The sequence below is a fragment of the Seriola aureovittata genome, chromosome 1 (genome assembly GCF_021018895.1).
Source record: "Seriola aureovittata isolate HTS-2021-v1 ecotype China chromosome 1, ASM2101889v1, whole genome shotgun sequence".
Classification (NCBI taxonomy): domain Eukaryota; kingdom Metazoa; phylum Chordata; class Actinopteri; order Carangiformes; family Carangidae; genus Seriola; species Seriola aureovittata.
In genome coordinates this window covers 22,458,999-22,603,177 of record NC_079364.1, presented here as the reverse complement: position 1 = coordinate 22,603,177, position 144,179 = coordinate 22,458,999, and the positions used below count along the sequence as shown (strand labels likewise).

The following is a 144,179-nucleotide window of genomic DNA, read 5'->3' as shown; positions in this document are numbered from 1 at the left end:
ATTTAAGTTAGATGGAAGAAACGCAAATAAGCATTTAATAAACAAATGCTTCGATTTTTTTAAACTTAAAAACACAATTGAGTTATGTTGTGACACACCGTACCTGCAAGGGCTCGTGATGAATGAAGCCGGAAGATCAGGCTGACAAATAACAACAGGTTTTGGGTCAGCATGTTCTCTTCCTTCCTGCCTGTAACTTGAACACCACATAACTATCTATCCCAAATTGGAACCAGGGAAATTAATCCATCACAATAAATCAGAGCAGATCCTGCAACATGCACACAAGGACATCACAGGGAGAGACTAAATATTGCTTTGCCAGTTGCTTTCAAGTCCATATTATGTCGATGTTATTTCATATCTAAATGTTTGATATTGTTTTCTTCGCATCTACACCAGTGTTTCACTGGTGGGCCACAAAGGTATTGCAAGTGGGCTGACAAATAATTTGCAAAGCAGTACAATTTTGGTGAAATCATGTAATTTATATATGATTAATAATATATCTATAATTACGTAATTTCACCAAAATTTTATGTGTACATACATCCATGACAAAAATTGTTTATATATATATATATATTAACATATATGCTGATGTGATTTGTTTCCTCTCTGCTTGTTAATGAACAGTACAGTGATTCAGATGATTACTGTGTGTTTTATACTGAACAACAGCCAAATATAAAACTTTATTGACGGAACAGATTTCTCTCACACAAGGTATTGCACTTGAACAATCCAACCACACATCCGCCAGAGTGCTTTCATTATGTTGAGAGCAGAGTCGAATTTCCTTTCACTTAGCCTGGAGATTTGTCCGCCAGCCATCATCTCTCGACAAACACTCCAGTCCATTCTCTGTGCAGGTATAATTCTGCAAATGATTCAGGGGATGTTGCCTCTCCATTGAAAAAATATCTTAAGATTTTGTGCTTTATTTTCTGATCATATAGCAGCGAGAGAGACAGACGTAAAAAGGTAAAAGGACAAACTTAATTGTGTCATACTTTATATAGTACATTCATACACAAGACATCTGTGCATGGTGTATGTAAGATTCAGATAGAGTTTATACAAATAAAAGACAAAAATAAGAGGACCAAATATCAACATGATGAAATTATATGTAGCACCCAAACACTCTATAATATGCTTAGGTGGCTTTTTTTTTTTTGAACTTATTATTTATTCCACACAGTTGAAATACATGAAGATGTACCTAAAATCATATTATCATATTCATCTCAGTTACAGCCCATTCAAAAAATCCACATACACACAATAACACCTGTATAAGTCTTGACATTTTACATACATATAAAGACTATTTGTTCAATACTCCAGCTTCTTCCTGTGTAGTCTAATACATATAAGTGTACTCTACAACTCAGAAACAGTGTTTGCTACTGAGAATAAATATGCATATACAAAGAAAAATAATAAAAGTAAATTAATAAATTTAAATAAATTATTAATAAATAAATAAAAATAATTTCAAGAGATTAATGATTAAAATAAATAAAAGAAAATAAATTAAAATTAACAGACGTGCTTAGATTCCTGATATCCTTTGTATTATTGGTTCCCATCTCTTCTCAAATGTTTCTAGTTTCAGTTGTAGTCTGGCTGTAGTTTTTTCCATAATGGTCACCTTCCTTACTCTGTCTCTCCATTGTTTTATATTGGGGGGTTGTGGTTTCAACCAAGAGGTTGTGATAGTTTTCTTTGCTATTAGGAGCAAGACTCTCAGCAAGTAGCTGCATTCGCTGTCCATCAGATCTTCAGGCATCATACCAAGTATATATAAGGATGGATCAAGATGTAGGTTGACACCCAGAACTCCTCTTAATTCCCTTTGAACAGATTTCCAAAAATCTAGGATTTTAGGGCAATCCCAAAATATATGAGTAAAATCACCCACTTTCCCACAGTTCCTCCAGCATAAATCAGATGTGTTACTATATTTAGAAGTGATAGATGGGGTGTTAAAATACTGCATCTTCACTTTCTAATCAAACTCCCTCCATGTTGGACTGTTGGTTAATTTATGTCCAGATTTGAATGTTTCCGTCATCAACCGTTATTATTATATTAGCTTCTAATTCCCACTTCTCTTTGACATCCATATTATTATGCTTAGGTGGCTTTAATCGCCTTCGGCATGAATGATGGGAATGATGAAGTCACAGTTTGGCTGCAGTCCGTAGGAAACAGTTGCCGGCAGAGTCCTTCTCAGGATATACACAAACAATCATTTCCGGTCAGCAGTGATGCAGACCATAGCTTAGCATAGACACGCTAAAAGAGTCCTGTCCAATTAGCGATGGCGTCCTCCGGTCTAGCGGTTCGCTGACTTCAGCTTAGCACAGACACACTCGCACAGACAGTTCACTCTAATCAACTGTAAAAAAAAAAAAAAAAAAAAAAAATTGTGCTTTACCGCTGTAATTTTCTTGTGCTTACACAAACTTTAACAGGCCGTTTTACCAAAGACTTTTGAGGTATTTCCCCAGCTCTCTTCTCTCTGTTGTCGCGTTTTCTTCAACCCCAACTGACCCCAACAAAACAACTGAAACTAAAGGCACAATCTGTCTTTTTTTACCCTTTAGTTTACTAACGTTTGCCTTTCTTATTGTTTAGAACCATTTATTTTAACTTCTCCTTTAACTATTTACCTCTTATTTATGACTAAATTATCTTAATCTCTCAGTTAACCATTTTTCCATATTAACTAAATTACTTTGAGTTAAACTGCTTCACTGAATTACTGTCATGTACACGACTTGTTTTAATTCCTTACTTTGACCCCGGGGGAGCCTACATATAAAATTGATTAACTAATAAGCCAAGAAACACCAAGATAAATACTACAATCGTACTACCGAGGGCAGTAGTCAGATGTTACTGAAAAGAAGTTCACCAAACTTGAAAGACTGGGTGAACTACAAGTGAAAAATATAACCTTTATATCTGTAGACTTCCAACATCTTTACACATTTCTAAAGTAAAATAAACTGGTAACTGGCTGATGACTAAGGACAGCCTTTACTGTAAATGACTCATTCTGGCTTTTCAACCCACAACCAATCTCAAGACAAACACTAAAAATTCTATAACCAAGGCAATATTTACAAATGAGAAAATGAGTTGAGCAAACAGTACTAGTCACATTGTACATACCAGATATTAAAGTTGTTGTATAAGAGTGGGTCAAAACATGTGGGTTTGGAACAAGCCAAAGGGTCACAAAATAACTGTTGATCATTGTCCCTCACGATGAAAATCCAGGAGGTCGTGTCCGTGCCTGTCCGTCTGTTTGTCTGTTTGTCAGTTTGTCAGATACCACTGACTGCGCTCCACTACAACGTCTATTACTGACTGGACCGACTGTTGCTTTTACTTGGCTCTGAATGTTTACTTAATACTTCTATAAAATGAATATAAATGAGAGGAATGTGCTGTATGAATGCAGACATAAACCCTTTGCCAAAACGGACTAGTGTAGAGAGTAAACCAGAGAAACAGACAGACAACCTAGCCTCAGGGCACATTACCAATTACTCATCCAAATGAGATCACAGTCCAGCACTTGCCTTTCTATAATGACAAAAATGACAACAACTCACCCTACTGTTATAAAATGTAGCTTTTTATGATCAAATCTCTCTTTAGGATCAAAGAGATTTGAATAAAGGACTGTAATGCTTTTTGCGCGCACAGAAACCATTCAAAATGCTTCTTTACAGCAAAACACTAAAATCAATTTTGTTGGTATGTACATGGCATTTGTGATAAATGGCTTTACTTTAGCTAAAATAGGGTCTACCTCCCCTTGCAAGGAGAAAATTCAACTTGACATTTTTAATTTTTAGGAAATTCGTCAACCATAATACAAGACCGAAGAGACAGCTGCAATTTATCACCCTTGCTAAGCCGTAAATGTGTCCTAACTTTTGATTCAGTTTCTCATACAGCACTGTCATGTAATGGACGTTTGAGTATGTAATTAGGCCCTGCTGCTACTGGCCCTAACTATTTCCCTTTTGTATTCTTACATTTCTCAAACTGGAGTGGATAAGGTGAAGGAATGCGCTGTGAGAAGTTGAAAGACAGCTGTAATTAATCCCTGTCACCTCTCCTCCTTGCCTAAACCTGTGTTCGAATTTCAGTGAGACATTACCATGGAAACAGAGCCCAGTAGTTAGATTTAGTCAGACGTATTTGTCAAAAACTATTATTATTAAAACTATTTAATTAGACAAAGTATAGATGGCTCTCAGAAGGCGAATTCTGCCAGGGAAATACATTTGTACAGATATGTCCGCCCCACATAGGAATGGCATATTTTTGTGCATTAAGTAATCCATTTTGTATGAGCTGTAAACAAGTTAATGACTGTAATGCTGGTTAGCCTAGCTTCTGTTATATCATCTTTATCTAATCGAAGTGTAAAAATGCCAAAGCGCCCTTTTACTGGGAGTGCCGGACTATTTCTTGGTCGGGAGCAGAAACTTCCTGGAGCCTACATTGTTCACCTACAGCAACTGCTCCTCGCTAAGTAGTCTGGGAACTTAAAACAGAAAATTGTGAAATCAGAAGTTTTACCCCATCAAATGTGAAACCTTAATAAACTAGCACACTTGATTGTAAAGTTTGGCACATTAACCCCATCTCTATATTGATATAATTATAAGTTTAGATTTGAATAAGCTCTCTGGACAAAGAGACCGCTTTCTCCACATCATTCTTGCAGCTGACAGACTTGTTCATGTCTCACACAGTCGAAAAGATAATTATTTTTTCAGCAGCTCTGAGTCTCAGCTGCATGTGCCTTATCTCATGAATCATGTCTTATGTAACGGTTTTTAGTGGAGGATTTCACACAGCACAGACAACATCCCAACTGGGATTCTCTAATGAATGTTTCTGTGGTTTCTTACAACTTATTTCTACCTGGCATTTATTTAGAAAAAACTTTCTTCTTTTCTTTTCTTTTCTTTTCTTTTCTTTTCTTTTCTTTTCTTTTCTTTTCTTTTCTTTTCTTTTCTTTTCTTTTCTTTTCTTTTCTTTTCTTTTCTTTTCTTTTTCTTTTCTTTTCTTTTCTTTTCTTTTCTTTTCTTTCCTTTCCTTTCCTTTTCTTTTCTTTTCTTTTCTTTTCTTTTCTTTTCTTTTCTTTTCTTTTCTTTTCTTTTCTTTTCTTATATGTCAGTGAATATGGAGTTAAGGTCAGACCACACCCCGGAGCATTATGCTACCCGGCTCTGATTGGTGTGTACATAAAGGTGGAGCGGACGCGGAGCGCACAGGACTCACTGGACACCAGAGATGCCAGTGTGGGTGAACCTGACGGACACTGACACTGACGAGGCTACACTCCTGCGGTGATTTTTAAATGCTTGGGGTCCCATACCTGCGTTAGAAGCTAAACCTGCAAGCTCCCCTGCACATGAACGTAAGTTTGTTTTATTATTTTGCTGCGGTAACCTATATGCTCCCTGTAATTTGTAGTTTCATAGTAATAGGACATTTTCCTTTTTATCTTTTTTTGCAGATTTGGATACCAATGCCTTTTATTTAACCGAATAGGCTGTAGTTCAAATCATTCAGAGTTACATTACTCTTCTTAGTCTTATCTGTGTGGTGGGAATCGGCATGCACCAAAAAAATGCTTTCATCTGTGGTTAGAGTTTTAAGTTGTAGGGATTTTATTGGAGAGCAATGAAATGTCTTTATTGACTAATGTAAACGTAACCCTGTATTCACATATTCTAGACATTTAAATGTCATGAGTGCTGAGTTTTTAATTTTTTTTATTAAGAAAATATTGAGTTTAATCTCATTATTGAAATTAATTATTGTTCATTTTTTCCTTAACTTGTCTATCTTATCTAACCCTATCAAAATTTAAAAATCCTCAAAACAACCAAAAGACAAAGAAACAGAGAGAGAGAGAGAAAGAGAGAGAGAGAGAGAGCATGTCTGTGTGCTCAAATGTGCCTTGCATATCAAAATTTACCTCGTTCATGATAACGGCTCATCCTTTAGGGAACGTAACATCAGGAGACACAGGGGGAAGATAATGACTCTGTGTGTCGTGTGATTTTATGAGTGGTCTCAAAAAGGTCTTTAGTGTTTTTTTCTATAACTGAAATACTTATATCCCGATACTGCATGGTGTGCTGTGTGTGTTTTCAATCAATCTAATGTCAGTGTTACAGCTCTGTTGTGCTGTGCAGGTGTGGACACTACAGCACTAAGTCATGAAACAGAGGCTGCCAGTCACTTATTGAATTAACTGGGACAATAAAACAAGGCCTATCGGATTGCAATCCTTCTGCAGGTGTGCTGTTTGCATTCAAATCTAAAGTTTAAAAAATGTAAAGAAAATTTTTGCCTGTTGCATTTTAATTGGGAAACAATTTTGTTTTGGGCTTCCACTCCAAAGATTCATTAGGCGCTATGGAGACCACAGTGACTGAAAAAACAATATTGTCATTAAATCCGAAAAAAAAAAATCTCTTTCCTGTTGTCATGCTTTTGAGGAATTCTGAGTAGCACATAAAGTTTGCAGGTTGTGGTTGAAGATTATTACTATCACATGCACTCTGTGAAACATGCACACGTGCGGAAGTTTATACAGTGTAATATTAGCTAAATGTACTGTATTCAGATTTTCCACGTCCTTGGCGGTTTGTTTGCTCCATCCTTCCACCTCACTGAATTGCAATGCGAAAGAGGCTTCCATATATGCATATTACTTCCTCTTGATGAGCTGCTGTTTTATTCATTCATGGGATGTTTGTGTTTCTCTTACGACACCATAATGATCTGTGCCCACTTCATGGCCTCTGACCAATCCATCCTGTACCTGATTGATTCCCTCTTTTGGTCTCACTCTTGTTAACAGTGCTGCTCTTCATGGTGGGTGAGCATAATGTTTATTCCTCTGCGAGCCTCAGAAAATGGACACCACTCTTTGTGACGCTGCGGTGACCATGTACCACCTGACGACAGACCACCAACTGAACGCCAGCTGCAACTGCTCCTCCCCCGCTTGCAACTGGACAGCAGGTGGCGACGCCCCGCAGCTGCCCACATTCACCACAGCAGCCAAAGTCAGAGTGATTATTACCTTCATTCTCTGTGCTATATCAGCCTTTTGCAACCTGGCTGTGCTGTGGGCAGCACACAGCGATGGAAAGCGCAAATCCCATGTCAGGGTGCTGATAATCAACCTGACGGTGGCTGATCTGCTGGTGACCTTCATTGTGATGCCTGTGGATGCAGTGTGGAACATCACAGTCCAATGGCTTGCTGGGGACTTTGCCTGCAGGCTCCTGATGTTTCTTAAGCTACAGGCCATGTACTCCTGCGCCTTTGTCACTGTGGTGATCAGTCTGGATAGGCAGTCAGCCATCCTCAACCCTCTGGCTATCAATAAGGCCAGAAAGAGGAACAGAGTCATGCTGTCTGTGGCATGGGGCATGAGTACCGTGCTGTCAGTCCCTCAGGTAAGGTCATGTAACCCAGCCAACAAGTGGACATGCCTGATTTTCATTTGATTACACTATAAACAGGTTTTTATTAAGTGTCCTGTTGTGTTAATATATTCTCAAAAGACAGAAAACCATGTTATGAAAACATATTAAATGTGTAGTTCTCAGTTGCACTCCCAACTTCAGTCTGAAATAAATGACCATCCCAACAGCAAGAAGAGCTTTTTGCCACCATTAACATTTATTTATAACCATGTGGAAAGATGTGCAGGCAAGTACCAAGGTCAACAATAGCACATGGGCCATTTTCACAGAGATGAGAAGCCTGTGAACATACAGGTCCACCCGAAACTAAAAGGATAAGGTGGCTTTTTAAAAAATGTTTAAATTATTATCAACAAATACCATGAAGAGACCAAATCCAACAAGGAATTTATCCTGCTCACAAGTATTGTAGTGCACAGCCACTGTCTCATTCCCAAAAACTAAAAAGACATAACAGACAACTGTTGTATGCAGCAGGCAATGCGTTATATTTTCCTTAATTAGGCTACTATGTTCAGACAGAACATGAAGCAAATTTTCACTTTGCATCTTTCACGCAAATTTGACCAATGTACCAACTGCCAATTAGCTAGCTCTGTGCATTTTTGAAGCTCATCCACAAAGCTCTGGGATAATGACAAATGCTTTGCTCAAGTTGAAACATTTTCAATGTGACTTATCTTTGCGTCAATTCTCACCACCCTGTTTGATATTTGCAGCCGCTTGCTATCCACAACGTGCCATCCACATTTTATGCAACTGCATGGCTTCTAAAATGTTTATAGTTACCGTATGTCAATGCAACAGGAAGCTTTTATGCGATTTTGACAGATGTCAATGGAGGGCAGTGGCACAGTCGATTAATATCAAGCCATGGTGACACAGTTATTATGATTTATTCCATGTTGGTTTTGGTGTCTAAAAGTGAAGTGATCAAAATAATAAAAACAGCATACAGAATATTAACCTTGGCATAGTTGTGGTTCATGAAGACAAATCTCTTGCAGGTTTTTGTCTTCAACTTCCTGGTTAAAAAGCATCAGATGTAGCTGTTTTGGAAAGGATCTGATGAACTCAGGCATGCTGTCAGCACTTAACAGGGTAGGGATGAAGAAATATGGTACATACAGTACAATCTGTGTTTCTAACTTTTAACTGGATAGTTTTACCAAGAACCAGTTAGTTGAGCTGCTTTTGTACATCCTGTGGTGAGAGGATGAATGTAAATACAGCTTTCAGGGTCATGTGCCATAAGATATGAAGTATCAGCAAATTTCGGTGCATAAAACAAATAGCATCTGCATGACCAAATGCACTACAGGTAAGTGTTTCCTATCAGGCTGCTTACTACATCTCATGTCTTGTGACAGCCTCTATCCCTGGCAGGTCAACCAGAATGATGATAAGGCCGCCAAACACATAGTGGATGTTACTTCTCATGCATGAAGATGCCTTTTAGAATATTGTTTCCTTCCCTCCTTAGATATTCCTTTTTCGCAACGTGACCATCAACCATCCGGAGGACTTCACTCAGTGTACAACACGTGGAAGTTTTGTCACTCACTGGCATGAAACGGCATATAACATGTTCACTTTTTCCTGCTTGTTCCTGCTGCCGCTGGTCATCATGATCACCTGTTACACACGGATCTTCTGTGAGATCTCCAAACGACTGAAAAAGGACAACTGTAAGTTTAAAGTGAGGCTGAAGCCCAGTAGATCAGTTTACATTAGCGATTAGCTCTTATGTAACATAACTGCTGCTGTGCACTATGTTTGAGCCTTTTGTTAGCAGAAGAGTATTTATAAAGGCTGGGCTGTGTACATATCTTATTGGGGAAAGGATGAATTTTAATAACATTGATGATCCCTTAACTCAATACTACAGACTACTTGATTTTTGACAAAATACCTGCAAAACTAATGACATTCCCATCAGCCTCAGCTGTGTTTGTTTAGTGCTAATTTTGAAAATTTTGGCATGCTAACATGCTGAACTAAGATGAGGTGAAAATGGTAAACATTATACCTGCTAAACATCCGCATTTTAGCATGACTGATGTTAGCATTTAGCTCAAAGCAATGGTAACATGAGATTACCAGATTGCTTTGTTTAAATGTCACTTTTCAATGCTTTTAGGAGAAATATCAGAGAGCTAAAACTATCTGCATGGTCCATGAGAAACTAAATTTGGGCAAAGCCAATCTTGTGCTACATGATTTGATCCTGCTTTTATCATCTGGTCACAAAGTCAAATGGAAAAGCCAGGTGTAGCAAAGGCAATCATCTCCCACATATTACATAATACATTCATTATTTGTATGTATCAAGCCTTTTATAATGTTTACTTTGTTTTGTTTTTGACATCTATTCTTCCCCCAGTGCCCTCCAATGAAGTGCATTTGCGGTGTTCGAAGAATAATATCCCCAGAGCCCGAATGAGAACTCTAAAAATGAGTATTGTAATTGTCTTGTCTTTTATTATCTGCTGGACTCCATACTACCTACTGGGTCTGTGGTACTGGTTCTTCCCAGACGACCTGGAGGGGAAGGTCTCCCACTCACTGACCCACATCCTGTTCATTTTTGGTCTCGTCAATGCCTGCCTCGACCCAGTCATCTACGGCCTGTTCACCATTCACTTCCGAAAGGGGCTCCGAAGGTATTACTGCAGTGCTGCCACAGCATCTGACCTGGATACCAACACTGTTATAACTGGATCGTTCACTTGTGCTGCCAATTCTTTGCCACTGAAAAGAGAGGTGAGCCCTTCCAGCCAGGAGAGGTTCATGTTGTGCAGTGATAATCACAGCAAAGCAGAGTCAGCGTCGCCAGGGAGCAGCTTTTTAACAACAGACAACGATGCAGAACGAGATCTAAACCAGTCCAGCCCTGAGAGCGTCATATGAGCAGAGGGTGAAAGATTCCTGACAGTTTTTACTACTGTTGTATAACTTTACTGTTTATTCAGATTTGTTCATTGACTGACTGTCTAATGTGTTGGGTCCTGTATTCTTTGATCGCTATGTGTTATTTTGGCTTACCTCGAAACAAAAAAGTTGGAAGTGACAGAATTTAGTATTCTCTGTAGGGGTCTGGTGGGGGCTCTTAAAGGAATGTTTATGTGGTCTGTAACTCGTAATTTGTTGTCATCTCGAATTAAATGCCAGCAATGCTGAGCAATTTGTGTGTAGATCTCTTATGCAAACACACTTCTGTCTCTGTACTGATGTGTAGCTGTTGGCTCCCTGGGGGGAATTGCTGCCTATCATCAGTGATGAGTCATAGCATCCAAATGGAAAGGCCATTTCTACCCTCGAATTGTGACAAATTGATTTGTGGCACAGACTAGAAATAACTTTAAATGATCAGCTCCTCAGCTCTTGGGAACAGAAGATGGATATTTCATCTTTTGTTCAGAACAAAGAACAATCGAGACATGTAGGTTCATATGCAGTGGCTATATAATCTCATTCAGCCAGCGAAGACTATCAAGTGTGAATCATCATCAATTTGTTCTTCTTTCATGTTTCACAAAAGAAGTAATGTAACTAGAAAAGGTTTATCATCTGTAATTGCAGCTGTAATAGCAGCTGTATTTCATGGGGGTGTATTTCCAGCCTCCGGGCCTTTTCTGGAAGCTTTTTGACGCCACTTTGTACTGTGACTAGGAACCATAACAATTTTAGACAGAGATAAGAAACTGTCTCCAATCGATAAATAAATTGCCCATCTTTCATTAACTACATGCATTAAATCTTCCTGAATGTCAAATCAATACACCAAATAATTCAGAGATGAATACAATGTGCCAGCAGGACCCGGGAAATTATCTACAAAAACGACTTTAGATAAAAAATTTTCAGTTCCCATGTGCTGCAACTAATGGTTAATATTATTATTCATTATTCTTAATTTTCAACAATGTATGGTAAATATGAGCATATGTTAAATTGTGTAAAAAACACAATCTGCTGTTATATAGTGGGTTATGTTCTGGACTATAGCTTAGCTAGGACAAAACCTCCTATAGAATAGAAAATTGACATTTACTGCCAGCAGCTGGTGAGCTCAGCTTTGTTAAAACTGCAAAGAGGGAGTAACAGCTAGTCTGGCTCTGTCCGAAGATAACAAAATCTGCCAACCAATTAACAAGCTCATTGATGAGCGTGTTATATTTTGTTTAATCATGACAAAAAAACAAAGTATAAAACAGGGTTATGCGCTTTAGCTTAATATTTACCATACAAGCATGCAAGTGGAATACTATCATGTCACTTCGAAAAAAAGGTGTATTTAGCAAAATGTAGCGACAGCATTTCACCGTTTCTGAATCGTTTTGTTATAAAACAACCTCACAGTGTGAGTGATGATGGCACGTTTGTTTTGTTACAGTAAAAGAAAATGTGAATGACGCAAGAAATCTCACAAGGAAGTGATCTCTAAGAACAACACATAAAGGAGGCAGATGAAAAGTCAAATGAGTGTAAAAACAAAAACAGCAAACAGTGACAATGATTTAAGTCTCTGCCTCATTGTAGGTGCTTGGTTTAACACAAGAGGCCACTGCTGTATTATTTTACCGACTGATTCTTTTTTCAAATACAAAGCTGATGTTGACAGTAACACATGCCAAGCTCTTTGAATAGAGCTCTCAACGACATGTGGCCCTTTGGCATCAACCCTCAGTAAAGCTTTTAGAAATTTAAATTATGTCTCAAGCATATATTAAAGTTGGTGTCAGTATCAGTTCCCTTTCACAGAGAGCTGCCACATTATGATCTGATCTGACTTGTGAAGGTGGAATACAAATGATGCAACAGTGTAGAGCTGTGTGAAATGAACATAAGTACGTTCTGCCATCAGTCTAAGCTCAAAGAAGGAGCCAATCAGGAATAATCCTACATCTGAACATAAGTGATTGGTTATAGATGAACTACGTACTCTCTGACAGATTACGATCTTCCCACTCTGAGTCCAGCTCTAAAATTTTTTTCATCGAATTTTCATTCATTTATTCTAATTATATAATAATTTGTCTAATTACCCTGGTACTCAATAAATATGGGCATATTTTGCAGTTGATTATGCTCCCTTGTATTTGAATGTGTCTCGGCTACTAATGCCTCCCACCAGTCTCCATTTCCTTCATTTACAAATGAATCTGAAAAGCAGTTTCTGGCCTCGGTTTTACTAGAAAAAATGCCCTAAAAACTGAAATTACATATTGAGTTATGTAATATGTTGTCACATATTGAGATAACTTCTCAGTTGGGTCACTAGGTCAAAACATTTTTTTCATTAAATAATAAACTGTATCAGTGGCATGTGGCTTTTTAGGTGCACAAGAACATACCTCTACTTTTGCCACAGAACTGCCTAAACTAAGACTAAACCTAAACCTTGACAGTCTAGACAGTCAAAGCCCTGAATGGGTATATTTTAAGACTGTTGTATGAAAGAATATAAAAAATTAAAATCTCTGGATCCTGCCCTTTCTTTTTGCGTCTTCTGACATTAAAAACATGACATATGAAATATTCAAGGACCCCAAAGGCAACAAAATGCCAACGTACCATGACTGAGTTCAGTCATAATCAGACCGAATACAGTCATCTTTTTAAAATACATACTAGAGATGGCCTTCCAGCACCACACACAATGTTGTCTAATTCAACACAAGAAACAAAGTAAGACAAAGTCGGGATAACCTCCTCAAATTTCCTCAATGTTTTTTTATTTTTGCTACATAAATGATACATGACTGTACCATTTGTTGCAGTACTTCAGCTGGCTGCAGCTCTGCTGTGTCCCTGTTGTGCCATCACTGCAGTTTCCTGTAGCTTCTTCCATGTTTGGGTGATTGCTTTGTTCCTTTCATCCACACACAGTGCTCTTCACATGAAAACACAGGAAACACTTGACAAGAGAACACTTTTCAAATATGAAGTGATTGTGGTTTGTCCTTGGGGTGGAGATCTGGACACCACATATTCAGATTATAGAGTCATAAAGACACAAAGAATACAAACCTTTGCTGAAGGTAGAGATTGCAGGTTTCCTCTAAAGTGTCAAAGCTCAGTGTTTTTTGTCGAGGAGAATCTGGAGGTGAAGCAATATACTGCTTAAGGATGTCAGACTCTCCAAAATGGAAGATGAAAAGCTGACTCTGACTGTCTTCTTTAGAGGATGCTCTGTAGCTGGGGTCCTGATCACCTGCATGACACACATGTTTGTGCAGCTTTTCTGTATACATATCCACATTAATATGAACTTAACTTAAGGGCATACTCCTCTAGAAGATTACCAGCAACTCCCTCATCATTACTTCTCCTGAACCTCACAAATCTTTGGTGTGGTCTAATGAAAAACAAAGCAAATATTTGTCTTTGGATTTACCTCGTATGAGCAGAGTTTGCTGTTGGCTGTTCAGAGCATAAACAGGGTTGCAAGAGGTAGCAATCAGATGGGTTTTAGGAGGCATCAAAAAGCACACAGTTTGTTTGTTGATGACATCTTGGAGGAACATTTTTCCATCTCTTTGCACCTGAAGGAACTAGTTGAGGCAAGAAAAATAAGATAGCAGGATCAAAGAAGATTGAAATGGTAATACTGGTTCAGTGTTCCTACCAAGCCCTGCAGGAATGGCACTGATGCAGTGATAGTTGAGAGGTCCCCACTGTCTTTTGGCCTGTAGCAATATAGGGAATAATATGTGTTAATGTTTTTTTTTTTGTTTTTTTTTTTACAGTATGACTGCATGTATGTCACTCAGGTAACCTTTCAGTGAGCAGCATTGCGCAGGATTGTGTCCCTTGTCCTGTGGTGATTGTGTGAATTGCTCCACTTTTACACACCACCAAAAGATGGACCTCTGCTACAGGAAAAGTCTGGGAATCATCAGTACACGCAGGCCAGTAATCCACAAATTGCATCCTGGAGAAGGCACTGTCTGCTGCTGAAATTATGACAACAGACAATGGAGACCCTGAGGGAAAGACAAGAAAATGTCAGAGAAAGAGAATCAAACTGGCCATAACTAACATAATCTATAAACCTCTAACAAGCCAAAATGTTTGTTTTAACCACAAACCACAAATTTAACCACAGAAATACCCAGAAATGCCCCTCTGTTTTTGTGTTGGTACTGTTTATCATATTATGCAGTAATTTCCAGCCACTTCTGAACCTCAACTTGATCATTTCGACACCAATGAGCAGCAACTTTACTCCACCCTACACAAGAAACTAATTTCAGCCAGCTCATGACCACCGGTGAGGATTGGGACATTGATCGACTGGTAAATCGAATGGCTCAGCTCATTCTACTCCACAACCTTGAACCTTGTGTGAGGATTTTAATTTATCCAAACATTTTTACTTTGAAATTTTGTGTTGTATTTTACTCCTGCAAGATGTAACAAATAACTTAAGCTTAAATCAAGACTGTGTAACTTTAGCTAAACAGCAGCAACAACCACAAAGTGGCAACTTCATTAACACTTTTGTGATAAAACCATGAAATGATTATTAGTGATATGCTAAGCAGTAGTGTAAGGATAGCATAATACATGCTGAGCTTGTATTATGATGATGATTTGTGACACAATAGCTGTCAAGGCTCAGACAGCAGGATACTTCTCCGTCATTTGATCTATTCCGATATAACTTATTTAAACATATGTTTCATATTAATTGTCTTTTTACTGACAGGGGTTTGTAGGCAGAATACAAAAGACATAAAGACATACCTATACCATATATGATAACCTTGCAAAATAAAAAATGTATTTACCTGGTATCTAGATAAGACAGAGAAGACTGGTGCTCAGTATGACTTTGTAGCTTATCAACAACAGTAACAGTGGTTTAGAGGCACAGTTAGAGGCTAAACAGTATAGACATATACTTTATATGTCTGTTAATTAAATAACATAGATGTGCATGAAACACAGTAAAACTATCACCATCCTACTGAAGCTGATGGCAGTGAGGAAAGTGTGAAAGCAGAAATATTTCTCTATTTTTCTTTCTTTTCACCCTGTTCACATCATGTAGATACTATGCTATACTATAAATGCCTGTATACTATACTATAAATATTACTTGTAAAGGCAGGAATATGATGTTTACACATTATGTGAGAACTCAACATTTTTTTACACAACATATCAATAACGAAGAGTTTTCAAGTAAGAGAAATGTAATAAACTGTATTGCTGTCGACTACTAGACGCTGGGGTCAGATTTGATAGAAAGTAAGAGGTACCTCACTTTAAGATTTTCTCACCAGATCGTCGGTCCCAGACACACACTAAAGCATTATCCAGTCCAAGAGCTATGTAACAGTTGCATCTACTAACAGCAGAGCAGAGGATTTCCTTCGCGTTTGGCCACAACACATCCGGCATGGGTTCGGCATCTGAATCAAAAAGAAAAGGGTTAAAACCAAAAATATACAGTATGCCTATTGCTGTCATTTATACAAAGACAAAAAGCATAGTAGACATGAGCTATTAACAACAGGAAACACATTTTAAAGATGTGGTTATCAGTATCCAGTACATTAATCTCTGAACAACTAAATATTCTACCTGGTTTGCTCGTTGGTGCTTTTTTCAGCAAATATTGAAAAAGATTATGACTGCCACTCCACCACACACAGACAGCAACGGGCAATTCTGCTGATAAAAAGGACAGAGATTAAAGATGATATCAACAGGAGCAGGGCCTGTCACTTCTGACTTGAAAATAGGGACAGAATGATTGTGAGGGATAAAATCCAACAAAATAGTCAGCAGGACTACACCCTTACGTCTGTCCACCCATTCACCAAAGGTTACTCACTTAAACAGAAAGACCCTGTTTATGATCTATTATTCGGAAAGTGCCAAATATTTTTATTGGAAATGGCTTTCTGAAACAGTACTAGCCAACTGTTTTACATTTCCTTTATTATAGAAAACTCACATATCGACATGTAAAATCACCCAGCTCCACCCCTCCTCCATTACAAACCTGGCTGAGACTTTTCTTTACCGTCCCCAGGAAACTGACCACAAGGCAGAAGAAAGTGCTGGGTGCAACGTCTGCAAAAACAAACACAAAATAAACCAAGAGTGCATGTAACTAATGTGAGAAAGCTGCATTTACATTAAATGATTTACATGATTCACAGGCAATATTATGAAGGGCACAATATTACGGCCCTAGCCATGAATTAGTTTGCCTCAACCCCAACCTCTCCTGCCTCAGCCCCATCATATCCATTCATCTCCCCCAAAACCTTTTCATTATTAAAATACCTTTAATCCTGTCTCTGAGTCTCTGTGTCTGCTTTTGGGTTCAGATAATCAAATATGAATGTTACACACAATTTTAGTTGCAGAAGCAGAGCAGACACAGCACAACCAAAAAAAGTACTTCAAAACACATCATGCAAAACCTTTGGTCAAAGACTGTATGCGTATGTGCATCAAATAGAGCAGTCAGTCAAGCAGTCATGGCAGTTCAGCTGTGAAATGCTGATTTTATTTGTGTAAACTTTATTGTACCTCAGGCTTTCATTTGTTTCTTTTGATTTTTCTTCATTTGTATTCAAAGAGTGTCGGTGACGCTTGGTGACTATGTCCACAGCCAAATAATGTGTCAAAAAGTCTGTGGTCTGCACCTCGCCTGGACCTTCCAATGCCGTCCCTGCAAAACAGCAAAAACATGATAGGATATTGACTTTGCTGCACTCTTGACTGGAGTGTGTTCTCACACCTTCACTTCTTTTTCTAACAGCAGAAAAAGAGTAATTGATGAAACCTCTATACAAGAGATATACAGCATAACTGCCAGATACATCCATGCTTCGTCTGATTATATAATACAATATTGTAATATTGTAAAATTGTACCTTCTGGAATTTTGGGTGGCTTTATTTTAGTTGCCACTGACAATGGAGACCATTTCACATCCTCATCTCCAGAAGAGTTTTGTTCCTGAAGATTAAAAAAGAAAGACCAACATAATATGCAGTTCAATATATAACTATTCAGTAGTTTTCACAGTTAACTCATAGAATTTGTAATTCAATAACATACATTAAAAAAAAGGAATCCACAAAAGTCAGTGGAAAAATGTTTCCCAATCAGGTCAGTAAAGAAAAAACAAAGGAGGGCATGACAGAAAACAAAAGGACTTCGACTGGCAGCTACTCTGGATTTCAACACATTCAGTACATTTCAAGCTTCGTGATATTCCCCAAGTAGCATCAAGTTCAAGCCTTTTTGTTTTTCTTCATGCCATTATGTATTTGTGCACATACAGTAGTTAGCATCTTCTCACTTTTCAGCATTAATTTATTTAATAATATACAAATGAAAAAAGTTCACATTCAAAAGTTAGTTGATAATCAGTTTTCACTGTTAACAAGATGCTTAATATGATGCCTAATACACAATCAAGTTCAAACCAGCCTAACAATTAAATTACAGTACAACACCTGCGTCTGTGACACTGCCATCTCTAACTCCTTCAGCCAGGTTTCTGTTGGGAAGCGATAGACTTCGAGCCAAACAGCACCGTTGCCTGATAGGAAATATTAAATTCATGTCATTCAGTACTTGATTGTTAAGTCTTTAATTAAAATCACACAACGAAAAATACCTCGAGCAAGAAGTGAAGTCCTTACTTACAACTGATTGATGCAGCTCCATAATGTCCCCCTTGAGATATTTCAAAGGTCAAACAAATGCTCCTTTTGTTGATATCTTCCTAATATTGACAGAATGTTTTTAAATCTCATTTAAAAAAAATATTTTTCTGTTGTAAATGCAAAAAGTGACACCTATATGCAACAAAAATAGACTAATGTAGATAGACGAAGAATGTTTTGTAAAACAATACTAAAAAAACAACTAGATTCATCCTTAACCTAATAAACTATAAATACAGTTGTCAACATCACATTTAGACTGTGTTCATTCATCTTTGTAGAAATTCAGCGATTGTAAAAAAAAAAGTATGACAAGGAATATTTCAAGAGATGACTGATAAAATACAGTGTTGAATGACAATACGCACCATGATGTTAACAACACTGAGGAGGTGAATGCTGTCACAGTGATATGCAAAGACTCTGGCAACACCTGCAGTGGTAGATGATATCAGCTGATGTAAATGTGACAATACAATTTTAACAAAGTACTTTCTGAAAGCCTTTTTCAGGTTTCCAGTTTTATCCTTTCTTTCCTCTAATTCCCATTGTTTCAGTTCAGTGCATCATAATTCATGACTTGAGAAGCACACTAGTGCATTTGAAGTGTTCAAATGAATGTCACTCTGTATTTGTCCAATGAAGAAAACCTGGCAATTTAGGGATATAGAAACAGGCTCATAAGAGGCATACAACCCACCCATATCATCAATTGTGCCAAGTAGATAGGCCAACTCAGCCATTCTGTTCATCTGAATACATGTAATTTCCAGTCTGTCCTCAAGCCAGTCTGCAACACAGGTCAGAGAAGACGCACACCACACAGACAAGCCCTGGGAGTGACCCAGACTGAGGAACCTGCCGTCTTCCGAGCATGCAAGACAGTTGGTGCTCTCTGGAAGCTGAAGGATAAGCAAAACAGTCAAATGCGAATACCTAGATTTCCTTTGGAAAACACTTATCTTTTGTTCAATAAACAATTTATTTTCATTAGTAGAATAAATAGCGAGGACTGGATGTGCCTGTAAGACTTCTGAACATATTTGATATTGAGTCAAACAAATTATCTTGGCTTGATTTGACATTCTTCAAAATAACATACTTGTCAAGTCTTTGACGGTGCATCTAAGTCACGAATCTGTACCTGTGTTGCACCAGATGGTCCCAAAGTTTCCTGTCTTGAGTTCTCTGCTTCCATGAGTCTGGTGTACCTATGTTATGAGCACATCAAATTAGCAAAAACATCCACAGGTAAATAGTTTTTAGTTGTCAAATAATTGTAATAAAGTTAAAAATAAGTGCATCAAAGTACATCAGATATGTAACTGTAATCTAACTGTAAAGTAAATCATACAATACTGTAATTCAAGTATTGTCAGCAAATTAGGTATCAATGTCTGGGTCTGACTGAGGAAAAGGCATGTAACGTTATCAGTTTACTGATTCACTTTTACAAATTAACACCAGAGATTACAGACAACAAAAATATCTAAAGCTAATGAGGTGTGTAATTAGCAGTTAGCTAACACTGAAAAGGTGTTGGTTCCTGCTAACCAACAATATACTTCTATATCCAAGATTAACTAAGAACATGGAAGGGTGAACTCTTGTGACCTTACGTTAGCAAATTAAAAATATCGTTTCAAAGCCTCGTAATTATCACCACTGAATCGAATTCTTACCTTAATTCGGCCAAAGTTAAAGATGGTCACGCTAGCAGCCTTTGAGAATGCTAATTGTTTCACGGTCGTCGTGACAACAGTGTCTCCATGGACGTACTGTTGCCAGGTGGGTCTGCGGAGCACCTAGACCCGTCAAGTAACTCCATGTCAATACTATCAATTCTTGATTATACGGTTATTTTTACAGACCCAGCATGCTGTTATTTTCTCACATTTCAGTTTAAGTCTTAATATTCCATGGTTAAAACTCAGTCACGGATAAACGGTTTCTGATATCTGTGAAACGGGATCAATATGGACAATATATGGCTTTGTTGTAGTCTACAACCATGAAAATGGAGTACAATCAATAGTGAGAAATGATGAAAGCTGGTGTTTTTGTACACATACACAGACACAAAGTGGCTTTAATAAAAAACCTTGATAAAGTCTGTGGATTTTAGTGGATTATTTATCAGCAAAGGAGACAGAATAAAATATTTTCAGTAGGCCTACAATATTCTTAGAAGGGCTTTATAAAGGGTTTATAAGTTGTGAATAATGGCATTATCATTAGTTAATGAAACTATATGAACAGCTGTTGTGTTTGCTAGGTTGTGAAAAATCCCTCTTTGCTTTGTCATTTCTGTTTGGTACTAATGCTCCTCTTAAAGTGGGCCAGTATCATGTGTAGGCTTGATGTGTATGAGCATGCTTACTTGTGTTATAACCCATTGCATTTGTGAAAATATTATTATTGTGATTTTAATATGGACTCGAGGCCCTTGAGCTAAATAAACAAACACATAACAAAACATAAAACATAAACAAAATAAGCAATTCATGGTCAATAATTGTAATAATGATTGTAATATTAATAATAAATTATGTGTGATTTTGAGTTAACAAACAGCTTTACTGTGCAACAGCAGATAATAGAAAGAATTTAAACTTCATACTGCTTCTTCAGAATGTTGCACTGGGCCAGTGGCAGACTTTGGCTGACCACCAGAGGGTATGGTGGTGCATCAATGCTTGATGCAGATTACCTGTATATATATAAAAATTAAAAAAAAGCCTCAAAGCAAAAATCGCTTTGATGTTTTTATTCTTTTGAATTTAGCACAACAGGAAAAGAGAAAGTATACATTTGTAAAATGCAGTTCATAATGCTCTGCCTTCCCTTCAGCAGGTACATAGTACATAAAAACACCTGCTGTGCAGTACACACTGGTGCCTTGTGAGTGCTCAGCACCAGTCCAAGAACAAAATGAATGAACCTGTTATTGTAGCTTGTGATTAAGACTTGCACAGATAAATAAAATTCATTTAGTGATTTTGTAAGAAATATGCTGTCTTCAAGACCGGTGATTCTTTCATCATAGTCAATATATGGTATAATAACCCCCAGATAATTATGGTTGTCAATCAACCACTTGACACCATTATATTTTTCTCCACCTGAAACATTTTTGTAATTACCACTCTCTACCTGAAAGTGATTGAGTATTGTTATTTTAACAATTGATTTTCTGTGCTCGAAATATAGCAGAAATCACTGAAGACAGTCTTCCAATCAAACCAAATGCTCAGAGCTGAGTCAAATGGAATTCAAATAGGAATATCAGTGATAGAGTTAACCACGGTTATATTCCTAATGATAAATGCATCACCATATACATCAATCATGATTTAAAAACAGAGTACCAGAGGGATTTCCAATGCAGCTGCAGTAAGAGTAAGCTATATGCCATCACTGCAAATCAAAGTGTGCACTAAACAATTTTTAAAATATATGATGAAATATTTCCTCCAGAAAGTAATATTCAAACGTGTGAGAAAGCCACCGTTGGCCTTCACTTGAACAGTTAAATGGCAAAGACAGGTTTAATAGCTAACAGTAATATAAGGCAGATAACAGATGAGTGTGGATGATGACTCCATGTTGAAATTGGCAGTTTGAAGGTTTTTGTTCTATAAAAATTAAATCTTAAGGCTTCTACATATGTCACTGACTTTGTGATAACATTTGGTACAAAAACTGCAACCAAGATGAACAATTATAATGTTCACGAGCCCCCTTTTTTTCAAACCAGTTTTAGTGCAAAAAAAAACAAAAAAAAAAACAAACCCTGAATGGGCATCGATTATTAACTAAAAACTGAAGGATATAAAAGCCTCTGGACTAGTATTTAAAATACCCAAGCACCACAAATGGTTATGATGTAGCAAACGTACACATTTTACTTATATGGCTCCATATTTCCATGAAGACCAACAATCTAGGGATGATGCTGAAATGATGTGCGCTATAAAGTCTCCAATGTAGTGTTGACTCCCATTTTTAGTGCTGTCTGAATTCTCATATGATCAAAATAACAATGCAGTACGACGTGAACAAAGACACAATGTACCATCATGCTTTGCACCTAATCTTGTAGTGTGTGTTTTTTTTCTTTATAGAGCATAAGTGAACAATTTCAGACCTCCCATCTGAGGCCTTTCTTTGCCATTTCAACATCAATATTTAGAGGACTTTGGGCCAGCTTTAACCAGTGACTCTCCACAACTGTGTCAGGTCAGACGGGGGCAAAACATGCATCATATTATATTAGCCGAACATTTCATCTACTCGCAACTTCTCCCGCCACACTCCCCAAGCTGCTTGGATCCAAACACTTTGATCTAACAAGATGTGATGCTTCAACAACACGGGACAGAGGAATATGGCTTAAAATAAATACATCAGTAGTTCTAAGCAAAAGAGAGAAACACACTTCTTTCCAGTGGGTTGAAATACTTCAAACTAGACTTAACGCCTGATTAACAATGTCAGTAACTGTTTTGGGGAGGAAAAATCATCTTTCCTCACCAAGTTATTGCAGCAGCCATTAAGGCCAAGCATTTTGGTCCCTTTTCTAGTCATTCAAAAGAAAGGGGTGTGGTGAATAAATACTTTAGATAGACACAAGTGCATTTGGGAGACAGCATATTCGTCATTGTACTGTACTGCATCAGGTTCTATGTGAACCTGCACCTATAAACGTATCAAGCCATTTGAATATTTTCTTTTTTATTCATTATATTCAGCCGATTTCAAAATCTTAGAGACCATTTCAATTTGAATTTAGTTATGTCGAGACCAAGTGAACAGTAGTACCCCTTTCTGGCCATATTGCAAAATATCTTCATTTTAATGTATCGCTTTATATATTATTGAGTCCTAATAACCTTCCCTTCTCCCAGAGAATGAGATCATTTCACTTGTTTCCAATACAAACTTCTTTTACTTTAAAAGTAAGAAGAAGACTTTAAAAAAAAAAAAAAAAAAATCAGGTGTCAGTATCTTGATGCTGATGCAGTAATTGATTTAAACTTGCCTGGAACATTAAGGGAAACTGCACTGGAAACAAGTGGAGTTATCACCACTCCATTTACTTAAAAAAATGTGAGGGATTAAAATAACTAACATTTCAGTTATTTTGCAGTGGGCTGCTTCAATCATATTTCGCGTATGAGGCAACTTTGATATGGAATTTGTAAAAGTACACTCACACTGCATATTGAAATCTCAAAATGTATAAAAAATGAAAGTGAAAACTTGCCTGGAGCAATGTTTGACTTAACATGTCAAAAACAAAGTCAATGAGGTGTAGTCGTATTTGCTACCTATTACATATTTTCAACACAATGGCTTACACTGACACTGGTAATGACATGACAGGGAAACTGTCATGTCATGTGATATGCACAGATGCACGACTGTCATAATCCCAAGACTATCTGTGCTTCTCCCTTGGAGTTATCACATTAACATAACAATTGAAAGAAATGATAACTTCAATACAAATACACTTACAAATACCAGAGTGGAATCTGTTCTTGACTCATTAGTGCTCACAGCATCATCCATGGTCCCAGCAGAAGTGGTCTGTGTTGACGCCTGAAGTTTCATCCAAAACCTTTTATATCACTCTCAGGTAAAAATTCTTTGTTTGATACCTGTGGAAAGGAGGGGCTTCCATATAAAAACATTGGATGTCAACATGTGAGGGGGAGAGCCTATGCTATGAAGAAGCCTGAGAGACATCATAGTCTATGATGAGCTGTTTAATGTAGGACAGTTTCTCATGGAGATACTCGCAGCGTTTCTTCTCCTCCCGGTAACCTGGGAATTTCTGTGGAGACAAGAGAAAACGTTTTAATAAAAAGGTTTCCACATTCATTTTCACATTCCCACATTCTCACCCAGCAAACCAAAAATTTGTCTTCTGCAAAGTGACCTGACGATGTGAAAAATCTGAACTGAAAAATTGCTTGGACCCTTTTAAATATAATGACATTGAATGTAAACCCACAATTCAACAACTTCTGGTACTCTGTTAACAGACACATTTTTAATGTTCAAACGTTCACAGCTGATTTCACAGAAACTATCTCTGCAACTTTCTACTGTTTAGCACTGGGTAATAATGAAGAACTTTCACACAATGATACAGTTATTGATACCATGTGCAGTAGATCACAGGGAATATTGGCAGCACTTATGCTAACAGCAGAGCTACAGTATGTGAGGGTCCGATTTAAAGACTGAAGAAGCAGAGATGCATTTTAAAGAAAGCCTGCTCCAATCATGGCAAATTTCCTCACTATGGGATTAATAAAGGAGTATCTTATCTTTATCTTATCTTATCCAGATCTCTGTGTTCTCCAAGGTCATGATGTATCATAAGTATCTTTTTAAAAAACAAGTTTTTTAAATTCTTTTGTAATGGGGTGTACTGACCACTGACAGTTATAAATATTTAAACTTTGCCAAAAGAATAAAATCCCATACTTGAAATACTTTTTTTCCCACGAACTTCAAGCAGCTGCTGAGCATTCATTAAAAAGAGGACCTGTGGTTACACAGTACTTAGGCTGAAAAGATGATTGGAGCTGTATACAAACATGCTTTGGCTTGTCTAGAGTTAGGGTTAGAGTTTGGGTTAGTTACTTAATGCAAGTAACTTTCTGTGTAAAACATACTATTAATTTGTTTTACTTAGTACAATAGTAAAATGAATCCATACAGCTTTACTTGTGTTATGAATTTAGTCATTTATTCAAAGGAAGTAATGACCTTTTCCCGTAGCTGTTTTCTTCCAAATGTTGCACAAAAACTTAACCCAATTGTGAAAGAACCAACCAAAGAAAATGTGGATTAATGCTCTAATCCTCCACTTTGGTGCCATTAAAGTGTTGCAACAAAATGAAGAGTGGCAGTCAAGGAAAACACAGATGCTCCACACAGCTCCACACACACGTGACGTTTTCGTCTGCCGCTATTTTTAGTTTCTTCACGCATGTCACAATTTATTTGCTATTTCTGTTTCCATTGCACTTTCACATTTTGCTTTTAGCATTACACTGACTTTTCCACCTCAGCCAATCATATACAATTTTTTGGAATAAATGGAGAGATTTTTCAAATGTTGCCGTTGGTTTAGCAAAATAGAAAATGTGCATAAAAACAGGTGGATGGAAACTCGTTACCCGTTTGTAAAATCCACTAAAAGGAAAAATGACTAACCATTCAAATGGCAGCAACATTATGACTTACCTTCCGATACTTGCTGTACTTTTCTAGTATTTGGTCTTCCATTATCTACATGGCATGAAAAAAATAAATCATTAAATTGTAAATATTAATTCAGCTGCATAAATTTATGCCTTAGCATCTTTATGTATAAGTTGTAGTTGTATCTTTACCTTGTAGTCTTGTGTGCCAGGGGACAGGCTCTTGATCTTGGATCCTAGCTGAACAAACATGTGGGTTATGGTGGCGATCCGGGAGTGGAGGTCTTTGTATTCATCATACTCTGCGCAGAAATCTTCCTGGTACCTCTTACGTTGCTCCAAACTCATTATGGTGCCATAGGTGCTACAAGGAGACACACAGACAAACAGTCAGTGATAGTGTACATGTCATGTTTCAATAGTTAACATCACAGATGGTATTCACCTTGGCCAATCTAACTGATCATATACAGTGGGTTAAGGAATAAAAACAACACACTCCTCCTTCTGAATCTTATCCTCTACACAGATTTCATTTCACAATCATTCTTTCATGCACAAATACCTTTTAATATGAGTTCTCTAAAATTTCTTGAAACCCTTGTTTTATTTTTTGTGTGCAATAGCTCTTTTACACACAAGATGGCAGTATACAGCCACAATGTGCTGCTGGGAGACATGTCCATTCATTACCTTTGGAGACAATTCTTTATCAAATCTTTTAGTACAACAATTTATATGTGTAAACAAAGAATGTCTGTCTACTATCTTGAACCAGGGCCAATGTAAGTTCTGTAAGTTCTGATAGTATGTAGTTAAGATTAGTTACATGTGCAACACATATTTTAACTGACAAGACATCTTAAGTTTGTTAAAAGGAAATCACAGCAAAATGATTTTACAATATTGTTGATACTCACAGCACATAATCTGGCTTTTCCTCAGAGGCCACAGCATTTGTGATGTCTGGATCTGGAAAAAAAAAAACACAAGATAAAGTAAATCATATTAGCTTGAGTTGAGGCGAAACACTCATCTACATTACTCTTTGTCACTGTCTGAATATTAGGCAATGTGTTTTTGTTTTGCAAAAAGCCACAGTGTGAGTGAGTGTGTGTGTGTGTGTGTGTGTGTGTGTGAGCTTGTTAGTATCAGGAGACATCTCAGCTTAGAGACCCAAAGCAGTGCTGGAGCTGTTGTTGAGTCAATCAGCCATATAACACACTGAGGACTCAAGAGAGTGAGCTTAAGGGAGCAAACACAGACATGCTTATGAGATAATACTCTATAAATGCACCAGTGAGCTGTGAGATAAACGGTCACTCAGAGAGACCTCACACACAATTACCACTGGTCATCTGTTAGAAGTATTGGTGGTTAACTTATTATTATGTAGGCAAGTGCAGAGAAAAAACAGCAGTTCAGACACAACAAAAGGGTGTCTTAGAGATGTGACCATTGCAATATGACAGAATATTCAAACAGAGCCGATAATGTGACAATAGCTTTAAAAAAAAAAAAAGAAAATAAGATCAAGACTGTGTCCCTACATCACAGTGTTGGTTTCAGGGTGTAATCAAACAGTATGAGAAGAATGGAGGTTAGTATCAGTAAAAAGAGGCCTTACTGTCAAGTTTGTCTGGGTTCTGCTTGAGATCAGGACTCGTCTCCAACCAATCACTGCCCTGGTTGACTTTCAACCTCTCCCGCTCCTTGTCTTTGTGCTTTTTAGATTTCTTCTTTCTGTGCTGGTTGTTGTTTGCGAGCTGCTGGTGAGTGCAGTCAGAGTCCCCCTGCGGTGGCTGATGGCTGTTTAGTTTGGGTTCTTGCTCCCTGCTCTCTGAAACAGGTGTGTTAGGGGTGCTAGACAATTTGGGCATTAGGAGAAAGCCATTGTGGCCCCCTGGCGAGCCAGTCTGGTTACTAGTATGGTTAGTTGTCCTTTGAAACTCAGTCTTTATGTGGAGGCTGGGGTCGAGGGTAGGATTTGCATTGGCGGATTCTCCTTTCTTGTTTAAGAGTCCGTTTATGGTGGGCTGCTGTTGCAACCTCTGGTCCACAAGTTTTTGTCTCTTAACAGCTAGCCTTTGCAATGAGTCAAAAGGCACGGGGCGTTTCTGGGAAAGTGAGAAGGAAATGTGAGAAATGAATATTTATCACTCAAATCATGCATAAATATTTCCTTACAAAACCACATAAACGACCTGCAGCCTAGCTTCTGATATCAAACTCTGACTCTCAAACTACATACACCATTAATACCCAAGACAGACGCAACAATTTAAATTTTAAATATGTAATATACTCAGTAAATACATACTAATTTATATTTACTGTATATGTAGAAACAAGTACAAAAAAGAAGCAGGAGTTTAAAAGCATATTAGTCACTTTCATACATGTTCAAAGTTAATGAAAACCAATGAGGTTATTTACCACTGCAGGATTTTTCACGGTGCTGTGATGTAGTGTCGTATCCTCTGAGGTCTTTAGTACTGACACGTTTGCTTGAAGATTTCTTGATTGGTTGCTTATCTGCAGCTGAAGCTTCCTGTTACACAGAAAGAATGAATTTGAGAATAAGAAAAAAAGATATCCCTTTATGAGGAGTTTAGAAACATTCAGTTTTAAATGGCGTCACTGGAGAGTTATGTGTATTTACAGAACTAGAAAAGCCGAGCATGAAAAACAAACAGATTCTTTGTGTAGCAGGTACAGACAAGTTTTTGTTTCTCAGTGTTGATTAGTGCATGTCTGGAGATGTGTGAGAATGAGAGAAGAAGATGCGGAGGAGAGAGGAATAGACAACAGATAAAGATGAGAGCCACTGTCTGCCAGAAGCTGTGAGAAACAATTATACTGCTAGAAAGGAAAGTTGCCATGTCCAGTTACAATTATGTAATTCATGAGAGTTACTACAGGTCTGTTTTCGTCTGTTTCGTCTTTCGGTCGTGATAATGGTTATGTCACCACCACCACCACTAAGGAATACTTGTGCGACATATTGAAAAGTGAAGAGACACAGAGAAACAAGCTTTATAATGAGAGAGGGATGTGTGATTATAGAGATGGCATCCCTATTTGGCCCATGCCTCTCACCCACCTGGCCAGCAGCCTGCTGATCAGCTGCCTCTCCTCCTCGCTGTAGCCTGGCCAGTCCCTCTGCACGTGCTTGTAGAAGTCATCCCTCAGCAGGTAGCTGCTGTCTTTTGGATTCACTTTTGCCACCTGAAATCCAGGACACCACATGATGTTATTTTTAAGTCTTTCATTTCTGACTTCATTCACACCTGTGCACATCTTAAAGTAAAGTATTCTTTGACTTTATGTGAGATTACTAAATTGTGAATTAAAAGTCCAGTCACGCACATAAATTAAGGAACAGACTAAACTTATTTTCCTAACAGGGAATGTATTGCGCCAAAACACCACCATTATCACACCATGTGTTTCCTGCTGTACTGCAGCCTAAAGCTCTTCCACACACCTGTTAAAAAGTATATTTCACATGAGTATTAAATGTAGTGTGTCTTATATTATTGCTAGATTGTTGGATACCATCATGTTAAACTATTTCTCTACATATCGCAGCTTTTTGATCCCTCATGTCAGTCTGACAAGTAACAATTTAACTGATGACTCATATAAAACACTCACTTGTATAATGTAAATAATCTACTTTTTCTTAATAATTTATCTAGTTTTTGTTTTGTTACTCTTGAAAATCAAAACTGCAACTTTTTCTTTTCTCCATGTGGCTGCGCCAATACAAAGAAAAAACATTTTGCAGCACAAATATATAATCACTTGCCAAATATGCTTGGGTCAGTACAAACTTTGTCGAGATATTTTAACCAAATATATCCAAAATATATTCTTGTGTTAAAGTCCAGGATGTGAAATTCCTGAAAAGACAAAAACTCTTTTTCTCTGATTCTTTTCTCATTGTAGAGTCTCACGCTTTCTGTCTCACAGTGACTCTACCCTCCTCTCTAATCTCGTCAGACTGCCTTTCTCCGAGGACATCTATCTTTCTGTGGCCTCCTGACAGAGCGGCCCGCCCCACTGCAAACACAATCTCTGCAAAGACAATTACAGCACCGACCTAATTACACACACGCACAGACACAAAAACCACATGCATGCACACACATCAACAAGCACAAGGCCCAGAAAAAATACACACCCAAACACACACCAGTGACGGCAGTACAGACACGCAAACATCATTTAGGAATTACCCAAAAATGTATACAGGAAAAGTCAAGTAAAGTAAATGTTTCTAAATTAGATCACAAGTTCAATTAAAGCACAACAGGCCCGGGTTTCTTTCAGCGTGAGATTATCTGTTTGTTGGATGGGATGTAATGTAAGTTTCTACTTTTCAGATCCTGGGACACATATTCAACCCTGACAAAATGGTTTGAACACTGTAGTGTTAATATATGTCACTGCTCAAATAGATTTTCACCCATCAGACAGAAACGTGTGTGTGTGTCCATGTAAAGAAGTATGTTCTTATATGAAAGCAGTGTGCAAATTATGGGTCAAACGTGATGGGGCACACACACAAACAACACCGTGATGTGCTTTTTTTTTTTTTTCCCCAACGTGTAGTAGTAGTGTGTGAAGTGACGTGAAGTGTTTAAGGTCTATATATGTCTGTATGCATGGAGGCATACACACACATTATTTCTGCATACCTCCTCCAGTATAGGACTCAGCTCCGCCTTGTCTTTGGGGCCGGCTCTTTCTCTTTCCAGCCACAGCAGCAGCTCTGGTTTCCTGTACGGTTTAAGAGCCAGCAGGTGGATGATGCGCTCCCTCAGGGGCTTCTGGGTCGGTGTGGCCATACCACCATTCCGCCGAATGTTGCTAGACTGCTTATAGAAGCTGCCGTCTGACGCAGAGGAAGGAACTGGCCTCTTGTGGAGCTTGACACATTTACCTGAACACAAAAAAAAATATTATTTATATTATAATTGCAATTATTATTAATTGCATTAAATCATTAATGATGATATAATTTGTTGTATTTTTCACTACCCCAAACTCTACACGATATAATGTCAAGGTTTATTTACAATCTGTATAAAAACTGTGTTTATATGCATTTTACATCCAAAACACATTCTTCACCTTCAAATATGTCTCAGTAAGTCACAAGAAATCTAATCTTCAGAGTTTCCAGATATTTAGAGAGACTTATACTTAAGCTCATTAAAACTAATTTGTGAGCCCTAAGCAAGCACAAAAAAAAAAAGCTTTTCATATTTTCATGCAGGAGATCAAACAAAATAAGTGATGTGACAAACAAGAGTGTGTCACAGCCTGATTTGAAACTCTAAAACACTGCCTTTATCTGTTCGACATATGCACGTGCTCTCTGGGCTAAACTATCTTGACAGCTGATTGGATAACAAGGAAACATTCATCAAAATATCTTCTGTTAACCTTTATCTGTAGAACACACAAGCATGCTGGCCTGCAGCTATTTGTCTTCAGATGTAAACACTCAAATGATCATTGCTTACATCCCTGCTACAGACATGTTAGAGCAGTGAAAGCTATCTCTCTGTGCTAATCCCATTACGGGTTAATCTGCTCTTTGAAGGTCAGAGAGGGGCAAAGGTACAGGAGTAGGCAGCTTTCCTTTCAACCACAAAAGCTTGCCCTGCGAAGAGATAATAACTCTATGCTTTATCATTACTTTACTACCAGCCATTAATCATGATTTTAAAAAAAATACTCTAAATTATGTAATTATTATGGCGTGGGTTGTGTGGAGTGTCAGAGGCATGCTTTATAAGTTTTGGCATGCCTGGTAATATGCACTATGTTCATGAGCACCTCCTGAAGCTGAAGTGTAGAGTGCAGTTATTAAATGTTTCCCTCTGGGCATATACTGTATGTTGGCAAGCCATCGTCACCTTAAGACCCAATGTTACACAATCCAAAAAGTCTAAATTTGGTCTGAACCACCCAGAGATTCAGCTTCCCTCGAGCTCCAGCACTGATATGGGGGTCTAGAATCACGCCAAGAAACAATATTGCATAACCACGGCAAAGGTTGGAAAAGAGAAAAAAGATAAAAGAGAAGAGGAAGTAGCTCAAGAGTTTAAGTTCTCATATGATTAATATCCTGTAAAGTATCCTCAATGATTAAGATCTAAAAAACAAAAAAAACAAAAAAGAAAAAACATACACAAACACACACACACAAACTTGACAAATGTGGCAATAAAGTTGTTGGAAAGGAAAAACTTATCACCTGTGAATTTATGCTTATCAATTGCATGGCAAACATCTGGTTAACATTTTGTAATGAGACTTGTGATATGTTTGGAACAACAGTGAGCCGTTTCTGCACAAGCTTTTGGCACCACCGTGCAGCAAATTAAGTTGTTTGCTACAAGAATGAAACTATTTACGAGCCCTTGCAGCTAACATTTAATTTCATGAGCTACATTTGGAGATTACCCCCCCCCCCCGACTTCTTCATGAAAATATGTCTTTCAGTAGAATAAATGGTAAGAACCTTGCTTTAAAGACAGACGCTGACGACTTTGACCTGTATCAAACATCCATTTGGCAAATACTCTTTTTAAAGCCAGACGTGTAAAGAGAGGCAAGGACAATATGGGAGACAAGAGTTGGGGGTTTTGGTCTTCATTGTAGAACCACAAATATAGCCTTTAAAGCTGGTTTCATTCCACATCACGATGGGAAAATATCTGGTTTTCAGCTTTGAACAGTGAATATATTAATAATATTTTTCAAGCAAGGGAAATATTCCTACTTTTATTGGTGTTATTATATTTCTATTTTTATTTTCATATGCCACAGTGTGTCCACATCCAATGTGCTATGCTTCTTCCAAGCTTAAAGCTGTTTGGCCTTTTCTTATGAAAATCTGCAGAGGTATCCTCTGATCCTCCTGTTTTTGCTCCACAGAGGCCTCCCGTCTATTCTTACTTGGATGTGTGGCTCCAGGTTTGATCTCAATGGCAGAGCGGCTCCAGATGTCCTTCTCCACCTGAGACATCCTCTCCCGGGTCATCTGGTACGAGTCATCGGTGGCACACACGGTGATCTTGTCCTGGATAATGCCCTGACCTTCCAGCTGCTCACGGCCATCACTGCAAGACAAAACACAGAGCCAGTTGAACCGCAGGGCTCTCTGCCGGCTGTACAGTAAACGCTGTAAAAACATAGTCCTATTAGCAATCTTAGAGCAGCATACCAACCCATGCAGCATAAAGTGGCTCTGTGGTGGAAGCTGGCTAAGAAAGGTCTATGGTTACTGTACGTTATGTCACAGACTAGATATAGCCCTGCAGTCCACTATGTGTGAGAAAGCCAGAGATCCTGGTTCAAAGCAGGATAGAGCCTCTGAAAAACCACCAGGATTAGCTTGGCTCCTGACAGCACACTTGCAAAACAAGGATGATCTTGGACAAAAGTGAAATGTTCAACACATGAACAGGGGCTGCGTTAATGCTGTCAATAAATCAGGGATTTACTGTGCTGCCAAATGGAGTTAAAAAAATAAAAAAAAAATAAAAAAAATAAAATGAGAGTCCTTTTCCCTGATCCAATTTTTATCTTCACAACACAATTATATGCTTTCTCCCCTGTATCCTCTAAATATCAAAACAATGCAGACTCTTGCCCTCACACGTTTAAGCTGTTGCTCTTGGCTCCAAGCAGCTGACTGGAACCAGAACAAGTTCCAGTTCAGACCACAGTCAGCCGTCTGGCAGCAGGAGGCAGCAACAGAGCGTAACCCTCACTTTCCAAGCATATCCACCCCATAAACAAGGCATCACAGGTCTCAGTAATGAGAGGGTCAGCCCAGAAATATACAGGAAATTACAACTGCCTATATCCTGTGTAGAACTGTCTCTCACGATGGTCTCAGAGACGTGGGGATTAAGAAAGAGCAGAGGGTTCACAAAAAAAAAAAAAAAATTGTGGTGCACGTCTGCTGACCTATGGAGATGACAGAAAGCTGTCATCCGGGGTCACATGTGCCACAGCCAGCAGATCACATAAAGCACTTGCACCTTAACTTGTTGTGACAGACAGGTCTGGAAGCTTTGCACTGAATCAACTTTTGCAGTAAATATTTGCCATAAATCTTTGCTGAGGAGCAAATGATTTCTAGGTAGTTTTTTTTTTTTATAGAGCTTGAGGCAGAACCTTGAATCAGGAAAAATAGCAGACATTGGTGAAAAATGTTTAAAAGAAATAAATTAAACAAATTACTTGATGTGCTCTTTTATGCAAGGACATACAGTATGCGAAAATAAAGAGTTTGTGATTAACTTCATACCTTGAAACATACTGATGGATGCAGTCAAAGCTGGCTTGAGGTTGGTCTTTGCTGTCGCTGGATAAGTAGAACGAGAAGACGCGAAGAGCAGACAGAGACTCTGGTGTGGGAGCTGGGATCTTGATGTACTGTGAAGAAAAACAGAAGAAAGTCAGATCTTATTCAGGACAAACAGGCCAACAATTACATAGGCAGACAACTGACAAATTGTTGCACACAAACAACACACAAAAGTTAAATGCACCCACATATTAGTGTAGAGTCACGAATATGAGTTCCTGTCTGTTTTTATCATGCTTATGTCTGTATGAAGACGTTAACCCAGGTATTCAACAGTACTCATGCGCACATAATCAGATGCATGAAAAGAACAGTTATCTTGATTCACTGGCTTGGTACCAACCCGTTGCTTTAACTTGTCAATGTTTTCCTAAAGAGTTCATGCATCTTTTGTTATCTTTCAAACTGTCAACTTTTGGTAGGGAAAAGAAATGTATCTACTCAGCAGAATTTCAGAGACATACTCCGAAGCCAAATGCGTTGTAGCCAAGGACACAGAGCTGTCCAAAGTCAAGGTTTTTGCAATCAACATAAATCAATGAAGTTTCTTTTTTCACAACTTTCAGCCCACTGCAAAGAACAAACTCGGACAAATGCAGTTGATAGGTCTCCTGAATGTAAGTGGATGGTTTGGTCAGATGGTGGCACACAACATATAAGGTCAGGGGCTCAGCAGAAACATTACAGTGGCTATAATCAATGTTTTTATAATAAAAATGTATCAAATAACAATGTAACAATATGAAAGAGGTCGACAGCAAATTACCACCTGAACCTGCAGCTCCCTGCGGCTCGTCAGAAGCCGAGTCATAGTGAATTTCAGCTCATCGTTTGAACTATTCAGCTTGCAACAGCTGGATGTTCATCATATTAACTTAAAAGCTGCTTGGTTTTTGTAGGTTTTATGGTGCTCCTGAATATCCACACCTAATTTCATGAAAATTGACACACCTTGCTCCTGCCCAATGTATTGGACAGCCGAAAGACCAATCGATATTTTACCATTCTTGACAACTAACTGCTCTGCAGGGTGAAATACCATTTAAATGTAAAAATAAAAATATACCTGTGTAATTTAACCTCATCTGTTTCCAAATTAAGGCAACAGACTCTTTCTTCTTCCCCCATTACCACAATTTTTATTTTCCATACTGACAAGTGTTTGTGTTTCGCTCTGTAGGAGAAGGCCGATAACCCCTTCAAAGACCCACATATGACGCATTACATTGCATTACACAGAATCTTCGATACCAGTCATTTTAACGTGTCAAAAGAAAATCCCCTGTTGTGTGTTCTTCAAAGACCAGCAGGGTCTGATTCATGCTCCACAGAGGCTGGGTCGGGAAAAGCGTCCTGAGACGAGATGACTCGCATATGAGTCTTCCGCCTGATTACAGGAAGAAAATACATGCATGACCTGATGATTGTCACTGGGAAGAGTTAATGAGACCTTGTGAACACACAGTCCAGGTGTTTGACTAGAAAATGCATTGACTGTGATAATGTGGAGAAATATTCAATTGAAGTGAAATTATAAGATCAGCTACACCTTTTGTGAAAGTACGGTGAAAGAACAATCTGTCACTTGCACAGCATCCTGACACGGCCTTGTACGTGTGCACACATGAACAGATAAATACCATGAGTAAAACGCACACACACACACATGCACATAGAGGATCTGGAGTGAGACTTTGTGCCGCTCTGTAACTTTAAATAAATCTCCTTGGGTAAACAGTGTTTTTAAGAGTCCGCTCCACTGAGATCTACTGGCAGACTCAGTGGAGCGCAGCTGAGCCAAGGCTGCAACCTCCAGGGCAGACAAATGCACACACGAACACACACGGAGACACACGGAGACATATAATAACAGATCAGGAAAACTGAGGATCAGTAAAAAGTCAGAAACTACACTGATTTGACCACTGAAAAAGATGTAATTGCACGTTCATGAAAGCAGAACTCTGCAAAACGTCTCTGGTACTTTCATTTAGTTTTATGAGAAATTTGTAGCACTGCACTACCGAAGCACTGCAGGGAAATTTTGGGGATACATAATAAAGAGTAAGGGTGAAATAGATACAGAGGGATATTCTAGCTTGTCAGGAGCTACAGTGAATACAGTAAATAAGGTAAATCTCGAAGTGAAGGTGCCAGTGCAGATCCACACTGTCATCACAAGTATTCTTCACTGCCTCATAAGAGTGTGTGTGTGTGTGTGGGGGGTGGGGGGGGGGGGGTGGGGGGGGGGGGTCAGCAGTTTCACAGCAATCTCATTCTTCATGCTACAGGAAGCTGTGCCATCTTTTTTGGGGTGGGAAGCAAGTTTAAGTGTTTGATTTCCTCTGCTTTCTCCTGTTGTGTCCCTCAGCTCCCATATGGGTCTGGTTTCCTCATTTTTCAAACTCTCTTGGCCAACTATGTCCAGTGCCTGTTCAGATTTGTTCACGTGTACGCATGCATGTGAAGGTGGCATCCACAGACACTAGGGTGGGACATTAACACTGAACTGTAAAAATGTTTATCATAGAGGGAAAATTTTTTCCCCCAGTTATTTAAACTGGTTGAACATGGTTTAAATGAGGTACAAGAAACTAAAGTAAATAAGTAAATAGTAACAATGTATTTATGGTGCGTAATGTCCTTTGACTCATGTCATTTTCTTAAAGATGCTATAATATATGTTTGTATCTTAACAATAGATTAAAGCTGTAATAATTAGTCTATTAATTGATAAGTCAATTGAAAAAATTAATCAGCAACTATTTCGATAATCAAATAATTTTTGTTATCTTCTTTAATCAAAAATATAAAATATTTGCTGTTTCTAGTTTCTCAACTATGAACATTTGACACTTTTCTTTGTAACACAGGGAGTAAAACATCTTATGTGTCAAAAACATTTTCTCAGCTCGTTCCATTAAAACCATTACATCTTGTCTTGAAACTGACATTTTTTCTACTGTATTTGCATGGTTCATAATGCATTCAAACTAAAGCTGTGAGGTTTCTGACTACTTCATTTACAAGAAAAAAAAGATTTTAATGGCCATGAAACTGGATGATTGCTAGTTTTCCACATGCTGCAATGTTCTGTACTGTATGATTGTTTTCATCCATGTGCCACTGTGGCACAGTGTAAACAAAGCTGACAACAAATAGTCTGGTAAAGGCTTGTCAGTTTCAGCTTGCGGCTTATGAAAGTAGTGTACTGTATGCTGACTGACACTAAAATTAATAAATGTTTAAAAGGCCATGAACTCGATCTGAACTGACAACTTAGTGAATGCTGCTTAGCTAACACTCAGCAGGATGGATGTCTTAAAAAGTCACTTCAGATGTTGTGACGCAACAAAGCAACATAGACGTTGGCTCTGTTCTCTTATCAGCCTGCTGCACATGTCTTTACACGCAGCGTTTCACCACAGGAATTTATACAAACTATACGCAGCTGAACTCAGACAGCGCCGAACGATATAGACCAGCTTGCATATAGTTGCACAGGTGGATCTCCTCACAACATTACTTGGATTATGTAACAGTTGCCTGTGGGTAGCTCTTCAGTGATACAAGCTTAAATCCTGTAGGTTAATACTTGAGGTCTCATTGTTGGTAAGAGACAGAGGTCAGACAACAAGTTGCACTCACACTGGGAGGATACATTAAAGATTGTTTTATGTTAACGTTTAACATTTTATGATACATGTACTTTTATTTTTAATGACCACTTAGGCACATCCATTAACTAAATAGTAATAAAGTTTAAAGCCTTGTTATTTCAACAACCACTATGGTGATCCAAATAAAGATGGTGATACTGATGTCTCTGTAAACACTTCTTGCTCATCTTACACCCACAAATCTGTTCAAAATTGAGAAACTTTTAATTAGCTATGAAACCAGAGAAACAGCTGTTAGTCAGAGCCCAATAACACACAAGGTTATGTTTCAGTTCTCTGCAAGCGTGAGATAATCCATTGCTACTAAAACGATCAGCCACTAAGTCAATTAGTGGATCTGACAGAAAATGAATCATTAACAATTCTCATTATCAACCCTTTAAAGTTTCTTAAATGAGTGCTAGTAATGTGAAAGGTGCTTCTCATAGTGACAGACCTACAGAGAATTAGCACCAAAAATGTTAGCATGCTAACTGGCTAAACTAAGATGTGAGCAGTACCTGCTAAACATTAGCATGTTAGCACTGTCATAATGAGCATGTTAGCATGTAAAGCCTCACAGAGCTGCTAGCGTGGATTTAGACTCTTAGCTTTGCGGTTCAGTCCCACTGTTCTCGTCACTGTCGTTCACGGCCACAGCAGGCAGTTGCTTTCAGCTAACATGCTACCCAACCTCAAAGTTTACACAGGTTTAGGCAAAAATGCCTTTCACATTCACTTATACCAGCTTCTCAAAGGATGGGGACTTATTTTTTCTTCCATTTTATGTCATTTTAAACAGATCATCTCTGGATTTTGGACGAACAAGCAGTCTGAAGATGTTAAAGTGATGTCACCTGGCACACACACACCCGAATTTCCTGTCACTCTCTGTGACTGTCCAAATACAGGCAAAAAAAGATTTTCAACATAAAAAGAAGACAAAAATTGATAAATTAGTTTCAGCTCCAAACCCCAAAACAGAAGAACACAACATCCAATGAAGAACGGGGCTTCGGCTATGGTTTGGCGTCCTTTTGGCTAAATTTGGCATTTGGCAAATGCTGCTCAAATGGATCAGCCCAGAAAAATGATTAAGAGCCTTGCTGCTTGTTTTGAATTCCACTTCCAGTGAAAAACATCTTTCACATTAAGTGTGAAAAGTATTTCCATGTACAGTATCAGGGCAGCAGAAACAAATGCCATTTCACGGGAAAATTGTACTTCTGTAATTCTCCCAGTTTACACAAACTAAAAGCACAATTAAAGTTTTGTTTTAACCATCATTAGTTTTTTTTGGTGGTGTAAATCCTATGAGTTCACACATCTCTATCTGAGGATGCCTGGAAGAGCAGTAGATGTAATGCACATCTAAGGTGGAAATTAAATGTCTTAAATACATAATAACTTGCTTATTCTTATTAAGGCAACAGACACTTTTGATACAAACCCTATACCACTCAGTCAGAGAGGAGATCATCAGAGGACATTTCCTCCATTCGTCCTGCAGAGTATGTGACAATCAATAATTTACAGACTGTTTATTGGATTGTGCTGCGTGTCATTGCAGGATTCCAGCTGTTAAAAATGCACAGTCATTCCACAGGGCACCCAGGAGCACTCGCTGCCATTCATCCCTAATGGCGGTTCGTATGACCTGCACGGGCAGACTTCTAGACCCCCACTGTGCAAATTACCACGAGCACTCTCGTTCCCAGCCACTGGGTCCCACACCAAAGCCTAGTGCATCCTCCTGAGAGGCACACACGGCAATTCAAACCCAGAGAGGCGCTCTTACAAAGGACTTGGCACTTAAAGAATTCAACTGACCATGAATAATGAAATATTTATTGTCTTCCTTTCAAGTTAAATATTCAGGGAATCTGTGGGTTCCTTTAGGATACTATGACCTGGACAAATGAGAATATACACAGGCCAATCTGTGGGTTGCTTCTGATCTTTGCGATTGTTGAATGAAGCAGAATGAAAACTGCAGCAACAAAACAAGCATAGATAAAGTTACTAAGGTGGTTTTGTGTAAACGCATTTATCAGCAAGGGTCTATTCTTAAGAAATGAATATAATAAAAATTGCCCTACATTTGGGATTGACTTATGCCCTCAGTAATGCTCAGTGACCCTCAGAGGCCAAAAGGCAAAGAGGCGAACCTTGAGAATCCTGAATCTGACAAGTGTTTCAACATATAATTCATTCTTTTAACCCAAACCACGGCCCCCCCACTGCCTAGTAACTTCACACATTCACTTCCAGACGATTCAGTCTCATCCTCGAGCCTACCTCCGTCTCAATTTAGTTAATACAGCTAGGACAGTCTCTCTGTTTTTCCAATAATTCCTCCTCTGTCTTAGTAAAAAGCAAATATCAAGCCTTTGCCGACTCTCTGCCCTGTCTCCATCAATCTCTCTCGGAGGCGTTACTCTTGGCGACGGCCTGTATGTCCATCTGTTTTCTTCTTCTGCAAACTTCCCAACACTTTTTTCTTTCTACACAGTCTTGGTTGTTTACTTGTATGTGTTTGTCTGAAACCGTTCAAGTTTTAAGTCAAATAATTTACATCAGATTTTGAGCAAAGAAAAATTAATCAAGGCCTATTCTATATATAGATGTCAGCAGTGCTGTTTTAAATGCTGGTGTCACTGGGCCAGAATAAGAACCCTGAAGGTGTCCCACCCCGACAGATTTTTTTTATTGAATCCGGCCCTCATTTAACTGCTTTGCTTACTGTACATTGTACCTTGGCATTTGACATATACAACTTTGAAATACAGTAATATAACTATGCATTAAAAAACAAAATACCCCAGCCAGCTGGACTGGACTGTATCGAGTGTAGAGATATTACATTTTGGATATTGCTAAAGCCTAATACACAAGCCCTGCTATCTTGCTGTTAAGAAGCCCAATGAGTGAGCTGGCCACTCCCTTCATTTCACACAAGTAATAAATCAGCACACATCTATTCCTGTGGGTCTCCAACATTTTTGTTCATGATATCTCTATATCAATCAAGTTAGAAATGAAAAAATGTGACGATATTTCACCCTGTCAACATATATAGGGGGACGGAGCAGCGGCAGCAGCAGTAGTTTAAGGTTTAGTGAGAAGTTAATTGCAGTTCCGTGGGCTCCTTTGGTTTTTAAGCTGAATGGCACCTCTGTGAGAAAACCAGAAATACTAGTATGTGCAGTGATATCAGTGATCAGTGATAGTGTGTTTGCATGTAATTCTACAACTGTATGCCTGCATGTGCGTGCGTGCGTGCGTGCGTGCGTGCGCTGAATTTAGTTTTCTTCAACTCTTACTTCCTTACTGGTGTTTGATAAGAGAAAGATAAAAGATAACAAGCGCGGACATTTCATCTTAATCCCCACAAACCCAAGTTTACTAGATTGAGGCTGTGCGGTAACCAATAGGAGCAGCAAAGAAAGAGAACAAACATAGAAACTATTATTCTTTTCATCAATTTCTGGCACATGAATTTCTCTTCTTATCTCTCTTTTTTTGATTATTCTGTTAATTTGTTATCACTCTTTTTATGGACACACAAGCATGTTGAGGCAACCTATGACCTTCCAAAATAACAGTGGTCAATAGCTGTGAGACTACACTACTGACCTGCATCAGATTTATAATTTCCACTTCAGAAATACTTGCCAAGTAACACAGAGACCCATACTGTAAAATTTCAGCAGTTGAAGTTTTGACACAATAAAAGTCAAGACTGTCAGTATGTATGGCGACACTATCTTAATGAGCCACAGTTCACCTTCAACTGTCATAAATGTCTCCACACGTTGAAGCTGCAGGACGGGAAAGGCTCATTTTCCTGGCTTTATCAAACTATAAAGTCAATTGAACAAAAGCTGTGAGAGACTGCTGTCGGTGCACAGGGCTTATGTTTCCTGCTAGCTTTTGGTTGAATGTGGGGTCTGGGTGTAGATCTCATGCAGCCTATTGTTTCCACATCCTCTGCAGCCTGAGTAATGGCCTTCTGAAAACAGGCCGTCTTTTGTTCTGGCCTCCTCGGCTCCAGAGTGGGATGCCATGGCACTGGTTCCCCTTTGTGGTTGATAGGAGGAGAGGGAGGAGGTGAGGAGGAGGTGGAGGAGGGAGTGAAACCTGTCGCCACCACCGCTGTCTGTTATCAGCAGGAGGCAAGTCACTCTGGGCCTGGTGCTAATGCAAACTCTGTGTATGTGTATGTGTATGTGTGTGTGTGTGTGTCTGTGTCTGTGTGTGTGTCTGTGTTAATCCAGTGTGAGCAAAGAGGGGCTCAGCTCCAGCTTCTCTCACCAGGGTGTAATCAGCATTACTGCCACTCATAAGACTCAGGAGGGAGAAAGGCCAAAGTCTAGCTATCAGCCAAACATCTCCGCCAGTGGCTTAGAGACACACACACAATGACAGACACAAACACACACACACACATGCTCAGACAGCCAGCCAGCCAGCCAGCCACCACCCTCATCCTCACCACACTTCAGTAAACACTACTTCTCATCATCTCATCACAAACAAAAGAGCCCAATCGTTCCCAGGGCCACAAGTTGACACATGCCATTTAAGACAAGTCCCCTCCACAATGGAGGCCAGCGATACAAAACACAATGTGTGTCTGTGTCTCTGGCCCAGTGCAAGAGAGAAGAACGGGGGGCAGTAGAGACGAGACGAGAAGAACATACAAAGAGACAAACGAGAGGTTTTGCGTGTTTAACGCAGAAGTGTGTTTATGATCCCACAGTCAATCAGTCAACGCTTGGAGCTACGCGGTGTCTTCTCTCTAGCCGAGTTGCACATGCTGGAAGTGAGTGATTAATGTAGCTGCCTTGAGTGGGAGACAGTGCATGTAATCAAGCCCCAGCCTGTAATCACCTTCCATTCCTTTTCATTTGCAATTTCACAGAGGGACAGAGCTGCTGCCAGAGCAGCAAGCTCCAACACTGGGGGAGAGGTGGCTGGGTATGACGGAGGAGGGAGGGAGGAGGATGGGAAGGGGTGCTGTGCCACAAGCATCCCCTGAGGTTTCCCCCTGCAATGCCAAGAACGATACATCTCTGGCAGGTGCCTGAGGGCCAAACTGTCAACTTCAACAAATTGTGGGTCACTGTGCCTGACAAAAGCCCCTATGTCTACCCCCTCCCACAGAATACTATGTCTACAGACATGCAGAGCCATACGCTTGTGTGTGTGTGTCTGTGTGTGTACCCTTTTATGCCTCATTAGCTTATGGTGTGGATTTTCACATGAGGGAATTAAACGGGACACGTTCCTCAGCGAGCCAAGATGTGCTCCATATCTCCAAGCTGCTTAATTGGACAGAGAACGCATTTTTCCAGAGCTGCTGCTGGATCTCAGAGGGTCACTTGTCTTCATCTTGCACTCACACACTCGCTAAATAAATATGTAATCCTGCCGGCACACAAGATTTTCATTCTTGGCTTTTTATAAGAAGTAGCAAGCTATAACCACCAGTGTTTGAAACATCATAATCCAACAACAATTTCTTCTTTGTGGGCACACACACACACACACACACACACACACACACACACACACACACACACACACACACACACACACCAAGTAACATGCACAACATTTACAGTATCCTGAATAGATTACCGACATTCAGTGAAAGCTCTTTTGCACATGTTGACATTAATTGCCCTATACTTTTTTTCACGTGATGTTAAGTACTATTTAATTTTATCTTTCAAGATGATTTCTGGACAAATTAAGGGTGCTTTTTTTTTTTGGTGCTTACATTGTAGTCATTTAGTTTTTATACCTACGTCTTCAGTTTCTACTGTAATTGAATTAACATCAGTGTTTCCCTTGTTAAAAAAACAACTGACAGAAGTCACATAAAAGTCTAGATTTCAAACTGTGGCCATAGTTCAATAACCAAATGTTTATGATGGAATATCATTAGTTCCACAGCGGGGACGTTTCTATCATGTCGGGCACAAACAAACCCTCGGGGCAGGGCACAACACATCTGGACTGAGTGTTATGCGTCGGGCTGAAAAACTTGATTCATTTTGGGTGATCCAAGCAGGGTGACAACACACAGCCTGCATTCCCCCACTCATTGTTATTCAAATCAGAGGAGACAACACACAATCAGAGGGGACTCTGGGGATCTCAGCATAGACAGCATAAACACACAAACAGACAAAAAAACCTGCGCTCAAACACACAGATACTTACAGAAAAGCAAGTGCCAAAAATTCCCTTATTCCCTCGCTCTTTTATACACACAGACAAACCAAACAAACAAACACACACACACACCACACACCGAGGGTCCTTGGGGGATCCACTCTGGTCCTGCCAGGCTAAAGACTGCGCCACAATAGGACGAGAGGGCAGGACAGGAAAAAGGAGGTGGGACATGAATAAATCATGCCTTTAGGCCACACAGGACACAGCATAAACACACACACACCCGAGAAACACAACAAGATCCACACCCACATTTAACACATAAAAAAACATTCATAGTATATCACACACACCATGTTAGCATAGAAAGTGTGTTCTCTCTCATCACACACACACACACACACACACACACACACACACACACACACACACACACACACACACACACACACACACACACACACACACACACACACACACACACACACACACACACACACACACACACACACACACACACACACACACACACACACACACACACACACAAAAACTGGGACTCCAACCTGGGAAAAGGATGGGAAAGCAGGCCAGAGTTCATATAATCTGTCAAGCTATTACTGGAGCAAAAGTGTGCCAACGCTACACACACTAACGCATACAAAAACACACATTCATGAATGTCTGAGTCAGGAAGACAGGGAAAACTAATGCAAACTGAAGTCATGATGCTTCACACTGTAGTCAGGAGCATTAGGGCTCCTGTAATCACCTCTAAACATTAATTTGGCAAATAACTTTCTGTGTCATGTACAGGGGAGTGGTGTGACATTCTCTGCAATCCCTTTGTCATCACAATGACAGAAGTCCAAAGATGAACTGTCACCATGTCAAACCTCAGACACAAGGCCAATGTTTCGATACAGTTTTCAGGCTACAGCACTCCGCTAAATTAAATCTTACTAGCACAAGTCCTTGTTGAGAAACACTAACATATATAATCAGAGAGACAAAAAATTGGTTCAATTTCCTTTCATTTGATTTTAACAGATGGCATTTCCCTCTTGCCTAGGCTGAAGGACAAAGTCAACAAACTGCCTGTTAAGAAAAGTAGAGTCATGTGGGTCTGTTTAAAAACACTTTATTTTGCAGCTACAGTAGTTTCATCAAGCAATGTTTTATGGCAAACTACTCCCAACACAAACTCCACAAAGTCCTTCAGCTTAGTGTGTGAGCTGTGAATCCTTGTATTGGATTTGCAGCATTTTTTCTAATTTGATGCTACACATATTCCTGTCAATGGCCCTGTGCCTTGTTTCAGGAGTTGCAGTTGGGATCTAAAGAGCCAGTTTAAAAAAAAAAAAAAATAGCAGTTGACCATCTGCCCCATTAACCTCCAATACCAGACCGCAAACACTGAGAGCTGCTTTTAAGGTAGACAAGCCTGAATACAGTTTGTGCAGGAGCCAGTTCGGAAACTTTACACAAACATCCTGGACTAATTAGAAAGGCACACCCACCAGATTATTATAATAATAATGACGGTCAGGAAGTAAAAATGAATTCGACTTCCCTCAATCCCTCGAGGGAAAAATAAAGAATGTTCTCTGGAAAAATACATTTTTCAAGTGCATCACTTCAATTTAAAGTAACTTTCACAAAATACCTCTGTACCTTAAATTCAGGGAAAGTAGGAGTAACATACTCCACACCACATTGCACACTTAAAGGTTTAAGCCAGTCTGTTCACCACACAAGCCCCCTTACAAAACGCACCACTACTCTGCTCATCTTGTCATGACAGGAAGGGGGTTGCAACTCCCTCTAACCAGCCCATGCAATTAGCATTGTAAGTAAAATATTCCCCAGGGACACAGCTGCTCCTGATATAACACACATAGTTCAGGCTCAATAATATAGTGTAATACTGTATTACACACAGTAAACACACACTCACACTGATATATTATCCAAGTATATTTTCCCAAATGAGAACAAGGAGCAGAGTGCTAATCTGTGTCACTGAAGGCTCCTCATTTGACTTATGATAACTCCTCTCTGCACTGTTGACACCAGTTCTGTCAGTGTGTGTGTGCAGGTCCTTCTCTCCTTCTCTCCCTCCCTCCTTTTCCCTGCACCGCTCACTGACCTAACAAAGCCTCTCCACAGTCTCCAGCCTGACCCAGTAACCTGCATGTCGCCTATCTGCTTGAGACGGCCACCTATAAACTCTCATCTGAGCGCTCCGAGAGCAGCAGTGTGGTGGGACGAGTGAGTCCACAGCAACGTGTGATGAACGAAACCTTCTTTGCAGTTGTTGATTTGCAGAAATAACTTGGAGTACACCTTTAGTTTAAGAGATGACAGACCGATGTGTTGCCTTCTTACACATATGATGCAGTTTCATCCATTTGAACAAACGAGCTGAGGCCTTGTGGTATGCAGATGAGTATTTAGCACTTGGTTTGCAAATACTTGTTTAAATAGTGATTAAGCCATCTATTTAGATTGGATTTCTAACAAGATTATGCTTAATTAAGATCCCCATAAACTGAACATAAATAACAATGATAGTAATAAAAATGACTAACAAACTTACCCCTTGGTTTCCTTTGAAACAAATTGATGGTTCACTTGATAAAGATCCCTAAAGTCAAAGAAAGAAAGAAAGAAAGAAAGAAAGAAAGAAAGAAAGAAAGAAAAACGATCATTTGTTGTGGCATAGTTGCACATATTCAGAAAGCTCTGTAATCTCAATTAGCCTCATAAACACAATTATGCTGTAATTTGTTTAAATGTAAGTTAAATACAAGCAGTAATTCCTCTGTGCTGGTAATGGTCTCAACTGGAGCTAATTATGAGACAAACTAGCCGACTTGTCAATTAGATCAGTAGGCAGACTATGTGCTTTACTTTGAAGCACCCGGAAGGTTTCCCAGCAAACAGCTGACGGACCCTTCTTTCCCGACAATCACAGGGTTCAGTCCTGGTATGCTATGCAGTAAAGTAGCCAACTGATTCACGGGGTAACGCAGTTACAAGTAACTGTAAACTTGTTTGAGTTTCTCTCATTTATTTAGTCATACCGTACACAGACAGACGAAACGCTATCTAAAAAAATGAAAAGCGTAAAAACAAACAACTGAACAGTAAGTGAACAAAATGAAGAGCGAAGAAGAAGTAAAGCGCAGGCGACAACTTTGACAAGTGTAAGATTGAATTCAACACCAAACGCACGCGCACACACAGACACACACACGAGGAAACGGTACCTTGAGGTTTTGATAAGCCTCCAGCGCTTTGATAGCCGTGTCCGTGAGCTTGACATGGTACAGCGTCCTGCTGGGGCTGTTTCTGTTATTTTTTCCACAGGAGAGCCCATAGCGGTGCTCCTGCCTAAGCGAAGCCATCGCTGGCTTTTCTCTCTGCCCTGCAATTAAAGCTGCTTTCCTCTCTCCGCTCCGCACGCTCCCTGATACGTCATTGTGTGGGCGGGGCGACAGCAGCACTGAAGGCAGGTTGTATACAGGATTTATACATGGCATTTACTATACAATAACAGACTATATAATATCCAGAAAAATATTTAATATTTTCTGTTCTCATATTTACACATTTGTTTTGTTTGTTTATTTATCCTCACCAGCTGTTTCTGATATACCTATAACACTCACTCTCCATAGGGTCCATAGAAAAAAAGTAGCAAAGAATGAAATTATATAAATTATAGAAGCAAATGAAAATAAGATTACTTACATATATATATAAATACACATGCCTACATATGAAAATCAGACTGGAATAACAACAAGAAACTGGAAGGTATAAGGAAGTCTGTTATTATAATCAACAATCCAGCAGCATACACACTGAATTTATGTTCAGAACTACCCAGCCTCCAAAAATAATACAGAACAATACACATCCCATTAAAGCCTTAAACATCTTAATAACTGTTTTTAAAAAGGAATCTTATTCAGGGATTTTCCAATAAATGACGGTAAATTATTCCATTCAATGGCGGCCTCGTGCAGAACAATGTTAAAACATTACTTGCAGCTTGAGGAACAGCTGACGAGCTGCTTGATTCTGAATATCTGGAGCTCCTGCAAATCTTCTTTAGCTGCACTGGACCAGATCACACTGCAAAGTCCAGATGTGTTGGAACTAAGCATTGTACAACCGTATTTAACGTGCTTGGAGATGAAAAAAAGCAATACCAAATAAAATGCCAAGTCATCCCCTAATGAGGCCATACTATTCTTCACTGAGGTAGGCCATTAGTAAATATCGGTAGTACTCCATATTAATGCTTTCTTATAGCAGACAACATTAATCATTCAATTAGATAAGTATCTCCTGACCCACCTGACCTGTGACGTTTGAAGACATATGCAATTAGCTTATTTAGAAGTAAATCATAATCAGTTACATCAAACGCTGCATTGATATCTTATAAGACAGCTCCCACAAGAATTCCTTAGTCAAGATAGCTCAATCATTTATCAGTCTTTATACAAGTACAATGCATGTTGGGAAAAAACACTTTATCAGTGTCAATAAGTAAGAAGTTCTAAAAACTATTTTAGAACTGAGACAAAAACAAAGATAAAGGCAGACTGTATATTGGACTTACATTTGCCAGGTGGAGAGAGATAACTGGAGAGATACTCCAAATGAATGCTAATGTCAAATTGTTTGCTCGACATGTAAATAACCAACTGTTTGCTAACACCTTCACTATGTAGCCTAACCCTATCAAATGATAATGTGTCAGTGTTGTGTTAACAGCTTGTTCCTCTGCCTCCATGTCACCACAAAATAAATTAATACTACTTTACATAAAAAATCCAAACCAAATGCCCAAGCCATACACAATATAGTCACTGAAAAATAACAAGTTTGCGAGGGGATGTAATGGAGACGAAAGTCTTTGATAATTTAGCCTCAACCACCCTCTTGGTTAATGTCATTTACACAACAGAGTTTGTCATTTTACAGCCATTTCAGCTCATGAACTCACACATCCTATAGCTTCTCACACAACTAAGTCAAATGACAAAGGCATTCTTCAGCAGAGATAGAAGAGTCTTCGTGAGGAAGTGTGGTAGCCATTTACTGAAATCTCCCAATGCAAAGCCTGAAAAATGCAATAACACAAATCTGATGTCTGTCAATAAAAACATGGTGACAAGTGTGTCACTGCACTGCATATGCAGGCTTTGTTTTGACCTGACTTTACTGGCAGTCAACCAGGTGAGGAACGACCAAACAAGCTGATCAACATTTCTTAATGATGGGCAAACTCTTTAATGATACACTGACACATGAGTGGGAAATGATATCTTATTAAAGTGCAAGACATCCATCCACTTCATCCGAATAAATGTAGCTTGTTTTCAGATACCACAGAGTGTACCATCTAAAAAAGGAGAACATTTATATTACTTCGTCACAGATTATTTTTATATTTTCTCAGTGAGCAGGGACATCTCTTGGGCACATTTCTATTGGATGCTAGAGAAGTATTATAGTTTAATGCTGTGTCTCTCCTGCGTGTGCTTTACTACACTGTGTATCAGTCAGGAAATGTCATTCACAGCCACAGACCACACTGTCTGTAAACTTTATAAAACGTGGGCTTCCAAGAAAATAGTTATTAACACAGTTTAATGTGCCAAACTTGAGTGAGAATTTTTATGGAAACCCAGTATTAATAGTGTTAGAGGTCTAATTGAGTTATACAATGATATGACTAAATGTAAAAGGTCAAATTACAATTTATATAATAACAATAACTATTTTAACAATTTACAGTTATTACTACAATACAAGAAAAGATGTACATTCTGAATGTGTATTGTTGTACACAACAGAGATGTTACACTCATTGTCAAACACCAATCAATGCAATGGTTGAATTGTCTATCTAATCTTAATATGTTTACTGTAGGCTTATCCTGTAGGCATATAGGAGCACCCATATTAAGTATATACAGTAGCTAAATTATTGAATTAAATTGAACAAGGTGAATATTCAAACAACTAGAAATAGAAACTATCCCACACATATATTATTTTTTATCAAATTCTAAATTGTCTGGTGAACCACCTGAGGGGCTACAAACAAGAAAAAGTAAAACCAAGCAACAATCACAATGTTGGTCAGTTTGCAAATAAGCCTTGACAGAAAAGATGCTTATCCTGAGGCGTTAATGGGCTTAGTAATCGTCATTTTTTCACAGGTGTAGGTTGAGGTCCAACAGTGAATGAACAGGAATAGGAGAAGCTAAAACTGATACAGAACCCAGGAGAGGAAATTGATATGTTCAAATGGATGTGTCTCACAGCCCAGCGAGCATGACCAAGCTGAAACGACAGCAAATCTAAACACCTTAAGTGTGACCTTAACTGTGAGACAGCCAGCAAGTTATGGTGGAGGTTGGCAGAGCAGATGAGTCTGACAAGTAAGCCTATTTAGCTAAATTGCTAAGCTACTCCCTGAATGAAAGTACATAACAGGAGGGGGAGGGGTTACTGGAGGTCAACAGAGAACAGGTGGTGCTGATTCTTTATGTCATGCCTCACTTCCATTAACCTTAGATTTGGAAAAACACAATTTGTTCTGTTCTTTATGAAACCTTCTGCAATCCAATAAATCTTGTATTTTAACCATATACACTGTATATCTGTAAACTAAGCTCCTGAGAAAACTGCATACTGTATAATAATACTTAAATACAGCTGTCCTTCCCCCCTCCCACTGATGCTTGTAGGTCTGAACTCGCCACTCCAACAGCCAAGCAGTGGGATTAACACATTTCAGGCCCCTCCCTCTTTCTTACCTGGCTCATCTGTCTCATCCACTCATTGTCTGTGGTTTACCATCTGCTGCATGGGAGACCGCTAATGCACACCGACCCCCCTGGGAGTGACGTTTCACACCTGAGGTCAATGACTCTGAGGACACCTGCAACTGGCAGGAAGCAGAGCTTGTTCGCATTGTACAATTATCCCTCATGTTTCCCTTCTTCAGTGCAGATCAGTCGCTGTTGGAAAAAGTGTTATATGTCCATTACATCACCACCAAAGGTTAAATAATACAGTTTACATCACAGCCTCAAAGAGAGAACATGATGGTCTGTGAAGATTTATATGTGTCTTCATACATATGACATTTACATATGTGAAGAAATTAGGAAACTTACAGCAAAATGTGAATTAGCAACCACGTACAAGTAAACACATATGGCATATGTTTATCTATATTCAGTGCTACACACAAAACACACAGGCATGCACACAACACACTTTCAGTCACTACACATTTGGCTGTAAAACCCAGTAAAATGTTCACAAAGACAGGGCAAATGACTCAAAGACTGAGGCTTCAAGTGTGATATTCACATTCATATTACACACACACACACACACACACACACACACACACACACAAACACACACACACACACACACACACACACACACACACACACACACACACACACACACACACACATACACACACAGTTATTTCAGTTAGCAGGAATGGAGTATCTGGCAGAGTGAGAAAGCACTAATGAATTTGGGAAAGGTATCGAGTTAGACACACTAACGCCTTTTGTGTGAGACTAACACTTTGCCTGGTGTCAAACACAACAGCATGTTTATAGAGTGCTTTCACAGGCTGCTGAAAATTTGGACTTTCTCTTTTAAAAAATTTGAATAATTGGAATTGGTTGTTTTTAGGTGTGTAAAATGAGGACCGATATTATAAAGTTCAGAGAACAAAGAAACATAAAGTATAGCAAAAAGTAGTCTTGACACTTTCGCTTGTCCTTAGTGGTTAAAAAGATGTAGGTACTGTGAGAGAGCTAGATGCTGGCTGAGCTGTAATAGAGATCAGTTAATTGATATTTGAATGTGAAGTTTGCAAATGAGCATGATCTCTGAAGTACACATACTGTATGTGCAGCACAAACATACACACTATGTTCTGTGATCATTTAAAAAAGGCAGATAAAGCTGCCTAGCTGGATCATTAGACTGTTTTTTTGTTTTTTTTGCATATCTGAATTTCATGATTGTTAACATCAACTGTTAAAATGTTGTCTAACCAAATAAGCTGAGACATGTTATCAAATGTGTCAAGACATGCAACACACTGTGTGTGCAGAACCACTTTTCATTCAGCATTTTGTAAAGAGCAACAAGATATTAACATACTAAGATGTTAAGCAAATGTCTCTATATTCTATACTGTTACACTGCTATAGAGTTTCAAGTAAGTTATTTGTATTCACGAGTATCAGTGTTGTAGTCTGATAATAAGATGACTGAAGATTTCTTAATTACAAACTAAAAGTCCACAACCTAAAAATCTTGACATATCCATCTTTATATGGCATCCCACTTTCCCTGAGCTCTCCTTGACAATCCAATTTAACAGCTGTTCTTGATAATTAAAACAAGTATTATTATTTTGATTTTTGATTATCTTAAAGTAGTTTTTCATGTTTCCATGCACACAGGAAGGTGCTTTCAAAACTGAAACCTAAAACTGATTTAAGTAAAAAATCAACAAACATCAACAAAAAACAGAAAAAGGAAATTAATGTCTCTTTTTGACAACAGTACGGAATTTGCAGTAGCGAGAGAGAGAGAGAGAGAGAGTGAAGATCAGTTAGGAATCCTCATATTGTTGCATCAAGTCGTAGTCAAAGCTTCAGTGTTTCAGAAGGGGAGGAATTTCAAGGCTGTGTGTTACTTGCAAGGCATTTTGGCAGTAGACGGGTCCAAGACCTCTCCATCTCTCACTAAAGGCTGCAGTTAGTAGTCAGGGTGGTTTCCTGTATCTGCTGTGATGTGTTATAGCCCACAGAACAAACACAATAAACAAAATACCAAAGAAACATTTGCTTTCTTGAGGATTTTGATGAGACTGTACCTTTTGCTCTGATAAACATAACAAAATTAGTATCATGTTTTCATCAGCTTGGGGCATGCAAAAGAGATTCAAACAGATTCAAAGCTACTATGGTAACCTGGCTTGAAATGAAAAGCCCCTGAAGCTGTCACACCACAATGTCAGATAAGATTTAATCAAAACAATCTACCTGGTGATTTCACAGGCTGTAAAGTACAGCAGCTTAGCTCAAACTACCTCCTTCCTCCCAAAAATTTGAAATAACAGAAAAACATCTGGACCTGGTAATAGTCCACTGTGACCACAGCGAAGCAGGCTTATTCAGCAGAGTCTGTGGATTATGTTCACATCTGAGATTCGCACATTTGTTTTCACTGTTTTCAAAGTGAAGGTGGGTGCAAACTTTCCCACAAAGAAACACAATCAGACAGGAATCAGCTTTTCATTCCCTTTGTGTGTGTGTGTGTGTGTGCGCACCATCACACACACACACATACACACGCACACACACACACACACACACACACACACACACACACACACACACACACACACGCACACACACACACACACACACACACACACACACCCGCTGCTAAGCAGACCCAGGTGTTTGGTTTTTTATTGAGATCACAGGCCCTTTACAGCCACCATTTTTACAGTGACTGTACAGGTGTGACTGATCATTCCACGCATGAAAAGAGACAGCAGTCAAACAAGAACTGCTCTGAGTTTTCCCAATCTGGAAAACATCCTCATAACATCAGTATTCTGCAGTCTTAGAGTCTACATGTAGTCAATGTTGTTGACTCTTCAGAGGGGAAAATTCATGACTATTCCCTTCTGTTATTGACATTTAACAAGGTTTACATATGAGCAATAGTAGTGAAAAAGATACCTAGGACAGGGAATCTGTTTTCAGTGTTTGCAATCACTCCACCACCGACCATATTCAGCTTACAGCAAAATCTCAGTATTGGTGGGATGGTTATTGTCTATGTTTTCACAGCATAATTGGCATAATTTGAAAATTTCTGATTAAAACATCAGTCTGGTCTGCCACTACACACAATAGACAACAGCAATGGCGCCTGACACTGAAACAGGATTGGGTAATTGGGAGCAGGAGCCGAGCGATCCAATAAAAGTCAGACACCAGACTACTGAAGCATTTATATCAAGGGACCAGGAAAGGGCTGTGTCTTTGAAACCATGTTTTGATGGAGCGGGGTAATGCAGTGACCAGACTTTCACCCTCTGATGAATCGAATGCCACTAAAATCCAAGTCGGGATTTGGCTGTAGTATTGAAATGTGATTGGAATAACATTTTTTGGATTTCATTGTCTTAAATCAAAAATGAACTGGTTAAATCTTGGATCAGGCCAAATGTGAACCACAGTTAAGTTTCATTTAAACACTGAGATTGATTTAGAGAAATGACAGCAGCTCTATGAGGATGTGCCATGTGCTTAGGCACAGCAGTGCTGTAAGCTAAATGCTAACATTAGCTTGCTAACATGCTCACAATGACACTGCTAACATGTTGATGTTGTATGTCGGTATAATTACTATCCAAGTTCGGCATATTAGCAATGCGTGTTAGCAACAGCTAATATTTAGCAACCAGCACACAACACAAAGTAGCTTACAGCAGAGGATGATGGAAATTAGCGTTGCAGTATTGGACAACTTACAATTTAGACTTGTAAGATGGTACTGAAAAGTTAAAACATCACACTTCATCCTTAGGGGGGCATGAATGTCTGTACCAAATTTCATGGCAATCCATCCAGTAGCTGTTGAGATATTTCCGTCTGAACCAAAGTGATGAGACTGACCGACAGACTGATAACGCCATCCATGGAGTCAAGGCACTGGTGTGGCTGAACATGCAGATGTCAGAGTAAAAGTTCTGAAAATTGATTTAGGGCTTTGAAACAAAAATGAAACCAACGCTACATCAATGTCATCAGTCATTTTCATTGTGTTGATCAATGCAGAGATGAGTTTATCCACTTATTAGTCACTGTACACCACATACTCAGCAGCTCATATTTCAACACTGTCAGTATGTAACTAAAATGTCTGAGCAAAGCCTTCTGGCTAGATGAAATATTTCTATGCTTTTATGAACAAGAAAAAAAACAGATCAGTGAGCTCTTTTCTGTGAGTGTGCGTAGCCACCATGTGATTCTGTTCCCTTTGAAGCTTGATTAAACTCTTCGCCCTGTCAAGAGCTGTATTATACGACCAGGTAATCACACTTGAAAGTCGAAGGACTAGAGACATACAAAAGAGTTGCACAGTGTCTTATCTCAGAATGTAATACCGCTCATTCTGTGCCTGTTGTTATGCTGGATGATTGGAGCTGCCTCATCCTGGGCTTTATTGGGGGGAAAGGAGGATACAGTCAGCCAGCTATAGTTTCCTCCCGCACTTAAGGGTCTTGATGACTCACTCAGGCCACAGACGTCATCGTATTCAGGGCAGGTGCCTTCACACTGCCACAGCTGCACGGCAGGTTCCCTAAAAGGAAAGAAAGACACATTAAATGAACCAAAAAAGCACAAGACAGAGGAAGAAAGAGGGCTTCATCTCAGGCTTTCTTATGTTTTTTAAAATGTATTGCAAATATATATTTCTTGGTCATTTTGGTGATGAATTAATACCACAGCTTTTTTTTTTGACAATGTACTAAACTCTTACATGCATGTGAAAGTTAAGGTCTTGCTGCTGATGAACCGGGGCATGATGCAGAACAACTTCATTATTACTGCAGATGACTGAGAGCTAAAGATGTGGTAGAGTTTGGTGGATTTCTGAGTCAGGACAGAACATGCATCATCCTGCCCAGACACAACCTCTTCAGTCTGGGACAAATGAGCAGACGCAGGTAGAGTTATCTTGTTTTGTACCTGAGTTACAATTCTATATTGCCATCAGTTCAGCAAAATAGAGTAAATAGTGACAGCAGATAAGAATAAAAGCTTCAAACATAATGTTCAATGTAATGTTTTAATGTGTATATTGATTTGTTTTCCTGCACTACTATGATAAAACTGGATTTCTAGAAGATAAGGTCGTAACCTAAAACACTGGTGCATTCTTTGGCAAATGTAAGTATGTTATTTGAATTACATGGGCTAAATCAAAGCTGCTAAACAATATTTTTATATTAACTGTGCTAGAAGTGACAAAACCCACAGAGAATTATCACCCTACTGCACGGTTGTGCTCAGTGTAATGGAGTGTTTTAGTGTCTTTTGGCTCATTGTTTTGTTTTTACGGCTCACAACTTTACTGTTTTGGTTCACTCTCACAACTCTCATCAGCACTGTTTCCAGTCATTTTCAGTGCAAAATCACCATGAAAAACCCACTATCTGCTACCTGCTCAGCACCAAATGGCAGACAGAAAAATATTAGCAACTAAATTAACTGACTAAAGAGCCAGATGTTTATCTCAGGAGTTGGTGGAGACCAAAAAAAGAGCTAAAAGGAGGTGGCCAGAAACATGACTCCGAATGAATGATGATGTTGCTCTGTGTTTGCTAAATGTTTGAAAAACCAACTGCTGTCAGGTCTGTCTGATCAACTCAAAGATTACAATATGTCATGTTGTGTTCACAGTTTGAAGATTAAAGTTCACAATTAGAGATTCTGTGGAGTTTTTTTTTTTATGTCATTCAACAACTCACACCGAAATGTATTTTGTGCATCTGTAATATGTTCATAACTTTGTCAGTTCTAAGATCTGCTTGATGATACTTTAAAATGCAGGCATTAAATAACGAACTCCCACACAGGACAGACTGTGTTAAGTAGTCATTATTATCCACATTACACTGTCTTTTATTGCTGAAGAGCCCTGGGAAAAGCAACAAGACTAAAGCAGCACCTTGCCTTTGGTTCCACCCTTCATAATATTTGTCTCCATGTGTTCTCTCAGGGAAAAGACACTGTGGATATTTGCTACACCTACAATAATGGGCTTTACTGAATAGTACCAGCCTGCTGTACTCAATCCGCTCCTCTCTGGTCCTGGGAGCCCTGTCTCAAGATGGATAAGGGGTTCCCATGTGTCCTGCCACTCAGCTAATTGAGGCCTGGTAAAGACAAGTTGCCATGGAGGAGACTCCCACATCTGGGATGCTACTTTTAGAGTCACTCTTTTGGGAGCATAGTTAGGTTCGTGCTGAACATTTACATTTATTTTGTGCAGAGGAACAGCTGAAATGTTCCATTGGTTGTCTGAATGGTTTGCTGTACATTCATAGTTAATTTCATAATCCAACCATTGATAATGATGAAGTGAATTATATTATAGATTAGAACTTCTCCACCAAACAAACCTGATGGAATTTTTGAAATCCTGTAACTTTCCAAAATTGAGAGTCCTACATTCACACACACTTCACACCATGGTTGACCAGGGCTGTGGAGGTGAGAAAGTAAGCTGGGTTTCAGCATCTCTCTCCTACTCTCTTTGTTCTTTACAGAGCCACCTCTGTCACTTGTCATGATAAACTATGATTGCAATATTATAAATGTCTTTCAGGAAGGCTATGAAAATGTACGCCACAAAATTTTGACCTGATTCACCAAATATCATGGCAATCCATCCAGTAGTTGGCAAACCACAAATGTCAGCCCGCTGGTGGTGTTTAAGGTTCATCATCTGAGGACAATGAGTATCTATACAAAACTTCCTAGCTAACCATTCAACAGCTGTTGAGAAATTTCAGTTGAACCAAAGTATACTGACCACAACATTTCCATCTATAAAAACTTTGCTTAAGCTGCTGCAGTACAGCTGGCAGCAGCTGACTGTTTGACAGCTTAAAAGGCATAGAAAAGCACAAGCTTCATGTGACATGCTTGATATCATAGACTGTTACTGCTTCTGCAGCTACAACATGTACTGGATTAGAAATTACACACATTTTGTTCTGTCATTTTATAAATTACAGTCTGTCTAATCCTGCCCACCTTGTATGTGTTGCACAGGATGTGCTCAGTACCATGTTGGCCATAAAAAGATTGTCACAAGAGAGCTCAGCTGAATCAGCAACACTTCATGTGTACAGAGTGCTTTCACTGAGTCTGGACTGCACATCCTTTTCAAAGCGACGGGATGATTGTCTGTGCTCTGTACATGCAGAGCTGGGAGCTGTCAGTCACATCGTCTGTCGCTGGAACCTACCAAGATGAGTGAGCCAGGAGACAGTGGTGACTTCATCCACAGCAGGACGATGAAGAGACAGACAGAAAGCAAACATGTTTGCAAAAATAAAGAAAGAGATGATCCATATTTTGAAAGTTACTTACATCACCTTAGAAGATGTATGTGTGTGCAGTTCTGGTGCAATTATCCTTTTTCCAAAATCAATTTGATGTTAGACTTTCTAACCTTGTCAGAGGCTCTTGGTATAATCCAGCACACCATCCAGTGTTATCTAGTCATCCCTATATTCTGGACATAATGCATTAGCTGAGAAAATGGCTGTTACCTTGGCAACCATGTGAAAACACATCATCTGGACAATGTCATGATTTCATTTCATTATTGTAATGAGACTGGTCTTGATGTAAGGCCATTTTGCTCAGCATATTGACAACATCAGCAATGAAAATCCATAAAACAGCTTTATGTCTGCGTCTGTGGGCTTTGTTCTTTTTCCTCAAATGCTTTAAATATACAGCAAATTCACTGAAAATCACTCAAGTAACTTTGTCGACTAACACACCTTCATTTTGTGGCATTAAAAGCAGGTTACAAATGACTTAAACCAGGGTACAAAGACAAGAGCAACACACCATAAGACAGAATCTATTTTTGGTGTAAAAGTAGGAAAATAAATCCATAATTTTTCTCCTCAGATGACTGTTCTAGCTCTGTGACAAGTGAAAGAACATTTAGTTAAGCTATATCAGAGGACTGATTATCACATGTAGCTATGCAATACAACGTAACTGTGTGAACCTGATGTTACATAAGGAAAGCTGATTTGTGGATCATCAACACACACAATGTTCACTTGGTGCCATAGCTCCTACCATACTGTTTGTGACAGCATCGATTCAGAGAGAGGGTAAAGTCTCTTCTCACCGGGGCAAACAAATATCTGAATTTTCACTCAAAATTGTGATGATTGTTTTAAGGTTTCTTAGACAGTATCGGTTCAGTAAGGGCAAGTTCATCTTTGCCGTATGTCAAACACTGCATAACCTTTCCTCACTCTAACTGTTAAAAATTTGAGTGAAATATATGTGAATTACTTTTATTTGCCAGCAGCAGATCCCTTGTTCATATATATATTAAGTGAAGAAATTTTTCTCTGTGCTTTCAGAAAGTTACATCCGTGCTCATGTCAGTGAAATTCAACCCAACCTAATCTCCACCCCTGCTGGATTGTGCACGGTGTTCCCACAGCACAGGGTCAACCAGTGCATCTGCACTTCGGGAAAAATTACCTTGATGCTGATGTTCCTTCTTTTGTCCCCAAATACCTTTTGATCAAGTAGACTAGTTCCCCTCAGGCTTGGTAGTTAGACCTCAGATAAAAGGTGAAACAATGGATCAACTAAAATTGGGTTGGAAATGCTAAAGAATGGGAAAACGTGGTTTTGTCTTGCTCAACTGCCGTTAAACAGCAACATCTCCCTCCTCCCCCTCATTTTCTGTCTGTGCAAGAAGCAGGTGAACTCAGCAGTCTGACTCACCAAAGTTTTATTGTTCAAATGAATGTTTTAATGTTGCTAACAGCGGTTTTTCAGTTTAAGCCAAAAAGAGAAGAAAACAAAGAAAAGGAAAATAATATGTCTTATTCATGTGTTCAACGCTTTTAAATTACCTAAAAATGTAAGATTAGATTACATGAACAAACTGAGGTATGAGAAAGTTAAAGAGTTTTATCAATAGATCCTTCACTTCAGGCTTTGCATCCAACAGCCTATCTCTGTCTCATCGAGGATTTCACTCATATTGGCCGAGAAGCCAACACACATGCAAACATGCCCTATTTCCCTCAACAATGTCACACTTCAACACATTTTATTGTTATTCCCTACAATGTAAACTGTGTTTATACTGCTGAAAGCTTTATGTTCAGTACAGAGGAGGACAAAGGTGCAGGTGAAATGAATCGCTGCATTACATAATGTAGGATGGTGATACCCCTGAGAGCTGCACATGTAACTCATTTTTCTGGACTCAAGAAACAGCAAGTTTGAAAATATCTTTGCTTTCTACTGAACTCACGAAGGTTGTTTCAGTTTTTTCAGTCTTAATTGTTGAGAGACACTCTACACAAATGCCACAGGCAAAACTCCACATCCTGCCCCCAATTTAAATGTTTGTTAAATCTGAAAACCTTGGACTACTACTCCACACAACCTAAAGGAATGATACACACCCTCATCTAAAGGACACCTGAGATCATTTTACCCTAAAAATAAAGTTTAGATTGAATAGTTCTTCGCCTTGGCATCATACACTTTAATGTTATATAACTTTATAGCCACAACCAAACAATAACTCATTTTATGGTTGGGAAGTTGAAACATCCATCAGCAGCTACTGTAAGCAGCCAATTAGCCAAGCTGGTGTGGTGTCTCTAGGAATGGCATCATCTGAAATATCTCAACTACTATTCAATTGATTGCCATGGAATTTTTTATTTTTTGTAAATATTTATACTTGTACTTTGATTTATGACCAAATATTTGCAAAATGAATGATATTCCCGTCATCCTCAGCTGTACTTTCTGTTAATGATAGCATGCTAAAACACTGAACTACGACACTCAACACAGTAAACATTATATCTGCTAAATATCAGCATGTTAGCATTGTCACTGTGAGCATATTGCCATGCTAGCATTACCATTTAGCTCAAAGCACTGCTGTGCTTAAATACATCCTCACTAAACTGCTCTTGACTAGTTTATGTTATATTATGTTCTTATATAAGTATTTTTGTATTATAAGAAGCTCTTGGGATCCATGTAACCTTGAAATGTCAATGTTGTGTATGGGAATATACTTTTTTTCATAAAATGTTCCCAATTCTGAAAACAAGTAACATATTTGATATAAGGTCAGAGTTTTTGTTTTAAAATAATATGTTAGTGAACCACCAGCTTGGTTAATGTACACCACATAATTTTGTACATAATGTTAAAACCTAGAAAAATATTAACAATAAATGTATTTCCAAACATATGTGGTACAGTTGCTGAACATATGCCAGTCACTGGATTTGTTTTGTGAAATGTGCTCTCACTGCCAGAAAATAAAGGCTTTAAGAAAAGAAGAAAAATACATGTACAGTAGTTTACAGCATGAACAACACAGGCTCATGTCAAAATTAGCTCCAACAATCCGGGCATGTGGGACATTAAGGCATTGCAGAAGATGGGATCAGCAAGTCCCATCAATCATTCACGACAGCAGGCAGGACTCTGGCAGCGTGATGGATGACAGCGGTGAAATGAGACAGAGAGGAATGCACCATACATCCAGCTTGTCACACTAAGTTTATACTGCCACACATCAGTGCTTCACCACTTCATGATCAGCGTTAGCGAAGACTACTCTAAACAGGGAAGCCTACATTCATGAAGACTGTGCAATCAAATGACGGCAGAGGAACCAACAGTGGTAGCACTTTAACATAACCACCCCACAGCACATACTTAAAAGACAGACAAGCATCACACACGAGTTGTTCGCCAAAACTGAACTACTTACCTACACGTGGTCATGTAAAAGGATCTGTCACTAAGCAGTCAGTGTGGAAATGTGCTGGAGGTAATAAGCGGACTCTTACCTTTAATATAAAATCCCACATTTCTATATAGTATGAAATAAATGGAAAACAATCTATTTCCTCCCCAGTAACTCCTTTTGATTAAATTGGATACACATCAAACAATGCGAGGAGTTGCTGAGCTCCAGAGCAGCAGCAGTCACACAAGGACAGCATTAACATTTAGAGGCTTTGTAAAGCAGAAGCAGTCAACATTGTCAAAATTACCAGGTGGTGATAATTGCACTGGGAGACAAAAATAGTTTGTTTTAAGCAGGATGCTGTCACTGAAAGCAGCTGTGGAGAAAACAAGTCAGAGTCAGACATCCTGGGCTGTCGTGTCGCCACCAGCCCAATAAACTGACCACAGTGTTCAACATGCTGTTCTACACACTGTTAAAGTCTTCACACCCCAGTACACATGTAGCACAAAGAGGCCATGGCTGTTTATTCACTTAATCCCCTGTCTGCAGTTGCTATTATTAAGATCTCAGTTTCTCAATCTGTATAGTGGGTGTGGGGATGGGGGGGGGGGGGGGGGGGGGGGGGGGCAAAATGACACAATTTTAATGGGACAATCCATAGACTGTTTCAGGCCCAGGATATAAAACTAAATCTTAACTTTGCATCCAGAGCAGGACAATTATGAGCCACTGAAAATGGGAAAAAAAGGGAATAATGTCTATTTGATCTGTGTGTACACACAGAAATAGATGCTCACAGTCTTTGCAGAAAATCAAATCAACCATAAAATAAAAAAATAATAATAAAAAAGGAAAAAAAAAAACATACCAAATGGACATAAGTATATAAAATGTATATAAGCCATGGAAATCCATTATGTCCTGAAAGTCAGCACAGTCGGGAAGTGTTAAAGCTACAGAGGTCAGTGGTCAAATAATCTTCTAGTCTTCCAATTCCTGCGTATTTGTTCATCAAAAGTTGAATTGGTTGTAAGTTTTGCACTGGACTATTTCTCGGTTGATAAACATATTATTTGAATAATCCAACTCTAAAAATTTTCTAAATTGGATGTCTGGTGGGCAACAAGTTGGGACTCCTAGCACATGGCCTACAGTTTGATTTTTGCCCGAGGAGCCTTGGTGGCGTGATTTTTTGACCAAATGTTGGCAGTTAGTCTCAGCTGTACTTTATGTGTAGAGCTAATTAGCAAATATTATTATTACATATTATTGCTAACACATTAAGCTAAAATTGTGAAGACGATAAAAATTATACTTCATAATACGGTTGTCAAAAAAATTAACACGCAGATACTAATCAATACCAAAATTTAGTATCGGATTAGATACTCATTTGCAACAGTATCGACACCAACAGCGCTGTCTTCGCCTCCTCCAGTTGACACACAACTTCATACAGCCACTGCAGACAGGCAGGCACACAGGCGCACAGCCCCTCCCACAAGCACACAGCCCCTCCCACCAAGCACACAGCCCCTCCCACAAGCACACTGCCCCTCCCCTCACTAGCAGCTGAACCCATGAACGCTAGTTGACGTCTGCAACACTGAGCTGGCGTCACCAGCATAAAACTAAATTAACATGGCAAGTCCTGCCGCTGAAGGACCTTCGCAACCTGTTTTATTTGAAAATTAAAAAAGTAAAAGTGCCGTTTGGAATTATTTTGCAAGTTAACGTTAGCCATTTAGCAATTAGCCGATAGCCACATCAGACGTCTGCTAAATTATCATTAAGATAGTGTTGAGTTCGTAACCTGAATTCGCGTGTTGGTTTGATGAAGGAAACAGGACACTCATTCAAAGTTCAAATCCCAGCATTTATTAAAGCTAACAGCAATATAGCATTAGAAAAAGGAGATCGTTACAGAGCTCTAGGCCAAACTATCTCTCCCTGACAACAACATGCAGTTGTGCCAGTTCACGAAGTCTGACACACTACCTCTTATAACAGAACTATTTGTGTCTGGAAAGTGTTATATTTGTCTTAAAGTCACAGATTGAAGCTGAGAAAAGTCGACCAGCAACTAGACAAACAGCAGCAGCCTACCCTACCAACTCTATTTGATCAGCAACGAAAATATGGTGCCAGGTCACCAGAACCACAGAAAATAAACAGGGCTGAAGCTGAATATATTTGCATGTCTTATAGTATTATCATACTCCTTAGAGTAAGGTTACTGTTTTGTTTTTTTTGTTTTTTTGCACTGCCTCAGACATCCTGAAAGTAGTGTTGTCGTTGATGTTATTGTTTGTACTGTTCTAATCTTTATTTAATTTTTTTTATGCATCTTAATTTTTTCTCATTTTTTTCTCCCCCAGGTATCGAAAATGGTATTGAATATTTTCCTGGGTATAGGCGTCAAGTATCGTGACAACCCTACCTCCTAAACACCGGCATATTAGCATTATCATTGTGAGCATGTTAGCATTTAGCTCAAAGCACTACTGTGCCGAAGTACAGCCTTACAGAGCTACTAACATGACTGTAGACACTCACTTTTTTTTTTTTTTTTACTGAATTATTGATTATAATGTTACTTTACAGATTTTAACCAGTCAACAAATTATTTTTGTGCCCAAATACCCTGTGGCTGATAGTGTCCATCTGCATTCCTTACTCCTCACCTCAGTTTGAGCTGAGAGCTTTTTGTCGGGTCAAAATCATGCAAACCATATTGTAACTACGGCCTACAGTTAAAATCAATACAGAAATAAGCATTTCTGTTAACAGACAAAGTGATATATGACCCTCTGTCACAAGCATGTTTCTAAATTACTGCTCATTATGTTTGAGAAAGCAAACATGATTTTGACCTCAAGGCTTTGATGAGAAACGTGTCAAAAAGGTGTTTGGGCTCTACTTTTATCAGTTAAAGTAAGATTTAGCTGAACATCCATCAAGAAATAATTTACAGAGACCTGCAGGCCAGAACAAACTTACAGCATATAATTTAATTCAAAGAGATTCTTATTCTTCACCCAAATAGGCTGTTTGCTAGACAATCACACCAGTAGTTTGATGGCTCATTGTATTCAAACAGTAATTATGTCCTTAAAATATAGCATTCGTCTTTCAGCAAGAAACCCAACCCAGTCGTCACTCTCCTCCCACAGCTCACATGCACCATTATGAACACATTTTAAGACTTTTATCCCAAATGTAATATGCAGGCTCTATAGTTGTTATCATCTTGCCAACCACGGACTTAAGGTTACAGCTGCCATTTAAAACAAGAATTACCTTATAAATGTTAACTTCATTTAAGTAAATGTCTCATTTTCAACCAAACCTGCCATGTTTATGACACTGTTTAGTTAAATACAGCTGCAGACTCTTGAAATGAAACACGTGTTGACTTGGAAAACACCCTGGTAAACTGTGCCATGACCTACAGTGCAGTAGACACATGTAGGTTCAGTTGCATTCAGTTGTTTTCTTCTATTCATAGATTCAGTGTCTGGGTAAAAGTTCAGTTTTAGGCAGACATGACTCAGTCATCCAGCCTATTTAACAACCAGACAGTCAATAAAGTCACCCTACCAAAACTGCAAGGAAAACATTGTTTGTATATTTTATTGCAGAACAGAAATAAGAAGATTCTATTTTGCACTTTAACTTAGGGCTGGGCAATAATTTAATATTATCAGTGGAATCATGTTGTGATGATGTGACCATTTGTGTGATTGTTATACAAAATTTGGTCTGGTGTCATAATACACTACAGTGGAATTCAGTTTATAAGTTTAAGGGTTTTGCATGAAATCTATTTCAGTATACAACACTTTTATCATTTTACTCTAAAATTATAATATTTGAATGACTTGGAGCCTGTGTTAGCGGTGTAGTTTCTCTAGTAGTCTAGGTCTGCCACCTGCTGGCTGTTTAGTAGTACATTACAAATTTAAGTAAAATGTGCCAAATGAAAGTCAGTGACTGAAAAGACACCCACAGACATCTTCAGTACATGGATTGCAACCAAATGAATGAAAATTAAATTCATTTGACACACATTCTTACATTACAAAGCAGCTGTGTACAAAGAAATGTGGGCCCCTCTGTAGCCTATGTGTCCCCTTTCCTGGTGTTGGCCTTCACCATCCTGGCCAAGGGTTCGACCATTCTACAGCATAATATTTTTAATATTTTATTATTTATTATTTTATTAGTCTCCCTCCACTCGCAAATATGTTTTAGTCATAGTCACTTCTCCTGGATGTTTGACTTTCAGTGTACAGAATGATATATGCTTAGAGTTTGACGCAGGAAATTCTTCTGCTGAAAGTCGAATGCATCAGCTCTGTGATCTGAGTTTAAGGTGTATTCATATGTAATATCACAACTAGGAGGCCAGTCCTGGTCCAATATAACTTATACAACTGTGATGTGGAAACTTGAAGCCATACACTGATAATAACAATAATAACAATAATAATAATAACAATGTTGTTCTTATTATTATTATAATTATAGTAGTAGTCCATGATTTTCAATGTAATTAATTAGTATTAATTAGTGTAATTAACACTGACTCTTTTTTTTAGGTAACGTATTCAACTAACCTAACCTGCTCTTTGTTATTGCTCTCTAATAATTAATTTATCTTTATCATTTATCATCTTCAATTGATGATGATGGCTCTGGCACATGCGCAGTGGAACCTGTGGAGACGGAATGTTCTGGTTCTCGCGCGGAAGTCTCGCGCACATTAGGCAGCCACAGTAAGGCGCAACCAGGGCGCAACCAAAGCAGCAACAGCGACTGAAGCGACGAGAAGGGAGCGAGCGGCCCTGTGGCTGAGCTTATCTGGATTTCGGGTGAAGGAAGCGTCGATTACTAAAATGACCAGTGGGTATCGACATATATTTTGACTGTAAGGCATTCATGTACTTTATTCGATTGCATGTAGTCTGTGGTCGTTGTTTCTGCCGTTCGTTAGCCACGGCCACAGCCGATCCGGGTTCCGTCTATTTGCTGAAATAGACGTAACGTTATTTTACTAGAATTCACGTCACTCTTGCCTTGGTTAGTAAAACACACACACATACACCACCAGCTGTGCTGAATTAGTATGTTTAAGTGGAGTAGATGGGCTTGTGCTGTGGTGTGTTCGTCACGTAGCTGTGTTGCATTATGTGCGTATTGTACGTTTGTCAACATCGATGGGTCGTTACTTGTCCAGATGTTAGTCCGAGCCTTCGGCCTACTGTAAAGCCGTAGTTTGCAGACATAACACGATTGTTTGGGTTTTAACTCTGCTTGTAGCATACAGGATGTCAAACTGATCACCAGTGATTGTTTTTATGTCTTCAAATGTGCCTCTGCCTTCGTTGATTTTTACCTGACTGGTGCGACAAACCATGGTGGAAGATGCTCTGCTGCCCCCTGTGCTGTTGTTCTGGGCATGAAGCTGCTCTGGAGCGCCTCCCTGCCACGTCGGCTGCTCGCATGTTTTGAATCAGCGTTACCTTTGCAATTAAGCAGTCGTACTTACTATTAACAGACCATTTGTCATTTTACATCATGGCTTGTAGACACTTGTCTGTCAGTGGTTGATGTCCCTTGCTCTTCTGTATTATGTAGTGATAGAGGTGTTTTTAAGGGTGTAGCTCACATATTTGATGTGTTGCTCATTACTCAGTTTGTTCAGCCACACTGTTATTTTCCCCCCTTTGTCTGACTTGCAGGAGGAAACCAACGTGAGCTTGCACGCCAGAAGAATGCCAAAAAGCAGAATGAAAGTGGTAAAGGGAAGAGGGGCGACGACGGGCTGTCTGCTGCTGCAAGGAAGCAGAGGTAAGCAGCAGTCTGCGTGAGATTGAAGAAATGGGGTGCTCACAAACTTGAGTAATGGATTTTTGCAGCTCTGTAACCAAAGCGTGTTTTTTCACGACCTAAACGGAGGGCCCTGGACTATTTCACTCTCTGCTGATCATGCAGTTGTGTAGTTTTTTGCAATTAAAAAATAAATAAATAAAAGAAATTCTAAAACCTCACAATGAAGGTTGCTGGTATTTTCAGTGCTGCAAAAACCCACCCCAAAGTTATTTTTGCTTAACAATCTACTCCACTTACATAATTACTGATGTTACTGGTGCGCTTTGCACAGGTGTGTGATACAGTGAAGTCTGCCCTAACAATTTGTATTCTCTCTTGAAATCTCCTCAAGGGATGCCGAGATAATGCAACAGAAGCAGAAAAAAGCGAATGAAGCCGGGAAAAGTAGCACAAAGTCCAAGTAAAGAATGAATTCGGAATTCAACTCAGTGTTTCAAGAACATCCCATGTTCAGCATTCTTCCTGATATTTATGAGAATGGATCTGTCATCTTTGTCTAGACTCAAGAATCTAGGATCCTACATTCTTCCCTATGGCAAATGACATTGCTTGTTGGATTTGTTATTTTACTCGGTGAAATTATGTCTGATCAAGTTAACGGTTGTCCCATGTTGGTGCTGCATGCAGAGGAGCATCAGTGGTGTAAGCAGCAAGAGAAAGATGAACAATTCTTGACACAAAGCATCTACGTAACAGTTGTGTATTTTTGTACAAAAATGTCCCCTGCTGGTTTCAAATAAAGTGTATCTTTTTAGTTCATGCTTGCTTGAGTTGGTTTGTGTAAAATTTTCACATGATTTGTACTTGTGTTGTAGGAGTTTTGAAAGGCTAGTGTTTACCCTTTAAGTAATAAGTTAGCATCTTTTAGGCATCACATTTATATACAATTTACTGAATCCTTGATATGGTAGAGTGGATGAGGAATTCTCAGTAAATCAACTTTTTCAAGCAATTTCTCTGTGCACTCTTGTATTTGGATAATTTGGGTTTCATTCAGTTTGTCAGGGTAGAAATGTGGTTAAACTCTTAAAAAAAAAAAAAAAAAAAAAAAAAAAAAAAACTACCACAGCAAATACTTGTCTGTAAATATAATTTCACCCATGCTGCTGAAACCAGTTTAACCTTTCAGTTAAACACCATAAAACATTTCAATCCATATAGCTTTTGCTGGAAGGACAGCATAACCATGAATCACTGAATAATCAATATTTCTTTGATTAACACACCAGTTTCTATTTAATTGGGTGCATCATCATTGGCTTTGATCACATGGTTCATCGAGATGCATTTAATTAACTCACAAAAGATGCAGTTAACTGAAAAATAGCCAACACATTTTCTGTGTTTTGTTCTACATTATTAAGAATTAATATTAGTATTACTAGTATTAGAGTTAGTGAAATTAGGCAAGACAAATGAATCATTTAATTGCTACGGCAGTCTCTCCCAGCCTTTCTGTGACAGGATATCAACTAGATGCTGTTACAGGATAAATACTGGTTATATCTGTGACAAAGGTACAGTACAATATACTCATGGCTCATGGCCTCCTTCCGTAAATAGTGGTCTATCAGGCTCTGCAGTGTGCATCATGGAAAAATACAATAAGACATTTTGGGCAAAGCACTTAGTATACAAATTGTTGCCAAACTCCTTCAGCTACATGCCAGTTGTGCTTTTAAAACTGCTATTGTTTACATCATTAGCTCCATTTATAATCATTGTACTGTCTTCAAGGACTGAAATACATTTTTGACAAGTGGCACAAGTGCATTTATAGAGACGTTCAACCGCATTCACAAAATGGTTGCATTTTGATATTAACAGTGCAGAATAGCTCTTTAATGAAGTCCTAATAACCATTAATAACACATGAAATAACACCCTGCCCACATAACTTGTGTTTAAGAAGAGGATACATCTGTGTTCTGTTTCTGCTAAGTCTGTGTTGTGTAACACTGGAGCCTGCCAGATATACTGTAATTAAACCTAGTATGCCAGCAGGCACTTACAACATAAGGCTGTTGTAACACATTGACCACTAGATGGAAGCATACACCATGGTATTTTTTTTTTTTTTTTTTTTTTTTTATTCTTAAGGTGAACATTGGATTTATTCAGTAGTAGTAATGCAGGGAAATTATGTGCTCTCATGGCTTGAGCACTTAAAATTAAGGCTTTGGATGAACATGTTATTCTGCTGAAAAGAAGCAAACTCACACACGTACTCACACACACCCTGCTCAAGCCCTGCTGTTGCAGAACCTTTGTATTATGACTGTCATCCACCAGCATGAGCACAAAATGCATATTGCTGATATTTTATGGTGTTCACTGAGCCAGTAAGCTACAGCTCAGTCTATTTATAGTCAATAAGCTGTGTGTCTACTTACTGAAATCCAGTGAGTTTGTGTCCTCAGATTACAGGGCGTATAATTAAGTCGCCAGTTTAGCTTTCTTCCATCTCAGATAGCAGAAGTGTGGCTGAGGAGCTGAATAGTGATGAGGAACAAATGCAGAATCAGCTGGTTGCTTAAAATTCAAGAAAAATTCAAACCTTATCTTCTATCATGCATGATATCCTGCTTACAGCTTTGGGTAGATCGCACTTAATTTCAGGCATAAGGCCGAACAGACTGACTTGTCTGTGGGTTCTGGCAAGTTTTCTTAAAGCAGACCAAGAGAGGAGCTCAGCGGTGATGAGACACTCAGAATGCAGAGAAAAGATGAAGTCAGCTCATCTAATTAAATTCATACAAGACGCCTCATGTCTTTATGCTCCCTCTGCTGAATTTGTTGAGATATGGGAGCACTGGAAAAAAAAACTGCATTCTTGTAGCAGTGCTGTCGCAGAAAGGAGGGTGCTTCATTTATGCTACTTACAATGATTAATAGTCCAGTGTCAAAGTATAAGTTGGGGAGAAGGTGGACAATAATGCTCTGTAGCTGCTTGGATTTAAATATGCTTTGAAATTACCCAAAGCAAAGATGAGTGTAGTCAAGCTTTATTTATGCGCTTGCACTTCAGTAATCCAGCCAGCTTCAGCTACGCAGCATCTGTAGGTAATGATAAAACATACACTCAGTGAGCACTTTACTAGGAACAACACACTAATGCTGAGTATGGCCTCCCTCTACTCTCAAAACAGCCTCAGCTCTTTGTGTCATGGATTCCACAACATGATGGAAACATTCCTATGAGATTTTCTGCTCCATGTTGACATGATTGCATCACATCATCTCTGCAGATTTGTCAGCTGCACATTCATGCTGCAAATCTCCTGTTCTGTCTCATCCCAAAGGTGTTCAGCTGGATTCAGATCTGGTGACTGGAGAAGTCACTGAGGTTCACTGAATTCACTGTCATGTTCATGAAACCAGCTTGAGGTGACTTTTGCTTTGTGACATGGTACATTGTTGTATGGAAGTGTCCATTAAATAGGTAAATTGGGGCTATAAAGGAACGCACATGGTCAGCAACAATACTCAGATTCAAACAATGACTGGTTGGTGTTAAGGGGCCTTAAGCGTGCCAAGAAAACACCATTATACCACCACCACCACCACCCTGGACTGTTGACACAAGACCGGTTGGCTCCATGGATTCATGATGATGATGCTAAATTCTGACCCTACCATCTGTGTGCCTCAGAAGACATCCACGAAATCTACATCTTTCCTGTCTTCAGCCCTCCAGTTTTGGTGAGCCTGTGCCCACTGCAGCCTGAGATTTCTGTTCTTGACTGACAGGAGTGGAACCTGACGTGATGGTCTACTGCTGTTGTAGCCCATCCACCTCAAGGTTAGAGGTGTTGTGCATGCTGAGATGCTTTTCTGTTCACCACAACTGTAAAGAGTGGTTACCTGACTTACCAGAAGGAAGTCTGAGGATGTCCATCTATGAGAGAAACACACAGGGCAGAGATTATAGTTAAACCCATGACGCTATTGTCATGGGTTTAAACCTATAGTCTTGGACCTCTGTCAGTTGTCCATTTTATCCCATCTCAAATAACCTGTATATTGAAATATCTAATAAAACCAAAAATGCCTGCAAAACATGTGAGACTCGCCTGCTTGCCAGCTACATATAACACTCCCTTGAGAATAAGTGCATAGAGGATTCTCCTTTAAAGAAGAAAGTGATCACCACATTCATCTTGTGGTTGATAAATATAGCCACAGGCAGGAACTCCTCCTGTTTCATTATTTTGAGGGTGAAGGCAGAACAGTGTTTCAATAACATTTTTAACAATGACACTGATGCAGCCGCTTAGATAAAAGCTACACAATGAGTGATGGTGTTATAAAACATGTAACCGAAATGAAATGTGTATTATATAGCATAGTGTGTGCACAGTGCCTTAACACACATGTCTTCATACTTATATAACTATAAATAATGATGGGGCAGGAGGAACATGCATTAACTAAAGACTCTCCACAGGTAGGTATGTCTCATGCTGCTGCCTGAGAGTCAGCTTCAACCAATATTGATGGAATTTGATTTGATTTGTCTGTAAAAGAAGAATAGTACAATCTTTATTTTAATATCACAGCACTATATAATTACGTACTAATTTTAACAGTTTATAGATGATCTTGCACATAACTGCTTCCTATGATGGAAATCCAGAGGCTGAAGCTCATTTTACTGCATTATCACTATTTGTCTGAACGGGAGAGTCAGCTGAGCTCCTAGATAGTACTGCATGCTCACATGTAGCCTACAATATGGTGTGTAAACTGTGTGTATTTGTCCACATGAAAAGTGTCATTGATCATTGGAGCTAAATGATCAGCCTGTGATTGGCAGGGAGATGGTGGGAAATGAATTACAGATGTAAATACAATCCCAGAGCACATTTTATACACATTACATTTTCAACAGTTAGGAGTAAAAAAAAAGAAAGCTGGCCTTATCAACATCAAAAGTACTTTAAACGAATTGTTTGACATTTTGGGAAATGTGCTTATGTGCTATGTTACTTCTTGACTGGAGACCGCAGGACGTTCCTGCTCCAGCATACGTCACCTTTGGACAGAGTCAGGCTAGCTGGCTAGTTTCTATTCTTTGTGTTAAGCTAACTGTCTGCTGGCTGTAGCTTCATGTTTATCATACAGACATAAGAGTGGTAAATCAAGTTTAAGTGAATAAGCGTATCTTCCAAAAATATCAAGCTATGCCTCTGATTTGCCAAATGTAAAAGGAGCACAAAAGGGGGAGGAATTTGAACCATGCTTTCACATCTTCAGCTTAATATACAAGCACAGGCTTGTGTCTAATTGCTTGCGCTTAAGACTCAAGATTGTGCAAGTTGTGGAAACAATTTCCCCCCAGGACAATAAACACTACACTACACTGTACACAAACACTCAAAATCCACCTAAATTTTAGTGTGGCCAAAAAATCAGTGTCCTAGTCACTGAAATCAAGACTTACCCAAACTGAATCAGACAACAGTCAGAAATTGCCAGTTCTATTTCTGGATCACTTTAAAGAGGAGATGTTTCAGGTTATTACCAGATTAGTTCAACTCCTCACCATCAATTCAACAATATATAACTATCATGTGAACATCCAGTTTTGAAGAGAGATGAGATGGTGTGTGACCTGAGAAGTTGGGTGTGGACTGATTTCCTTTCCTTGAATATAAAAAGTAAATCTGCTTTTCAATTTCACCATCAACTAAGTGTTGCCATGAAATACGCAATGCAACCATAGCTGAAATGCACGCTGACTGTAATTGTTTTCAAGGCTGTGGCAAACAAAAGGCACTTTTCACAGTGCAGTGATTTGTTAATAATGAATAGCAAATTACTGTGTTTGCTCTTCATCAAATGGTTGGTGACAGCAGATGAGCGGCTGGTGTTTAAAGTAAATGGGATCTGTCACAGGGCATCAAAAGGGAGAGAATACGTTGAGGTTTGGTGGGATTCAGAAAGACAGACAAGGGCAGAACCCTTGTCCCTGAGTCATTCTGAGGAATGGTGCTGGATGAGAGTCCTCTGCACAGTCACGGTCACAGTCAGCACTGGGTATGTGCTCTCTGCTATCCATGTGACCATCAGATCATTCACACACATGGGCAGTCTGTGAGGGAAGAGGTATTTTATTCTTGCTGGCAGCTGGTCTGTGTCTCAGCAGGAGTGCTAGGACATCAATAAGCAGAGATCTATTCACAGTGCACTGTCCTGTATGAACAGAATTTCCTGCAGGATATTTTGTACCTGTTGAGGCCAATTTTGGGTCAGAGGCTCGGCAGAATACAGACTGAGGTCTGTTGTTTTGTCGATGAAAATGGACTCCCTCATTAGTGCATTAAGTGAAATGAACTGTAATTACATATCCTGATGCAAGCACAAAAACAGACTCTTTTTGTTGCATGCAGCAGCCACGGTGGACCTGCTTTGTATAGTCAGTTCATCATTTCCAGGGTTGATTTGCTACTTTGATAGTTGTAAATTGATCATTGGGTTGTAAATTGATGTTGATACACAATCTGACAGTGTTATGTATTTGATGTGATATAAATTTCCATTAATGGCCCAGTCACAAAGCCGTTGTGTATGAATCCAGATCTGTGTGTCTCCCCGTGTTCATTAGTATTACTTCTGGTTGGTCTTTTAAACTTGTTCTTTTGTACACAAGTATGAAAAGAAGTCAAGACCAAAAACATATTGTGAGAAGAAAATTATTACTCTGAAGGTCGATGATTAAATTGCTGCTTTGGTAAAGAGATATGAAAAGAGAGAAATGAATCTTTCAGCACAGCTCGTTCACCAGGTAATTGGCATTGTGAGTTGGAAACAAGGCTTTCCTTAAAAGTGACAGTAGCTGTAATTGTCACAATTCATCTTTATTTAAACTGTCCCAAACAAATAAGGAGACAATCAGGAGATGATAGGCTCTCATCAAGGCTGATTCTTATAAAGTATCAGAACAAGGAATATTGCATTATTACACTTAATAAATAAATAAATAAATGAATCTGCAGAAAACATCTTGTGGTTTAATACAACCTGAAGAAATGTATTGTGTCATAAATGTCGACTGCAGAGACAATGGCATAGATTGTACTGCGGAGAAGAGCTGCTGGCAGGGCCACGGGAAGGTGTTTTAAGTTGGGGGTGCTGTAGTTGGAGGAGCATTTTACTCCTACCCATACAATACAACCCATACAAATACAACATAGGCCTACAACAATACTACTACACACACACCAAAAAAGCAGCAGTAACAACAGCAGCAGCCAGGTCTATAAAAAGGAATCAGTAATCCTATTTCACAAATAGCTCACAATAATGCCATTACACTGCAATACACATGTCCAAAAGCTCATTGCGCACGGCACACAAGAACATATACAAATACGCACATTTTTTCAACAAGGTTGTATCAGTGGGATGTTAAATGTAATTGACAGCTGAATATTAAATTGCTCAGCTGCAGCTTAAACCAAATATCTTACCTTGAGCTGCAGACAATGTGCTCCAGTACTTATAATAATCCAAATGTGGCCATGCGCTCAGGGGCTGTGGGCATGGATGTCCAATGAGTTCAAAATGTCAGTGTGGACATGCATCAGGGAGAGGTGAGTTTGTCTCTTCTGGGTCATGGTGTTGCTGTAGCCACGTTTTCATGATGCAAAGTGGAGAAGGTCTGGTCGAATGAGGTCACAGACATGAGCAGGCACGGACATAACTACGAGTTTTTCAGCTTCTGTAAACAGAGCTCTTGTTTGAGGATGGAGCTTAGATAGACATGTTGCTTCATTCTGAACTGTGACAGGAGACTTTCGGGTGACATCCTCTTGCATTTTGAGCTAGAGATCAGGAAGGCCTGGGTCCAGCTCCTACAGAAGGTGAAGGGACACGAAATCAGCTGGTTTCCCTTTGCTGCCTCTTCTATGCAAGCAAAACACACAACTTGACCACACTCCACCACGTAATGAAACCACTTCAATTTAGCAAACCAAGCTGGTGTAAATGCACGGCTGAAAGTTTCTTTCCCAAAACGTCTGGCCGGAATATTGAAGTTGGGTGTCTACGATAGAGTTGATATGACACACCCTACACTGCCTCTGATTGGCTAATGATTGTTGCCTTCGTTGTTTGGGATGGCTAGGTTTAGGCATGAAGAGTGAGAATAGTTAGGGTCAAGGTAAGAAGTCATTCAGAGGCAGAGTAGAACTGGTTATGTCTAAACTATAAGAGCATTGTGCTCTCGCCACTAGTTCCCGCAGCCATAGCTGCTGGTGGTGGAGGTGGTGTCAGCACCTGCACCTCCCTCTTCCACCTTATGTTTCGACTCTCCATCTCTTAACCCAGATGTCCAGAGTCTTTAAACATATGACCCACAAAGCAGCCATCCAGCAAAAGTTCCCAGCCCAGATAACATCAGTATGTCTGCAATGAGACATGATCATTATTGAGTCCACCAAGCAGCTGATCATGCTGGAACTTACAGTGCCCTGGGAAGAGCATATGGACAAGGCCAACAAGAAAAAGTGTGCCAAGTACTAGAAGCTTGTGAAAGAGGGCAGAAGGTAAGGCTGGAAAACCTGCTGTGAGCCTGTTGAGGGGGAGTTGCCAAGGAATTGCAGGACGCTCACTCTGCTAAGCGTTTATACTGCTGGGCATCTCTGGGCAGGCAAAGAGGAGGTCCGCCAGATCAGCCACAGATGGTGCAGAGAAAGCCACTAGGTGGCTGTTGATCAAGAGAGCAGATCCTTGAGCGAATGCTGCTGGGTTGCAAGTCAGGGTTTGATCAATGCCAGCTGGATCATCTGGGCGTCTGATGTTGAAAGCCCCAAAACACCCAGTGACCCCAGGTTAGACATGATGGTATCATTAGCAAACAAAATGGGGAAATGAATATTGCAAAAATAATGACAAATCATTAATATATGTAAGAAAATATAAGGGTCCTAAAATAGATCCTTGTGGTACACCACATTAAATGAGCTACTGAAGTCCAACCATTTGTTATTACATATAAAATTGCTCCCTTTTACTCATACATTTAGTTAAACACCTTTTTCCATAAATCCCTAATCTTTTTGACAGGTCATACAAATTCAAGGTCTTTGTTAAATGTAACTCTGGAGGACTAGGTGTACTCACATATTGCTGCCCCTGCAAACAGCCTAATTAGACTAATGAGTTACATTTGACTGCATGTGTAAATATCTGTGAATGATTAGTAATAAACCTGGTTTTGATATTCTTGGAAACGTAAAATAAAACATATTCCAGGGAGAGTCTGTATGTTGTTTATGAGGCCAGATGGTCAAAATTTATGTTCAGAAACTGCACTCACTCTGATTTCTTTTAAGCACTTTACCATTGACTGCAGATGATCGAATGGTCAGATAACATCTGTCATTACACGATGACAGATGATACATTCCTCCCTCTCTCTGAAGAGACCATCTGTAATGTGGTCTTATTATAATAAATATACTAAATGAAATTGTGAATCATCCAAACAGGCTGGATGTTTGCAGATGTCAGAGATATGCTCTGTACAAGTGTCAGAGGATGTGAGGAGTTGGTTAATGTTTGTAGCAGCTGTGGTCAAGAATAGATGAGAAAACCTATATGCATTTGTTTGGATGTCCCAGAGAGAATGCCTGAAAGAAGTCAGCTGAAGATGTACATCCTCAAATTTGTTGATGAATCTTACTGCTGAGTTGACAGAGTAATCACAGATCGCAAACGCCAACAGGTGACCATCCTCAGCAGCCTCAGGGTAACTGAGTGGAACAGTATAACTGCAGAGGGAGAAAAGAAGTGAGAGAAAAAGAGAGAGGGGGATGACCTCATCAGTTTGATGAGCCTGTGCTGAGTTCAAAGTTCACAGCAGACTGACGAACTGGAAAGAAAACAGAATCCAGTCTTTACCTGTGCTGTACCACGATCAAACACAGCAGCAGTGTATCATCATCTCTCATTCCCGACTGAGTAAATATCATTCAGTACTGGGCAGCAGCTACAGACAGTGTCCAAAAAAAACTGTAAGTACTGATTCACAAAGCTGATGTTTATGACGGTGCTGCCCTCTGAAACTGTGTATCCATGACCAGTGTGCAGCAAAATTCTGTAACTGGGTGTAAAGAGCTCATGGCCAGTATTTTCAGTCTTGTGAGAAGGATCCCCTCTCTTTAGTTGACCAATCAGAGCTTTAATTCTTTAGTATACTGCTATAATATAAATTGGTTATGTTTAAGCAGATAACAAATGAATTTTCAGTTGTATGATAGTATGAAAAGACACTAGTAAATTAGTAAAATTTCAAATGCTTTCCAAAAAGTATTTTGCAATCCAATTAAGACTGAATAATGAAACAACTAATTGCCACATTCAATGAATAAATCTTTTTAAAACATTTTTTGAGTACCATAATTTTAATTTTAATTCACTTCATTGCTTCATGAATAGGTTTATAACAATAAAAGTAACTGATTAAATTAATTCCCCAAAAGTCAATATCTATTCATGTGGTACACTCTGAACCTCATAACCTACACACTGATTAACAACTTACTGTGTTTAGCACCTTTTATGGCCCCAATTACAGATTTAGACATAAGTGAAACTTCATGCCTCCAATCTTTTCTTTCACTCCTCAAAGTGTTATACATTCCCTTATCAAAGATCCAGTGTTCCTCTGCGCACAGTTCACAACAAAAACACTCCAAAGAGGAAGGCAGCAGTTGTTTTAAACCTAAAAAATTATCAACATGTTTGTTTTAAAAAGCAAGTTCTCTTCTCAAATTGATGACCATCAGTAAAGTCTAGTTAACATGCATCTGGAAAAATGTTTTTAATGCTCCTGGTTTGTTTTAACACCTGAAATTATATGCAAATTGGCTATTAAATTGAAAGTATCTCTCTCAAACATCTGTTTAGTGCAAGGGTCAAAGACTAAAACACAGCAATTTACAACATAAAATGGACTCATATGCATGTGTCAAAACATGTATTTTATTCATTTATCTTAAAAAATTAAAATAAAGTGCTTTTTATGTACAATATAATAAAAACAACAGTCACAATCTCAATGATACAAAAAATACAGTTCACAATGTTATTTGTACACAACAAATAAAAAAAGAAATCATGCAGGCAAGACCACATTTGTCTAATAGTTATTCAGTCAACTAAGCTTATGGTGTTCAGTATGCTGAGGCAAAGCTGTTGCCGTGTCTCATGGCTGAGCCGATATGGAGGATTTTGAGCTGAGCTTGCATCTTACTGCAGTACTACATCGTGCAGCACAAATGATTGGTTATTACTGTTGTGCTGTTTCTTTGTTGTATGACCGCTGAAAGAAAATCCTGAAAAGATGTCACAATGGATGGCCTACAACTACAACAAGTTATTTTAGGAAAATAGACTGCTGTTAATGTGATATAGTTGGCTACATTCATGTCCAGTACAGTATGTTGCATTACTGAGGAGCCACTCAAAATGAAGCATCAATAACCATGGGATCATTTGCTTTTTAATGAAAAGCATGTCATTAATAAATATGCACGACTTTTACGACACAGTATTTACCCTTTTGGCATTATTGACTATTAAGGTCAAATGGTATTGTAACTTCAGCTTTTCTACATGAGATCAGGAAGTAATATTATTGTTAAATACTGAATTGTTTAGAGAAGTGTTTTCTATGTGCACAGCATCACTTTTGACACAAGCAAAGACAGAATAGTACAAGATTTTGAGCAGCTCCTAGGTAAAGTTAATGGTGGCTTGGGTGAAACTGTAAATCTATAGTTGACCCGTGTTGTGTTGTGGAGTTAAGTGTGCCCATGGAGGGCTACAATCATGCCATTCACCACATTTCTGTTGGTGAAGTCACTGCTGGGTAGTGTACAATGTGGCACATGGGTAAAGGCAGAACTATGTGATGTCTAAAGGCATTCTGTAAATATGTTGTGAGGTTATCCATCAAGCAAATCAAAGTAGGTTGTTCAGCCTCCAGAGACTCTAAATTCTTAGTCTTAGCAGCGGCGACAAACAATGCTCTGCACTGAGGCTTTTAGAGTCTGATTTATTCTTGTTATTTAATTTTTTATTTATTTTTTTAAAATGTATTTTATTTGAATCTATTGGCACACGTCATACTCTTGTTAATCTGAATTTACAAGTAAGCAACCAAAATTAAAGGAACGGTAAGACGCTTTGAGATTTCAACCTCAAGGTGATAAGACCCCTGGGAGTTAATGTGCAAATTTTGTTAAATTTTGACAGTCAGGCCAGCTGTTCCCCATTTCCAGTCTTTGTGCTAAGCTAAAATGCTGCCTGTAGCTTCATTTAACATAGCCACACACGAGGTATCAATCTTCTCATCTGCCAATAATATGGTGATTAAACCTATTTCCTACCATATAAAAGTACTCCTTTAATTCAGTATGACATGAAAATAAAAACAGATACTATTACTACTTTGGTTTGAGTAGCTAGCTAACTGCTAGCTTATCAAGAGACTGGAAGCAGGGGTAAACAATTAGCCTGGCTATGTCCAGTTGTAATGAAATCTTCCACTCAACACAAAAAATATTGTACCTCGTTTTTGTTTCTACCGTGTACAAAAACCTAATTGTAAAAACAAAGACTCACTGTTTTATCAGGGATTATATTCCAAATCTATATTTATGCTGAACTAAGATAATATAATAATAATATCATCTCTAACTATTCATTAATTCAGTATGACATGAAAAGCAGATATCTGCTTTGATGTGCTTGATAAAAACCAGTCCAGGTGCTGAACAAACAGCATGGTGAGAAATGTGCTGCATTCTGTGCAAGAGTTGAGATGTATGCTGAAGTAGGCAGTAAAGCATTACGGGAAAAAAAAAAGTATCAGCAGTGTTCACTCTCTAGTTTCAAGACTATCTCTACAACACATCTTGCACAAGGTCCCTTAAAAACACACAATATTACTCACAGATACTGTATATACACAACAAAAACTAATGAAAAAAGGAAACACTGACCACTGTTGCGCAGTATGCTGTGCAATTACTTTGTCAACTTGTAGCAGTTACATAGCATTTCGTCATCTGCTCAGTGTTCGAAATAGCAAAATGTTGATTCTGTGTGATACTGGAATATATACTGTAAGCATACTTGATCAATACAGTGAACTGGTGATGTATTCTAAGACATGTGGTGCCATATTGTCCCTATGGCCGTGTAAATGTTTCTCATTCAGATTTACACACCACTATCAGCTTCCTACATCTTTGGAAAATTCTGCTTGATAAGTCTCAAAAGTCTAAGCAATGTGGGTGTAAGTGTGTTTGTAATGGCTGCACTGGTCCCTGTAATAACTGACTTCTAAAAATTATTTTCCTTAGCAGCCACTCTTTCTGTCTCTCAGTAGTTGCATTTCTTAAGAGTATGCTCCACTTTTACTGAAATGTGCAAACCTGTAAGTTTTCAACACCCTGATTACTTGTGCTTTCACATTAACAACGTGTTGACATTGGACTGTAGTGGATGCCATGTATGTAAGAAATGTAACCTGCTGGGTGTGGCTTATTTTGAACTAATACAGCGCTCTCTGTGCATTTACATCATTACACAGCACGGTCTGGACAAGAGACCACTGAATATTTTCTCTCCCCTACAGCGATTTTGAGTGGGCTTATTAGCACTTATTCAAAAAGTTTTTATTGTTAATGCTCATCAAGATCAATGCACCTCTATGTTTCAGTGTGAACACTAAGAAGGCAGATAAAACTCCTTTAAGGGTAGCTGAAGGAAAATTGGGGTATGTTCTCACCTGACAACCACACAGCAACTAACCTCCACGCCATAACCTTTGGCCCCAATTCTGATTTTACATGAAAGTCAATTTTTTTTTTTTTTTTAATAAACTAACAGTCTTGGAAAATTTCCACTTGCACCTCACATTCCACACATATAATTAGTGCCACTTTTGTGAAACCCAACTCTGGTTCCATCATCATGTGCTCTTCGACAGCGATCAATGCTAACACAATGCATGAGATGGGAGTGGTCATGAATGGCACTATTGCATTTAGATAAGACAATCAAGTTATTTTAGTTTTTTGGCACAGTGCACGTGATGATTTTGGTGCTGCCCTGAACATGGTAGAGGTGTGGACGACCCTCCTCCTGCTTTTTCTTCTAGGCTCTTTTGTAATGCCAGGTCTCTTTTCCATATTCGCCTCAGAAACAGGGATGTCTGTGTCTCAGTCACTTTATTCACTCATCCTGGTACTTGCAGGTCAATACTGAAGAACAGGGCTGTCTCAGATGAGCAGAGATGTAGAGCAACAGGTTCCCTAAAATTGTCCATGGTGTAGTTTTGTCTGACTGAGACAGACCTTGTTTGACCAGCTCACATTCAGGAGGTAAATGCCAGTAAATAGGTCCTGGAGCGTAATTTCTGATCACAGCTTTTCATGATCTTTCTTGAAGTCCTTTCCAATGTTGTTCCAACAGAATTAATTTAGGGGTGGTGTTCTCTCCTTGTCTGCCTCATATCTCCCATCGCCTTTATCCTCTTACAGTCATGACATTTATTCATCAAAAGGGAACAAATGTGCTTCTGACTTGCTTCCGTAATGTGTGGATCATAATGAATATGAACATATAATTATATTCTCCTAAACCTGAACTCTTGGTCTCCATGTAGCTGTAGCTTGGTTCTAGTGTGCATAATAACAGTATGTATGGCAGCCATGTGCAGGGTTACACATAGTCAAATAGGGCTGGACAACATATCAATATTTATAATTCATTGTCTATTGTTTTTATAATATCATGTGATGGACTTCTGCTAGACAATTTAATGTTGGATCTTGCATATCTAAAGAGATACTGTGATAAATATTGATACAGGAGGAAGGTCTGTTTATTATGCGTTTATTCGTTTTATTTTTCCTTCCCCAATATTGCCCAGCCCAGCCCTGCACACACGCACACACGCACACACGCACACACACACACACACACACACACACACACACACACACACACACACACACACACACACACACACACACACACACGCTGTAAGTGGCCATGAGATTGACTCAAAAAAAGACTGTGTTATTATAACTATTCTTAGCAGCTGCCATGGTTCGTGATCCTGGTTGAAACCGGATTGTTGTGCTGCTTCTTTTACCAGCCCCATGCAGCAAACCGGACCAACCTCTGGCTTCAGAGTGGAAATGGTTAAATGAAATGACCTCCGCATATGATCACAGAACAAAGATGACTAAAATAAAAGATGTGCTGTGATGTAGGAGGATGTCAGCATCTCCTCTCCTTCGCTCAGTGGCCTGTATCCTTCACAGAGATACAGGGTGGCATCTTTTAGCGTTTACCGTGCTCTCATACGATAGAGTCTTTGATCTCCGAGCCCAGCCTCACTCTGGGCCGAGGGCAGGTTGGGGAGTATTCTACGTGGCTCTCCTTCAGATTAAGCGGCCGCCTGTCGGAGGACTCGGAGAAGCTCTTGCTGTTGTCTGGCGAGGACTCGTGCGTGGGCGTGCTGCAGATGTAGTTATCATTTAACGTCTGGTAGCCCTTGTGATCTGAAGTGGAGACAGGGATGGTGTTACCGTTGAGGGGCAAGCTCTCAGCAGGCTTTCCCACTATCCTCGGCTTCTTCTGCTGCATGTTCGGACACTCGCCCTGCTTCAACATGGACTTCATATGGTCGCGGTTCCTGTAGATGACAAACAAGGAGAACACCACGAGGGAGAACGCCAGCAGGGCGCACACCACAATCAGTTCGTTCCAGTACGTTTTCGTGTGCACTTGCTCGGAGCGAGACTCGCCGGGCAGGATGATGGTCTCCTCTTGCTCAAAGTGTGGTGTCCGCGAGTGTCCGATCAGAGTGGTGCTCTCCTGGCGGGGCTCTGCCCTCACGCAGTAATTCGCCAACAACTGGTGGAAACCCTCCTCCTCTGACCAGCACTCGTAGGTCTCCATCCTGTCGACCTGAGCCACCACGACCAGGTTACCCTCGGGTGTGGCGTAGAGAAACTGACTGGCGCTGTCGCTGTAGCGCCACCTCCTCTGTGCCAGGTTGGACCGCAGCTTGCAGGGCAGGACCCTGAACGTGTTGGCTGGGATTGTAACGAGCTGGCAATGGGAACCACCTATTAAAAAAAAAAAAAGAAGAATAATATTGTAAGATCCCCTTACAAAAATATTATACTGTTACTGTAACTTTAAAGGAATAGTTCAGCATTTTGGGAAATTTGCTTATTTGCTTTCTTGAACTGTTCCTCTAAAGATTTGGTCAATAACTATATCACTGCATTTCGTAAATTAAATTATAATTCACATGAAATAATAACAATAAGTAACATCATATGTGCGTGTTGTGGTGTCGACAAGGTGTCAAACAACACTTTGATTAAAGACCACTGCACAAAGAGGACACACTCACGAGAAGATGCTGGTCTGGCAGATCTGGCGCTGGGAAACGTCTTGTTACAAATCGCTGATGTGTCGGCCTCCTCCACATCCTGCTGCCAGTGGCTGAGCCAGAGCATACCAAACAAAACAACAGGGTGAGGGTTAGCAGCTGTAATGAGAGGAAGCCTGTATGGATGCACTCATTTCATCCTCTCAAAGTCTCTTATTACGGGAATAGCTTCGTCACTGTGACTAAGGGAACAATCTTCTTTTAAAAGCTATTTGTTCAAGCACATGACCATGAGCACTGCGTGTTTATGTGTTTGTTTGGGTTCATGTTCACAACAAAACAGTATTTTCCTCATGAGTTCCTGAGGTAGCATATTTTCCTGTTTCTCATTGTATAGATACGACGTGTGTGCTTATATATTTCCCTCTACATTCACATGTATGTATATATGGGTCAACTGTTAGTGGAAATGTAATTGATTTTTAGCCATGCTAGCAGCATGGCTCTATGATTGTCTGATTGGTCGGTCCACAACTTTGGTCCGGAATGAAATATCTTGACAACTATTAGACGGTCTACCATTAGCATTATTCGTCTCTTATTTGTTCCTATTTTGGAGTTATGAGTGAACGAGTATGGCCAAATAATTGTATTTTTTTATTTACTTGTCTAGTTGTTTTAAATGGCGCTTTGTATGTGAAAAAGGGAACATAAAAAAATCTAAACAATTAGGGAGCCTTAATGAACAAATAAAGCTGCATTGGCTGTTAGCTAATGTAGATAAACAAATTAAAAGTGGATGTTGACAAATAACGATTTCAAACAGTTTGTTTGAAACTCTGCCCCCGAGGTCACTTGTATGTGAGCTCGTACCTGTCAGGCGGCGCCATCCTAACGTCCCGACACAGCCGCCCGGTCCAGGCGCAGTAGGGGTCTCTGGACAACACACACTCTCCACAGCTCAGGTAGTTGGAGCAGTTGGCCACAGGAACCTCCACCAGCCCAGAGTAGGACGACACAAACAACAGACCCTGCGGACGATGAAACGCCATGTGTGAGTGTGCGCGATACAAATTTATCATCAAAAAAGGTGAGTGCAGGGCAGAACAGACCTTCTGCTTTTGGCTATGGATTTCTGATTTCAAAAAGGGAAACCATGCTAAAACAATTACTCATGATAAACAGAGCAATGTAACCTAAACAAAGGACTAACTCCGGCCAGCTGTGCCGAGTAATTTCATTGTGGTTAAAAACACATGGTGACATGTTCACAATTGTTGCTACAAAGCCTTGTGCTCAATTTATTTATTTTATTCTTGTATGTTTTTAACAGTTTTCTGACAGTACACATCGTCATATGTGTCACGTACGTGAACTTTCACCATGAGTGTCACATTAATACTGACGCACAGTGCGCCCCGAGTTCCCACAAGTGCAGTCTATATTTAGGCTCATCTTATCTTCCAGTATATTAGATAGACATCATGTGGATTCTGTCTTAGTCTTTCATATCCCTATTTGGAGCTAAGAATATACTCACAAAAAGTATCTTGGACTTTATTAGAATTACATAATCTTAGATAAGATTGCAGTTTGGCTGCTGTGGCCTGGGGGGGGTGGCCATTATGTAATAAAGAGTGAAAAGGTAATGAAATTTAGCTCTGTGCAGAATGCCAGAGACGATCATAAACCCTGTTCCAGACGGTGCGATAACTTAGAGGGAAAACTCAGTGGAACGGCCCCTGTGGAAGCAAAATGTCTGTAGCCGGTTTGTGCTCCGGTAAATCTCGCTCTTCCACATTTTTATTGCGTGAAAATGAATTTGATTATGAACACAAACCAGTGCTGCCATAATCATTATAGATATGTATTAAATTGTAATAAATGTATTTAAAGTAGTTTATTGCGTGACACACAGTTAATGAAGAGATGATAGAATTGTGATTTACCCTCTGAGGGTCCAGTTCAATGTGTTGCACAGGCTGAGGCTCGGGAAACAGAACCAGCTCTTCTATGATGTGCATCTTATCGTTGGCATTGATGGCTTTATGGAGCTTTCCGTCATCTGGAAGACAAAGGAAATAAGTATAAGTGACTTAAATTGAAGCCAGGGGAGGAAAGAAGCAGCTTCTGCTGTTTTTAAAATCACAAATCAAACCCACAGTGTTTCGTATTTGCAAATAGTGGAAATATTATTTTTCCTCTTTAAAGATTCACCCTAAAAAATGATGGAATTATACATTAAGATAGAGATGTTGTGTAATGCTCTGTACCTGTTCCAATGAAGAGCACGTCGTAAGCCCTCTCCATGCCCTGGATCTTGTGCACGGCGATCTGTGTGTAGCGCACGCTGCGTTTCAGCAGCAGGGGAGCGCTGCGGATCACACTGTCCATCAGGAAATGGTCCTTGACAAAGTTGAGCACTTTATCAGGCATGTGTAAGGATGACTGGATACCCATTTGCCTGGCGTGGTTGGTCACGCACTGTATGGGAGTAAATTAGAAATGAAAAATGAATCTCTGCTTGTTGGAGAAGTCCTGGAAACACAAACATACAATGAGACACACACACACACATATATATATATATAATATATATATATATATATATATAAATATAGTGTATGTGTATGGCTAGCTTTACTTCTGAAGAACATGAAGTTTAGGATGAGTTATCATTACAAACAAAGACTGAATACACAAACTGCTGCGTTGGCTGCTATAGAAATTTTTAACTATGGATCTACTGGTTTTTAAATCTTTAGGAATTTGTTTTGCTCCGGGAATGTACAAAGAGCATCTGCATCTGTCTTTAAGTTGGCAAAAAAACTAAAAGTAGAACATCTGCTTTCAATCAAGCTCACTTGTTGAACAGCCCAAAAAAATCAGTACACAGGTTCAACTGGATGATAACAAAATATACAATATATTAAGGATAGCATTAAAAATTGGTTATTATTTTTTATCTGTTATTTGATATTTAATTCTTCTGACTGAACAGAGACTAAAGCCACTTAAATGAACAGCTGCACAGACTGAACCAAAGCAGGTGAATATAGCGGTTCGACACAGGATATTGCCTTCACCACTCACCGCTCCGGGCCGTGGTTCTGGCACAGGGTGGTTGTAGGTGTACCACTGCTGGGTCTCCCTGTTGACCTCTCGGTAGCGCCCGCTGAAGGCTCTCTCCACCTGAGCCATGGTGAAGGCACACACTGCTGAGCTGCCCGAGGCTCCCTTATACCTGTGAACAAAGGAAACGTTCATATTGTTTCAATTTGTTTGAAATGTGACGAGGTGCGAGGCTTTAGTCACACATTTTGATCCATGTTCTTACAGTGTGTTACAGTTCTTCTTCTTTTTTTAACCAACCAACCTTTCTGCATTTGTTGTTATTTTATGCAGTCAACTAGAGCAGCAAACTGTCACTGGAGAACATTTGAAGAGTGTGTACTTGAATGATTTCCATATTAAAATCTTTATTTTGGTGATACATTAATTAGACATTGGGGTTGCATGGGCTTGTGTTTGTGTTTAAGCTCATTACAGCTGCTCTAAATTCAGAGGAGCCAAATAAGAAAAGGCAGCTTGCCAAGTTTGAGCACTGATATTAAATTAACAAGACTAGGTCAAAACCTAATATATGGCTGGATTGTGTATGGGCAATGTGCGAAATTAAGGACGTAGTTTCTTATTTCGTCTCTCACACAGCTCCTGGCCTCTGTCTGGGATCCACAATAGTTTTAAACTACTGTGTTTCCTCAAAAAAATGACCCGGGCTTTTATTTACCTCAACTGCAGAGGATAACAGGCCTTTTATCTGAGGCAGGCTTGTAATAGAGACAGGTCTTTATTTCACATTGCCTCTGTGTGACATGTATAATTGGTCATAGCTGTATTTTAGTACGAAGCCTGTTTCCCCTTCTCAGAGTTAATGCGTTACATGTTAATGCAAACTCAACACTTCCTGTTACCATTTAAAATTTAAAGCCCTCTAGTGTATCACTGGATAGAAACCCTTTATTTCTAAATATGGCTTTCATTACTGTGCTGCAGTAAGTGTATTGTCTCATTTCCGGTTGCTGGTGTTTCTGTTGTTTACATGCTATTCAGATCTGTTAGTTTCTTTAGCTTAGTAGTTACCGATGGTTTCTATTTCCCTCTCCTGCTCTCTCTTGCTCACTATGTCTTATGTTTAGTTATTTCTCTGCCTTCTTTAGTATTTATGATACATGTAACGGAGGCTCAGTGCATTGGAAGTGCTACTGCATTTCCTTGTAGTTTCCGAGCAGCCAGGAAACCAGATTGGCTGTGTGACTGCCTGTAACAAGAGGCGTAGCCTTAAGTCCGCAGTTGGCTCCCACACATTAAGACAAAAAGTGTCTGTATCTAGCTCAGCCACGTGGCATTCAGCTGACCAATGGTAGAAATATAATCACTCACTCACTCAGTCACCCACGGACATTTGCTATTATAAGGCTGGCCCCAGTGTTGTGGTCCAGCCAAAAAGTGTTTCTAGATAGTGTGTGTGGGTGAGCTGTGAAGGTTCAAGTGTCTGTGTGTTTGTGCTTAAACATAAACTGTCAAAGTGCCATGAATCAGATTCATTAAAGTGCCTGCATGTCACAGTTGAGCGGAAAACAAGTCCTTCTGTTTGTCTCTTACCACTGCGAGGTGAAGACACCGTAAAACACGGTGCTCTCCCAGCTGTCTCCCATAGGCTTCAGGACAAACATGTCCTGGATGATGTTGAAGGGGAAACCATCGTCAGGGAGGGAACACAGGAGCTGGGCCTTCAGGAATGTGGTCCATTTCTTCTGCAGCACCCGCTCACCTCCCTTATCACCCTGCAAACAGTTTGCAATGAAAATTACAGGTGATTCATTTATCTATATTATTTTATTAAGACAAGTGTCTCTGTTCCTTTAAGGCTGATGTACAACGAGGATCTGTTGATGGAAGTGGAAGGAGGGTGCAGAGCAGGCGAGGTCGGAGAGAGAGAGAGAGAGAGAGAGAGAGAGAGAGAGAGAGACACGGTCTCAGAAGCACAAGACACTGTGGTGAGGAGGATGAGCAACAGGAGAAATGGGACTTTTACTCCACTAAAATGTGTTTTTCAGCTGGAGGGAGTGTGGCTGTGGAGGGAGTGGAGGACACAATGGCCTCTGAGTCACCTCTGGACAACATATCAAGACTTACAGAAACAGGAGTGGAGCGGGCTCAGCCTCTGAGGGCCACACCCGGCCTAAGTAAGAGCCCTACTGGATTTCCAATTAAGCTGTCAGACAAGCCAGACTGGAAAACTAGCTAACCAGCTAGCCACCGATTTTACACCTGGGCAACATATTAAGTCTAAGATCCCCTTCAAGCATGTTTTAAGACGTATACATGATAAGCCTGATATGGTTTTACCCACGATAAGTTTTACTAATTATTTAAAATTCTAAAAAGAAAATACATAATGATAACTAAATGTCTGAATTTTTTTCTTTTCGAAGGTTTAACTGCTGGAAACAAGATGTTTCAGGTCAAACATATAAGTTAATTAATAATAAGCAAAACACATGTTTGAATTTAAATATGCTGCAATTTAGTAGGTGTTTGAAAGACCTACAGTTCTCTGAGCCCTCATCTTGTATCACAGCTGCAGTCCCTCCCCTTCTGCTTTAGAGGGTGGTGTTGAGGTCAAATAAGTGAATCTAAAAGTGGTTACTGGGACTGTCATGACCTCTTTTTTTGGGGAAATAAAAAAGGGACAAATAATCAAGAACAACTGTAATTCCAACGTCCTGGTGGAATTCCAAGTGTTGAAATCCTTTCCTGTGGTGCCGCATATGTGTGGGGCATTTATACTGAATTACAAAGGATATTTTGACAATAAAATGCAGGGGGACAAAAAAGGCTCTCCACATAAAAGATGCCTTAGCACAAAATATTAGGTGCTCTTTGAAGGAGAGGAGATGGTGAAATGGAAAACAAACAGAAGAGGCATTTGCTCTTCTTTTAAGCTGTCACAAAATATTTACATAAACAGTTATCAGAGGGCTTTGCTAGGACTAGCAATTATCAAAAAGCTTGTAAACACACACCAAAAGGAACTCCTCCCAAATACTGCTAGCAAGCTGCAGCAGCAGGAGGAGGAGGAGGAAGAGGCAGAGGAGTAGGAGGAGGTGGAGGAGGAGGATGAAGAGTGGGACCAAAACAAGTGGTCTCGCCCAATCTCAAGACAGTTTTCCTGCCTCAGATCCAAACTATCCCATCAGCCTCCAAAACCCTGAACTCCTACATAACAGCACAAAAGGAGTGAACCACCCTTGAGGAGATAATAAAATGCAAAACAAGGACTACCTCTGTTTCCTCCTCTGAGTGCTGTTACACACAAACAATCGTCCTGCTCAACACCGAGGTGAAACCTTATGGGACTGATGCGGGGCTTGGGAGCCAATTACCAGGCTGTGCTAGTAGCCTGTCCACATAATGAGGAGACCACATTCCTGCTCTCTCAGCTGCCCACCGCCGTTGTTGCTGTGCTTCGCTGCACAGCTTGTACTTTCAAATCGCATGGACCACTCCCCCTGATAGCTGCCCTCCAGAAAAACACGCTGTGTTGCATCGCTCTCTTAATATTTTGTCTTTTCAGATTCAGATTCCTCACATTTGTCAACCTGACAAGTAGCTGAACAAGAGGTAAAAAGAAAATGGTGCCACTCAGTGCTCATAATCTGCCTGCTTTCTACAGTCCCTCAGTGTGCACACCTGAATAAACAAAAGAAAGAGGGAGTGGAACGAGGGAGGGGGGCAGATAGGAAAGAGGGAAGAAAAACAACTCGGAAGCAGAATTACTTGGCAAACACAAGTAAAACAGTAGTTAGAAAATCATGAAAAAACTGAAGAGACTTTCACTTATCTTATAAGAAACAAGCTCTCTCTATAAAGGTAGTGAAATGTCTGCCAAGATGAACCAACACACCAAAAATGTTTCAAATATCAAAATAAAACCGCATTTAAACATACTTGGAACACAGAGGGAGAAGGGAGTGCACGCTTTCCGTCACAAGTTACTGAGCCTGCTGACAGGAAGTGGCCTTCATACCTCCGTGTTACCAAACTCTAATCTGAGTTAGCACTTTCCCTTTCACTGACCGAGGACACAAGGCGTGCGTTCAAATGTGATATTCTGAGAAATAAAAAGGTTGCACATGGTAATAGTTTACAATGTTAGCCTGTGGCAAGCCAGGGGCTGTTTTAAGGAAGATATTTGAGACTGCTCTGCAGTGTTAGGCCAGTGACGTGAGGCACTGTGAAGACACTGTGAAGTGAATGGGACAGGTGCATGGTGGTGTCCTGAAAACAACAGATTATAGTTACTGAAGTTTGGATCTATAGTCTAAAGTTTGGACTGCTTGATAAGGCCTGCTCACCAACGCGCTCAGCAGTGGCTCTGACACACAGCTTAAAACCCATAATTCCTCTGAAGTCATATCTCAAAAACGCTCCTCATAATGTCAGAACTTGCCCGAGAATCAACAAATTTTTAAAGTTTCTTTCAGTATCAAAGTAATCCAGTGATAGTTGTCTGAATGTCAATTGGTACCTTGCAAACAGGAACTGCTAACAGCTAATTCAGCGTACTTTTAATTCTGACAATTTGCCAAACAAACGTAAACTTTAAAAAGAGTTTCTCAATCCCGTCTAACATGACCCACAGTGTAAACTCCAGAAGACTCTGGTATGATTAGAGTTCCATAAAAATACTTGTTTTTAGCCATCCTACCCCCAGACAGACTCAACTAACAGACGTTTCCATGGTAACGATCAATGACACACGCTTTTTTGTATTTTATTATTTATTAATTATTTTTAATATATTTTGTACAATCGTCACAGTAAAATGTTCTTGTAAATGTGGAGTTTTTGCAGAAGGAAAACATTTCTGCTGGAGATATGTGCAGCTTGACGCGTTTGCTTTTTAGACTTGTTTTTTTAATTTGAAAAAATGAGTCCCACTACGGTTGGACTATTAGTAGATGCAAGACTTAGTCTTTATGAGACCAGTCCCAGATCTTTACGTCATCATTTGCTCACTCATAAACTGATGGGGGGAGGACGAGGGATTTTGTGGAACAGACAGTAATTAGAGAAAATATTAGGATCCTTTCTTTTACTTGAAATTGGGCAGTAGGTGGAATTCCTACACATCATCTTAATAAGCAGTAATCTTAAGCATTTAAGCAGCAAACTGGAGAATAACTACTGTACTGCCACAGAACGGCAACTGAAAAGATGAAAAAGAGGGCTGCTGCATTCCAGTGAAATAAAGGCGCTTTACAGAGCAGCGAAAGCCATTCTTCTGTCTCTGTTGCACAGTTCATCTGCAGCAAGTTGCCACAGTCTGGGGGCCTTTCTGTCAATGATTGCCATATATAGAACCCAGGAGGTACTCCGCCGGCTGTGAGAGGTGTCACAGCACCGAGAGCCAGAGCCTAGCAGGACTAAGTCATTAAGCTGTCACTTAAGATTACATGCTGTCCCCACGATTACTCACATTACTGCCTCCATGAACAAGAGGCATAAGTCAGCGAGGGATGCTGAGTGCATGTATATCAGGCAGCTTCACAGCCGTTTAATTGATCTGATGACAGGTGGAAAAGGATAAAGTCTGCGGCTGATTATTCAGGGTGATCAACCAAACTAAACTCTAGAGGGGTGGGGGTGGGGGTGGGGGTGGCAGGGTGTCAACAGTTTAAATGATTCGAGGCACATTCTGCAGTTGATACGGTTTGCATGCTTTGCCTGCAACAAAAACCCGCCATGTAGAGGAACGCATTTCATATTGCTGCGAAGCACTCTTGAATACTAATAATGCCTGCAAAGCTCAAAGCGCTGGTAGAGAAAGGCAAAGAGCTGGAGGGATGGACGAGTGCAGCAGACATTGTGAGGGAGAGAGGGAGATGACATTGCAGAGGAAAGGGAGGGAGGATGATTCAGGCAAGGAGAAACCAAATCCCTTGAAAACATGTTTGTACAGTCAAACAGAAAAAGCTTTAATGCACTAGAGACACATTCCCATTGCATCCACACAGGCATGAGGTGCAGATAAATGTTACGAGACGTGCTTTGACATGGGAGTGTCCCGTCTTGTTTTGGGGTAATTGTATCAGGATTAAGGAGAGGAAGCTTGAGCCCTGCTGTGCCTCTTACTTTTGCATGGCAAAATGACCTCACCCCAATCCCTAGGTGACTTACCTTACACACGCGAGCAATCCTCGACACAATGGTGTTGTCAAAGAAGTCAAATTCCTTTCCTGCCTCGCTGAAGAAGAAGTAAATCTTGTCGTCGTCACCCACGGGGTTGCCGATTGGCTGGCTCTCCTCGATGTAAGCTGACCCGACAAAGACTGGATCTGTCAAAAATAGAAAAACACAAAAGGAAACATGTTCCACCTTTATTATCAATCCGAGGGAACTATTTCTTTCAACAGCTTTACTGCTTTTGTTCAATGTATCATTGAGCAGAATTTGGAAAGAATTTGTCAGAGTCTACACAGGAGAGCTGTGTCATGCGATCCTGGAAGAGTAGAGGAAACAGCATCCTCTGTATAATTGTACTCAGATGTCTCATCAGGAGCACTCTGCATGAATTACCTAGAGATCAAAAGACAAGAGAGGTCTTAATTGTGCGCAAAGTGCGGCTTACTCCGGCGAAACCAGTGGCAGCCGGCTGAGGCTGTTTTGATGTGCATGTGCGGCGACTGATAGGACCGAGCTCACGCAATCTAAGAGCGCTTGTCTCTGCTCTCGGCCTGCATGCATTAGCGACTGTGTCTTGCTAATGATCGCTACTTTTTGGAGCTTATCTGCTCTGTTGGGTACATAATGGAAGATGTGTAGAAGGGAAAAAAAAACACAGTCTGCCATCTGATGGGGTAAATGGGGTTTACCTTGGAGCCATTTTAAAGAGTTTTCTGTCTTCAGTGCAGTTCCCTGACCCAAACTCTTGTAAATGACTGGTTCATTCCCTTGGAAGTTGCTGACAGTACCAGTGTACAATTCACCATCTGGAAGAAAACAAAGGGAAAGACAAAGATTGCAGGATTTTAATCGATGAACTTGATGTGTCATTAATTAAACATTATAATTTACAAAGAAATCATGTCTTTTTAACTGTTAGAGATGAAGTCAGTAACAGCTGAGAGCGAGCCGTTAGCACCGTAACAGAACTGTGCGTGAGAGGGGTTATACAAATCATCTCCTTCACTCATATTCAGCTCAATTATTTACTAATTGCTTGTTAAAGATGTTGAAAACAAACAGTGTCTGTTGGTGTCCAGCTACTTATCAGACAGTCTGATGTAGACAAACAACATTAGCAGGCACATCATGACTCATTACTGAATCAAAGATGTAGGAAGCATCAAAGAAGATCAGAAACAGTTGAGCCGGTTTTCAGCATCTCTGCCCAGAAGGAAGCTAGTCATAATAATACCTTCTTTTTTTTTTTTTTTTCTTTTAAAGTGACAAAGGAAAACAAAAGCTGTATTTGATTACATACCAACGATGATGGCGGTGGATTTGTACTCCGGATTAAAGGGGCAGCGACTGCGCCCATCTTCCATCACAACCTCGCCCACGTCATCTCTCTCTAGTGTGAATGTTGACGTGTTCTGGAGATAGACACAAGCAGCAAATGTCCCTCAGACACAGTCCAATGAAATCAGTGACTTGGAGTTCATACTCTCCATTATAATGCACGGAGCGCACTGACATTTTGAGAGGTTGGTCATTTTACACATACAGTAGCTCTGTCTGATGAATAAACCATAGTATACAGTCTCTATAGGCAACCATGTTATTTCTATAGTAAGAAAACGAAAACTTATAGCAAATCCTATGAAAAAACCAAAGCCAACAATGAACTGATCAACTAAAAAAAAAGCAGCCAAAGCCTCATATTTTATTCCTCTGTGCCATATCGCTCCATTGTTTTTCATATCAGTGAGCCACATCATTTCAATGGCTGATGATTTCCTTCATTTCCTTCATTACCTTCATTACCACTACCTTTCTTGTAAGTCAGTTGTACACTATCCTGTTTTAATAAATGTCAGCTAATGTGTATTAATCCCTTGCTCAAAAAAGTAACATTTACTAAAAACTACACACTGTTGGTTTTCGTCTTTTCATGGCATTTGTTCACAATAAATAAAAAAAAAGAGCAACCTTATCCTTAGGGGACCATAGGGTCTGTTTACTGGCAGACTTTATGGTTTATGCAGGTAAAAATGAGTGTTTCGTAACAGGACTTCACTAATAATAAAAACTGCACTTTGGTGTCAATTAACAGACCATAGAACATACTTTAGGTAATTCTGGGTACGTATGGCTTGTCGATGTATTGTTTGCTAAAGCGTATACACGCCAGGTCAAACTACAGTAAGTATGTAGGCCAGTACTGAGTCTATGAAAACAATTTGTTATTTATAATGTCTCTTTCTCTCTGGAGGCATTTGTCAAGTCTGAGAAAATACCTCAAAGTAACATCACTTGCATAATCTCGGGGTTGGGCTTTTTAAGTCTGCTTTACAAAGACTGGGCAGGGAGTTGGAAAGATGTTTGGCATCTACCAGGCAGGAAGGGAGGGAACAAAAGACAATCTTGTGTCGCATTATGGCAAGTGTGGGTGACACCTTTGTACTGTTTGTTTTTGTTTGACATACAGTGAAAAAAATCCAAAGAAACATCAACAACAACAACTAACATATAAAAACAGAGAAGCGCAACATATTCTCGGGTCTGAGAATGTGGCACCTGCAATTGTCCAGCAATTTTGCTTGATACTTGACTTGATTTATTGATGATCATTTCATTAACAAAATATTAAATTTCTTTTGTTTGACTAATCAACCAATGGTTTCAATTTGAAGTTAAGGACCCAATATTATGGGAGGTTGATGCATATTAGTGAAAGACAGTGTTTCCTTGCTGAACTGCAATTTTGGCACTAAAAAGAACATATTTGTATAACTTCATATCAGCTTCAACTTTTGATATTTTTGTATTTTTCCCACCACTTACATTAAAATAGCTTTTAAAGGGATCTCTTTGCAGTCAGTATGAACAGGGAGATTAGCTACAATGACTAAAAAAGGCTTTCAATGTATATATATATATATGGGAACATGAGTATTGTATTAAGATGGACATGACAAAATATATGTGGGCAATTTGCAGTAATTGTAATTCTTCCTTGTTTCAATTACCAATAATGAAATCAAACAGGAGAGTATAAAGTCCATCGCCTGGGAAACCTTCCCATGATTCATCTTGATAAGATGTTTTACTCAGAGCTTATTTTAATTTATGTCTGTCATTTTGATTGTTTAGTGTATCCTTTTGGCATAAAACCCGGTGCCACTGTTTAAAAAGAGCTTTAAAAATAAATAATGTTAATATTATGCAACACACACACACACACACACACACACACACACACACACACACACACACACACAGAGGTCTGGACTCTATCAACATGATGAGTGTTCATCCAGACCAACCGAGCTCAGATTTGCTTGGAATCCCAGTTCAGGGCCTAAAGTCCTGCCAAGTCATCTTCAGTCTGAGACGTCCCGTGTTTTTCTTTCCCTCTGACGTCAAAGAGGAGAGTTTAATGCCCCCCTTTAAGAGCTGAGCTGTCGCCGAGCTCGATTGCCCCCCTATCACTGAAATCAATGTCATCCTGCTGCCGGTTACCATCGCTCCAGATGTACTCCTCTGCTAGATAAACAGATCCACTGCTTCCCTCTCACTGGAAACCACACAGCTCATGTACCCCCTGTTGACTTGTCTGGCTAAAGTGCCTCAGCAGGATTTGGTTACGCTTGGATAACAACAGATCCAATACTGACATGGTGGATAAAAGAGCCTGATTCCTAAAGAACACCTAAAAATATATCAAAATTCAAAACTGTTCTGGTGAGAGGAGGGGAGAGACATATATAAAGCCTATATGTATTAAAAAAATTCAAGGCTTCTTTTTTAAATGGCAGGAGTAAAATCAACTCTAAGAAGTGAACAAAAGGCAGAGTGAGAGGTCATTACTTACGATGTAGGCGCAGATAGGACTGAAAGCATAGGTGCCACACACATAGAGATGAGTGCTATTCAGCCGCAGAAGAATTTTGATGTAATTGAAGCAATCAGTCTGGATGGGGAAGAAACGGAGAGGGAGAGAGGGAGAGAGAGAGGGAGAGAGAGAGAGAGAGAGAGAGAGAGAGAGAGAGAGAGAGAGAGAGAGAGAGAGAGAGAGAGAGAGAGAGAGAGAGAGAGCTCTATGAATCCACAAGAATTTCTCACAAGTGAATGTGTTTTTCTTTCTTAAGAGCTCCTTAAAATCTTTTAATGAAAAACTCCAGTCATAAGTAAATCTTTTTACTTCAGAAAGTATTGGACAGAAAAAAAGAGAGATATTCCCCCTCTCTCAAACTGTTGGGAAAACCTCCCAGCATCACACAGCAGTTGCCTGGTGAGCTTTCTGTAATACACAGACCAGAGTTGTACACTGCAGAACACAGATTACCGAGGCTTGTCGCCCAGGGATACAACAGCTGGCATGACAACAAGGTAACAGACAGACAGAGAAAGAAGCAGTGCACAAAAAAAGAGCAATTCCCCGGCGAGCCTGCACACTTGATGAATCTATTTGTAACTGGTGGAGAGGTTTGTCAACATAAAACTCTATGCTCATTCTCTCCTCTCACAGTCAGTCAGAGAAGACTACAAGGAAAGGACCCTGGACAAAAAAAATCCATGCTTTCGATATCATCATTACAGAACAATTTTTCCTGGGTATTTTCATTATTTTGGTGTGTTAGCGGTTCAGTAAAAGATGCCACTCACCTCCAGGTTCTTCCCTTTGAAGCTGCACTCCTCTCTCTTTCCAGCAGGAGTGCCCCACGTCAGCTGAAGATGAAAAAGAAACCCTGAATAAGTCATGTGAAACTCAGGGAACCATGCTGATTCTACTGCCCCTCAACAAGACCGTTTCTTTAAGATCAAAATGTACACAAAAAAACAGGTGTGAATTATGTGGAGCAAAACAAAAATGACAGCTTATTATGATGCACGAACAAAATAAAGAAAACAAGCAAGCCGTTTTTGTATTTTACATTTGACAAGAATTTAACTCAAAACCAAACCACATTATCAGTTCAAAGTTTGTTCAAGTGCTTAAATTAGTCTCAAAATGCCAGTTGCAACCAGTCCAGTCCTGCACATTTCTAAGCAAACGCTCATTGCAATTTGGACTCTTTCGACATGCTCACGTTCTTCTGCAGCTTGGTCTTGCTGATGTCCGAGAGGCTGAGGGCAAACAGTGCCTCCCTGGCTCCGACGTACAGCATGTCGTCCTCCTGGCTCAGCAGCAAAGAGGTGTAATTAAAGACGCCGTCCACCGAGAATCTCTTGGCCGACCTCTCCTTTGCATCTGGAAAACAGCAGGAAAATAAACACAGAGAGAAGATTACCATCACGTAGCAGGACAGAACAGAAAGGAGCAGACTGGTACAGAACATTTCCTGACGCTCAACGTACAAGAACACACATTAAAATGTGCTCACAAGCACATAAAAAGCTCCCAAATTACGACACTCAAAATACTGTTAAATTGTGTGTAGAGCTTTTGCCTTTCTCACGGAGGAAAAGTATTAATGATTTCCTTTCACAGTACAAGGGTTTTAAATGTGTGCCAAAGGTGTAAGAGCTCCAAAAACATTAACGTTTCACCTCATTCTCAGGATATAAAATATTTACTGTTAGAGGAAACAGAATACTTAACAAGATGATTAGGTCGGGATTAAACACCAACATCACACCAACAAACCATAGGAGTCGTTTTTCATATTTAACAAGAAACTAACTTCATGCTAAAAATGCTAATGCTACACACAGAGCTAACGTAATGTAGTCACATACATAATCTCCTTTTCCATCTTGCTCAGATGGGAAATCCAATTCACAGTGTTTCTGCTACATTGATATCGTTCATCTCAACCAGGAAGTAAGCATTCATGCTAAAAAATGCTACCACTAAAAACAAACTTAATCTAGTCAGTGGCATGACTTGGTTTCTCAGTTTTCTCAAATGCAGAAGCCTGAAAAAAAAAAAAAAAAGGCACAGTGGTTGTGCAAATGAGAGGAGACATCTACCGAGAAGTGTTTTGTTGGCCAAAGCACAGAATGGATTGAAACTGACATTAGCTTATGTGGCCTTCTGTGGATCTGATTTGTTGGGCTAATCAGCCAATCAGGAGAGTTAACACGATGTCAGGAGTGATGTAAAGGATGTGGGATTAAGACAAGTCAGATGTGTACATCTGTGTATGTATGCTGGAGTTGGGGGTTCGTCTGCATTCACACAGAGGGAAGAACAGAAACTGTTTTTCCGACTTTGTGTTTGCGCTTTATTCCAAGATGCTTAGATCCACTGTTAGCCTCGTACTCACATCATTTAAATCAATTAGCTGCTTTTTCTGGACAGATTTGTTAACGAGTGAAATCAGACACAAGCAAACAGTGTATGTAACCTTTTCAATTAGCTGAATCAGTCATATTAGTGCTAGCATTGGATTTTACGTAGGTGTAACTAACAAGTTTAACCCAATTTTTTTTTTTTTTTTTTTAAAACTGCAAATGCGAGTTAGTTAACTGAAATAAACAGCTGGTGGTGTATTGCCTTTACACCACTGGAGCTCCCGCTTTGCTATTCCCAGTTCTCCAAGAAGATCTGGAAAACACAGCGCGCCACAAATCAAGCACGAGACAAGAACAAGTGGACTGACATGACATTACGTCCAACTACATCACAACACATACAGCTGATCTTCAGTCACATAGATTTATGATACAAAGTGGAAAACTCTCATTGAGCATGCTGTCATTTCTGAATCCTGGAGGCGACTGTCCTCCCCGTTTATCCCACAGTGGCAGCCAGCAGCTACTGTAGGCTCCATGAGAACATGTCATACGTATGCCAATGAGCCACGTCCACACTTTCCTGTGCTGGCCAGCTTTGTCTTTGCTCTGCTCAGCACTGGCAGCAGGGTAAAAGCCTCTTCTATTCAACACCAATCTAAATCTCCTTTAGTCTGCTGCTCGCCAGCCCTCTTCAAATGGATCTCTTTAGCATTGGGCCATAAGTCAAATGAGTTACTTTTTCCCACATCGCTCCATTCCCTGCAGCCTCAAATAGTTCCTCTGATGAAGTACAGATTCAATGTACACATTGCTCTTTTTATAGAATTTCCCCTCTGCATCGCAAACAACTTGGGGTCCTCTACAGTGGTATCAGCAGCAGCTTTTTGCGTCTCTGATCTCTGAAGTTTTGAAGAGGTCTGAATTGATTTTTGGAGCCAGTTTTTGTGAGCAGCATGAGGTCTGACAGCTGGTCACTTTTTCGGTTTGACTTACTACCCAATAAACTGCTTAGAAAAACCAAATATAAAAGCCAATACAAGGTCCAAGAAGTACTGGAAAATGGATGTTATTGCTTGATATCTAAACAAGACTAAGAATCTCCTAGAGTCCAAAGACACAGGCCATATGCAATGAAATATCTGTGAATCCGCTGCTTACGTACTTCATACTTTGCAGTTTTTGGCCATCTTTGTAAATGTTTATCTATTGCCTCCCATTCCAAACATATTAAACACACTTGATGTGCTCCCCAAGCCAAAACGTTGGGGGTCACGGACTCCATTTGCTTGTCCAAATAAGATTACAGGCTCGTATCTGGGGTCGTAAACACTAATATTTGCTGCAGTTAAACCATTTACAGCCCCCCCCCCCCCCCCCATGTACAGCCAGCAAAGTGAACGTATACACTTCTGGTAGTAAGAAAAAGACACCAGCAGTACGTTTATCTCCAACACTCCAGGTGGTGCATTGGGCTATAATGCAAATGGAGCCAGTAAACTGCAATAAATGTTTACAACCCACTACTTAAACTTTTCAATATGCTTGCAAACAAATGGTTCATCCAACACTCAAGGCACTTTGGCAGATGATTGTCTTCCCCTTATGGGAGTGAAAGCCAGCTGCACAAGCTACATCTTGTCCAAAATCAAATCTTAAGCCCTTTCCAGATCAACAGCCCTCATTCTGTTCAAAACGTTGTGACATCTGGAGTCAATGAAGAGAGGGGCCTGTCATTAAAATCAGGGGAGGGAATACGAAGTAGAAAAAGACTCCCTATTGTCATCCTTAGGTTCGCTCAGGACAGGAAGAAATACAAGTTTTCCGATGTGGAGGAGAGCTGGTTTTATTTCAAGGTATATTAAGTCTGTTAAAAATGTCCTAAATGCTCTTAAAGAGAGCTGTACTCAGTCCCAGTGGACCCTGCAGTTGGCAGACAAAGGAGTGCCATCTCACCGCTCAACAGGGGGACATATCATAGCTTGACTGTCACGGCTCCCCTGGGTTTTGGCTATTCACTGGAACCAAAAACAGCCTTCCCTCAGCATATTAAAACTCTCTGACATAAATCACAGTGACATCCTGTTAGACAGACAATAGAGTAACGAGCAGAGGAGAGCAAACTCATGAAACTTTTACTCGGAGAGCAGTCCAGGGCTACTTAGCAGGGGGGGGGGGGGGGGGGGGGGGGGGGGGGGGGGGGGGGCTGAGGTCGAGTACGGAGTGGGAGTTGTGGTAACCAGGAAGATTGGATTGAGATGTTGACCTATGAAGAAACATGCAGACAGGGGGGAAAAAATATTATTTTCAAAGCACTCTGAGATGGATTTTTGATAAGAGCAGAAGGTCAAGCAGTAACAAACGTCAGCGCTGTGTCAAGCTGCAGAGATTTCAAGAAGACACTCGAGGCTTTCTCGCTCTTTTTTCATTTAGAGAGGCTGGAACTTCAGAGATTTTTTTTTTTTTGCACTTTCTAATGCAGCAGGTCACTTGTGCGTTTTGACATCCTTGCAGCAGAATGCCGAGCATCCGGCGAGAGCAGCAGCAACTGCAGGCCATTTCACAGCCAGGTGCCAAGTCCATTCATCACCCCGCTGTTTAATCAGCTGGCTGTCACCGAGCCGAGCCCTCAACCTCTGCTAATGCTCATCAAATCACACCTACCGTCAATATGGCCGCTTTATTGTCGGCGCTAACGTGCTGAATTAGTTAGTACTACGGGTTTGTTGAATTTCAGCCTGAGAGTCGAACCGAGTACATTTGCCTCAATTCTCCATGGTTACAAAAGTCTGCAAGCTGCAATGGAAACTGGCCATTGGTCCAAATCTTGGTCAAGTGACATAGTTCAAAAGATGCATCATTTGAGGACAGTTTACAGCTGGAAAAACACGGTGGGCATGTAATGCAACAACATTCAAACACTGAACGTCTTTTCTCCTCTGTCAGATGATAACCTCTCAGTTATTAATTTGAATTTCAGCAGTGTTGTATTGTATTCATTCACGGTTTTTTATTTTTGTAAATCAGTGGAGGTAAAGATGGCAGAAGCAAAACTCATATCATAGGATTCGAGAGAGCAGCTGCTCTGTGATCACAGAAATGTTTGCTTTTTAGTGAGAGAGTCAGACTGATTCTGTGCACACTCGAACAGCTACAAACGTCTTGAACTAAAACTGAAACACACGAGGGGAAGTCTTTCATCTGTACCTGCAGGTGGTGTAAAATCTCCACCTCTGCATGTATTAATTTCAATGATGGTTGGAATCACCTTCCATTTGCACATCATATAACATTTTCTGAAAAGTAGATGCCAGTGCTGATGTAAGCTGCTGTACTGAGTTGAATATTGGACTTTGTACCTCTAATATAGGTGGTTTTCTTCTTCTAGGCACAGTGCAACAGGAAGACAACAAATAGTGTAGCACATACAACCGCTGCCAACCTGTTGGTGACCTACAATTCGATACTGTGCCTGAACGCATCCTGTGTAGACAGTGACGGAGGACTCACACTGCTGCTGCTCTGCTAACGTAACCTCGGGCAAGAAAGTAAATAAATGCATTTCCGAAAATGTTGAACTGCTGTTGAGACAAAAATAAGAATGGCTGTAATGTAGCAGACACATTAATATGATTCTTCTCATGTAAAAAAACAAAAACAAAAACATTTTGTGTAAACAAACAGAGCTGGGAGATCAGGCGTCCAAATTTGCAAAGTGACAACAATTAAGATTTACTTGCTCTGAATCTCCTCATTCAAATCAGAGCTGCGTGTGTTTAGTGTGTGCTTGTTCACCACTGAAGTAACCAAGATATCACAGGGTGCCAGCTTGCAGACATAATGTCACTGAGAAATAAAATACATGCCAGCACTTTGGCATGCATCATATTTCAGAGAAAATGGAGCAGGATCAAGCTTTTTTTTTTTTTCCTTTCTAAGGTTTAATAGTACTCCACCGGTGGGGCGATTGATTGGCTGCTTGGTAGGTGTACGCCTGCCAAGACACTCCTAAAAGCCCTGACTGTAAACATGCCCCAGATTTACTAAAGCAGCATGAGCCAAGTCACAAGGCAAGGGGGCAATGGGGACAAAGGGGTTCGCTTGCAGCCGGGTGGAGACAACCCAAAGGAGAGGAGCGCGTAGCACAGCTGATATTAATCTCACACCGAGCTCTGCTTATCTTACATGCAAGACACAAATTTATTTTTAAAAAAAAAACACACACACAACTATCTATCTCTGCCCTCTGCCAGCTGACGCTACACAACAGTGCACAGCTTCAAGGCTCTCTGTTTGACATGATTTGACAGTGGGCTTGATAGCGGCGCTGGAGCTCCTGACAGAAGCCGACAGAAGTCACTTCAAGGTCACCGCGGCACTGCTCCTCCTGATGTTTGGGCAAAGTGATGGTTATTTCATTGTCGGTGGATACTGGCAACCGAACGCAGCCTCGTTTTCTCTGCTGCTGTGCTGTACGCCAGCCAAGTCAGCACAGAAACAGTTTATCTGCACAGTCAGGAGTGAGGAGGCAGACTGGTTGGAGGAGTTAGGGCAAACTTTAAACAGATTTCACATATTTGCGTTCCATTTTAACTCAGTTCTTATTGAACCGTCACTTTACATGAGTGAATTCTGATTCAGTTAAATTTACAAATGAATGCCCGGTAAGTGGAAATTTACCAAAAACTTGATAAAAGACAAAGTCAGAGGGAAAGTGAGGCAAGGAAAATCTGACTTTACTGGCCTGTAGATAAAAGCTGGGATCATCTGGAATCAGTTTGTGAAAGAGTGCGACATCTATAGTATCTGTAAGGTCATGCCATCAGGCCCATGTGTTGTGTTGTTTGTAATCACTGGGAATGACGGCGTGGATTTGCAGCAATTTTGTGTGTGTGTGCGTGCTGTGTGTTATGTTTGTATTTGAGTGTGTACACAACCCGCTAAGAGACGGCTGCACCTTGCAGATAATCACCAGAGGCTAACAGTGTGTAAGTCCAGTGTTCGCTGTGTGTGAGGATTATGGAGCAAAAAAAAAAAAAAAAAGGGGGTTTTAAAGGTGCCACGTGATTGCATGTGCAGAAACACACGAGCACAACCACGGAAAACAATGAAATGACTGAATATTTGTTGGAGATGTGAAACAGCTGTGTGAACTGTGCAAGGCCTGAAATGCTGAAAAATGCCTCCTTCACCCTCTGAAGAAAAAAAAAAAAAAAAAACATCCTCTCCCCCACGCACATGTACCGAGGATGAGGTCAGTGCAGAAAACACTGCATATCTCTAAAAGCAGAGAACAAGGTGCTGACACAGACATGATGCTCTGCTCTGTAATTATTGGCTCTTAGGTGTCATCCTGATGTACTCTGGATTGGCATACACCTACCCAACACTCAAAGAAGAGGAGCGAGGGCAGTGGTCTATCACAGCTGAAAGCTTGCAAAATCCTGGATAATAGCTTGGTGAGACAGAGGAAGAATCTGTGTGGTATCTGAGAGAGGTATTCAAACAGAGAAACAGAGAGAGAGAGGGAGACAGATAGTTGGTATAATTTCCTCACTCACAATTCAAAACAGACGTGCCTGTGCTTGTCATGTGTGGGATGCCTCTTCAGCCTCCCTCTCCCTCCATCTTACTCCTACTCTCTCTCGCTCTCTCTCTGTGAGGGTGAGAGACAGTGGATGTCACTGGAATCATTCAGGCCTCTCACCGAACGTTTTGTACTCAAGCAGAATCGGTGCCCAAAACTAAAGCCAAGAAGGAGCGACATTGTTTTAAGGTGCAAATGGATTGGCTAACCACCAATGTAGTTGGTAAATTCACTAAACTCACTATGATTAAAATAAATTAATAAATAAAAAAGACCAAATTAAGTTATGTAAGGATATTTCAAGAAATACATTTTTTAACTTCTGAAAGAAAAAGAAAAATATCAATACAAAATGTCTAAGTTATAATCCTCATGACTTTCATGAGAGCAAACCCCATTTTTTCCCATTCATGGTCAACATTTTTTTCTACCACAGGGCTGATATACAGTATAGAGACAAACAACCATTCACGCTCACATTCACAGCTACAGGCAATGTAGAGTTGCCAGTTAACCTAACCTGCATGTCTGTGGACTGTGGGAGGAAGCTGGAGTACCTGGAGTAAACCCATGGAGAGCTCCACACAGAAAGACCCTGGCCGGCCGAACACAGAACCCTCTTGCTGGGAGGCGACTGCACTATCGCACCGGCCCTTACTATGTATTAATTTTCATTATTAATGGCACGGTCCGCCATTCCCACACCGGATTCAGATTGCATTCACAGGTGACAATGCATGCATGCATCAAAGCTGTATTAAGTTACTTCTCACGTGAAGCACTCACAGGAAATGCAATGTGTTTGTCACTGAGGTAAGCACTGACTGCATACCATAACTTTCTGCAGTTTTTCAACAGATACACTAGTTGCTATTCTGCTGTATTTTTGACAAAGTAGCTGCTCAGTGAATGTTTGCTGTAGCAGTAAAATGCACCGTCTATTCCCACCAGTAACAACGGGAGTCAAATTCAACCAGGACTGAAATCTTCAGAGTTTTCACTCTAACGAAGCGTCGGGCAGCTCCTGACGTTCCATACCCTAATCCACCCTCCGCTATTTCAAATGTTTTCTTCATTATGGTCTTTACTTCTGTCTGTATACACACAGAAAAACACATGCACACCAAGAAAGACTGGCTTGATGAATAGCATGATATATGGCTCAGCCAAGTGGACTTGAAGAGGGAAAAAAAATGTCATTTGTGTTGGCACTGCAAAGGTCCAAATCCAGCTGGCGTACACATGCTTGCAGATGGTTTCTGCTACAGCTAGAATCCCACCAAAGCACACTTCGATACATTTCTGCTGCCATTTTTCGGGTTTGCACTCGTCGGTTTTCAGGACACCACTGGAGCTTCTTGCAGTTTACTAAGTGCACTCACTCTGGACTGGCATATGCTGAAGGTTCTTAAGTGCTACCAAAAGCATACAAACTTAACCCACACTGCGTATGACTGTGTGTGTGTGTGTGTGTGTGTGTGTGTGTGTGTGTGTGTGTGTGTGTGTGTGTGTGTCTCTCTGGAGAGGCACTTGATGAGAAGAGCAGGCTGGGGTCACACCGGGTCTCTTGCTCTCTACTCATCCACCACAAAGCAACCGAGGACAAGAAGTGGTCAAGCACATTGGTTTACACTCCTTGCTAATGGTTTTTCTTACCCACACGCAAACGCACATACCTGTCATTCGGATGCATACAAGCTCTTACTCTTGTTGTTCCACTGTCATATTTATTTCCTGTACTCATGCTGCTATCAGGAGCCTGGTGAGTTCAAGCTCTCACCCACCTAGCCTCCATATTTTGGATCTTAAGGGTTATTCTTCCCAGACACAGTTTAGAAAAAACATTCAAGTCTATCTCTTTCAACAGGTGTCACTCACACCGATAAGAACAAAACTTCCTCTCCTGCGTCTACGAGCGCTACACCTGCAGGCACAGCAGACTGTCAGTTGTTGTTACTGATCAAGTCATGTTAAAAAAAAAAAAAAAAAAAAACTGAAACCAAAAAAAAAAAAAAAATCAGACAAGACAGGATTTCTGTGAAATCAAGAGACTTTAACTGAATCCTTCAGCTCAGCATGTGATATATAGTCGACCCAAGCGTCACAGACACACACACCTCACTCTCTCTTTTCACTCAAACCCACCAGTAGGAATAAGAGGCATGTGGAGTGTATTAACGTACTGGATCTGAATCAGGAAAGTTCTGACTTTTAATGAAAGATACATGAGACGGCTGCTTTTAACTATTTCACTTCTGCCTCAGCTCAAATGTGAAAGCTGCCATGAAATAAATGTATAAGCATGTGCTTATTTTTGTAGTGTGGCATTGTTTTTAGATTTAAAAAAAAAAAAAAAAAAGCTATGAGACTGTGATATAGTTTAACATTTCATTATATCTATCAGTTTTAAAATATGTCCTAAACTATATGACCACATAGTTGAATCAACAAAAATCCCTGTAGTCGCCTATCAGGATACTCACTTTAATTAATGTATCAAAACATGACAGTAGCCAGCTTTACGTCAAGTATTAACACTTCTTCGACAACCGTTGTTTGAAACGCATCAGCCGAGAGAAATACTGCAACTAGTTATCTGGTTTTTTAGCGAATGAGAGAATTTCCCATGATAAGATGCAGCAGGAGGAGCCAAGAGTTCCACCGTGTTATGTTCTTCATCAGCACACAGAATCAGTTTCAACACGATAAGCTGAGTGTGTGACTGTTTACATCCCTACAACTGCAGACACACAGAGTAAACAGTGAAGGCTGCAGATGGCTGGTTTTTTTTCTGGTGACAATACTACACAGTATGACAGTGACAGTGAGTGAGTCATTTCTGTTTAACCAGAAAAACTGATTTAAAAAGTTTATGTGTGAATAAATGTGTGCGTGCAGAATACCAATGAAGCCAGATACTGATTCTGCTCCTACAAGCAAAAGAGTGCACTGTGGTAAAAGCAGTGTATTCATTCAATGTCTTTTTAATGCCGAATGTTATGGGGAAATAAATGTTTTCTGACGACAAAGTGGACACTGCAATGCGATGAAAAGTATTTGTTTCTGTGTCATAAAAATCAAACGCTTTGTTGTGTGATTTGCAGCCATCACCAGAGAATCCAAAGCAATGCTAAGTGTTTCACCATGCTACGAACAGTCAAATTCAGTACATCATGAGAAGATGTTTTGCGTGTCACAGCAACTGTAAAACTATGAAAATTTCCACTGCAATACGTTAATAGTGATAAGGCAAAAAACATTTTTGTTTTGGACCAATCTACACTGCATCACAGCAATCCAAAAAAACAGCTAATGACACTCTTTAACCTCACATTCCTCTCTGTCCATCTTAATTAACAGCTGCACCATTATTTCTCGCTGCTTGCCATTTTCTTCAAATCAAATGTTCCTGATCGAAATCTGTGAAGACTGAACTTTTCTGTACATTCCCTGGAGCGTGCAGGCAACGAAGCCATTAAAACGTCTGAAACAGACGGAGTTGATGTGCTGTAATTATGCTCCATTGTTGCGGCTGTTATGGCGTTATATGCAGGCACTTGTGAGTGCCACCTCTGCTGGAAGCCACAGACCGCTTTTCTTTCAGGATCAGTGGGCGTGTCCTTGCCGGGTTTTAGGTGGGCATCGGAGCATGTCTAAAACCTCACGAGTATTTGGCCTGACGCCCCCTCTCGCTGCCCCTCCTCTGTTTCTGCACTGCGATCCACACACTGCCAAGGTCACTGGATTAGCATGCATGAGAGAAAGCGCACAATATTCTCCCAACATAAACCAAACGTTAACGGGAAAGGACACTGTGTACACTGAGCATACACGGCATGCTCAGTAGCTCAGCTTAAAGGGGCATTTTGATTCGCCTCTCTCTCAGCCGACTGTGTGAAAGTAATAAGACTGAAAACTTTGCCTTGTCATCTGAACGTTTCCTTTGTTGGACATACAGTAGCCTGCAAACAACACAAACCTCACATGTAAAGATTTCTGAAGCTTTGAAATGCGGCTTGTGCGAAATATGGCCTCTTGTAGTGGTTGTATAAAATTTGTTCTCTCTTCCAGGTCCACCTGTCCCTATGTCAAATATTATATCAAGAGCAGAAATTAATTAAATCTAAAGATTCAAATGCGATGTGATCATCAAAACATTTCCCTTGATTAGGTGAGACAATTCTTTCACAAAGGTTATGATGCATCTAAAATTTTAATAAAACTTACAAAGACGAACCCATTTCTGAATACAAAGGACAAGCTACACTGACCATACATGTAGACAGTTACACATTTTTTGTTCTGCAGGCTCTCTGCTTCAGCACATTCAATTTCAAGTAAAATCCAGGGTAGTACATTAAAGTGCCAAGTCTAAGCTTTAATTTGAGCGAGTTTACATCGGTGTAGAAAGAACTGTGTGGGTGATCTGACCCTTCTAATACATAGTGCCCACAGTAATTGCTATAAAACTAAATTACACTGGGACTGATACTGCTGAGCTTTTTTGCCAAGTGATACACGAGAAGCTTGAACTCACTCTCGAATCTGTATGATAAATATAAAGCTACAGCCGGCAGCAGGTTAGTTTAGCTTAGCATAAAGATTGGAATCATGGGAAAACGGCTAGAGAGTTCTGTCTGAAGGCAACAAAATCTGCATACAGAATTTTTGGCTTTTGGTTTTTTCATGGATTAAACAAGATACTGAACCTTACGGGGTCTGGTAGGTGGGTTTTGTTATCTTCTGATGGGGTCAGACTAGCTGTATCCCCCTGTTTCCAGTCTTTATGCTAAGCTAACAGGCTGCTGGCTGTATCTTAATAATGAAGAGGCAGACAAGGGTAGCACCGTTAATCTCAACAAACTCTTTTCAAGGCAGCAAATGCGTACATTGATATGTTGAACCATTACTTTAAAATGAACCATATTCACAGCGACAGCAGGGTGATATGCTTCAGCGCAGTTCATGAACTTGAGTCATAATCTTTAAAAACAAAAAACAAATGAGCTTGAACCAAGCGAAAGAAAAATAAAGTAAAGCAAATCATCTCCTTAGCACATCTCTGGAGAAAGACACTAACATCCTGCCTGAGAAGTTTCTGATACATGCCGCATGCCTAACCAATGCTCACTGCTTCAGGTCCCATGATCCTTTGTGCTGCTTCTCTGCACAAGAGCCATAATGAAAAACAGACAACTCTCCCACTGCAGCGACCACAAAAACCTCCACTCACTACACATGAGAGATTAGCCTGCTCATTAGGACAGAAGGAAGGAGCGAGAGGAGAGGGAAGGAGGACAAAAAGGAAAGGGACGCCGTTCCAGGAAAAAGGTTGTGTTGAGGCAAGGGTCCTCTCTCGAGAAAACAGCCCCAGTCCCCCTTTTCTTACAGACTATACAAGCCAGAATGGGGGTTTAAAGGGGTGACCTGCTTTACATGTTTTGTATCAATGGAGCGGGTTGAATTGAGGCTAGTTTATATACGAAACGTTTAGCATGTGAGCGACGCTGCAGACCCTGTTTATGCAAATCCGTATTCTTAATGAAAAGGTTACAATCAGTGTCAGTGACGTTTAAATAAGATTTTCTACACCGTATTACCAGCTGAAAAGCATGTTGTCTCACACTACTACTTATGCTCTCAAGCTGAAAGAATCTCAGTCACTAACTGCTCATGTCAAAATACATGAAATTTAGATTATGAATGCTGAGTGGAGTGAAGCAAAGTGAGGGAGAAAAAATAAAAAAGACACATCAGTCGTTTGCAAAACACTCAGCTGCTGGGAACCAGCCTTGGGCCTATTTAATCCATTTAGTGCTTTGAGAAACAAGTTAAATGGCTCAAGTATGTGAAAGGTTGTTCTTGGGTATGAGCGATGCCAATTTGAGATGGTGCATGTGAATTACAGCATGATGCCTGGCTGAGTTGGAGGAAGAGAGAAGAAAACAAGCATCAGATTGTTGTTTTCAGAGGGAGGAGTTTCAGATTGAGACAGGTAGTGTTTATAGGAGCCAACACACCCACACATCCATGTAAGCCTGTACTTAGGTTGCTGCTGGATTGGCAGATTTGCTTGTATGAGCAGTTCTGCAAGACAGACAAGGACAGGGAAGAAAAAAATAGCACTGCAGGAAGCGGAGAGTCAATTTGATGATGATGATGATGAATAGTCCTTTCCTATCAGCTACAACACAGGACATTAAAAAATAAGTGTTAAGTGAAAATCGGTCAATTTCCAAACAGCAACCTGATTTATCCACTCCTTCATTTGTCACAATCTCCCATAATTCATCAATTACCAAAAAAGCTGTCAGCTGAACAAACAGAGAGAAACGGCGCCATGTTTTTGAATTATGAAAGCTTAATCCACAGCTATTACAATTACAAGAGGAGAGCTGCAGTGTGTGCGTGGACTAATTACATGCAACGATGAAGTCAGGTGCAAAAAGGTCTTCTTCACCAGACAACGCATTAAGGTTATATTTGTGAGATCAATTGTTGCACTCAGCTGAACATTACCAACATGTCAATTAGAAGCAAAATTTTGACGGTATGAAGCCAGACTACACGTGCTGTACAGCAGTTAGTCGGTCCCAAATTGTAGCACTTTTATTTGTTTTTCATACTATGCCACAGATGCTTCTCCCTGTCAAGGCTCAGGGTGAAAAAGAAAACCAAGGCGCACAGTAAACTTTGTGCAAAGTGACGTCTAATCTGAAAATAATTGCATGTATTTATGAGAAGTGGTGTTTGCAATGCTGGTGTCTTCAAAGTGGCATGTGTGTGACGGGGCCTGCAGGCACTTGTGGTCTCTCTATGAATACACTGCTGCAACGGCTGCATCACTACACACTACACTACAACACAGCTGTGTTTGTTGCATTTGTACACCATTGACCTAAATTATGGTTTTGGGATGGACCGTTGCTAAGTGTGCCATCGTTGCACGGCACATAACGCAGTCTGCAGTGATAACAGTGGCGGATTTGCCTCTCGAAATTCTTAGCCATTTTTTAAACAGCGTATCCTCGATTCCAGACATAAAGTAAAGTAAGCTACTCAAGTCTATTTTTTTTTTATTACGTCAGCTAAAACTGTTTCTCACAGATTTCTCAGCTGTAGCTAGCGTTAGCATTACCTTCATGAGTTGGTTGAAACAAAGTCTCTGGTTGACACTTTATTTTTTCCACACTGGCTGACTTAAAAACACAAACCCTGAAAAGTGATCATAAGTCATCATCATGCTAAAAGACAAGAGGCTAAAGCAACATGTCCCAGACCGTCAATTATGTTTTTGAATAACACTGAGCATGTGTCCAGCTATGCTTGCAATAGTTATAACAAAAGTCAGGTAATTATTTAGACTTACTGTATGGGAAACTGATGCGCGGCGTGACATCATCCTCAGTGGCCATCACTGATTGGAAGCAGCTAGCCAATAGCAGTGCAGCAGCCAGAAGACAGTGGACAGTCACATCTAATGTCCACATGGTTGGTGGATCCTCTCAAACAGACATACACAAATGCTTGTTTTTAAGATTCCTTGGTATTCATTAAGCTCCTCGACCCTGCAGAGCTTTATTTTCTCATTCTCATCTTCCTGCAGGCCGGGGGGGGTGGGGGGGGGGTGGGGGGGGGGTGAACGTGTCCTTGACTTGATTGTTGTACTCCCTGTGGTCCTTACACACGGTTAGTAGACTCTTATCACAGAGACGAGGAATCCTTTCTGGATTAAAGGCTGCTTGTTTTCATCCACTCATGGTGCTCTTCGAAGGATCAGCGCTAAGCTCCGACCAGTGGCCATTTAGTAAAAGTCATTTTGGATTCTGTGGAGAGAAGAGAGAGAAGACATTTCTTTATGTTTGATCCAAGAACACGTTAAAAAAAAGATTAAACACAAGCTACAACAACAGATCCATATCCAACTTCTGACGCCATGACCAACAGCTACTGAAGCAGAAGAACTGATATGTGTGGCTGTGGTTCGTTCTGGAGGATGGTGTGGATTCTTCTGCAAACAATAAATCAGGACTGCAGGAGTTGAGGTAATTATCAGTTCTGACAGCAAACAATGGCATCACCCAAAAATGACCTGCCTCATCTCTCAGTCTTGAGACTGAGACAAGTATTTATGCTTTTTACCATTTACTCTGTCACCACAGTGCCAAAGAAAAACTCCACTGAACAGATCAGTCAGACCGCCAGTCATCTAACATGAACGCATACATCATGTGAATCATTCAAGGGTTTTACGAACTTTAAAATTTGAGTGAATGTCTGATTTGCTGTTTGCACTGCAGCCCACAAAGTTTCTCTGTGAGATAAAACGTCTGTTTGATTTTTTCATAATCCCTATATTTAATTATGCTGTCATCAACAATCGGCAAGAGATCACGGAGAAGATAATATGGGAGCTTGGCTCTAATTTTGTGGCTATGTGGGGAAATACATGAAAGAACAGTGACTCCCAAGACAACTCTGTAATTTGTCTCAAAGAGGCACATTGAACACATTTGCTCTGACTTTTATTGGCTTCAGTGTGAGTGTGCAGATAAGGTGCTGTTATGTGGATATATATGCTGAGATGTTTTTTCCTTTAGTAGGGGGTCAGCTTTTTATTTGAAAAAGGTAACTCCAATCAGTTTCATCCCTCTATACTAAAAATGAAAACACAGGACATGAGCTGTGTAGCTTTCTTTTTTTTTTTTTTTTCCAATCATAATTAACTGGGAATGGTGTCTTAGTGGTTCTTAAAACCTGCAATAACAAGTTTTTGGCCACTTGTGGGCAACAACAACAAGCTGTAAACACAACACTGACACTGACCTATTAAACTTCTAGCAAACATCTACCTATTTACACATACAGCCACTTAGAAGCTGCACTAACATTCATTTGGACTTTTATGGCCACCGACAAATTTGTGTCAATATTTTTTCTTCCACTTATTTTTTGGTCTCCACCAGCACCTGAGAGGAGTATCTGGCACTTAAGCTGCAAAACTCTAGTGCTAATTGCCAACTGTGTCAGTCTGCCATTTGGTGCCCAGCACACAACGTACTGTCGGTTTTTTCCCCTGTGAAAAGCTATGAGCTGAGCTGAGGAGAACTGCAGAGTTGCTTCTTTGTTATCTGTGGGTTTGTTACAACAAGTGACCCTTTTCATTTGAGCCAGTGTTAACATAGAAAACTGATTATTTGCTGCTTTAAAAACAACCATGTTAGCTGTGGGACCATACTTAGGCACAGCAGTGCTGATATTAAGTGCTAACATGCTCACAATGCTGATGTGTAATGAGTATAATGTTTACCATGTTCACCATCTCAGTTTAGCATGTTTGTTTGTTTGTTAAGATCTCCTGATAAGTACTGTTTTCTGGCGTAGGCGCTGCCTCCAGAAACACCAGCAATATCAGTGTTACAGTGTTACCAGACTCCCTGTAAAAGCAAAAACACCTCAGTTCAGTGAACACACAAAAGCCTGCTCCTGTGACACACAACAAAACTCACTACTCCTTATTTGCCTCCCAGCACTGGATGTCTCCCCTGAGCTCCCACATAGGTGGTGACGTTTACAAAGTAAACACTGGAGAGCACATGGAGTCTCTGGTTGAGGGCTTGCATCACTGCAACAACTCCCACAGGAACTCTTTCAAATATTTACGGTAGCTCATAAATCCAGTAACAGCACAAGATGAGCGGGGGTCAGTGAGTGGCCCCTGCTCGTCTGGTGAGACAGGCCCTGCTGGGGAACTGTTCTCAACTTCTGGCCAATCTAGATGAACTACAACAGTATGCAGGATAAACAGATTTACAACCCCGTCTCTGACTGGGTAGCTGGCTAACAGACCTTCAGACTGGCAGCGGGCAGAATTAGCAGCTTGCTTGATGAATGACTTGCTGGCTGGTAGCAGACAGACTGGCTGACTGGTGGGCTATCCTCCTTGCACAATGACTGGGGAACAGGCGTTTCTGTGGGTAGGTGGAAGGTTATCCGTCTCACCTTTACCATGGCAACACGGCTCGCATGCGTTTGGCTGAATAAAACATTAGCCAACCCCTTTTTCCTCTTATCTCTGCATCTGTGTCACGCTGTCACACCCTTGTCTCTGACCGCTCTCGGGGTCTCAAGCAGTGAACCAATATGTCTGTGTCACTCTTCGCTTCACTACCGGCCTGCTTTGACTCCAACTGTTCCAGTGGAGCTAGCTGAGTCACAGGAGGCTGAAACATCCACCCATGTTCCTGTAACATCTCCCTCCTCCTCCTCCTCCTCCTCCTCCTCTGCTGGTCCCTCTCATGCCTGCTGAGACTGCAACAGCAAGCATGGCAGCCCCGCATGTGTCGCACACACCAAGTCTCCATGTTCCCAGGGCATATCCTTATGCAACTCCAGAGAACTTTAAAATTTTAATGAAAGAAAAAAAGAGAGGGGTGCTGTTAGGGAGGGTTTTCTGCCTCTCGGAGGAATCAGGAAACTTTCTGGCTAATTCTGGAGGGTAGTAATGCATAAAGAAATATCTCTCTCTTGCATTGACCATTCAGTGCGCAAAAAAGTTGTTGGTGCAACAAAAATCACTTTGCACATGTTATTTTGTCCCGGTAAGAGGTGTGTAAAAAGGCCTGAGAAAATGCCATTTCTATAGTATTAAAGTTCCCATTTAGATGCAACTAGTCATAAATCATAACAACAGATTTTAGGGGCACCTCCTAAGTAATACTTTTTCAATATGGCTTCAACTAAGTGTTACAAATGTTAAATCCTAGTTTCTGTAGTTACATGTATCCCTTGTGGTCCCTTCTTTCTGAACACTTTTCTCAGCTGCCTCCCGACAGAAACACGGCTCAAGAAGTTGGTGTGCTCAGTCATATGTGAATATGTCAATATGAAGAGGCCCCTGCAGCATACTGGGAAATTTAAGGTATCTGGGGAATGTAAAGTACAGGATGACTCAAGGGTGTGGTGTCTAAAATCTTCATATAACTGAGGCCAGCACCTGAGGACGAAAAGATGGATGTTCCCCAATCCAGAGGCAGATCTGTTCAGGCTTAGCAAAAGCGCCAAGGGCAAGTAAACTGATGTAATACTGCACTCATACTGTTTTTTTTTTTTTTTAAACATATTCTTTGCGTCACAAGTACATGCAATTTAGTCAAATTAATCATGTAGTTTCTTAATCCATTCTGAAGAACAATGAAGCATGGATCAGAAGAAAAACTATTAAATATTAATAAGTATTAAATCATATTTGACAGCAAGTACTCGACCAAAGAAAGTGATCTTATTAGAAGCAACAGTTACAGGATTTACAGGATTAGAGGTCTATTCTGCTGGAGCTGTTGCACTACAGGCGACCCACTATGCTCAGTGCCACAGGACCCATCTGCTCATCTAGGAGAGGGTCCGCCGCTCCGTGTATCCATGAAGGGTGAATCTGGTGCCATATTGCTTAAGGCTACAGATTCATTAACCTTTGGAACCTCCCCGGAGGCTCCCTATTAATACCTGCATCTGTTGAGAGAGAGAAAGGATGTGACAGACACATTGGGCGATGCACTCTGCCAGGTCATGGCGAGTTCACTGGATAGGGAGCAGCATGAACGCTAACCATTTGGCTAGCTTTGTGTAACGACTGGGCTTTGTGCTCGACGACCAGCTCCCAATAACTCTTCTCTGCAAAGTGACTTGTCTCTCATTTAGTCTTTGGCACAGACAGAGGCACTTATGGAGATAATCAGCGTCCGGCCAGGACCCTGTGATGAGAGCACTATCACAGAGCTTGACAAGAGGCTAAGTTAGGCCGCCATCAAATCCATTAACAGTATCATGAGTGCATCTTAGTCCAAAGTGAAAGGGAACTGTGAAAGCATTTGCATTTAATTGTGCGGCTGCAATCAAATTTGAAGCTGTCTCTCACTTTTTGCCAGGTTTTAACGTGACTTTGTGAGACCACATCCAAAAAGTCACCAGTAACTGCTTCCTATCTCATTAAAAAAAAAAAAGAGACACCAAAAGGTTTAGTTGTTTTCATAGGGTCAGATCACTGTTCTTGTCCTGGATTAATGTTAAAGGTTTTTGTTTTTTTTCCCCCCTTGTGCAACCTTAAAAACAATATGGCCCCTTGGGTCTATTTTACTACTCAAGAAGATTTATGAAGCCATTATGTCGGGCAAAAAAGACCTCAGTATGTGACTGACAAGGCAGAGACTCCATGCTGTGTCTGTCATTATAACTCACACTTATAGCAGTCTGCTCAGCTGAGTGGGCAGCGCACTGGTTTAAATTCAAGCAGGGAGATGAGAGGGGGAGGTACTAACCCCACCCACCAAAAATAAATAAATAAAAAATCAATGGTTGACCATTCAATGACTGTGTATAATTACCATTATCTTTGATCCATCTTAAGTATCATTATAAAAACATTAACTTCTAAATGAAGAGCTCCTGTAGGGGGTTTGCATAAAGTCACTGGTAAATTATATATTAAAAGCAGTGTTGGCAACATCACTTTAACATAAGTAATTACTCCTTACAGACATATCACTCACACACAAAAAAATTACATTAATTATTCAACAGCATAAGCAGTTAGTTTCTTGCTACATTATTTTGTTATTCAGTTCAGCTCCATGACACATCTTCTTCTTAACATATGTAGAAGTAGAAAATGACACATGTAGCCAGTCTAGTGCTAAAGTATGGAAGTATTGACCAGACAGATCATCCCCTGTGGCTAAACGCACCAGCACTTCAGAAGTCTCTTCACGGTGAAGAGTTCAAACACCCTCCAGCCGGGTGCTGGATGTAGGTTTACCACAGGTTAATAGTAGCAAGCCAGCTGAGTGGACAACATTTAAACAGCTGTGGTGTTAACAGGACTCACATTCCTTTTCTTCTGGTATATGCTTTTAGCTCCAGTGCTAAGCTAAGTAGCACGTCCCAGACCAGTTTGAATGCTGAATGCACAGAAAATTCTCCATCAAACTTAAGACTAGTGAAACAGCATCTGCATCCACATCATATACACATGTCCAATGGTCAAAGTAAAGGATGCAATGTAACAGGACACGTAGGCCAACCAAGCTACACTACACATATTAGTGTATTTTTTTTTATACCAGCAAAGTTTACTTTTCCCCCCAACTCTTAAAGACAATTTAGTCCATCTGGATCCATCTGGAGTCCACAGTCAAGGGTGAAAGGTGAAGAACAGTTTCATACCATCAATGAGCACAGCACTATGTAAGGTACTTTGTGCAAACATGGGATACCACATTTACTCTCGTCCAGCCCATCTGGGAATGAGACATGGGTAAATAAAGAGGAAGGTTTCAGCTGAGCAGACTGTTCCCAGCACCAAGGAAGCAGTTTCCTAAATAAATCACGACTGGGTTAAAAATACCCCCCCCCCCCCTCCACCACCACCACCAGCAGTCGAGGCAGCAGCGATTGTTTCCTAAGCTGGCAGAGCTCATAGTAAATTCATCATCACAGTGACTCGGTGAGTTTACACAGTGTCAGTGCATGAATCAGCATGTCTGGATGAGGGAGCTCAGTCATAAAGATATTAGACAAAGATGAGGAGTAATGACGTCACCATAAACTACAGGACATACTAGCAAATCAGACGAGGCTCTCCATCCACCATGACTTCTAACGCCCTTTTCATACATGATACATATGTATTACATGACCTGCATTTAGCCCAGGTCACCGTATCAACCCTGATATCAAAACCCCCATATCAAAAAGGCGCTGAACAAAAAGTTCACAGGTTTGTGGAATTTTAAAAACAGGAAGTCTACACTAAGATATGGCTGAGAATCTACAGTGGTGCTAAAATGGCTAATTGCTGCCTTAGGAATGTATACCAGCTTATGGGGGATGCATCAATCGGAGGCAAATCTCCAGGATATCCTCTGCAGAGGCCTTCTAGTTTTTAATATGGACCCCCTCGTCATAAATCATAACAAGCTGGACACAATGCAGGTCCTGGAAAAACATCTTTCATCAAGATATTGTTTTGTTTTTGCTTCTTTGCGGAAATTCCTACAGAGCAGGAAATTAATGCTGATTAAATATAAATATTTTAAGAGAGATTTTTTTATGTGAACAGAGGTAAAGCAGTCAACAGAACATCAACAACTATTAAAACTGAGCAAAAGCAGCTCGCTTCCTGCTTTCACCTTTTCTCGTAAGTTACAGTTTGGAAGAGCATACACACACACACACACACACACACACACACACACACACACACACACACACACACACATGTTCTTATAGCGTCTCTTCCAACATCATTTCTACCCTGCAGGTAACATGATTTTCTCTTGGCTCTGAAACTAAGCGAGGCCTCTGTGTCAGTACACAACAGAGGAGATTTTAACCTGGGATAAAATAAAAACCTTTATGCACACTCCAACTTTTAGGTCTATAATGTGGAACAGCTGCACACTGAAGGCAAAGCTCCTCTGAAAGAGACAAATTTGTACAAACAGCACCGAAGAACTGATCTGACTGCTAATCAGTCACCACAGATTTAACATATCCCTCTCCATTTCCTCTATGCAAATGTGTTTGTCTTAATGAAAGCCACACGCATGTGTCACAGTGGCTGTGAAGATAGATGGGGAATAAAAAGATTTATTAATTATTATGTCCACTGTTTGTCAGCAGGAGATCTGATGAACTACTAACAGATTTCAGACTCACTGTATTCTGATGTGAAAATAAAAATGATAAATTTGTGAACATTTTATTTTGTTAAAATTACCAACTCATGAATGCTTTTCAGTTGTAGTATGGGTTCAGAGAGAGAGAGAGGGAGAGAGAGGGAGAGAGAGAGAGAGAGAGAGAGAGAGAGAGAGACCTATCACTATGCTAGTGGGCATTATTTCCTGGACACAACAGGGTGTGTCATCCTATGAAAGTCTCTGAGAATTAAAACCAGCAGACTTGCTGAATTATTTATTCACATGTGATCCCAGAGTGATAATATGAGGATATGGACCTTTCCTGCATGTCTTATTAATTATTCACAGAATCATCATTGTATTGACGTCTGGCTGTTATGCATCCTGCTGTGGTATGTCCCCTAAGCATTCACACACAGAGCGATGATGATGATTTCCAAACAATAAAAATTGGAAGATATAACAAAACTGAGGGGTTTCCTAAAAAGAAAGACCACCTACCAGTTAAATTAAAGAGCCTGATATTCAGGCCATGACACAGTCACCTCAAAAATAGTCACTCACTGATGATCCAAACTGCCATCGATCAAAGCTCCCTTTTAGTATAACAGACAAGTGTATTTACTGAACTAGAAAGCACTCAGCGATGGCATGCGCTGCCACAGCTGCACAATTCAACACACTGCTATTTCAACAAGAGAAAATGTGCAGAATTTGTTCATCTGCTTCAGCAAACATTACACCTATAAACACACTTAAATACTAACCATATCCTTACATTTGCATGCACACACATAACATGATTACTGTGAGAAGATGAATCTAATAGTCTATTAAATCATAAACCGTATTATGTCATTTTCAGACACCTAGCTTCCTGAGTTAACATGATACATCTGAATATTCAGGTGTCAGCTGAGCTTTAAGAGCACCCTAATGAAAACTTTATTACCTGCCGTGTAACATGAAAGCCATTTTGCTGAAAAAGAAAATATACACTAAAGACTAGTTAGCCTACTGGTTATCACTGATATGGAAGATTAACGTGTGAATCAAGTTTTACTTAACCAGATATACATAAAATGCGTAAAATTATTTTCTTCTTTCCATTTCTTAATCTGCTCATTATCAAGTTATTAGAGTGCATACAAACACCCTCCCTGACTAATCCTCCTCTTGCATCAAGCCTCCTTTTCACATGTTAATCAGGTACAGGGCCGGGCACTGAATATGCCCTAATTGGCTTTGCATGACCCTAAGCCACCAGACAGATCCGTGCTAATTGTTAACTACAGTACGTGCACTGTTTCCATGATCCCGTCATGTCCGTGTCTCGCAGTCAAAAGTATTTATTAAAATGCGCTGATGAACTCAGATTTTACATCCCTCTGTGGCATCTTTCAGGTTAGCAACAGGACTTGTCTCTCTGTGACATCTATCCCAACATGCTATATCCACACTGTGTTGAAACGAAGAGCAAAGAGTGAGATGTGACGCTTTTAAGTGCGATCCTAAGCTCGAATAGGCTCTGAGGAATAGTCGGACTCCCCTTTACATTAGTGTACATACTGCTCAGCTTCGCCATGCAGGAAGGAGTAATTATCATTTCAAACGAGCGTGTGAAGGAGAACTGGCAGAGGAGATAAGTGCTTAAAAGAGAGTTGGGGGTCACCCTATTCCCTCTGATACAGACTTGCCCTTGCCTCAAATTATTCAAGCCTGACGGGGAACAGTGGGAGATCGGTTCTTGAAAAATTTGCAAAGCGTCAATAATGAGTTGTACTTGTCAGTCAGAGCGTAGTGTGATAGGAGGCACAATTTCCCAGACTTCCACTTGATCACAGCCAGCCAGTTAAAGAAACTATGGGAACCTTTGGAGATGTGCGAGCCACTCCTCAGGAAATCACTTTACTGGCTTTAAAATGATTGCTATGAGACTACAAACTCACTGGAAAATAGATTACACTAATCTCCTTTTGTTTAGTATGTGCTTCTGGGTTAAAAAACTCTCTACACTTTTAACCTAATGACCCATTTAGACTAATGAAGTGCGCTGACCAATCAGGAAATCCTCATGATTAGAGCCAAACATTATTTAGCCTCGGGTTGGAGCATCACAACAAAAAGAGACAAGAGGAATTTAAATTTCCACTTGTTCAGGGCTCTACATCTTGACAGAACACAATTTAATGATTGTCCTAAGACGTCAGCAGTGAGGTAAAAAAAAAAAAAAAAAAAGGCGGCCTTTCATTTATTTCCCTGCCACTCTGGACTCGTTGAGACTTTCTGGCCCAGATATATGGAGAACTCTGTTGCTATCAAAGCTGCAAATGGCCACAACACACAATATCTCATTCATCTGCTGGGATGATGATGATGATGATGATGTCAGTCAAAAGTGTGAACAAACTCTGTGGCGTGACAAAAGGAGAGTGGAAGATTTACAATCATGTAGTCACACAATAGAGGCCTTTGTGAGGTCCGGACCACGCTGTGTTAGCATCACAGTTCATCTGCTAATTACAACATCAAATCCACAGACTTGGCCATCCATAGTAGGTTATTCATCTCATGACTTAAACATCGAGTTAGGGGGAGCACGAGTAATCCCTGCAGTTAAACCGATGTGAGGACTCATTTCTTTACACGATTTGACAAGCCGGGCAATAGGATTTAAAAGCGTATCAGATGACGATATTTTGTTTCTGGCCTCGGTTTCACCTTGTCAGACCCTCACTGCAATCACTTCAGCGCATTCAGGTATGAATGCCGATGATCGTAACCACAAGCCTTGACCACAGATCCGTTCACATTACTCATCCCAAGTGGAAACATGACACAGTTTGTCTGAGTCGTTTGTCAGGTTTGCCGCTGCGAGGCAGGTGGCGGTTTGCTCTCAGCAAACATGTCGACTTCAAAAAAAAAAAAAAAAAAAAAAAAAAAAAAAAGCTACAGCTGAGGCTCCTCTGCTTTGTTTACTGTCAGGTAGGGGCTCCGTCTTTGTCTCTCAGAGCAGTCGCCGCCAATAAAGGAAGTAATAAGTCAACAGCGAGGGCCCTCCTGGCAACAATCCCACTGATAATAGCTGATATATTGGGCAGATAAGGAAAGGGGTCAAAATAAATGTATTCAACTATAGCAGTTAAGTGGGGAAATAACTGGAAATGATTAAAAAGACCGTTTATATTATGATTAATTGATTTCCAATGAGACTGCAATACAAGACAAAATTTGCCTATTTATATAAGAAAGGGACTGTTTACAAATTATTTGTGTGGGGAGGGGGCTGCACCAGGAAAAAAGGAGGCCTGCTGTTCTCCCAGAACTACCCTCAGACTACTGTCCCTTCAGCCAAAAGAAAAAAATCAAAATCAACTCTTGCATTTCTGACCACCCTTCAGAACCCTAATCATTTTTATACAGTCCCTAATATAAATGGGTTTTCTGCAGTGAAGCATGCATAAATCAATACGTGCATGTAGCTTGTATTGACACATCACACAAAGTGGATTAAAATACAGTACTAAAAGCATCTCCTCTTTTCTGTTCTAAACAATACAGCACACCGACTTTCACCTTCGGCCACATATAAAGTTAAATAATAATATGGTCCTACTTGGTATTTTCCCATGTAAATACTAAATCTCAAGACAATAACTGTCTCCATATCAACCCCACTGAAATATTAGATATGGTTATCAGTGGATTCACCAGGAAAAAACATCAGACACATAGAAAGTCTGTTTTCCATCACAAAGTCACAGTTTATCTTTTTCATCTACATTTCTCTCCAAACAAGAGAGTAAGTAAAAAAGATAAGACATTAATTTCTCTCTGGCGAGGAACATGTTATGCAATATATTTCCATCCTGAGGCAGACACCTCAGTTAGGGTCCATTTTTGACAAACTTAAATACTTGTTAGACAGACACAGTGAAGAGAATAAACCTGCATTTCCAAAAAAGCTGAAACCTGTTAAACTTTGTTCCGTCACTGTCCAGCTTTATTATTGGAGTGTGAAGACAGTTTTCTATACAATTAGAGGGTTTCTATAGAAATGTGGCATTAATCTGAGTTTGTAGTAGATATTCTGGTCCCGTGTGTGAAGAGTGATGACCAAGCATGGCCAGCCAGTCTGGTAAGAACGGTTCAAATGCATGTGGAACAGATGTTTTCACTCCTACAAACAGATTTGTTTGTGAAAGTAATGCCAGAGTGGGAAGCAACAGGAGAGGGAAGAAAAGTCAATTTAGGAAAATTAATTCAGGCTTATCAGCATGGCCTCAGAGGAACATCACCTGCATCCAGAACACTCCTTTGGCCCAACATCTATACCCCTGCAGGGCCTGGCCAGCCTTTCTGCAGGACCTGCAGGTCAAACTGAATATGAATAGCCTTGAAACTGGCAGACAAAGCTACGCACAGACACAGCAGAGACAGTCGGCGAACGGGGCTACAGCCAGGTTTTAGTGAATGCAAATGTGAACCATTAAACCTTATCACCCATGTGTAAAAGGTAACGTGTGACTTTTCACAGTTTAGGTTGCATTAACGCTACAAGAATTCTTGCAGGTTCCACAAACTGATGTGCCTTCGCTGCCAAATGTTCCAGCTGCAGAAAAACCTCCACAAAAACAATAGCTACATGGGATACATTTCTCTTTTTTTTTTCTTTTTTTTTTTATTTGGGATGAATAATGAACCACTTTTGAACTCAACTGTGCACAAACTCAACTCAGCTGATGAAAAGGCAGAGAGGCTGGCTTCATGCCTGCCCCGTCCCTGGGTGCGATCTGGCTTCAGCCCAGCGAAATGACTGTTTTCCCACACCTCAGCACTGAAGCTGCACAGGGACTCTGGATATGCAAGTTCCCATCAGTCTGCACTGATCACTTCCAGTCCCTCTGGACACTATATGAGATATCACTAACCTTTTGGGAGTTAAAAGCATCAGTGTCTCTCCCCTCCCGGGTTTCCACTTCCCTTCCAACTTTTTACCACAACCTCTCCACATGCTGACCATTCCTCTGAAGTTGTTACAGTGGGTGGAGTGTTGGGTGGAGTCTGTGTGTTTGTTTTGAGTGTTTGAATGTGTGTGTGATTGTGTGGGTGGGGGTCTGTGTGCGCATATGAGTGTGTGTGTGTGTGTGTGTGTGTTTCAGAGAAAAAGAGAGGGAGGATTGGGGGGGGCATAAGATGCTTTTGCAAGTGCTTCTGGAGAAGAAGTTTCTGCAGCTTTGTTGACAGTAAGAGAGCCTGAGATTATCAGTGTTATTAGAGTTATTGATACAGTATCACACACTGGTGAGGGGAGGAGAAGAACGGCAGAGGCCTGAAGGGGGAAGACTGCTCCAGTGGTCATTCACAGTCTGATTCCAACAAAGCATATCAGCACCATCTAAACACTGAACTAGGCCTTGGCTCTCACATGCTTTCTAAACTCAGATGTGGTCCATCAGTTCAGGATAAAGTACACATTTTATAAGCATTCCTTGTGACCTAGAAAAGGGAGCTGCTTTATCCCGTCAAACTGTGTTTGTTCAGTAGAAATGCAGATTGATACAGGAGGTATGTCAACACATTCTACAACAGGCCAACAGAGATAAGAAGAGGCGATCTATTTGGAAGAGAATAACAGGAAACAACATAAAGCAACTTGGACACAATCAATTCCAAAAGGCTCCACATGGTGTTAAATGACCTGTGTGGTTAATCAGGACTAAGCAGCCGCAAATGAACCCGTGTTTCTTTAAGTGTGGTGAAAATACAACGCAGTCAAATCAACAGATCCGTTTCTGGCGTGTCGTTTCTTTGGGTTGGATGTAAATAGCAGCTGTTTACCCACATGGTTAGACTGAAAACTGAGGGGCCAGTCCATCAGGCTGTTTCCTCACCCTCACATGCTGTTTTTACAACAATGCAGCAAATCACTGCTGAAGCCGAAATGTTATTAGTTTTATACAACAGAATTTGGGGGATATTCCTAAGGAGCAAACAGGCGACATGTGCACGAGACCTTCATCATCATCACCATCATCATCCCTGATGGAAATGACATGAAAGCAGCTGCGACGTGAGCAACACCACTAACTATACATTCAAAGTCTCGGTTAGTATTAACTGTCGTAAGACAAAACACCACCAATCAACGCGATTTCTCAGAAATCCTACATTTACGCTTTTAAGATCTCCTTTTAGAACAATTGCCTCAGATTATGCCGGGGAAAAGAGGTGCACACATTCTTCCTCCGATAATAACACTAAAGCACGATTTTTACCAAAAAAATAACATTAAATTTAAAAGATATTCCGCTTCTCAGTTCTCCTCGTTGTAAAGGTGTTTAACCTGAGATCCACAGGACCAAAAGGCACAAAAGGACCTTACCATCGAGCAGCTGCAGCGCAAAAAAAAAAAACAGAAAAAAGAAACTCGTGTCACACTCTCAGGTATTCAGTCGCTGGAAACCAAAACTGTCGAAAAATGAAGCAAAGTAACGTTAAAATCCGCAAAGTGCACTTAAGAGTCGTTCGTCAGACAGTCCTTTAGTGAGACCATGAAGTCCATCCTCTGTGTGTCGGAAGACGAGCCTCCTCTACTATACACACACACACACACACACACACACACACACACACACACTGAAGGCTGGCCGCTTTCAAGCCTCCAAACTTTAGCTCCTCCCACTGCACATGCTGCCTACCCGCAACCGGAGCCGGTACATGAGGAGCCTGCTGCACACTTTGGTCACTCATCAATCACTAAAATTAACCTGAGCATGATAATATAATCCAAGCTACAGTTTTTTTTTTTAAAGTCCAGTTGTCCTCTCTCAGTCAGAGAAAATAGTCACAAATTAGCACAGATTTTCATTAGTAATGCAAAAGGTGGTCAAAGTATGAACATAAATTTTATTGGACAAGAAATGATGGATAAACATAGTTCCTGTGTAATATAGCAAAGTTACACAAATTCTTTGGGGATATTTGTCAGACTTGTGGGAACTTGGAAAAAAAGTAAGTGGATTCTCTTTTTATTTCCTTGTTTTTGTTTTTGTTTTTATTTATGGCAGTGTAGAAGTGTTACACCATAATCACCCTGAATTGCTGTTGGGCCAAAGAGGTTTATATATCCCACCAGAACAAAAGCCTAAAGTAGCCTACAAGTGGTCATAAACCTATGTAAAAGATGATTTCATGGACAAAAAAAACAAAAACAAAACAAATCATATGGATAGGCACAATCTGTGCAGATATAGAGTAAGTTGTAAATAATGTATAGGATTAATGGCTTGACTCATACATTTAAGAGGCTCTCCAAAACTAGTCTCTGAAACATACTCTGAAATATATTTTTCAGAGAAGAGAAGAGAAGAGAAGAGACTCAAATCTCATAGCATCTTCTCTCAGATTTTGACAGTGACAGATTTCTTTGCTGAGAGAAAGTTACTCGCTTCCTCTTCCCCTCTCTTCTCAGGGCTCCCCTGCAAGCCGTCAGACAATGAATGACAACTCAGAGCGTCCACCACAAAGAGAATTACAGGGGATTATGTACAAAGGCAAAGACCTGAACATAACCAGACTCAACCATTCATGTAATCTCTTTTTCCCCTTTAAAAGAGAAAAAAGTACTGTGGGCCTTTGTCATCTTATTTCATCTGTCAAAACAAGAGTCAGAGTGGCTGCCCCCTCTGCTCCACTCAGGATGTCCAAACGAAATTATCATTATTTTTTCTCAACACAGAGGGACACAAATCAAGCTCTCATGCAGATAACACAAAACCACTCTTCACAGCCGCAGGGGAGAAGATAACATTAATAATTAGTCTCCTGCTCCTTGCTTTCAGTGACATGCGACAATGTGCGAATTTGTCAGATATTTTGACTGTTAACACCAAGAAATGTGATGACAGTCTCCGAACTCGGTGCAGAACGCTTGAGGCTGCATCCTGATAGCCCGGCCTGACAGAGTCCTGACGCTTTACTCTGGAAATGTTGTCACTTGCCGACTGGTCCTGCGTGACTGTACCACAGATAAAGCAAAGGCCAATGCCTCCACCCCCCCCACTGGATAAATGTGTGACAGGTGGGGGTTAAACTTCTGACAGAGTCTGTCCCTGACTTTCTGTCCCTGTCTTTCTTTTGTTTCGACTATATGCATGTCTCTCTCTATTATATGTTCTCTGATAGACAGACGCCAAGTCAAAGTTGCTCTCCTTTATCTGCCGAGCCCACAGTAATCCCTCAAATTCAATCAAGGATTACTTCTGAGAAGATTAAAATCATCCAACTTATGCAGAAGTAAGGCTTGTAACAACAGGGGGCGGACGGACCACTCAGCAGGAGCCTTCGAATCTTCTCTAAAACCAAGAAAAATACTTTTCTCTCTGCAGTGATTTATGGCAAGAAAATCTACAGAACAAAAATGTGATTGAATTCTCCACAAACAAATGGATTAAAGAAAATATAAATGCCAATGAGCCTCTACCTCACACTGAAAAAAAAAACCCCAAACAGTTAAAGTGGCAAGCACTCACAGACTGAAGATGCGACAACAAGATGCTGAGGAGCTCTGCAGCTTTGGGTGAATCACTTTGCTAAGAATGAAATGACCTCCTGCAAATGAGCATGATGGATTTATTTGGGGCCTTTTACACTTTTACAATTATTTCTGTTTTAGAAAAACAAAATCATCAATCAAGGCAGTTTCTGATAGTTGTTTTTTTTTTTTTTTTTACAAATGCTCAGTTGTTGACCACATCACCCTTAATCTGCCGCTGCGCTCAAATAATATCCCCCTGTCGTGGCACGCGAAGGCACCAGGGAGCATGAAGCAGCCATTCATATTACGGTCGTGGCCACCCATGGAGCATTTATTGGGGTTAAGTATATGACAGACTCTTACGGTAATACGCAACACCAGATTTGGAGATTTGCCTAAATGCTTTGTGGATTTGCCCACCCAACAAAATCCCTAAGTAGTAGCAACACAAAGAAGAGCCAATATGTCAATGGGATCAACTCTTTTTTTTTTCCTGGAGTGTCAAATGGCCTTTAGGTTTAGACATTTGTCAGTCATATTGTGTGGATTGTTTAGTGCTACATGTATGGGCAAGAAATAATAAGAACTTCCAAAAGTAAAAAAAGATTGAAAGGTTTTTAAAAATGACCAGAAGAGTACATTTTAGTCATGCTAACGGTGTGGCCTTATGGGTGGCATTGTGGGTCAGCTGGTAGGTCCACCACTTTGGCCCTGACTGAAATATCTCAGCAGTTATTGCTACATTCATGGTCTCCAGAGGATGAATCCTGCTGTCTTTTCCTCTACAGCCACCGTCAGGTCAATACTTTGGTTTGTCACCAAATGCCTGCAAAACCGATGGCAAGTCTATCAGCTGTAATTAGTGTTTAGTGTTATATTAAAGAGGGGATGACGACAAGAGTCGTTGACGTGCAACAAGGTCAAACTCATGACTCCTGCAGTACAAGGTGTGCTCCCCCCTGACCAGTAAGCTCCACCCCTGCAGGCTGTGATGAAGTCAGAGCAGCCCACTGCAGGTGCCTCCTGCGCAGCTAACAGCACCATGACTCATCTCCATGTCCTCACCTTGTCCCGCTCCGGCAGTCCCAAAAATGTCTCCACATCTCACTCACCCTCTCTCTCGCTACACAGGAGACCTCCCCTCTTCACACTGATGATTCATGACTATTCAACTGATGCAGCACTCCAGTCTGAAAGTTTCCCATCTGCTTCCTCTATAAAAGATCCTGGGTCAGGTTGTTTTGACAAGCTGGTCATCTATCATGGATACGAATGACTTGCTGTTTTGATCCCTTTAAATCAAACTGTAATCGCTCACCATATGTCTTCAGCACATTTGGGTAACTGACGGACACCAATGTTTCTTGGACAGGATGATAATCAGAATAAATATTTCAGTAACTTTTATGTACACGCAAAACCATCATCATTCTTTGCTATATTCCCAAGGTAAAACAGTTCTTCTGTCCTCATACTTGTGCCTTCAAAATTTTATACATCAGAACAGCTGAAATGAAATAATAAGAGTGTCTGCTAGATTCTAGTCTAATGGTAACACACCACAACGTCGCCTTGACCTGATGATGTTGATGAAGAGTCAGAGGACCAACAAAGTTATTACAATTCATCCTGAATGAATCTGTGGAGCAAATGTCAACTCATCCAATAGTTGTCAAGACATTTATCTCAAAAGTAAAACCTAGTATAAAGCTGGACAACATCGTAGGCTATTTGCATTCTGCCTTGTGTCGGCCGGTTTCAGCCCCTTATCTGTTTGCTTCTCTGCTACTCTCTGTGATAACGTATACAGTATTTTAATACAGCTGAATTTCCAATAAAGAGAGAGAGGAGAGAAAGACAGAAAAGGGGTGAGGGGTGGGGAGTAACCAGTTGCGGTTTGATGTATTTGTTCTATTCATTTCCTCGGACCAAACTACTCCTCATCCACCGGTCTTGCTGTCGTTTCCGGCGGCCATGGTTCCATCGATGTTTTTTATGTTTTTGCAATGGCATGTGACAGAAGGGCTACAATGCAACTGCGAAAGGCGAAGCTAACCGCGAGCACTTTGGTTTCACAATGCACAGGTTAAGCAAACCGCAATGCAAACCGAACTTGCGCTAAGTTGGCAATACTGCAGTCACTATGAGATATTTTAGTCAAGTGTTGGACCAATGTAACCCTCCCTGTAGAAACACTGAACCAGTTAATCTGGACAATCATCAGCCTCAATTCTCATTAAAATACTTTCTACCAGAGTAATAGTTCCTATGAAAATTGTCAGCACACATGCTCCAATATGTGCATTTTATGGAAAGGCTTGTTGCTGTTGAGTTTTGTTAAATTAGTCATTTTTCAAAGCTGTGAGCATGGCAAACAAAATCCCATTTACCTCCATTGTATTGAGGTCAAGGCTGAAAAATCTCAGTGACAAATATCCCAAAATCTGGGAACATAAAACCCCAGCTATCTGCATGGTTAGATCCTCGAGGTGAATGATAATAATTTGGGTCAGCTGAGGACGTAAGCAACCAGGGAATACACTCATGTCCATGTAGTTTGTAACAGCCAGTGTGACCGAAAAGCATCAGTGTGGAAGAGTGAAATATCACTGTTGTTACCTCAGATGGCAGCTTACCACAGATACCACTTCCATCCTTCCATGCTTCCATATCCGCCACCCACCCCAGGGAAAATAATTAATCAGGAGAAGCAAATCATGTCATATACTTTAATTGGCTCTTACTTTCTTTCCTGACATGTTCAGTCATCTCAGCGGTATACCAGCTAACTCGTCATTCCAGCTCATCGTAGAAGATAGTAGAAGCTGAAGACTTGATGACTTAAACTCTGAAGGAACAGTGCTCGTGTACCGTCAGCGTTCTGCAGCATGTTAGATGTCATGTCGTGAACAAATTTTAATCTCTTTGACTTGTCTTCAGAGTTGCCTGCTTGGTAAAAACTTCACAAAGGAAAAACTTGGATTAATCTGAAGATGTTGCAGAAAAGAAGGATGTTAGCAGCCTATCTATGGATTAGCTTTGTGGCCTCTCTGCTCCAGTAAACAGTATAGGTTGCAGAAGAAAATACACACAAAGAAAGACAAATAGAAAGCCAGATAAAGGGAGTCATGATAGGAAATGGGCTCGAACCTTTGATGCTATGTGCACATACCAAAGCAAGCTGAACTGTTTTGATGCCTGTTTATCTTCTGTAATGAATTAGAGCCAATATCTGCAGTCTGACGGCCTCTGTGCACACACCGGGGGGAGGGCATGTGTCATTAATATGAATTCTATAGGATGTTATGAGATGAATGCACCTTAATGTGGTTTGGTTTTCCCCAGAGAGCTTGAGGGAAGTGATGTCAGTGACGGCCAGTGCAGTTTAAATGAAGACGTTGGTGTGTGTGTGTGTGTGTGTGTGTGTGTGTGTGTGTGTGTGTGTGTGTGTGTGTGTGTGTGTGTGTGTGTGTGTGTGTGCGCTCAGCACATAGATTTTCTTTGTCTGGCTCTTTCTTCATGGTTTTGAAGCTGGGAGGCTGTGGATGCCGCAGTAGGAGGGCATAGGTGAAGGTCCAGCACAGCTGCACAGTGAGAGGGAGGGGGGATGTGGAAGAAAGCCTCCAGGCACTGAGAATGAATTAATGAGTTTCTGATTTTTTATGAGTCTTTCAGCGCAAATAACTTTATTAGTCTTGACATTAAATAAGGTACAGCGTTAAAGGGGAATACCATTAAATATAAGAAATTGCCTTTGTGTTTTTGAGGTCTAATTGCAGGTTTATCCATTAAGGGTTTTGTGATTCTTTCCTGAAATTAAAGACCAGAAAATCAAACTTGGAGCTGCTCCGCTCTCAGTGAAGCTCTGTGGAGGTTTGTGGAATGTTAAGAAAAACAACTCATTGAAAACAGAATGAAATTTCCATCAGCTGCTCGGGCAGCAAAGCAAGATGTTAGTGATCCTGCATGGTTTTAATCAAGTGTGAAATCTGACTAGTTTACCTTAAAGATGAAAGCTTTTTAGGAATAATAATATGAGCATTTAATAAGGCAGGTGTGATCAGACAAACTAGATTTTCCTATGAGCACAGATCATCCTCCATATTTTCTTTGCTCTTAACCTTCTGTTCATTGTTTAGTCTCTGCTACACCACTGTCCAGTGCCAGGTATCCTTTTGCTCCAAGCTGTGTCCATTTACAGACACAGCCCTTTACTTTGAACATATTCATTATTTTTTCAGTGCAGTTAACAATTTAGACTGAATACATTCAGTTGCTGGAAATGTTTTGTTTAAAAATCCTTTTGTGATATACTAGTATGCATGACATTTGCTGGATAGTTTGGATGAAAGTGTACCTCAGTGTTATTATGGAACAGGATGGAGGAACCAGAGCAGCTGTCCTGGGTCTGTTTTTTTCCATAACTAGGCCCCACATCCTCACATGTTTTATTCTTAGGAATACTTGTGGTGTCTCTGTTTAGCGCAAATGGAAAAAAATAAAAAATCAAACAATCACAACTTTGATTAAATATGAGGAAAAAAACAACAGCTGGCAGTGTTCATGTAGACGCCTGCATGTAGAGTGCAAAACACACACTCACACAGAGTCCGTGCAGTGAAACAGTGACAGACCTGAATGAGAGGTACTACATGTGAATCCTGGTCTGAGATTTCCTCAGGAACCAAATTGGTTGGACAGTTGGCAGAGTCAATGCAATATTGATTGAACTGATCTTTTTTGGTCTTTCACTATTTTACCTTGAGTAAATTCATATGCTCATATTCACTTCTGTTCATTTGGTTTAATCTGTGCATGTAGTGAACATCAGCATAAAATCGTACCAACAAGAATCCAACAACCTCAACTCCACGTCTCAGGAATCTCCACACTCCACAGTGAGAAAAGAGACTCCTCACAATCAGAGAATGATCTAATAACTGAAGAACTGCTTCAGGGAGAATATTAACATTTAGACTCTGTGCCAAGTTCACAAAGTGCAGCGTATGACTACAATATTAGCTCCTGGTCTTACTTTTAAAGGTCTTTGGGGCAGTGGGGAGACACAGTGTCTGTTGCCGCCTCTAATGGGATTCAAACAGTTAGAAATCAATAAACTATCTCAGTATGACCACACGCTAACCGGACCCAAATAATGCTTTAACAGCCAATGGGAAGTGACTATACAAACTGCCCTTCCTCGTTGCCTTTTAGTTTGTTGTTGGACCACCATCCTAATTACTTTCCATTTATGCCTACAGAGAGTATGTCAGAGTCAAACAGCCTCGAGGAAGAGCTGTTTCATGTGCTAATCATTGATTAAAAAATCCACCAACATATTTGCACAGACTGTTCCATGAGGGACTGTGGAGAATTTGAATAAGGCAAGCTGACTTCCAAAATATCTTTGTTTCTTCCTTTCTATGTGGTTCTAGCTGCAATCATTGATAATAATGTGAAAGTTGAAAGGCATAGCAAAGCCAATTTGTTTGTTGGTTAATTGGAGAATGGCATGCAGATCATCTGGTGTGGAAAATATATAATACTGTTTGGTTTGCTGCCAGTGAGCTGGTGGCATCTGATGGATTGCACCTCCTTCCAGATTTATTAGATATTTGTTTAAATTATGAACCCTACCAATGTACTAATCAATTAAACAGGGTGGAGATACTTGAAAAGGAACCAGTTTGGGCATTTATGTTGAGATGGAAAAGCAGTAAATCATGTCTGGCTTTTTTGTCAGCTCTGTGGGATATAGAAATGGAAAAAACATCTGGATGAATTAGTTATGAGAGTGTCCACATGTGAAGTACACCAGCCATATAAAATATTAACATTTCAACACACTGGATATAAAAGGTTAGTTTGCAGTGCAATTTTTCACAAAATGCAAAGTGGTCAACGTCAGCCCAGGAAGAAAAATGCACCAGTGATTTCATTCACCCAGTTCTATTATCATTAATGTGTCATTTAGCAGTCAAAAGCCGTGGCAATAATAGAATTACTTTTCCTATTAGACTCAATGTCATTGAGCCTCAGTGTGAAAGAGCTCAGTGCACATAATGGGGAAGGAGAAGACGGAGGGAGCGTTGCTAGTGTCCAAATGTCACAGGCACAGTGACATTTGGACGAGTTCACACCACATGCACACACCCTGTTTTGTCAGTGACACAACAGGAACAATCTATACGTACATAATGAGACTGTCAGGGCTTTATTGTACCCAATAAATCCTCCCTGTCCAGCTGGCACGAGTCAGAACAAACTAAACCATCACAGGAACTTAATGCAGCAGCAGCTTTGCTTTTACGTTCATGTGATTCAGCTCGTTTTCTCTTCCCTGTGTTATCTCAGAGCAAGGTGACTGACATTTCTCACTGAAGAAACCAGATAAGACACAACAACCCTGGAGCAAATTTAGGCTTCCTAATTCAGGCTGCACATGCATACATATGCATATAAACAGATTTCTCATCTCACTGAAAGCACACACACACAGAAACATACACACACACGTGCACCTTACCGAGGCTTCCAGCAGCTCACTAGGACACAGACACACAATGAGCCAAGACCCTGACTGAATGCAACCCATTGCCATGGCACCCAGTGCCGAGATGACCGGTATCTGTAGTAACTGAGCAACCTCACACCACTTCATCACTCCAAGCACAAACTCAGCTGCGAGCCTCTCCTCCCAGGCTGCAGTGGCAGCAATGCCTCCTGATGTTTGTCCGCCACTCTCAACGTCCTTTCATCCTTTTGTCTTACTGTGAACCACAATCGCCTGCTGTCATAAGAGAAAGGAGAGACTCACCGTGCTTTTCCCCCCACGGCGGAAGACGGGAGCCAGGTGGAGTGAGCAGAGGCTGCAGTGGCGGAGGAATCCCCCTGGTAGTGTATGTGTAAGAGTGTGTGTGAGAGGGAGCGTGGAAGTGTGTGTGAGTGTGTGCATGCCAGTATGTGCACGTGTGTGTTTGTGAGCGTGCGTTTGGGTATGTGTGTGTGTGTGCAGGGAGTCAGAGCTGATCCAGCAAATGCAGGCGGGAGCCACCAATAGAATGAGGAGAAGGAGAGAGAGAGAGAGAGAGTGTGAGAGGCGAAGGGAGGGAGAGACAGCAGAGGAGGGGTCTGATAGCATTACATCATGGACTAGGGAATGGTAGGTTTGCAGGGGGTGGGCTACGGGTGGGGGAAGGTGTGTGTATGTGTACATGTCCGTGTGTTTGTGTTTGTGTCTGCATCACCGTCACTGTATATTCTCCCTCTACAGCGGACCACAGGATGATTAAAGATTGTGTCCATGCTGCATACAGTGCAGTGTCGTCATGGCGCCTGCACCTGTGTGTGTCTGTGGCTGTGTACGTAGGAGCAGAACGTAAACAAGAGCTATAATCAACAAGGTATAACAATCACACCATATTTCATACATCACGTTCCCAAACCTCCTGGTAACTATAAATAAGTATTGTCACAGCTTTCATGTACAGATGCACTCCAGATGCTGATTTTCCTTTCCTTTTTTTTTCTATTATGAATGTCATGAAGAAGAGTTTGCTGCAGATGGAAATTTTAAAAAAAGATTGTCAATCCCACCCCTTTTCACCACAGGACACGCACTCACAGCTACTGGCTAATGGCTCCCTTGTCAGTTTGAAAAAGCACTGATGGACACCCTGTTAGAAAGTCACTGACATTTCAGGTGAGTGATTCCAAACACTTTCTCCTGGGTTTGACATAGCACATCACTAAATGGAAGAGAAAAAACACACACACACACACTTTTTTTTTACCCTATAGCAGCAGCAATCACCTGTCTTTGTGCAGCCTGCCATCCCTAAAAAGGAACAGAAAGGGAGAAGGAAGGACGTTAGTAGGAAAACAATGACAGCTCAGGGTCATCCTCGCACCTCTGCTCTGTCTGTACCAATCTGGCACAAGACAGGCAGAAAATGAGATAGGAGGGGTGCAGGTGGCAGAAATGCAAAGATAAGGAAGTCTTTTCTCCCAGCTCTCTTCATTGATTTTCATAAGATACGTCTGTGGTTAGCCCCACAGGCTCCATGTTCCTTATAGCATGTTGTTATGTTGGACTCTCATTCAGGATGCAGCAATATCTACCTCATGTCATAGACGTCAATAGCGCCAAAGTGAGGGAACCCTCTGATTTCTGACCAAAGACAAGGTCATTCATTATGTGTGATACTACTGATACTTTTTTTTTTTTTTTACATTGTTCTCCTCTCATCTTTCACATAAGAAGTGCTGAGTTTGCTCCATTCATCTTCTGTGAGGTGGGTTGTCAAAGATCAGCCTCATTTTAACTCACTTCAAGGTATTTAATAGAATATATAAGGACCACTGCAACAGTGTTCCTTATATATTCCCAATCCTGTGTCTATTCAGTGCTAAAAATGCTGCAGAGTTTTCAATTTAGCTCAATTAAACCTATTTCCTTTCCAAAGTGAAGCAATAGTGCAACACAAATTAGTACAACGATTATTGTTACATTGTTTATGGCAACATGTTCAAGAGTATGGGTCTTACTTATATATATTCCTCCCTTCTTCTTTTGTAACTTGCTCTAAATCGGTTTGACCTTTTACTTGACATGAGCCATTACAGATCTTCTTGACTCACTAAATGAAATGTGACAAAGGCTAATGGCCTAGTGTGATTCACTGAGGCTACATATTACTTCAAACATATACACTCCTACACTGGTGCCTGTTTATAGGAACAACTCAAAATCATGTTCACATATTTCTCTATTCATTTTTCGCTGCCAGTTAGATTTGATTAGGGGTACAGTGATGTAATGCAGTGTGAGGATCATGATGTTAGAATATTGGAACATAACTATTCAATAACTGGCACGGTCTCCGAATCCATATGTAGCATTTCAGGTTTCAAATATTTTCAACTGAGAGATAAAACAGCACCCCGAAGCTGTTTACATTACATTAAAGAATGGCCGTATCCTTGCCCATTATGGTCGGCTTGTTCTGTGTAAGTTCCAATGAAGCTGTATCTTCCTAGTCTTACAAAAACAAAACCATGCCCTGTTGGGAAGGGGCCACATCTAAAGTCAACATGGTGGCAGGGTTCCCAGGCTCTGGAAACCAAGCAGTAATTAAGACCGCTGACATGAGAATGGCAAGCCAAGCTGCAATGGATGGTCCATGAATATGGCAGCATGTACATAATGTTCTACTGGCTCTGTTATGCATCATTGATTTGTTGTTTGCTGACATATTTCTTAACATGAGATATAATTTGTATTTATGGGAACTCTTTGATGTGGTAATTCTGTTCAAAAATTAATGTAGTTTTAGACAGTTATAGAAAAGATTACAGGATGTGCAGATGAGTACTGCGTTGATAGGTGTTTTCCACAGCAGACATCTTGATTTGTCACATCAGGAAAAGTACAGGTGTTACTAATAACTATTAACAATAGCTCTGTTCAATTCAAGTGTCCCAGTAAGCTATGACAGTGTGACAGTGAGCCAACTTGAATGGTACCAGGACCCTGAAAATGAAAAAGCTAATTCATTCATTCATTTCTTAATTTGTACCTGTGCTTTTCCTACTGTCAGATGAAAAAAATCCTATAACCAAGATATATTTGGCAACATCCAGTGGATGGACACAGAAATAATAACACTTGTACAATAAAATGCATTTCCTCAATACTGTGCCTTTCCTCCTCCTCTTCCTCTTCCTCGTTCTCATGGACATTTTATCGGCCCTGCTGGAGGCTCAGTGGTTCTACAGCTGAAATAGCAGTGGATGTCTCTCAGTCAAGGTGTGTACTCATCATTTACTAAACCGGGGAACAATCCTTTGTGGTTGAACACAAGGAAATATGTTGTGGTTGACGATAAGGTACAGCTGGATCAACAAGAATTACTACTGGGTAAAGTGCTTCCTGCAAACACTTTATGAAAATGTTTGGTACAAGGAAGACCTCAAAGAGAAGCAGATGTTTCTGATACATGACCACATGAGAAATGGTCATATGTGCTGTATGTGAGCTTGATTCCAATGGATATGGTCATTTGTGGTGTTATTTTTACTTTTATTTGATATTTGAAAGTGAGTAAAGACAGGAATTGTGGAGGGACAGTAAAAGAGAAGACATGCAACCAGGTGGAACTGAATCAGAGATGTACAAATCTTAAATCTGTAGGCCACAAGAACACCTGATATGCACCAGTCTTAAACAGTCTGGACAGGGCCTGCTGCTGGTAAATATGTAACTACATTATCAGAAATGGTTTACCCCTCTCAAAGTAAGATTTATTGCAAAAATCAATGTGGTCATTGGTGTCAGATCTCACTGTAGTGAGATTAGGAGAACTAATTTTAAGCACATATTTTCCAATATGACTTCATTTGTTTCACACACTTTATGTAAATGTGTTTATGTTTACATCCAGAAAAAAGGCAGAACAACACAAATCTTTCATTCATGACACATGTTCATCCTTACTGGTAACACAAAGACAAAACAATATTTTAGTTGTTAGTTAGTTTTGATAAATTAAGCGATTAGGTAGAAGGGATGAATCCATGTTAAGATTTCTATTTTAGCGTAAGTGTTAGTCTAAAGTCTTATAATATGTATTTTACTTTAATCTTGTGAATAACTGCACATAATTTCAAGTGTGTTCATTTTCAGTGCACCGCATACCATAAAGCAGACATGAGAAATAGATCAAAGAACCAATTGACTCTAGTCTGGATACTGGAAAATGTTCTGTGTCCATCCGTGAGGTACATTTCCTGATATTGGGGTCTTCAATTTCAGACACTGCCTAACCAGCACTATTTATAGTTTAATTTAGTTTGGCTAAAAAAAAGTGTCTTTTTCCTCATCAAAAGGGAGTGTGGAGTATCTTAATGCACAAAGGTGTCCCCTGGCGTCTCCAGTTATCCCTATCAGCCCAGACCTCCTCTTCTTTCACCACCATGCCTGCACTGTTCCCTGTTGCCTTGGCAACCCTACGGCCAGCCAGGCATCTCTCTCTCTCTCTCTCTCTCTCTCTTTCTTTCTCTCCATCTCTCTCTCTCTGGATACACAGGGACTTCTGTTCTTGCCCCCAAGCAGCCCGAGGAGGACTCGCTGAGGTTGTGCAGAGGAAAAGGTGAGACACTTGCATGGCCACAAACAGGAAAATAGCTCCACTCAAACTGAAGACAGCCTTTTCAAATATATATGTTGCTGAAAACTACTGCACTGCACATATACTCTGAAACATGAAACATAAAGGTCAGAGGCTGTTAAGGATCAGCTCCTCTGGGCTTCAGGTCAGAAATGTGCAATGTGTTCCAGCGAGAGGGGTGTGCCACACAGGAAAACAATGATGTGCTGTGTCATTTTGAGAATAGATTAAGGTCCATTATGATAAAGAGTGAGCACAGACATTGTGTCTCTGTTGCTTTCATCTACTGTCTCATCCATTCAGCTAAAGCTTGTTGTGCAGGGCAGAAAGGCCCAGCTTTAAATAGTTCAACACTGTAGGAAATAAGATTTTTTGTTTTGTTTTCTTCCAGAGAGTTAGATGAGATGATGTATCATTTTCCCATCATCTCTAAATGACTGTTAGAAAACAACACAAAGTAATCTTTCACCCTGACTTATTTGGGCAAATTGGACCACTGTCCCATTTGTTTTGTCTGTGTTTATTCAGCTTAAACAGTCAATGTTTCAACTGTACAGACATTAGTTAGCGTAAACTAGCTAGCAATATATGCTCTAACCGTGTCCCTTTTTTCTCTCTTGTTGCTATATCTTTGTTTCAGTGGATTCATAAAGCCCCAGGATGAGTAACAATTTGTCTTTCTCAATCACACAATTTAAATTTTAATCAAAGCATTGTGCCATTATTGAATCTTTTCGCAAACATAAACATAAACATAAAAACTGCAGTTTTAGGGGGAGCTGTGTGCTGTAGTGACTACAGTGAACAGTGACAGATGGCGGATGGATAAACTGTTGGTCATCAAAAAATAGTTCCACCACATTTCAGTTTGTTTAATGAATAAACAAGCAGTGAGAACCATGTTGATAAGGAAGTGATATCTATATTCTCATCCATTTCTGTGGAAGAAAGTGAATCAGAGCATTCTCTAAATTGCTGAAGTATTACTTTAAAGTAAAAAAAAACAACAAAAAAACAATCCAAATAATACTTCACTGCTCTACTACACTGTCAACCTCTCAGGAAAGTAAAGCTTGCACAATAGTTTCTACCTTCAAAAGTGATATTAGAAAATTACCAGCACAGATTGCTTTGTCTGACACTGTTTGCTGAAACAACACATTTCCTGAGCACGACCGTGTGACAACAAAACATGTTCTTTTTCCCCAGAGCCTTGTTCAGTTTAACTAGAACAGAAAAGATACAAAGTTGATCACTGGAGGGCAGTTGTTGTCATTTCCAGTCCCACGTCCCATTGCACTATAACATCGACATCATACGCAATATGTGCAAACTTTCCCCATATTCTGTTTTGAGTGATTAAATGAAGTGTCAAGAGGATGGTTATCATCGTCTCCCTCAACTGCAACTCATCAGCTTTAATGGGCTGGTTTTGTCTTAAAGGAACTTTTAGTCGTTGGTGTGTGTGTATGTTTTGTCTCCCCTTTGGCAGAACAGATTGTTCTGTTCTTAATAAGATCTTCCCGTTTCATAGACTCTCTGGTCAAGGGCCTCTCAGAGCTTAGAGTAACAAAGAATGACAGAGGCATGAGCAGTCTGAAGTTCGTCCTGTGTACTACCTTTCCAGGAAACAATACACAAACACTGAAGGCTTTATCCCTGGCATTTTACTGCTATTAAGCTTGTACCGAGTACGTAAATACTCTGTACAAATAGTTGGCGTTGATTAGCTCCCAGATACGACAAGAGTCGAAACAGATACTTCTTTTAATGATTATGTGTGTACGCAAGAGTGATAGAGATGGAAAGGAAGGAAGAGAGAAACAGGATGTCTCTCAGCCTTAAACCATCACTTAGACCTCTATCACCAGGCAGCAGAGGAGAAAAGAGACAAATATGGAGTTTTCTTGGAGCAGCCCCTGACTGTGACCGCCTGGGGTGACAGACAGATAGATCTTCTAGAACAGCTTGTTTTGTTGACACTGGCAATGAAAGACACAAATCACTAAAGTAACCTAATGAGATAATTACTCAATCATAAATGCAAACAATGACTGAAGTAAAATCTTTATGAGAACGAGATAATCTGTCCCCTCCTGACCTCTTTCATCTGCTTCCATCAGCTTGACAAAGCTTTCACAACAACTGAGAACTCCCAAGCTTTGCCGAACGATAGCTCCAAAGGAGAGTTATAACCCAAACCTTATATGGAACTCTGAGATCCACGTCTGATCCCTGCATAATGTTATCTAGTTGATTGCCTTTAGCCCAGAGATGCACTGATGGCTCCTAATTACTCCCATTTTTGGGTTGCACAATAGAAAATGTAATGTCTTAGATTATGTTTAAAGATACATCTAAAGCCTTTAATTAACTACTTTGCATCATATTAAAGGGTAGGTCTGATAATATTCTGCATTTTCTTATTCTCAATAAATCCCATGAAAAGACCAAGTGAAAAGATCAAGTACTGCCTGTGTAGTCTGATACAGCTTATTCCTACACCGTTCTGCTGCCTGAAATACTCACTGGAACTTCAAATATGTATTACTCCGCCGCTGAAAATAGTGCCAAACAAATGCACCTTTTCCGCCTGTTTGACTTACATTTGCTAAAAGCTACAGTGCTCAGCTGTTTTAGGAAATTATCTACCCATTTCTAAACTAGAAAATATATATTTATGATTAATTTTTAACATAATTAGTTCAGTAGGAATCCCTGGGTTAGGGGCTGAGAGTGTTGAGAGACTAACAACAACATTAGTTTTTTTAATGAGACACACTGACAATAACTAGAACTCGAGAATGACTCTTCTAACTCAGTTGGCACTGCAAAAGTCAAGAGGGAAAGCAATCAGTCAATCAGCCAGTAAACCAGCCGGTGGGTCACCTTGGTGAGCAGTCAGCAAAAGAGCCAAGTAATTGTACAGCTAGTCAATCGTTCATTCTGTAAGTCTGCCACTCAGTCAGTCACACAATCACAGTCATATTGCAAAGCAGCCAGCCAGCCAGTCAGCCAATTAATCAGCTTGGCAGCCAGTCATCCACAAGACTGATGACATAGTGGGAACATACGGCAAATGGGAAAAAGCTGACGAAAGGTTTCCCTTCAGCGAGGACAAATATTGTCATAGATGCAAAGCACTTTGCACAGTTCAGCAGGATTGCAGAGAGGAAGAATCAGGCTGGTTGTAAATGAATGAGTCAATGAATGAATGAGTGAATGAATTTGTAAATTAGTTGATGTACGATGTTGTGTTTGGTAAAAGAAATTCTGTACAGCCAGAAGTTGAAAATATATCTATTTTTTTTAAAGCACTCCCACTCTTACAACCAATAACAAGAGAGACCATGTACAGTACATCTTCCAGTCAGTTGGAAACAGACAGGGAACCTCATTGTTCCCTGTCTGTGATTGGCTGTATATAATCTGTCAGGGTCATGTGCAAATGTCAGCTTGGCCAGATTGGGCCTAGTTAAATGTTAAGGGCATTAAACTCCTAAGAACCAATAAGACCTGTCAAGCAGTGGCAGACGTCCATTCACAGCACTTTAGGGGAAGGCCGGGCAATTGATTGTCTTATTGTTACTAATGTGACGTCAAGGGGAGCTTGAGGCGGACGCCCCTGGTGCGTCTCAATAGTGTTTTGTGCAGGGGCCAGTCAGGGAATGAATACACACACATATATTCTGCCTCTAAACACACTGACAAGGAGAGGAGGAAACTTTGTGAGATGTGACAGGGGGATTATTAGTGCGGTGGACAGGTTCCCCATGATGTCAGCCATCTGACGGTTCTCATGTTGATGAGGTCAACTTCCTCCTGGCTAAATGGAAACAGATTCTGACCACTCTTGGCTGCATATGTGTTTTCAAACAGGTTTTTGACTTTATACCAAGGGTGGAGAGTATTTACACCCTAAGGTTTTAACTGAGTACAGTCATGTTTGTAGCAGTGATTATTTAATATATTTACATTTGTTTGAATGTTTCCATTTTGAATTACTAATCTTAAATCAACAATATAATATCAGTTTATAACTGATTCATTATAAGAGCATCAAAGTCATCAAGAGACAATTTCCAACCAATCTGACAATCAGTTATCAGTATAAATGATGATCTTTTTGAAGAGATAACATGGGCTAAAAACTGTTTACCATTTTCTTAAGGGCAGTAAACTGACTTCCTCAACTTTGGTTTCAAATACAAGTAAATTAACTTATAGAGGTGTGTGAACAGCTCAGGGTTTATGTGCTATAATCACATTAGTTTTCTGAGTAATACAGTAGTGTAATTCACTTCGTGTGAGTTTCTGTTCTTGCATTACTTGAGTTACAGAATTAAATTCCAACTGATTTGATGCAGTAAATTAAAACCTCTGTCACCATCTATCAGGGAAAATTGTTTTGGTTTGGCTCTTCTCCCCCTTCCACTGTCAGAACATGTGTGTGCAAGAGGAAAGAATGTATTCAGAGTTATGTTTGGCAAGGGAGGTTGAGTGTTCACTTCAAGTTAAAAAAAAAAAAAAAAGTCACTGCAAAATTTAAGATAAAGATTTTTTTTTTTTGTTAGTATCTCTCGTCCAAGGACAGGATGCAACCTAAACAAGCAAAATGTTACGGCTTTAAATCAGAAAATATGCTTAAAGTCATAAAGATTCTGAACAAGGTAAAGACATTTTTTAAAGTAAAGTAACCAAAAAATTGTATTATTTTCCTGATTGAGTAATGAGTACATTTATTCCATTATCTTTACGAATTTATTAGCTATTTTAGACGAAAAACAAGCGATTATTAACAGATTTCTATTTTTCTGAGTTCAACAACATCGTCTATCAGTGTTATGACGTTCCCTCATATATACAGCACACTCTAAGCACATACACTAGTACATAACTAGACTTTGAGAGTAAAGGCTGAGCATGAATTTGGACAAACAATTTAAAATGACATGTTCAGTGGGAATGTGAAGCAGTGTTTTATTTATCTTTTATTTGTCTCCAGGGACTGAGCATAGCAGTC

At 40.1% G+C, this 144,179-nt stretch overlaps 5 protein-coding genes across 6 annotated transcripts; 2 read left to right on the top strand and 3 right to left on the bottom strand.

Moving 5' to 3' along the window:
* Positions 1-5,259: 5,259 nt before the first annotated feature.
* On the top strand, positions 5,260-10,727 carry LOC130166291 (gonadotropin-releasing hormone II receptor-like). The gene is made up of 4 exons (XM_056371853.1): positions 5,260-5,458; positions 6,914-7,517; positions 9,031-9,235; positions 9,931-10,727. The coding sequence occupies exons 2-4, from the start codon at positions 6,969-6,971 to the stop codon at positions 10,455-10,457; spliced, it is 1,281 nt and encodes a 426-aa protein (XP_056227828.1). The 5' UTR covers positions 5,260-5,458; positions 6,914-6,968; the 3' UTR covers positions 10,458-10,727.
* Positions 10,728-13,263: 2,536 nt separating this feature from the next.
* On the bottom strand, positions 13,264-20,344 carry wdr93 (WD repeat domain 93). The gene is made up of 16 exons (XM_056378240.1): positions 19,933-20,344; positions 19,395-19,461; positions 18,951-19,152; positions 18,619-18,683; positions 18,231-18,309; positions 18,038-18,123; positions 17,450-17,534; positions 17,103-17,244; positions 16,567-16,637; positions 16,143-16,229; positions 15,839-15,970; positions 14,329-14,536; positions 14,179-14,239; positions 13,948-14,104; positions 13,581-13,764; positions 13,264-13,443 (listed from the first exon to the last, which is right to left on the bottom strand). The coding sequence occupies exons 2-16, from the start codon at positions 19,446-19,448 to the stop codon at positions 13,335-13,337; spliced, it is 1,722 nt and encodes a 573-aa protein (XP_056234215.1). The 5' UTR covers positions 19,449-19,461; positions 19,933-20,344; the 3' UTR covers positions 13,264-13,334.
* A 658-nt stretch (positions 20,345-21,002) lies between these two features.
* Positions 21,003-47,126, bottom strand: LOC130173841 (RNA polymerase II elongation factor ELL2-like). Its single transcript, XM_056383345.1, has 12 exons — positions 46,983-47,126; positions 46,310-46,357; positions 33,806-33,933; positions 32,446-32,609; positions 30,174-30,418; positions 28,574-28,698; positions 27,907-28,021; positions 27,098-27,587; positions 26,391-26,442; positions 25,663-25,834; positions 25,514-25,558; positions 21,003-24,089 (listed from the first exon to the last, which is right to left on the bottom strand). The coding sequence occupies exons 1-12, from the start codon at positions 47,118-47,120 to the stop codon at positions 23,979-23,981; spliced, it is 1,833 nt and encodes a 610-aa protein (XP_056239320.1). The 5' UTR covers positions 47,121-47,126; the 3' UTR covers positions 21,003-23,978.
* An 18,993-nt stretch (positions 47,127-66,119) lies between these two features.
* Positions 66,120-68,025, top strand: serf2b (small EDRK-rich factor 2b). Its single transcript, XM_056378825.1, has 3 exons — positions 66,120-66,276; positions 67,116-67,224; positions 67,598-68,025. The coding sequence occupies exons 1-3, from the start codon at positions 66,270-66,272 to the stop codon at positions 67,668-67,670; spliced, it is 189 nt and encodes a 62-aa protein (XP_056234800.1). The 5' UTR covers positions 66,120-66,269; the 3' UTR covers positions 67,671-68,025.
* Positions 68,026-78,235: 10,210 nt separating this feature from the next.
* On the bottom strand, positions 78,236-135,063 carry sema4bb (sema domain, immunoglobulin domain (Ig), transmembrane domain (TM) and short cytoplasmic domain, (semaphorin) 4Bb). Of its 2 annotated transcripts, none has more exons than XM_056375834.1 (15): positions 134,806-135,063; positions 112,123-112,579; positions 98,020-98,180; positions 97,595-97,657; positions 96,801-96,899; positions 94,248-94,359; positions 93,637-93,753; positions 92,942-93,099; positions 88,361-88,542; positions 86,789-86,939; positions 85,969-86,179; positions 85,645-85,760; positions 84,569-84,726; positions 83,717-83,808; positions 78,236-83,423 (listed from the first exon to the last, which is right to left on the bottom strand). In XM_056375834.1, exons 2-15 carry the CDS (start codon positions 112,241-112,243, stop codon positions 82,651-82,653), a joined length of 2,514 nt encoding a protein of 837 aa, XP_056231809.1. In that variant the 5' UTR covers positions 112,244-112,579; positions 134,806-135,063; the 3' UTR covers positions 78,236-82,650. The 2 variants fall into 2 exon arrangements, with proteins under 2 accessions (XP_056231809.1, XP_056231798.1); XM_056375823.1 differs by lacking the exon at positions 134,806-135,063 and adding an exon at positions 125,835-126,049.
* Between the last annotated feature and the right edge of the window lie 9,116 nt (positions 135,064-144,179).

Coding starts and splice junctions, on each gene's coding strand:
- LOC130166291 (XM_056371853.1), top strand. CDS start 6,969: ATGGACACCACTCTTTGTGACGCTGCGGTGACCATGTACCACCTGACG. Junction 7,518..9,030: donor CCGTGCTGTCAGTCCCTCAG/GTAAGGTCATGT, acceptor TTCCCTCCTTAG/ATATTCCTTTTTCGCAACGT. Junction 9,236..9,930: donor ACGACTGAAAAAGGACAACT/GTAAGTTTAAAG, acceptor TTCTTCCCCCAG/TGCCCTCCAATGAAGTGCAT.
- wdr93 (XM_056378240.1), bottom strand. CDS start 19,448: ATGGAAGCAGAGAACTCAAGACAGGAAACTTTGGGACCATCTGGTGCA. Junction 18,684..18,950: donor TGGCACAATTGATGATATGG/GTGGGTTGTATG, acceptor CTACCACTGCAG/GTGTTGCCAGAGTCTTTGCA. Junction 15,971..16,142: donor AGCACCAACGAGCAAACCAG/GTAGAATATTTA, acceptor TTTTTGATTCAG/ATGCCGAACCCATGCCGGAT.
- LOC130173841 (XM_056383345.1), bottom strand. CDS start 47,120: ATGGCTTCGCTTAGGCAGGAGCACCGCTATGGGCTCTCCTGTGGAAAA. Junction 28,022..28,573: donor ATCAGCAGGCTGCTGGCCAG/GTGGGTGAGAGG, acceptor TCTGTGTAACAG/GAAGCTTCAGCTGCAGATAA. Junction 26,443..27,097: donor GAACCCAGACAAACTTGACA/GTAAGGCCTCTT, acceptor TTTTTTTTCCAG/ATCCAGACATCACAAATGCT.
- serf2b (XM_056378825.1), top strand. Junction 67,225..67,597: donor GCTGCTGCAAGGAAGCAGAG/GTAAGCAGCAGT, acceptor AATCTCCTCAAG/GGATGCCGAGATAATGCAAC.
- sema4bb (XM_056375834.1), bottom strand. CDS start 112,243: ATGTGGACATTAGATGTGACTGTCCACTGTCTTCTGGCTGCTGCACTG. Junction 94,360..96,800: donor GTCCTATCTGCGCCTACATC/GTAAGTAATGAC, acceptor GTCTATCTCCAG/AACACGTCAACATTCACACT. Junction 83,424..83,716: donor TGCCAGACCAGCATCTTCTC/GTGAGTGTGTCC, acceptor TTTTTTTAATAG/GTGGTTCCCATTGCCAGCTC.